The sequence below is a fragment of the Rattus norvegicus genome, chromosome 2 (genome assembly GCF_036323735.1).
Source record: "Rattus norvegicus strain BN/NHsdMcwi chromosome 2, GRCr8, whole genome shotgun sequence".
Taxonomy (NCBI): Eukaryota; Metazoa; Chordata; class Mammalia; order Rodentia; family Muridae; genus Rattus; species Rattus norvegicus.
The window spans coordinates 185,662,943-185,774,950 of NC_086020.1; the positions used below are offsets into that span (position 1 = coordinate 185,662,943).

Sequence of the window (112,008 nt, forward strand, 5' to 3'; positions counted from 1 at the left end):
TCCAAAGAGGATCTGGAAACTGCTTTTTCTATCTGTCTTTTTTTTTTTTTTTTTTTTTTTTTTTTTCGGAGCTGGGGACCGAACCCAGGGCCTTGCGCTTCCTAGGTAAGCGCTCTACCACTGAGCTAAATCCCCAGCCCTTTCTATCTGTCTTTTTGTCATGGCAAACTGTATTAAGACATCTAGGACATGTTCTGTAGGACATATTCTTCCTTCTGCTCCACAAAAAGCTTATCTTAAAGAATGTTCATGTTGTTAACTCACGTTGTTATCTCTTTTGTAAAATAAGCTACAGGAAACCCACTCAGACCTACCTCTCATGGACCAAATCGACTCCACCCAGATAAGTACATCTGCCTAACGTTCCCACTTACGACCTGTTCCAAAGGGTTTCAGATGTACATCTAAGAAAAAGAACATTTTTCTTTTCTCCCAAATGCTCTTAATCTTGTTCTCTGCCTATAATGTGTGTGTGTGTGTGTGTGTGTGTGTGTGTGTGTGTGTGTGTGTTCCAGCATCTTATCTTGTCAAGTCCAGGTGCTTACTACACCCGGGACAGCTCCAGAGAAACCACCTCCAGATGTTCAGTCTCCTCTCACAGACACAGACGCTTCCATTGGACCTGTTCCTTCTGACCTATCCTCAGATGGTTCCACAGACCCTGGACAACAAGGAAACAGTCAACTCCAAGACCGGACAAACATCCCTATAGCCCTTCCTTGGTCCCCTAGAGAAACGTCGCCTCAAAGCAAGTAGGAAATAGTCAGAGATCACGACTATCCTATTCCTGCTCCACTATCGCCTTTCTAATTTTTCATTTTTAATTAAGCCAAAATGGGGAAATGTTGGTATTCTGTCTAAGCTCCACGCCCACAGCTACCTGGCAGCAGCCAGGTATGCTCCGCCCTACAGTTGCCTGGCAACAGCCAGCTATAAAAGGAGCTGCTTGCTCCCTCCTCTCCCTCTTGCTCTCTCTGGCTCTTCCTCTTCTTGTGCCCTCTTTGTCCCTGTCCCTTCTCTCCCCCTCCCCCCTTCCCTTCACATGCCCATGGCTGGCCTCCTTTACTTATCACCTCTGCTACTCTTCTCTCATTAAACCTCTTCGCGTGGAACCATGTTGGCTTGGTGTGTTATGTATGAACGAGAGCAGAGACTTAAACCCCAACATTGGTCCTAACATTATACTTGCCTTGCAGCCTCGAACCTGTGGTAACGTGCCTATCTCAACTAGCTAAAATTTAAGATTGCATGTGAGAGCCACCACACTCAGATCTAAAGTAATTGTTAAGTGGGAAAAAAAGCCAACAAATTGTTGGAAGCCATGTCTTTAATCAAGCATTTCCAAGGCAGAGGAAGGAGGATATAAATGAATTTTACAATGGAAGCTCCAGGAGCTGGAGAGATGGCTCAGCGGTTAAGAGCACTGACTGCTCTTCCAGAGGTCCTGAGTTCAATTCCCAGCAACCACATGGTGGCTCACAACCATCTGTAATGGGATCTGATGCCCTCTTCTGGTGTGTCTGAAGACAGCTACAGTGTACTCATAAACATAAATAAATCTTAAAAGAAAAAGAAAAGAAAGAAAGAAAAAGCTCCAGCCCAGTGTGGGCTACAGTGTGACAACCTGTCTCAAGATAAAACAAAATAAAAAACTGTAAAGAAACTGCAATGTGGCTGCTCCTAAAGGACATGGTACAAGTTTTTATTACAGATATGAGAGCGAGGATAGAGGCATCTGAAGTCTCTAAAATGAAGAAAGAAAGGATGAACATGGCCAGCAGGCCAGACATGGCCAGGGCTGCCTGTGAGAGAGGGAGACTGGGGGTGACTAGTGGGGACAGCAAGAGATGGAGACCAGAAGATGGAAAGGCTAAGATGCTGCCATGGCCTTCGAAAGAGGTAACAGGTACTTGTGATACTGAGGAAGCCTGAAGGGCAGCCATGTTGTGCTGATAGGCGCCCATCTGCTAGAGTTATAAAAAATTGCTCTTTTTGGCAGATGGGAACCAGTTTCACGAGCTCCTGAGGAGCCTTTTTCGGACAGAAATACTTGTTATTTACACTGCCTGAGGCAGGCTTTTAAGTCAGGGTTTGCTATGTGTCTTTTTTGCTGGCCTTGAACTCACTGTGCAGTAGGGCTGGCCTCATATTTCCAGGAATTCTACTCTGGCCTCCTGAAGGCTTAAATCCCCAGTGTGAGTTACCACCCAGGCAAATGTAGTTTTTCTTGAAGGGCATGTTGGCTGACACCTGTAGTCCAGCATCAGGAAGCAGAGGTAGGAGGTTCACCTGGAGTTTGTGGCCAGCCTGACCTAGATAGTGAGGGACAGTGAGTCTTACAGAATGAAACCCCATCTCAAAGGGGGGGGGGAGGATTTCTTTGATAGATATAGAATTAAAAATGGCATAGTCAAAATTTGTTTTCCTAAGAGAGATTCTACTGTAGTTTTTTGTTTTTGTTTTGTTTTGTTTTTGTAGCTTACTGTTTCATTTGGCCCAAATATCACTGCTCAGGACTAGAGTAGAGAAAAGAAGGTGAGATGTGAATATATTGGTTAGTGTTGACCTTGGTCCTGCAATGGTAAGATATTTAGATCTCATGCAAAGTCAGTCTACGGAAAGATTGCTTCCTGTGTTTTCTTCCAAGGTTCCTTCATCTTCGACATCTGCAGTAGTTTACCAGTCCTTGGGAGGTATAGGCATTTCGTTTAGGCTCCACCCCACAGTTACCCGGCAACTGCCAGGTGTGCCTGACTCACTATAAAAGGGGCTGCTTGCCCCCCACCCCATCTCCTCTCCCTCCTGCTCCCTTACCCTCTTCCCCTTCTTTCCCCGGCTCCACTCCCCTCCTACCTCTCTCCATGTGCTCATGGCCAGCTTCTACTCCTCTCTATCTCCACCCTCTGTCTTTCTCTGTCTCTACTACCCCCTCAACTCCCCTCTTCATGCCCTAAATAAACAGGGGAAAGGAATGCCTCAGCATGGGCCCACACCCCTTCCCATACACACCACACCTCCACCCCTTCCTCTTTTCCTTTTATAATCCTGCTTTTTCTCGTGGCTGTAATAACTTGGAAGGGAGAGGTGGTGAAGAAATAATTGTGGAGACTTTGGATTTGTATTTTGAAATAGGGTTGCACTCTGTAGTCCTGGGCTGGCCTAGTATATTTGTGTAGCCTAGAATGGCCCAAAACCCAAGGTGATCCTGCTGCCTCAGCTTTCTGAGTATGAGAATACAGGCATGCAACATGTTGTCTAGAGATAATGAAAGTTTCTTACGGCATGTCCTTAAATCCAAAAGAGGCCACAGCCAAGAGGCTCATCCTTCCTCAGATGAATGTTTCCATTTCTAAAACAAACTTTTACACTTCTAGCAATTCCTCCCATGTTTCAAGCTTATGAGAGGCACTGCTAAACTCAGAATTCCTGGGGTTTTACCCAGCGAGGGTGACTCGGGCAGTGCTTACCTTTGGGACATCAGAGGCCAGGTTTGTTGTCTGTTGCTAGGTCAGTCCCCTCCTCTTGGCAGCCTCTCTCTCTTTAACACCCCCTCCTAGGAAAGCAGAGAGGTTCATTTGCTGGGTCCCTTCTGCCGTGCACACTGAATTCCGAGGGTTCATGAATACTTCAGCTAAAACAGAATCAAGTTTCCAACACTCCCTAGGTCAGTCCCCTCCTCTTGGCAGCCTCTCTCTCTTTAACACCCCCTCCTAGGAAAGCAGAGAGGTTCGTTTGCTGGGTCCCTTCTGCCGTGCACACTGAATTCCGAGGGTTCATGAATACTTCAGCTAAAACAGAATCAAGTTTCCAACACTCCCGTGGTAAGTAGGAAAATGATCCACTAGATTGAATTGGAGCCGTGATCAGCAAAAAAGAATACTTACGTAACTCTGCCAGGAGTGGGTAGCTGTGGTGGTCTGAATGAACATGGGCCCCATAGGCTCATATATTTGCATGCTTGGTCCTCAGGTGACAGGCTGTTAGGGAAGGATTAGGAGGTGTGGCCTTGTAGAAGGCTTGTCACTGGCAGTGGGCTTTGAGGTTTCAAAAGTCTCTCTCTGCCTGTGGACCAGGATTTCTCAGCTATTTCTCCAGCACCATGTCTGCCACCATGCTCCCCACCATGATAAAGGACCAAGCCTCTGAAAGTGTCCACAAGCCCACAATTAAATGCTTCCCTTTACAAGAGTTGTGGTGGTCATGGTGTCTCTTCACAGCAATAGAACAATGACTAAGACAGCAAGCGGAGGGGGTTGGGGATTTGGCTCAGTGGCAGAGCGCTTGCCTAGGAAGCGCAAGGCCCTGGGTTCGGTCCCCAGCTCCGGAAAAAAAGAACCAAAAAAAAAAAAAAAAAAAAAAAGACAGCAAGCGGAGGCTAATATGCAGATAATTCCTCCTATGTAAGCCCCACAGTAGTGGAGTATGGGTCAGCAGTCAGCCTTTTGGGCTACACAGTGGATCTCTGAATTAACCTCACTTGGGAATTTGTTAAGCCTAGCTTTAATGAAGAAGAACCTAGGAGATGTTGGCTGCTGGGATTTTTGTTTTTGAAATGTATCTTATTTATTGATTTAGAGCCAAGGTTTCATTATATAGGTTTGGCTGGCCTGGAATTCCCTATGTCTGGCTTAGAACTCCTTACGTAGAGCAGGCTGGCCTGGAACTCACACAAAGCTACCTGCCTCTGTTTCCTAAATGCTGAGATTAAAACTGTGTGCCACCACCTTAGCTTAAAATTTACTTTTTTTTTTCTTTTTTTTCGGAGCTGGGGACCGAACCCAGGGCCTTGCGCTTGCTAGGCAAGCACTCTACCACTGAGCTAAATCCCCAACCCCTAAAATTTACCTTTTATTCATTTTCTTTTTAGGGGCTCACGTTGTTAGTTGAAAAGCAGTGCATTCCTGGACCGATCATACCAAGCCAGCACAGTTCTCACTTTGGGAGGTCTTTATTGAAAGTTGGGAAGAAGCAAGGAAGAGAGGAGACAGGTTGGGGTCTGTGTCTTTTATCTGGGCCATGACGTAGGTAATGTAGGTGATGACTAGCAGGTGATACAGGTAACACAGATAACACATGCACAGGGCATGCGACAGTTGCCATGGCAACAGATGCAGGCGGGTCCTGTTGCCTAGAGGTGATGTCATCGAAGGCTTCAGAGGCTGCTGTAAACAGCTTCTGATGCTATGCAATGGCTGGTTTTGTGTGTTAACTTGACACAAGCTGAAGTTATCACATAGAAAGGAGCCTCAGTTGAGGAAATGCCTCCATGAGACCCAACTGTAAGGCATTTTCTCAACTAGTGATCAAGAGGGGAGGGAGCCCATTGTGGGTGGTGCCATCCCTGGGCTGGTGGTCTTGGGTTCTATAAGAGAGCAAGCTGAGCAAGCCAAGGGTAGCAAGCCAGTAAGTAACATCTCTCCATGGCCTCTGCATCAGCTCCTGCTTCCTGACCTGCTTGAGTTCCAGTCCTGACTTCCTTTGATGATGAACAGCAATGTGGAAGTGTAAGCTGAATAAACCCTTTCCTCCCCAATTTGCTTCTTGGTCAGGCTGTTTGTACAGGAATAAAAACCCTGACTAAAACATGCTAACGTACCTCCTTTTTTTCTTATCATAAAGAGAGGAAAAGTGGGGAGGGGGAAACTGATGGTAAAAGGGGACTAGGGGCATTGGATCTTTTAAACTGCTTCCTGCTGTCTAGGGGTGTCGTCAATTTTGGGGTACAGCTGACTTTCGGACCCACTTGATAGTCATTGGAATCAGGCTCCTCTGTGGACGGTGGCTGGTAGTCCTGTAAAAGGAACTGACTGCCTAGAATTCTTTTGAATTTGTTGTTGAAGGAGTGTGAAGGTAAGGTTAATGAGGCAGGGAGCAAACGGTAAAGCCAGAAAAACGAGGAGAAGAAGCATTAAGAAGGGCAGCATCCGGGCTGGAGAGATGGCTCAGTGGTTAAGAGCACTGACTGCTCTTCCAGAGGTCATGAGTTCAAATCCCAGCAACCACATGGTGGCTCACAACCGATCTGTAGCAAGATCTGATGCCCTCTTCTGGTGTGTCTGAAGACAGTGACAGTGTACTCATATATAAAATGAATAAATAAAATCTTTAAAAAAAAGGGGGGGGGGAGCATCCATTTCCATATAGGGTTTTCGAGAATTCAGGAATCAGAGGCCTCACACAGTTCCCTGTGTCTTTGGATGTCTGATTGTAGCTGCTGGAATTTTATTTACTATCCCAGATTCGTTGATGTAGAAACAGCATTCTTCTTGGGGAAACGGGCAAAGACCATCTTCTTTAGCCGTAAGGACAGCCATCGGTTCTGAAGCACCATTTGCTTTTAGATGGTGAGCATGGTTTGGGTCACTTCTCGACAGTCGTTGTTAAGCTGAGGAGAGAACTTTTGTTTAGGGCTAGGGAAGAGTCAACCCTGCCGTTCCCGCACCATCACCTATAGCTATTCCCACAGCGACCAGGAGTGGCACAACCAGAACTGCCCTCTTGTCATGTTGGACAGGTATTGTGTCTACAACTGGGATTGGCAGAGGTTCTTTTCCATGAATTACTCCTAGTTCAGAGAAAAGGAACACCAACGTGCAAACTCCTGACCAGCTGGCAGGTAGGCGGTGATATACTTGAGTGCCACAGAGGACTGACAAGTTTTGGACTGCGGGGCACTGTGGCAGAGATGAGGTATCAAGGGTGGTCCTGTTGCAGATTGGGGAGCTTAGTGTTCCCACAGAGCATGTCCCCGATGTCTTAAAACAGTCTACCACTCCGGAGAGAGTGAGAGAGAAAAGGTCTTGGGTCATGTCAGCATCGGAGGCAGGGCAGCTGATAAAAGGTGAGGTGAAGTTGCTCAGCAGGGTCACTGGAGAAGCTGTAAGTGGCGATTGTTAGTTCCAAGGGGTACACATAGCCAGCAGTCTTTTTTTTTTTTTTCCGAAAAACCACAAAAGAACATTTATTCATTTCCTGAGGCTGAGCTCAGCCACCGCTGTTACGCTGTTACGGATTAGCTCCATAGCCAGCACGGTCTCCCAGGAGCCAGGGCTGAAGGAGTAGCACTCTCTTCTGCTTGCTGCTCTTGTAGAGACTGTGAAATAGCAGCAAGGACAAGGTATTCTTCAGAAAATCACTTCTGCTCAGTTCTGTTGTAGGTTTAAGGGACGGTAGGGACATGTTGGAAAATTGAGGTACCTTATTGGAATATCTGGGTGTTTGTTCTCCTCTTCCCCAGCACATATGAAGAAGCTGTAAATACGCAGAGCAGAATCTTAACATCACCTGCCATGGCTTCTCCCCTCTCTCCGTCTGTCTCCTCGCCAGCAGTCTTTAAAACAACTAGGTCTGGTGAATTTAAGGAGTTGGTAGACCGAGGTCAGAGTCTGAAGCAGAAGGTGAAATGACAGGTTAGTATCATTTATGATGGGGGATGTCAAGGAAGTATGATTACTTCTCCTATTTTCTGACATCTAGAGATTGGGCAATTGAGACATATTTTCTCTGGATGTGAATAGTACTTACTGGGGTCCCGGATTGATTTTTATGGTAGAGCTTAAACAACAGCTCCTGTTTCCCAGCTGGGATTCCGTGGGTCTTGTATATAGAAAAAGAGGGTCTTGTGCTGTTGATAGAAGAAGTGATTGGTCTGTGATTCTAGCATATGTATCTGGCAAGACCAATATAGGCAGCCCCCATATTCTCCTGGCTGTTCTTTGACAGTCATCTTTCGTCTGATCAAAGAGGAGACAAAGAGGCCATAATATTTAGATGAGATAGTGGATATAGGAATGACAGCAATTTGGATCCGCTCCTGGCATCGGCTATGGAGCAGTTTCCTGGCCTTATTTCCTTATTTGGAAAGACTGTTATCAGTGGGGGTTTCTTGAACCTTGAATCTCTAGTGGGGTCGAGTGCAGCTGCTGAAGTAGAGTCTCATTTTCCTAGGATTGAGGACAAGGTGGGTGGTCTCAACGCCTTCTGGAGCTTAAGAGAGTAGGGTCCTGTTGGGGTCGATGTGTAGAAAGAGGAGTCATTTTGAGGTGAAGGGGCGAAAGGTTTAAGGTGAGACAGGTTGTTGCAGTAAATAATAAAAAAGAGAAGCAGGACACCAAGCACCATGCCACGCTACCTCTGTCCCTGGTGGTCTCTCTGCCTTTAAGGCTAACGCCTCTCTGGCCCCAACAGCAGCTGCCTTCTCGACTGTGGACTCTGTTCACATTCCCAATAACTGCCCCCTGTAGTTATAGTCACAACTCCCAGTAACCTGTTAAAATCAAAACTCTAGAAGTTTGTACTTTATCAATCAGATTTATATCAGCAAATTCTCACCCCACAGAATGTCCACACAATAAACTCAGAGCCAATTGATATTGATATAAACTGCCCACCTAGATAAGACAAATTGTCCTGTAATAATCCATCCCTTATAAGATATTCATAGCTACCTGTGGCTGTTTAAAGCCACACAGGGGTGGATCATCTTGGTCCTCCTCCATCTTCCCTTCTTCTCTCCTCTCTCTCTCCCTTCAAAACTGTGCCTGCCTTATTTTTTCACTGCCCAATCACAGGTCTTGCCTTATCTTGTGCCTGCCCTCACCTGCATATAGACATCAATCCACAACAAGTGGACCCAGAGAGTCCCTCGAGGTTAGCAACTGTAAGAGTCATGAGAATTACCTTGAAAGGGACCCTGCCATTTATGGGGGACAGAGAGAGAGAGAGAGAGAGAGAGAGAGAGAGAGAGAGAGAGAGAGAGGCAGTGGGCAGGAAACAGTGTGTGACTGTGGTAGATAGTGGTCAGCAAAGTTCCATAGGAGAGAGTAGAGGTGGCAAAGTAATGAGGGCGAGTAGGTAGGTGATCAGGGAAGGGAGAGCATTTAGGTGAAGACAAGGACCTAGGACCGGACATCCATACATGAGTTCAAAGGTAAGATTAAAAGAGGTTGCCTAGGGGCGCTGGAGAGATGGCTCAGTGGTTAAGAGCACAGACTGAGGGGTTGGGGATTTAGCTCAGTGGTAGAGTGCACAAGGCCCTGGGTTCGGTCCCCAGCTCCGGGGGAAAAAAAAAAAAAAAAAAAAAAAAAGCACAGACTGCTCTTCCAGAGGTCCTGAGTTCAATTCCCAGCAACCACATGGTGGCTCACGCCCATCTGTAATGGGATCTGATGCCCTCTTCTGGTGTGTCTGTAGACAGCTACAGTGTACTCATATACATGAAAAATAAATAAATAAATCTTAAAAAAAAAAAAAAAAGGTTGCCTGGGGAGAGCTTGTAGCCTAAAAAGAGCCAGAGCTAGGGGTTTTACCCAGTCAAGGTGAAGTTCCTGTGACAGTTTGACAAGAGTGGTTTTTAGGGAGTGGTTAGTTCTTCCTACCTTACCTGAAGACTGGGGTTGGTAGGGAATATGAAAATGCCAGGGGATGTCTAGGGCCTTTAGATAGACAGAGTTTGAGAAATTTGGGAGATGAATTCAGGACCACTGTCTGACTAGAGGGAGGCTGGGACACCAAATTGGGGGATGATCTCTCGGAGGAGAAGATCAGAAACTGTCTGAGCCGACCCTGTTGTTGATCGTGGGGAATGCCTCCACCCACCCGGAGAAGGTGACAGTGAACATGTGGGTAAATTCAAGTTGCCAGTCAGTTCCAGGAAGGGAACCTCTAGCCTGATTGGTAGGAAAAGGGGAGGAGTAGGCTGTAGGTGGGTCTCAACAAAATAAGACAACGCTTGGCTGTTAAGGTGAAAGGGTTGGTGACGATAGGACAGAGATTGACGATTGACGAGTGTCAGGGAGTGAGAGTGGGGGTTGCCGGTTGCAGTGTAAGAACATCCTGGGGATGGTGAAAACACAGAGTCACTCAAAAGTTGAATGCTTCAACTCGAGAGGAAGTAGGAGTTGGGTTCAGTTGCCTTAAGCTCTGGAAAGAATTTACTAATTCTGTTGCAACACTTGGATGTGGTTTGAAATGTTTTCAATAATGTGTTAGTCATTTTTCCTGTGTGATGAATAGTGAAACTTATCTTGTGTTGGAAAATAAACTCTAGATGACCAAGGACTTGTATAATCTACAATATCTTTAAAAAATTATTTGTCTCTCTCTTTAAGTGTATGTGTGTGACCACACCTGTTCAGTAATCCGTAGGGGTCAGGAGATAGCATCAGATCCTCTGAAACTAGAGTCCTAGCCAGTTCTGAGGTACCATGTGGGTGCTGGGAATAGAATCTGGGTGCTCTTTTTTTTTTTTTTTTAAAGATTTATTTATTATATATAAGCACACTGTAGCTGTCTTCAGACACACCAGAAGAGGGCATCAGATCCCATTACAGATGGTTGTGAGCCACCATGAGGTTGCTGGGATTTGAACTCAGGACCTCTGGAAGAGCAGTCACTGCTCTTAACCACTGAGCCATCTCTCAAGCCCCTCTGGGTGCTCTTAACCACTGAGTCATCGCTGTAACTCCCTTTGAGAAAATATTAATGATTTTTTCTGATATTACAAATCATGAATTTGGAAGCCCTACATGGTGGTGCATGACTTTAGTCCCAGCATTCAGGATTCAGCATTCACTAAGATAGTTTGTCATGAAGCTAAAGTAAACTTATAGACAATGCTGACTACTCTCACCTGAACACATTTACAATTACACGCACACAAAAAATAGAGGTTGTACACAGGTATACGCAAACGCCATGCCCTTTGACAGAAGAGCCTTGAGTGTGCATGAGTTTTGCTATCCATATATACTAAAAATAACTACTGTCCCTTTGTTACGATTTCACTATAGTCCTGGAGATCATATTTAGGCCATCAGACTTGGGTAGAAGAGTCCTTAGCCACTGAGTGCCTTTTTACCCATGGAGCTGTCTCGCTGGCCCATGTTTCACTCTCTGGGGTTTTTAGTTCCTTAGGCTGCAGTCAACCATGATCCAAACCTATTGAACGGAAAATTCAGAAGTAAACAATCCGTACACTTTCAGTTGCAGGCCATCCGAGCAGTGCGATGGCTCTGACTCCTCCTACTGGGGTGGGGCAGTATGAAGCATCCTTCCCCAGTGTGTCCAGTGTGAACTTGCTCATGAACGCAGAAGCTGTCTCACTGTGCTCCATCCCACATTCCTTATTTTTGCAACGCTGGCCTCAAAGCTCAAGCCTGATCATGCTGGCAGGTTGAGTGTGCTGTAAACCACAAGGTGCTTTCCTGTTCTCGCTCCCTTCCTTCAGCAGAGACAGATTATATCGTACAATTTCAACACAGGCTCAAGTGGGACGGTTAAGATCCTATTGCGGATGGTTGTGAGCCACCATGTGGTTGCTGGGAATTGAACTCAGGACCTCTGGAAGAATAGTCGGCCTATGCTCTTAACCGCTGAGCCATTTCATCAGCCCCCAGCCATTTCTCTAGCCCCCCTTCTTTTCTTTTCTTTTCTTTTCTTTTCTTTTCTTTTCTTTTCCCTTCATCTTCCTCCTTTTCTTCCTCCTCCTCTTCCTCCTCTTCCTCCTCCTCTTCCTCCTCTTTCCTTTCTTTACTTCTTTGAGAGGATCTCATTGTGTAGCTGGTTTTAAATTTTTGATTTTTTTTTCTCCCTCATTCTCAGGCTGGCCTCAAACTAAACTCACTAGGGAGGCAAGGCTAATGTCGAACCATTTATTCTCCTGTCTCCATTTCCAAAGTGTTGATATTATGCGCATAGGTTATGTCCCATGCTGCTTCCTATCAATAAGACACACTATCCCTTAAAGAAACACACTTTGGGGCTAAAACGGTGGCTGAGTGTTCAGCAGTCCTTGTTCTCGCATAGGACCTGGGTTTGTTTTCCACAACACACATAGCAGCTCAGAACTCTATGTAACTCTAGTTTCAGAGGATCTGACATTCTTCTGGCTTCTACAGGCTTGAGACACAGGCACATGGGGTTTCCATCTGGGAACCAGCTCCCTTCATCTCTGTATGTGGTCTTGTGTGAGGCCAGCATAAAGAAAAGAGAGCTTGCTTGAATCCTGCAGTCTGCAAGATTGTTCTTTTGCAATGCTCAATGTTAAAACAGTGGAGAAAGCCACAGACCAGTTCTGCACTGGAAGTAATTGAAGATGAATAGGCAGAAAGGAGCAAAGAAGAAGGCGAGAGAAACACACAAGATGAAACCCCATCAAAGAAAGGAAACCCAGAAAATGGAGGTCTATGAACCAAGCCTTGAGAAAGAGCCAAAGCTTGAGCAAATCCAGAGGAGGAAGAACCACAAAAGGAGAAAAAAGAAAATAATGTCAAACAGAACCTTTACAGAAAGACTGAAGATCCTCCGGGGCTTAAAGGGGATGCACAGCAGACATTTAAGCAAGGAAGTTTTGTTGAGAGAAGTTTGATAAAAATAACCTCTCCAACTAGAGCTGGAGAGATGGCTCAGTCTCTCTTGTAGAGGACCTGGGTTTGGGTCCCAGGACCTGCTGAGTTTCAGCTCAGCATCCAGGTAGACTGAGGAAGGCAGCAAGGTAGGTGATATTTTGTATCAGCAGGGGCCAAAAAGCTGCTGACTTTTGGCTCTTTAACTCTCTTTTGCTATTCTAGGGCCAACAACTGATGGCTTCTGGTAATTAACTCCTGCTGATAGCACAAGCATTAAGAAAAGAAACTTAGTTAAGTGTGCTCTTTATTTTTTGATTTAGAGGCCCCTCACTGGCCAGATGAGAGGCTAGGAATTCCTTAACTCTTCGTGATCCAGAGAGAAAGGGAAATAAAAAAAGAAGTGAAGCATGAAGTGGAAACTTAAGAGTTCTTTGGAAAGTCAGTTGGATGGTGTTTTACTGGGGCAAACACATGAAGGAAACTTTAGCTGAAATGGACACAGGTGAAAGGCTAAGGCAGACTCCTGAAGGAATGCTTTGCTGAAACAGAAGCAGGAGAGAGGATGTTCTGCTAAAACAAGTGTGGAGAGATTTTAGGGCTGCTTCTAGAATGTTGGCAGGAATTTGACATTGGGCCAGGACAAAGAAGTAGACTTCAGGCAAGAATTTGACAGTGAGTCAGAACAGGGAAGCAGCTCAGAGAGGAATCTGATTTTGGGTTACAACAAAGAAGTAGGCTTCAGGTAAGAATTTGACTTTGGGCTAGGACAGGGAAGTAGGCTCAGATAGCGTGGTCATCCTGATAAGCCCTAGAAACAGTGATCACAGGGCTTTGAGTATTGCCTTGCTTGTTCCTTGACTATTTGTGTTTAGTGCCTGTTTGTTCCTTAACCTAGAACTGACCTTATTACCTGCATTTAATTAAAATGGTATAAAAGCAGACTGGTAATAAATAAACCCACTTCAGCCTCAGAACTGGCTGGGGTCATCCTACAGTGTTGTCTAATTGTCTTTTTCTTTCTTTCTTTTTTTTTTTTAAATTTCTTTTTTTTTTTTCAGAGCTGGGGACCGAACCCAGGGCCTTGTGCTTGTTAGGCAAGTGCTCTACCACTGAGCTAAATCCCCAACCCCTGTCTTTTTCTTTTTAACCCTCACTCCCTCCCTGGAGAACCGGTTGACTTAGTTGGCTTTGTCAAGCAAGCATGTGAAAGGACACAGGACACATGATGAAGAATTCTTGTCTAATGACGTGAATGTATTAGTTGACCTTACATTTGCGTATTGAGCTCCATTTGTTGGGACTCCATAGAGAGAAATGCATCCAAAAACTTCTGGTGGTGTGCTGCAGTTTCTTGCCACTTCTGGGGACTCTGACTGATTGGCAGAGTGATGTCAGATGAACACACATGCTGAGGCAAGACCTTGGAGGACAGGTGATGTTTGGAAAGAGTACAAAAGGACTCGATGGACAGTGATGGGGGTTGAGCTTGGCTTGCAACAGAGCTGGCTGTACAACACTTGTGGGGAGATAAGCACAGCTGAGAACTTCTGGTCCCTCCTGATGACTCGTGCTGAGGCTGAGGCCTGGCTGCCTGTGCTAGGTCATGCCATTGCTGCTAGTTCCTGTTTGCTATCCTGACTACCGAACTGGATTTCAGTGTATCTGAAGTGTTCGCAAGAGGATCAAGCTGCCACTGCTAACCTGTGAACTGAACCGTTCATTTCCAGACAACACACGACTTTGGGGGTTTCTCCAAAGAACAGCCTCTCCCCCCACTCCCAGCCCCCCCCCCCCACATATCCTTTCTGCCTTGTGTCTTATTATTTTGAAGTCTTTTATAGATAAGCTAGTCGATCTTTTATTTTCTGTCCTTGCACCTACAATAAATTGTCCATCTCCAGTTGATGACCTTTTGTTTCTAGATAGTGGCTTCATTCCTAACCAAGAAGGAGTGTTTTCTTTGATCATAAATTTGTTCCAAGCCTGTTTTCTTTTCCTAGTGCAATTAGCCCATGACACATGGAGGTTTTACAGCGCCATTCGCTGCTTTTATTCTGTAGGGGGCTTGAGATTACTTGGATCAGTTTGGGAGTTCTATAAAACCATTATCAGGAATTAAATTAAATTAAAACAACCAATTTGTCTAAACAGCATTGTTGCATGAAAGTAAATATTCATATTGGTTGTTCAGGAAATATGCCCAACAGAGTAGGTAAGTACACAGGAAATCATTAAGCTATGTAATAGTGGCAGGAAAGGCATATCAGCAGTGAGAAACAATCCTGGGATGAAGTCTCTGGGGCACATGCTTCTCAGTTCACACATCACAGCCATGCAAAAACAATGGGCCATCTCCAGGAAATCCATTTGCTTGCCAGAGCCTTTCCTAGATGGCTTCTGTCAAACATCCATGTGATGGCTCACAAGCAGCTATAACTCCAATTTTAGGGGATCTGTTGACCACTGCTGACCTCTAGGCACCAGGCAAGCAAACATCACACAGACATATATATAGGGTTTTAATGACACTGAATGAGAATAAAAACTGTTACCCAAATTCTATGGTCAAATTATGCAAGTTTAATTTTTTATTAGATAGGGCTGTCTCCCTAAAGCAGTGTTTGAGAAAAAAAGAATCAGGATTAGGAGGTTTTCAAGGGTTGGGGATTTCCAGAGGAAGCTTGGTTATGGAGGAGCTTGACTAAACATTTCAAAATTATATTATCAGGGTGAAAGTTAGAGTATAGGGCATGGGATATGTCAAATTCTAGAAAATGTGTCAAGACTTGGTCAAACCCAAGTTTCACAGAAAACAGAAATGAATTTATTTTTACCTTGAAACAAGGTGGTTTTTAACCTTATATGGAGTCAAACTGGTCCACACTTAGATCTAAAATTAAAGAACTAAAAACATATGTATATTTGTTTGTTTGTTTTGAAACAGGGTCTTCATGTGTAGCTTTGGATGTCCTGGAACTCACTATGCAGACCAGGCTGGCCTCAAACTCAGAGAGACCAACCTGCCTCTGCCTCTGGGATTAAAGGCATGCACCACTATGCCTAGCTAAAAACCGTTTTTTTTTACTAAAATATATATGTATGTGTATATAAAATATAAGTGCATATATAATTGTATTGTATACACACATATATATATATACACATACATACAGATATGTTATATATTCCCAGATGCCCAGTCTTACCCCCCCCAAAAAAAACCTCTTAATTCTCATAAATGGACCATTGTCGTCAATACTGGGGTAGGGAGCCTCTATAAAATGTTCCTGACAAAGCCTGTTGGTGCAACCAGTCCCTTAGCCAGAAGTGTCTTGCTTCACGCATGCGTAGTCTCAGTGTCCCACAATCCCTGCCTCTCAGAGCCGTGCTATGAAATATGAGACCTTCGGCCTACGGTCCTGGAGGTCAGCTGGAAGCTCCATATTGCTTCCGGCCTTTCCTTTTGCTCCCCGCCCCCCTTTGCCTCCTCACGCTGTTTCCCCTCCCCCGCCGTCTCTCCCTTCAGTTTGCGTGGGTTTTGGCGAGGCGGAGCCCTGGAGTAAAACCTGGGGTCGGTGTTGTGAGACCCGGCCCTTGCGGTTGGGAGCCGGAGCTGTGGGGCGGGCTGACTGAGGTAGGCTGAGGCTGAGGTGGACCCGGGAGGGTTTGCTTGTAGGAGGTTAGGGCTGTGTGTGGAAACTTGGCGGGAGAGAAGCGAGGCGGGGGCGGGTCGGCCTAAGGCGGTGGCCGCGGGTGGGCGTGAGGCGGTGCGTGCGGGAGGCGCGAGAAGGCGGCCGGAGGCCGCTGCGTTCCTCGGTTCCTCCGCGGCTCAGGCGGCCGAGACCCTTGTGCGCGTTATTCGGAGTGTGGCTGTTGGGTGGTCGCCATTGCTTCAAGCTTCGCTCTGTTGATGTAGGAAAGACCTCTCCTCTTTTTTCTTTTTTGCTGGTTGTAGACTCCAGGGCCTGGTGCAGCCGAGAACCCCTCCCCTGTGCAGCTGCCCTGTCGCATGGTCCTAGGAGTTTTTAAAAGCCAACTTTCTACAGGAAAGCAAAACTCCGTAAGAAGGGAGGAGTAAAGAATCCGGTTGGAATTAGTTCATTACGGGTCAACTGTCTCCAGGTGGACGGGGTACTTCGGGTTAGGCAGTGTGTTAGAGAGAAATTAAGGAGCAGGTTAGCTCCACAGAAGCGCCTTCCCTTGTTGATAAGCATTCTTCCGCTTTCCGAAACACTGTTTTAGGTGGCTGCCTAGTGCATGTTGGTGTTCCCCAAGGTCTCTCTCGGCTCTTAGTTCTTCCTCAGGGCTTTGGTCTGTGTGTGTGTGAGGATGAGGGTCTCCCCGGGAAATCTCCGGATCATCTTCTGGAGAAGGAGGGGAGAGAACAGTTTGCAGGATAGGAGGGCCTTTTATTAGGAGACAGAATTGCCTGAGTTGAGGTTAGAGTTGTTTTTGCGTCTTGTTCTTCCCGCACAGGGCGAAAGCATGTCCTCCCTCCCTGGGTGCATGAGTTTGGCTGCAGCGCCAGCTGCGGCGGACTCTGCAGAGATTGCTGAGCTGCAGCAGGCAGTGGTTGAAGAGCTGGGTATCTCTATGGAGGAACTTCGTCAGTTCATCGATGAAGAACTGGAAAAGATGGACTGTATACAGCAGCGCAAGAAGCAGCTGGCAGAGCTGGAGACGTGGGTGCTGCAGAAGGAGTCTGAGGTGGCTTATGTTGATCGGCTGTTTGATGATGCATCTAGGTGAGAGTTCATGGAAGCAGAAGGAAATGTCCTTCTGCATCGTCCTTGGAGTGATCGTTGTTGTCGTTGTCCTAAGCACTTTATAGTTTGCCCGATTCAGTCATGTGGGACCTTACACTTCCTCTGAGTTTCCAGTGCAGAGTTGCAACAGAACACTTTTCCCCTGTGGGTAGCTGATATGTGGTCAGCAGTAGGTAGGTTAAAGGCTTGAATTCCCTTGTCTTTCTCCTGTACTGTACTTCCTTACTAAGATCCCCAGGAAGTGAAGATTGTGAATGTTGCTATTTTCTTTTCTCAAGTATATAATAAGTTTCAGCTAGGCATGGTGACACATGTCTTTAGTGTCTGCAGTCAGGAGGCAAAAGCACGTTTGTTACCAGTAACTGTGACCCTACCAACTTTATACTTATTTGTTTGTTTGTTTGTTTGTTTGTTTCTTTCTTTCTTTCTTTCTTTCTTTTTTTTTTTTTTTGGTTTTACAATGTAAAAGGTGGTTTTGTTCTTTTTTTTCCTTTTTTTTTTTTTCGGAGCTGGGGACCGAACCCAGGGCCTTGGGCTTGTTAGGCAAGCGCTCTACCAGTGAGCTAAATCCCCAACCCCAGGTGGTTTTGTTCTTTAATTGTTAATTTTTATTATTTTTTTTACCAGAATGCAGAGAAAGTGGGAGCAGAGCTGAGCAGATGGTTCCATGGGTAAGATTGCTTGGTTTGTAAGCATGAGGACCAGAGTTTAAATCCCCGAGCACTTGTAAAAAAATATTTGAACATTGCTACATGTGTAGCCCTGGTGCTTCTTGGGTAGAAATAGATCCCCATGAACTCAATGGCCAAGCAGCCCAATGGCAGTAAGTCGGGCCTAGTAGAGGAGGACACCTGATGCTGTAGCAGCTATACGCCTTGAGTCATGTTTACTGACTGGTGCGTTACATACAGAGCACACACCAGAAACGCGAAGACTGTAAAAAAAGAGTCCAGCAGAGTTCATCCCAGATATATAAATAGAAATGGCTCTTAAAATTGACCTCCGAGGCAGATTTGTAAGTGTCTTTTAACTTTGCAAAGTAACTACCTGTTCCAGAACACTTTTATTTGTATGTTTGTATATCTGTATGGGGTTTGTGTGTGTGCACGCACACGTGTGCGTGCACCAAGCGTGCCTTATTCCCTTGAGACAGTACTCTAATTCAATCTCAAGTTTACTCTTGCAGCTATACCGGTGGCTGTGGTGATGCCTATGTCTTCTCTCCATAGCATGGTCTCATGGTCGCTCAAAGGTGTGGCTGACTGTCCTAGTCACTGTTTTATCTCTACATCCTGATCATAGGGTGAGAGAAACAGACAGGGTCTGGCATGGGCTTGTGAAACCTCAAAGTCCATCCCCAGTGACACATTTCTCCCACAAGGGCACACCTCCTAATTCTTATAATCCTTTCAAGCAGTTCCATTTGCTGGGTTCTAAGCATTGGAAAATGAGCCTGTGAGACTATTCTTAGCCAAACTACCGGGATGGTTTATTTTAAATAGGTGCTGGAGTTTTGAACTTAGGTAGTCGTGCTTGCCCAGAAAGCTTTTCTACCCACTGAGCTCTCTCCCTAGGACTTAAAATACACTTGCCTTTATTTTGATTGTTGGAGACAAATTCTTCACAGACAATGTTCTTTTCCTGTTTTATTTTACTTTTTTTGCAGTATTAGAGATCCAAACCCAGGGTCACTGCATGTTAGGTCAGGGCTGTCTCTCTAAGTTCTTGTTGTCTTCTTCTTCATGAGTTGTGTCTAACTCATGAAACTGAATTTTTTTTCTTTTCTATATTCCTATAGCTTCGTGAAGCTATGGCTGCCTTAAGAAAATCAGCTCAAGATGTCCAGAAGTTCATGGATGCTGTGAATAAGAGAAGCAGTTCTTAAGATCTATATAATGGTTAGTGTCGAGGAGTACCTGCATAGATGAGACGTGAGTTCTTTCTGGAATGTTACTGACAGCTTTGCCTCTCACAGTGCTGTTTGACTTGCCAGTCTCTTTTTAACATAGTTTTATGTCCACAGTCAGTCTGAGGTGACTGATGGATGTGGTGGCTCAGGCTGTTAACCGTTGTTAGTTGCTGTTGGTAAGGAGTGGGCCATAGTTGGCTGTGGCAGAGGCTGGTAGGGTACGCCAACGGAGGTAGAGTCGTGGGGATGTTCTGTATTCATTTCTCCTGTCCGCATAAGCAGTTGGTTGTCTTGTGTTTCTGCCTCTTCTGTCCAAAGTTTAGCAAAAGTGGCTAATGGTCACAGAATGCCTCAGTCTCCTCTGTTTCTACACTGCCTTCTGATTTTGAGATGGTATCTTTTGTATCCCAGGCTGGCCTTGAGTTTCCTGTGTTGCTGAGGATGACCTTAAACTTCTGATCCTCCTGCCTTCCCTACCTGAGTACTTGAGATTACACCATGAACTATGCCAGGCGTATACAGGGCTGAGGTTCAAATTCAGGGCCCTGAGCAGGCAAGGCAGCCGCTGAGCTACAGCCCCATCCTACCTTCCTGCCCTCTGGACCTTCCCTTTCCCCGTCCAACCCCTGACATCACTCTTTATAACAACTCCATGTTTATAGGAACCTTGGGTCAGGTGTCTGGAGAACTGAGCAAAGATGGGGACCTGATAGTCAGCATGCGGATTCTGGGCAAGAAGAGGACTAAGACGCGGCACAAAGGCACCCTCATTGCCATTCAGACTGTCGGTATGTATGTCCAGGCTGGAGGAAGAGCTAAGCCAAGGCAGCCTGTGGGGGCCTCCATTGCTGACTTTCCCACAGCCTTTGCTTTTGTCTGCTGTGTTTCACCCAGGACTAAACGTAGAAAGGAAACAGCTTTTGGTTTGGTTTGTTTGGTTGTTTTTTTGTTTTTTTTTTTAATTTTGTTTGTCTTTTCTTTTATACAGGGCTAGGAAAGAAATACAAAGTGAAATTTGACAACAAAGGAAAGAGTCTGCTGTCTGGGAACCATATTGCCTATGATTACCACCCTCCTGCTGACAAGCTGTTTGTGGGCAGTCGAGTGGTGGCCAAATACAAAGATGGAAATCAGGTCTGGCTTTATGCTGGCATTGTAGCTGAGACCCCTAACGTCAAGAACAAGCTCAGGTACCCAGACAGGGATTGTAGATTGTAGAGGAGTAGGGGCTGGGAGCATGGTGCCCATCTTTCTTTTTTTTTTTTTTTTCCGGAGCTGGGGACCGAACCCAGGGCCTTGTGCTTGCTAGGCAAGTGCTCTACCACTGAGCTAAATCCCCAACCTCGGTGCCCATCTCTTATACTGTGGTCAGCATTTCATTGTTAGCTTTTTTTCCATGTCATTGTTTTTTTGTTGTTTTTTTTTTTAAGACAACATCTCTATGCATAACTTATGTTTCCATTGCAGTCTTTCTGTATCCTAGATTTGTCTCAAACTCACAAACCTCCTGCTGTACCTCTTTAGTGCCAGAATTGGAGAGATTAGTCACCATTAAGGACAAAAATATGGAAATTGGGAGATTAATAAAGACTAATGATGCAGTGGGAAGGAATGAAGTCAAGATTAAACGGTAGCATAGGAATACAATAGAAAAATCCATACCTGGGATATTTTTTTCAGTTTGGGTTTTTTGTTTTTTTGAGAAAGGGTTTCTCTGTAGCTCTGGCTGTCCTGGAACTTGCTCTATAGACTACCATTTGGCCTCCATCTCAAAAAGGTGTCTTGCCTCTGTCTCCCGAGTGAGTTTTGACATTAAAGGTGTATCACCACTAGGTAAATTCATTGTATCTTACAGTTTTGTTTTTTTTTTTTTTTTTTTTTTTTGTGACAGAGTCTCATAACTCTGAGTAGCCTGAAGCATGCTCTGTAGATCAGGCTGGCTTGAAATTCTCAGCTCCACCTGCCTCGGCTTTTCAGGCCCAAGAGTCTTGAGAGGCCCTAAAGTCCACTGAGGCATTAAAGTTCACCTCTGTGGTAGGAATTCAGTTAGGAAGTGAAATAGAGATCAGTGAGGAAATGCAGCTTTTTGATAATGTGTTAATGGCTTGCTCAGCCTGCTTTTTCTATACAATGTTGGACTACCTGCTTAAGGTGTCCCCCGACCCATTTATTGGACCATTCCATGTTAATCATTAATCCAGAAAATATACAGGCTTGTCTACTGGCCAGTGTAATTGAGTCTTTTGTTCGTTGGTGACAGGATCTCAGAATGAGTGGCCATAAACTTGATGTAGAGACCAACCTGGCCTAACTGATAGAGATCTACGTGCTTCACCCTCCCCTTGCTCACTAAAGGTATGCATCACAACGCCAGGTTGGAGGCATTGTCACAATGACATTTCCTCCTCTCACATGGTCCCAGCCTGTGTCAAATTTACAAAAACAAAACGCGCCATCTAGATAGCACACTTGAATATAAGAAATTGTAGTTCATGCTTTTAATCCCAGTGTTTGGGAGGTAAAGGCCAATAGATCTCCGTGAGTTGGATGCCATCCTGCTCTACAAATTAAGTTCTACAACAGCCTGTTAACACAGAGAAACCATGTGCTGAAAAACCAAACTAAAATAAAGTCGTGGTTAAATTTTTTTTTTTTTTTACTTTTTACTAAAAATTTAATTTATAATAAGCATGTTGACTTACACCTATAATCATGTAGTAAAGCTATGGTACCAGGATCACTTCCAGTTTGAGGATAGCCTGGCCTACATGGTTAGGCCGGGGTAACCTCAGTGACAGTGTGAGACCCTGTCTCATAAGAGTATCAGTTGTTAATTGCTTGTGGTCCCAGTTAGCTGTAACCCCTGTTCTGAGGCTCTCCAGGGGTTCAAAGTGAGCAGCCTTACACATTGAGTTTCTCTTTCAGCAAGCAAATCAGCTAAAGAAAGAAGCACAGCTGTTTGTAACTCCAGGTAGATGGGATCTGACTTGTCTGCCTAGTGTTCTTGCACTCAGGAGTACAGACGTAAATGCAGACACACATTCATATAATTAAAAATAAAACTATTCAAAACCCCAAGAAAACGTCTAAACAAACCAAGCAAACCAACCATTCTACCAAATGACCTAAAGCAACCAACCAACAAACAAGAAGCCATCTTGTCAGTTCTACTTACTTCTAAGTGTTTTTAAAATTGTGTGTGTGTGAATGGATGCGTGCTGTGGTGTGAGGAAGGTTGTGTGTGTGTGTGAATGGATGCGTGCTGTGGTGTGAGGAAGGTTGTGTGTGTGAATGGATGCGTGCTGTGGTGTGAGGAAGGTTGAAGGTGATTTGTAGCAGTCCTTGTGTAAGTGCAGAGCATTGGATCTTGGGATGTTAGGTGGAGCTATGTATAACTTCCTAGTGGAGTCGTCTTCATGGCAAATTTTAAAATATTTGGTGAATTAATCTTTGACAACAAGCCAAAGGGTAGTGCCATATGCTTATAGTTTTAACATTGGAAGGAGAGGCAGTAGAAGCAGGAATTCAAGGCCATTTTCATATACATAGTGAATTTGAGGTCAGTCTAGGCTACTTGAGACCTGTGTCAAAGGACAAAATTACCACCACCCCCATCCACATGTCCTTGGGAATGAATGTAATAGCATTTGAGTATTAGTTTCATTTACTTTACTTCTCACTACTGGGTTAACTTACAAGGTATCCTTTGTTTCATGTCTTTGGTTTTTTGTTTTTGAGATTGTGTCTTTCTATGTAGCTGTCTTAGAACTTACTATGTAGATCTGGCTGGCTTTGAACTCAGAAATCGGCCAGCTTCTGCCTCTTGAGTACTGGGATTAAAGGTATGCACCACTAGCCCTGCTCTGTTTATATTTCTCTTATAGAACTGTCTCATGGTGTTTTGAGTCTACAGTATCTGTCCTGAATTGTTCAGTTCTTATAATTAGACATTAATTCTGTGGTTATCACCTCGTCATTTGTAAACAGCTTGTGACATAGGACACCCCACTTTTGGAGCATGGAGAACGGGACTAGTTTCATTTTGTAGTACAGGCCAGTCTCCATTCTGAGGGCTGGATTACTTGTTTTAATAAAAATTCTTTATTGTCTCTTGTTTTGAATGTTGAAATCTTTGCATCACATAATCACCCAGCTCTTTCCTACCATGTTCAGAGCCAACTTTTAAAAATTATCGAACTTTTACTGGTGACAAAAGTTCATAAAGGGGGTTGGGGATTTAGCTCAGTGGTAGAGCGCTTGCCTAGGAAGCACAAGGCCCTGGGTTCGGTCCCCAGCTCCGAAAAAAAGAACCAAAAAAAAAAAGTTCATAAAGGAAAACAATCTAGAAAGGATTAGTGATCACTGTGTGAAGTTGACTTGTTAGAACATATAAAGAGAATTTGTATAACAAATCATCTATAGGAAGCATATGCTGATTAGCCCACTAGGAAAGGAAACGTTTTAGTAAAATGCTCGTTTTTTTTTCATTGCACTTCACTGACGTCAATTTGGTTATGAAGGCCGGATTAGGGAAACAGCTGGTCGGAGGCTTCCTAGCTCTGGCTTCCTAGCACCAACCCGGGTCACTGGACTCACTGGCCTAGTCACTAGCCCAGCCCCTATGGCGACTTACTGTTTCTATTGGTCAGTTTTCCCAAGGAGGCTGTCTAGAGACTGACTGCGCCCATGGTATGGGGCGTGTCTTCTCCCCCAGGATGGGGGGGGCAGGGCATCCGCCATCTTGGATTTCGCGGTAGCGGTGGCAGCGGTAAGGTGCCGATTCTGTAGAGTGTCTTTCCCCTCCCCCAGCTCGGTGGCGGCTGCCCCTCCCACTGAGGGTGGCGCAGCGACGGTGCCACCTCGACCATGGCGGCGACTACAGCTAACCCAGGTGAGACTGAAAGGACTGACAAGTACGGAGAGCCAAGCAGAGCTGGAGGGCCGTGGCGTTCGGGTGTTGGGGGAGGGGTGTCGAGGAGGCGCCTTGCCCGGAGGAGCTGGGGAACGGGTGACGGGTGTTTGGGGGCTCTGTGCGCCAACTTTTGGAGTAGTGGCAGTGCTCGGCCAGGCACCTCCACTCTGCTTGCGGTGTTAGGGAGTGGTGTGGTCTTTTAACCTTCTGCCAGCTGATGTCCCTTGATGCCCAAGTAAGTAACTGGGCAAACTGACTTGGTTTAACTGCGAGAGTAATCTGGGCTGTAGACGGGGCCACGTTGTTGTTTTTATAAGGTCTTGATTCTACACTTGGAAAGGTTTACATGGAAAACTTAGTTCTTTGAGAATCTGCTCAAATTCTTGTGACTTGTAACTCCCCCCTCCCCGACTCCCCCTCGGGCTATACTTTGAAACTTAGGGTTTACACATTTTAGCATAGTTATTCGCGTCAGGGTTTACACATTTTAGCATAGTTATTCGCGTCTTGCTGTTGAAGGCAGGGGTTTAGGTAATGGTTATAGTTCAGGACAGGTCCAGAACCCAGGTTTAAATCTTGTTAGATCAAAGTCGAGCAATTCTTGTTCTTTCAGAAAAATGTCTTGTGCTGTTTGTTTGCAAACGTCCGCCTGCTTGTTTGTCTGTCTCTCATCTTATTTTGAGTCAGGATCTCACTCTAGTCCCAGGTTGACTTTGAACCACCGCAGTCTCCTGTCTCAGCTTCCCAACTACTGGAAATACTGGGTGTGACCTATCCCACCTGACTGTCCAGTCCTTTCTACTGTATTACAGTTACATCTTAGGAAGTATTTCATTTTAGTTGGCCTAATTTACCTTGCTATTCTGTAACAAAGTAAATCCATCATTTCCCAGAATAAGGGTTTGGAGGGAGGGTTGCATGTGTAGTGTTGTTCTCTGTTGTTTCACATTGAAATTTTAAATTTTATTTAGTTAATGTCTTAGGTGATATTATATTACAATAACAGGGTACACAGACACACACACATACAATAACACACACAAGCTGAATCATATCACTGCAAATGTACAGTTTTCCCATTATTTCTGGAAACAGCATTTTTTTTTTTTTTTTTGAGAGAGAGAGAGAGCGCTCGAGCTCGAGAGAGAGCACACCTGCGCATGGGAGCTCGAGCCTACATAGCTCTAGAAATTATGTAGGCCAGGTTGGCTTTAAATTCATAGAGATCATATGCCAGTATCAGTTTTTTAAAAAATATTTTTAAGCTATAAAAATTATGTGTATAATGTTTACCTGTGAGTGCAGGTATGGGAGGAGTCTAGAATAGGGTGTTGGATCCCCTGGAGCTAGAGTTTCAGGCAGTGGTAAGCACTGTAATGTGGATACTAGGAACTGATAATAGTTTTTTATAAGAGTAACACACTCTTAACCACTGAACCTTCCTTTCAGGCCCTGAATATCAGTTTTTTTTAAATCTTAAATTTTTTTTTCATGGAGATGGAGTAAATTGTCAGGAAACTATTAGAATATTTGATAAACTCTAGAATAAAAGTATACAACTGAAAAATGTTGGAAAATCAGACCTCGTAGTAAAATAGCCCATGTCTGATTAGAGTAAACAAGATTTCGAACTGATCACATGTTGCAAAATCCTTATATAACTCTTCAGATTGCAAAGTGTTTCTTGTTAAGTGCCAGAGATAAATAAATTTTAGCAAGCCAGAAGCTTTTCTAGCCTTGTGGGTGGAGCCACCATATTTGTTCTGATTTTAAACAAGTTACCAGAAGGATAGTCTCTTGGCCAGGCATTCATTTATTAATATTAGCTTAAGTCTCTGAGCAAGAAATAGTAATTTTTTTTCAAGTGAGGATTTTTGAGAGACTGGCCTGCAGTGTTCAGGCTGGCCTTGAACTTGCAATGGTCGTCTTCTGTCTTCAAGTGCTGGAATTACAGGCATGTGGCATTGTATATAAACTATCAAAACCTTTTCTTTTTTTCGGAGCTGGGAACCGAACCCAGGGCCTTGCGCGATTGAAGAATCCTTTTTAATGAAGCAGTTGATTGTTTTGACTTTGGTTTTTCAAGGCAGGGTTTCTCTGTGTATCCCTGGCTTTCCTGGAACTCACTCTGTAGACCAGGTTAGCCTTGAACTCAAGGTCTGCCTGCCCCTGCCTCCTGAGTGCTGGTAAAGGTATGAGTCATCACGTAGAAATGGCTGGTTTTATTTGTTGCTATTTGATTGCTTCCTTCTTCAGTTCTGAGGTTGTATTTTGTTTGTTTTTTTGGAGATGCCCTCTCCATTTTGCAGGATAGAAAGACACATGGGCACATGGGAAGGGAAAGGAGCCCCTTCACAGTTCGGCTGAAGACATTATATGTGCTTAAGTCCTTTCACCTTTCCTAAACTGTAGAACTGCAATTTTCCAGAAATCTCACCACAACTGCCTTTGTAGTACAAGGGTATGTTCTCAACCCCTTGCATAACCTGCCTGGCTCCTGGAGCAGTCATCATGGGTACTTCTTACCAAACAGGGAGACCAGGCTGGAACTCTTTCAGTCCTTGAAGAGGCAAGGGGATATCTTTTTTTTTTTTTTTTTTTTTTAAGATTTTATTTATTTTATATAAGTGAGTACCCTGTCACTCTCTTCAGACACACCAGAAGAGGGAATCAGATTGTGTTGCAGATGGTTGTGAGCCACCATGTGGTTGCTGGGATTTGAACTCAGGTCCTCTGGAAGAGCAGTCAGTGCTCTTAACCACTGAGCCATCTCTCCAGCCCCCGGCAAGGGGATATCTTATGTTCATGGCTATTCTGCCATCAAAGTCAGTTCCATGCTATATAATGAGACCTTGTTTCAAAACCAAAAGCCAAACCAAACCAAACAAAAATTTAAAAAGGTGAGGAGTAGGTTCTTAACAAACCTTTGAGAATTAATCTGAGAATTTAAGAGTCGTCTTAAGTTCTAGTCTGCTGTTAGTGATGGCAGAGAACCCAGTGGTTCCTGCTGTAGCTGACATCCCTGTGTAGCCAACTTTGCCTTAGCCTTTGAAGTACAAGGATTATAGACACAAGCATAGAACTGTACACCCAGTGAGAGTGACCCACTGCTGTGCTCCCTTTATCATCCATCCGTCTTTCCTTTCTTTCCTGGGGCCAAACTCCTAGCTCAAGACTGCTTTTCTTTTTTCCATGTTGAGAATTCTTCTATCTCTTCTAATTTATTGATCCCATGTTCAGTAAATACATGATAATTAAGTCATAAAATATTGCCTTTTTTGTTGTTGCTTTTCCTCCCTTACCCTTTTCTGTCAAATATGTTTTGGACTGTTGAATTTTGGAAAATTAGATTCATGACTGGAGGGATATATGATGGGAAATGTACTATGTTCAATGTACACTTGTGCACAGGCCAGAGGGCATTGGATGTCCACCTTTATAACTTTCTGCCTTATTCCTTTGAGGCAGGGTTTCTTCTTAAATGTGGACATCCTACTGTGTCACTCTGCCCTATTTCTTTGAGGCCAGGTCTCCCCCTGAACCTGAGGCTTGTGCGTTTTGCTAGGCTGACAGTTAGCAAGGCCTAGCGTTCCTCCTGTCTTGGACCCCAGAGTGCGGGGACTACTGATGGATGCAGGATTATGCCAGACTTGTTATGTGGGTTCTGGGATCCAAGCTCAGGTCTCAAGGTTGTGTAGCAAGTGCTCTTAACCACTGAATCATCTCTTCAATCCACACCCCACCTCAGTTTTTTGAGACAGGATCTGTTGCTGGCCTGGAGTGTGCCAAGGAGGATAAGCTTCTGCTTGGTAGTTTCTGCTTTACCAGTGCTGGAAGTACAAGTGAACGTTACCATGCCTTGTCTTTTTATGTGGGTTCTGGAGATTAACTCAGGACATTACTGCTTGACTGCCAAATCTTTATTGATTGAGCTACCAAGTCCTTTATTATTAATTAGCCAGTGTTCTTAATTGCTGGTCATATCTTCAGCCCTACTGTTTTTAAAAAATGATTTTAATTAAATCGTGCATTGGTGTGGTAGTTACTTTTCTGTGGCCATGAAAAGATCATGAACATGGCAATTAAGAGAGTCATCAATTTATTACCCTTGGAATTTTCCATGACCATTGTGGCTAGCAGCATGGCAGCAGGCTGTACTACTTCCAACAAAGCCATACCTCCTAATGCTTCTCAAGACACTAACACTAGGGCTGGGGATTTAGCTCAGTGGTAGAGCACTTACCTAGGAAGCGCAAGGCCCTGGGTTCGGTCCCCAGCTCCGAAAAAAAGAACCAAAAAAAAAAAAAAAAAAAAAAGACACTAACACTAACTGTAGACCAAGAATTCAAACCTAGGAGCCTGTGGGGACCATTCTCATTCAGAAGACCATAGTTATGCCTGTAGGTTTGTTCCTGTGAGTACAGGTGCCCTCGGAGGCCAGAGGGGGCGTTGATTCCCTTGTAGCTGCAATTACAGGTGGCTATGAGCCATTTAATGTGGGTTCTCAGAACTGAACTCATGTGTTATGCAGGAACAGCAAGTTGTCTTAACAACTGAGCCGTCTCTCCAGCTCCCAGGATCTATCTTTGTCCCCTCACCTCCCCTTCTTCTTAAAGGAATGAACCGTTTTACTAACTTAGCAGTTAAACTTTATTTTTGAGGTAAGTCTCATTTAGACTAGGCTAGATTGGCACTCACTATGCCACTGAGAGTGACCTTTTTTTTTCTTTTCTTTTTTTTTAAAGGTTTATGTATTTTATGTATGTGAGCACACTGTAGCTGTTTTCAGACACACCAGAAGAGGGCATTGCATCCCATTACACATGGTCGTGAGCCACCATGTAGTTGCTGGGATTTGAACTCAAGACGTCTAGAAGTGCTGTCAGTGTTCTTAACCCCTAAGCCATCTCTCCAGCCTTGATCTTGACTTTCTGATTTCAATGCTATCTCTTATAGTCACAACATGCCTGTCTTACACTGTGCTGTGGATGGACCCCAGGGCTTGGTGCACGTGCTTGGCAAGCATTCTGCCAACTGAACTACATATTCAGTGGCTGACATTTTTGGAAAGAAACCTCAGTTGGTGTACTTTTATGCAGTAGACTTGTTGTACTAATTTTTTAAAATCTTTTCTATTTTTCCAGAAATTAAGAAATAAAGATTTATGTTGAGCATGGTGGCCATGTATCAGTAACCAAACAGGGCTGGAGAGTGGCTTTGCCATTAGAAGCACTGGCTGCTCTTGGAGAGGACTTAGGTTTGGTTCCCAGCACATCCATGGTGCTCCCCACAGCTGTAATTCAGTAGATTTATTGCCGTGTTCTGGCCTCCATGGGCACCAAGCATGCCTGTGTTGCATAGAGTCACACAGGCAAAACATACCCATGAAGTAAAGTCATTTAAAATATAAAACAGAGAAAAGTTTTTCGATGTTACAATATTATAAAGAATCTTGAAAAATGTTTCTGTTATCTCTATCAACTTTTGTTATCTTTTATCAACTATATAACTGATTTCATCCAGATGTTTTAATAATAAAAAGAATGTCTTTGACACCCCTTTGAAAATGTAGGGCTTAACCTCAGTGGAGTCTGAGCCAATTTCCCCACTGTCCGGTGGGCCCTGCAGGTATAACCTGGTTGAATTGCTTGATTTGCCATTTTGACAGGCTCTGGGTATGTGATTCAGGCTAGACTTAAGCTCTCCATCTCTCCTGAGTGTTTAAGAACCTCAGCTGGATAGTGACTTCAAGGCCAACTTCTGGGCTTCATGAGTCTGCCTCAGCTTCCCCAGTACTAGGATTATAGGCATGACCTTCCATGACTTGCTAAACCCATTTTTCAGGAATGCTGTCCATTTTCCATGATGACTTCAGTAGGTACATATCTGGGAGTGTACATTGTAAATAAAACAGCACTGTTTCTGAGGGGCTTCAGGGCCCTCAAAATCTGTGATTGTTGAGGCCAGACAAAACTGTACAGTGAGAGAGACCCTGTCTTAAAATAGAAACAAATAAAAACAGAATGATAACTTTTCCATTTTACAGCAAGGAAACAAATGTAGAGAAGAAGTGAACATATTTATTTATTTATTTTTCTTTTTCCTTTTCTTTTTCTTTTTTTTCTGGAGCTGGGGACCAAACGCATGGCCTTGTACTTGCTAGGCAAGCGCTCTACCACTGAGCTAAATCCCCAACCCCGGTGAACATATTTATTAAGCATTTATTATTTCTCTGTGTCCAGGCTATACTTGACTGTTTTGTCGGTTACTCATTGTCTTGTTTATTTTTAAAATATTTGCTTTATGTGTATATGTGTTCCTGAGTGTATGTCTGTATACCACATGGGCTAGAACCTGCGGAGGTCACAAGAGGAGGCTTTAAGTCCCCTGGAGCTTGAGTTACAGATACTTGTGAGCCACCATGTGGGAGCTGGGAGTCGAATCTGGGTCTCTGCAAGCGCAGCCAGTGCTCTTTACCCGAGATAGCTCTGTAGTTCTTACTTTCTGTATTGTAAAGTTTCTTCTATTTACTTTCTCCCCAAATTACAATTTTTAAAATTTTAGATCTTCCAGGCATGGTGGTGCATGCCTTTAATCCCAGTGCTTGAGAGGCAAAGGCAAGTGGATCTCTGTGAGTTTGAGGCCAGCCTGGTCTACAAAGCGAGTCTAGAACAGCTAGGGCTGTTACACAGAGAAACCCTGACTCCAAAAACAAAAATATGGTTAACTTTTAAATTTTTTCTTTTTCCTTTTTACTATAGTTGGATGACCAAAGTAAGTTTTTCCTAATTGAGATAGGCTCTCAAATACCATGCTGGCCTTAATCTTATTATCCTAAGGTAGGGCTTGAACTTCTAGAAACTACTGCTTATACCTCTTGTAGTGGTGGGATAATAGTCAGGTGCCATCACTCCAGGGTTATTGGGCTCAAGATTGGAGCTTCATGCATGCCAGGCAAATACCTAGCTGAGCTACATGGGTTCCAGGTCAGCCAGAGCTAGGGGAGGGCCTGTCTTAAAAAAAAACATAATAAAAATGGGCCAGAGATGCAGCTTAGTTAGAAGAACCCTTGCGGGGCTGGGGACTTAGCTCAGTGGTAGAGCGCTTACCTAGGAAGCGTAAGGCCCTGGGTTCGGTCCCCAGCTCCGGGGGGGGGAAAAAAAAAAACCAAAAAAAAAAAAAAAAAAAAGAACCCTTGCGTGTCAGGCATAAGATCCCAAGTCTAATCCCTAGTCCATTGCAAACCCCAACTCTCTCCAACCCAGAGGGTTTCTAAGCTGGGTACCGTGGTGGCTTACACCTGTTTTTTGTTTGTTTGTTTTGTCCTTTGAGACCAAGTGTAGTTTAGCTGGCCTAAAATTTCCTGTGAATGTCTGTGATTCCCCTGCCTGTCTTCTCAGTGCTGGAATTATAGACCTACAGTACTGACAAAACAAGTAAATTCTAGTCAGAAGATTCCCTCAGGTCACTGCTTTTTCTTCATATGTATTTATATTCATTTTCCATGAAGGGGTAGTCAGTATTTTCCATCTTTTTTTAATGTGGGTTGATATCAGTACACCTTAAGTTCAAATTTGTAGACACACGTGTGTGTGTGTAGACAAGCAACTTTGGTGTGTTGTTTTTTTTTTTTTTTTTTTCTTTTTTTTTTCCGGAGCTGGGGACCAAACCCAGGGCCTTGCGCTTGCTAGGCAAGCGCTCTTGTGTGTTGTTTTTGAGACTAGGTCTTACTATGTAGCTCTAGCGAGCCTGGATCTTGCTATGCAGACCAGACTGGTCTAGAACTCAGATTAACCTGCTCCTGCCTCTCATGTGCTGATATGAAAGGTATTCACCACCAAACCTAGTAATTTTGTTTTTTAAAGACTTATTTTTATTTTGAATTGTATATATGAGTACAGGTGCCTGTGGGTCCCTGGTGCTGGAGTTACAGATTGAGCTTCCAGGTGTAGGGAACAGGGGAAGTCCTGGGTAAATGTGCATTGTTGACATGTGCATGGCCATATTGAGGTCTCCAAGGCTACAGACCCATGGGAAATTGACAAAGCCATTGCCCACAAGGCCAAGCTAAGAGAGCTGACAAAGTTCTTCTGAATCCTGGTATGAATGTTTGTGTGTTTATGTATAAACGTGTGTGTGTGTGTGTGTGTGTGTGTGTGTGTGTGTGTGTGTGAGAGAGAGAGAGAGAGAGAGAGAGAGAGAGAGAGGTAGGTAGGTAGGTAGGTAGGTACTGGCATGTACAGAGGACAGCTTTTATCCTCCTGTAGGTTCTAGGGTGGAACATTCATCAGGTTTGCACTTTTACTGTCTAAGCCACCATGTCAGCTCTATGCATATTTTTGTTTTATGTTCTTGTGCATAACTGTGTATGTGCTTGAGTGCAGTGCCCTTAGAGACCAGACAAGGTCATAGGATCCTCTAGAGCAAGAGTTACCTGTGTTTGTGAGAATCCCAGCATGGTGGCTTGAAGAACTCTGCAAGAGCACTACTTGGCTTCATTCACATGAGTTCAGCTTTAACAGTTTTCTTTTGAGACTTTGACTCATTTCTTAACTGTGTTGGGTTTTTCATGTTCGTAGAGATTTTCCTATCCTCACACCTACCTCCCCCCCCCCCCCCCTGTTGTACTTGTATTGACTTGTATGGAACTTGCTTTGTAGACCACAGGAGTTGAACTCGGCCTCCTTCGTGCTGGGATTGAAGTCCTGTGCCACCCTGCCTGGCTCTGGGCTTTTTAAAGCTTGTTTTATGGATCCTCGTTTTGTCTGTCTCTTGGTGTGTTTCAGGGATACTTGAAAAGAGTGGGGGGCTGGAGAGATGGGTCAGTGGTTAAGAGCACTGACTGCCCTTCGAGAGGTCCTGAGTTCAATTCCCAGCAACCACATGGGGGCTCACAACCACGTGTAATGGAATCTGATGCCCTCTCCTGGTGTATCTAAAGACAGCTACAGTGTACTCTTTAGAAAAGAGTGTGTATCTTTGTTTTGTGTGTGATGTTTCTTCAGGTATTAAACTACTAGTAACGACGTTTTCTTCCATTTTTTTTAAAAACAGATTTTTTTTTCCTTTTCTTTTTTTTGGAGCTGGGGACTGAACCCAGGGCCTTGCGCTTCCTAGGCAAGCGCTTTACCACTGAGCTAAATCCCCAACCCCAAAAACAGATTTTCTAACTGTTCTTTCAGTTGTTAAGAGAAGGCTGTTCAAATCTCCAGATATATATATATATTTTTTTTTTCTTCTTTTAGTTGTGTCAGATTTTACAGCACGTTTTGTCCAGTCTTGTTTAGTATATGTTCATTGCTGTGTTATTGGTGGTGGATTCTCACTATGTAATGTCTTAAGGTGTAGGTGAGTTTTATTTGCTGTTTTATCTGATTTATTTTTATATATAACAATTCCTGTAACACAATTTTAGGGAAAAAAAGCTTGTTCTCTCAGTGTCCCCCGGCTAAGCTCAGTCACCTAACCCAATGAATCGACAGCTAATGATGATGAAACAGAGATTTACTCTTTGTGGTCACATTGGCATAGGAACAGATAGAAGGGTCTAGTGACCCCTAAGTCCTCTAGGTTTAAACAGAACGGTTTAGGGCAGCAAGCGAGAGGTGTAGTCAGTCCTGGACACTGTGTCTCATTGTCTCAGGTCCTGCTAAGTGGAGGAATTAGATTGTTGCTGGGCAGCTCCATTGTGGCTCCTACAAGATAGTGAGTTCTGGGTGTAGTCTGCTCACCGCGGTGATTGTTCTCACCTGGTGGGGAGCGAGTGGTCTGTGCTGGCTCAGCTAAGGCGTGGTTTCAGTTCTTTATCTTGTTTTTGCTGGAATCCAAGGTGACTCGAGGACAGATCAAGGACAGTGACCTAGCTGTGTCTTCAGCAGCCGTAAAGGACAAACAAAATGAAGGCAGAGACGCCAGCCTTTCATCTTACTTTTAGGAAAGCAAGGGCTCACATTGGTCTCTGCAATAGTGACTTCTGTCTTAGTTAAGGTTTCTGATGCTTTGATAAAAACAGTATATGTGACCAAAAAAACTTGGAGAGGAAGGGTTTTGTTGCAGCTTATACTTCCACACACATCACATCACTGAAGAAAGGCCAGGCAGGAACTCAGACAGAAGCCACTAAGGAATACAGCTTCCTAGCTTGGTCTCCCATAGCTTGCTCAACCTGCTTTCTTACAGCACCTAGGACCACCAGCCCAAGGATGGCATTGCCTACAGTGAGCTGCCTCCCATATCAATCACTAATGAAGAAAATGTACCACAGGCTTGCCTGCATACCAATCTAGTGGGCATTTTCTCAGGTGATACTCCTCTCCTCAAGTGACTCCTGCTTTGTCCAGTTGTCATAAAGCCATCCAGCATAGCCTCTAAGCTTGTCGCAATCCCACTTTTCTTTGATTAGTAGGTATGTATAAGTACACTGCAGCTGTCCTCAGACACCAGAAGAGGGCATCAGATCCCATTACAGATGGCTGTGAGCCACCGTGTGGTTGCTAGGATTTGAACTCTGATTAGTGTGCGTATGATGTATGTTTGTTTCTTTCTTTCTTTCTTTGAGGCAGAGTCTCATGTAACTGAGGATGACTTTGACCTTCCAGCCTCTGAGTGCTGGAGTTATAGGGGTGCATCAATATACCCAGGGCCTCTAGCATGCTAGGAATGTATTCTACTGACTGAGCCATACTGGGAGCCCCATGCTGTGACACAGGGTGGGTCCCTTTAGCAAGTTGTTCATCTCATGGATAAAAGACTCGAGTCTAGAGAGATGGCTCAGTGGTTAAGAGCACGTATTACTCTTCCGGAGGACCTGAGCTTAGTTTCAAATGCCCATATCAAGTGGCTCACAACTGACTGTACAGTGCCCTCTTTTGGCATCAGCAGGCAACTGCACTCACATGTGCGTGCACACATAACCCGTACTCTCCCCCACACACAATAAAAATAAATCCTTTGAAAAACCCCTAGAAGGGATGGTTTATACTAGAGTCAGTAAGAAAACGCAGGGCAGGCAAGCTGGAGATCTCAGCATTGTCAGGAAGAAGGAGCTGTAAAACAAAAAGGAAAAAGTCACATCCTTAAATAGAACAGGAGGAAAAAGACATCTTGGAGAACAGGTGGACTCACTGAAGAACTGAGGTATTCAGAGCCCATCACCAAACTGTCCTCCTCTCAGTGCCAATAGGGCTTTGGGTGCAAACTTACTTAGGAGACAATCTCACACTGTAGCTCAGGCTTCGAATAGTAGCCATCCACCTGCGTGCTGCAGTTACAGACAAGACGCTCTACACTGGATGGAAATACTAATATTACTCGATTTAGGTTTGTAATCAGTCAAGAGTTGCTCTAGGTGGCCTAGGACTCAGGGTGTGTAAGATTAGAAGGAAAAGTAACTTACTGCACTTAGTGTTGTTAGCTTAGTGTCTAGTTTTATTAGCTTTGAATCAGGAAGGAATGAGTAACAGTTTTGAATGATGTTAATCTACCTTTAAATGATTTACAAATTTGTTTATGTAAGTAAGTTCTTACTTGTGTGTCACACACACATCGGAGGACAACCTCAAGTATTGTTCCTTAGAGTAGTTCACCTTGTTATTTGAGACAAGGTCTCTCATTGGCCTTGAACTTACCAAGTAAACTAAGCTGGGTGACCAGCTTGTCTACTGGCCTTACCTTCCAGCTCTCCCATCTGTGCTGGGTATCTGAACTCAGCTCCTTATGCTTGTGTGATAAACACTTTGTTGTCTGAGACATTTCTCCCTAACCCCAGCTTACCTGTTGACAAAGGCTAGTTTTGGATTAATTTGAAGCTCCTGTCATTGGCTGTTTTTAAATTTTCTTTAGTTTTTGTTTGAGAGAGTGTGTATGTGCCCATCTTGATGAAGGAATGGAGAGGAGAGGACAGCTTGCCTGCATGGGTTCTGTCTCCGCTGTGTAGGTCCTGTGTCTCTGACGCAGGCTTGGCAGCTACCTCACCTATTGGGCCATCTTCCTAGCCCTCAAAACCTGAGTTCAGAGGTTTAATTATTAGTGTGTGCTAGAATGGGTTTCTCTTTTGGAGTTTTGCAACTTCTTGACTCTGTAGGTTTATAGTTGTTGTCAAAATTAGCAATTTTCCCCTAATTTCTTAGCCCTGCTTTCTTTCTCATCTCTTTCTGTGACTTCTGTGACAAAATGTTAGATTCTTTTGCTGTAGCCCCAGTGGTGTCTGAAGTTCTGGTAGTTTTTCTTTTTCTGTTTGCTTTTGTTCCCAACTTGTTTTCTCTCATTTCAGATTAGTTTTTTGGTTTATTTTTTGTTTGCTTCTCTGGTGCTCTGGCCTATTTTCTTTTTTTTTTTTTTTGGTTCTTTTTTTTCGGAGCTGGGGACCGAAGCTCTGGCCTATTTTCATTGATGTCCATGATCTGTTGATAAGACAATAGGACATTTTTATTTGAATGACACATATATCTATACACATATATACAGCTCCACTCTCTCCCCTCCCAGGCACACTTTTTCCCCCGTGCTGTTGAGACGGTCTTGCTATGCTGGCCTCAAACTAACTAGATAACATAGGTTGGCTTCAAACATGCAGTCCTTTTGCCTGTCTCTCAGGTGTAACTATTATAGAGATGTCATTGTGCCTGGTTCACTTACAGCTTTTTTCCCAAAGTTTCCATTTCGCCCCATATTCTATGTCTTTATTTGCTAAGATTGTTTAACATTTGTTTCAAATGTTCTTTTAATTGCTTGCTGAAGAATTTTTATCAGGCCTACTTGTAAAACTTTTGTTAGATAATTCTAACATCAGTATTGTCTTAATTTTGGCATCTATTTTTTTTTTTTTTTTCTTTTCGGAGCTGGGGACTGAACCCAGGGCCTTGAGCTTGCTAGGCAAGTGCTCTACCACTGAGCTAAATCCCCAACCCCAATTTTGGCATCTATTAGCTGCACTCCCTCACACTGTTCTCTTGACACCTGCCTGGTTCTTTGTATGACCAGTGATTTTTTTTTTTAAGATTTATTTATTTATTATATATAAGTACACTGTAGCTGTCTTCAAACACACCAGAAGAGGGCATCAGATCTCATTACAGATGGTTGTGAGCCACCATATGGTTGCTGGGATTTGAACTCAGGACCTCTGGAAGAGCAGTCAGTGCTCTTAACCGTTGAGCCATCTCCTCAGCCCCGTGATTTTTTTTTTTAAACTAAAACCTTGATGATTTTGTATTTAAAATGACCTGTTCTGAAAATCTGATTCTTCTAATATACGATTAAGTCATAGCTTAAATATATTTTCTTTTTTTTTTCTTTTCTTTCTTTCTTCAAGATAGGGTTTCTCTGTGTAGCCTCTCTTGCTCCCTGTGACTCTTATCTAAAGACCAAGCTAACCTGTACTCAGGAATCTGCCTCTCTTTGTCCCCCAAGTACTAGGATTAATGGCATGCACTACCACACTCAGCTTTTTGTGGGGTTTTTGAAGCAATTTCATGTGGCCTGGTATGTCTTCAAATCTACTGTACAGTACGATGACTCAACTCTTTTTGTTTTGTATTTTTTGAGACAGGGTTTCTCAGTGTAATTTTGTCTGTCCTGGAACTTAGTCTGAAGACCAGACTGGTCTTAAACTCAAAGATCTGCCTGCCTCTGACTCCTGAGTGCTGGGATTAAAGGTGTAAACCACCATTACTGACTTTGAACTCATGATTTCCCCTCTCCAACCTTACATAGATGTTTGCCACCAGGCTTGGCTTGAGCATTTTCCTCCCTTCCTTCCTTCCCTCCTTCTTCCCTTCCTCCCTTCCCTCCTTCCCTCCTTCCTCCCTTCCCTCCTTCCTCCCTTCCCTTCCTTCCTCCCTCCCTCCCTCCCTCCCTCCCTCCCTCCCTCCCTTCCTTCCTTCCTTCCTTCCTTCCTTCCTTCCTTCCTTCCTTCCTTCCTTCCTATGTACTTGTGAGCAAGGTTGTGGGATGTCACAGTGCATGTGTGAAGGTCATAGGCTGACTTAGGAGTCAGTGCTCTCTTTCTACCATGTCTGAATTAAATTAAGTATGAGTTATGGTCATCAAAGTTGGCAGCATGGGTTCTTGATGACCCCTGGTATGAGTATTTCTTTTAGCCAGCATCATGACATTGATTGTTGAGGATATTGACGATATTCTTTTCTGACAGAAATGACATCAGATGTGCCATCACTGGGTCCCACCATTGCTTCTGGAAATCCCGGACCTGGGATTCAAGGTGGAGGAGCTGTTGTCCAGAGGGCTATTAAGCGACGGTCAGGGTAAGTTTAAATAGATAGCATCCATGTTTCTCTTGTACCATGAACTTGGTTGTTAGTTGCTGCTGTTGGTTCTTGTTTATTCCTGACCTCGTTTTTATTGGTTACTTACTACACTGCTGTCACATAACTCATGCCCTGGATTATTCTTTATGCAGGTTCGCTACTGTACGTAAATTTCTTGGTATAATTTCAGTATAAATATAGCTGTAAAGAAAAATATGAGGACTGAAAAGATGGCTTAGTGGTTAAGAGCACTCTTAAGAGACTGCTCTTCCAGAGGTCCTGAGTTCAATTCCCAGCAACCACATGGTAGCTCACAGCCATCTGTAATGGGATCTGATGCCCTCTTCTGGTTTGTCTGAAGACAGCTACAGTGTACTCACATACATAAAATAAGTTTATTTCTATTTAATAACTGCAATTTTGGTACTGTATGAATTGTAATGTGAATCTTTGATATGTACTATATCAGATATGCAATTCCTAAAGGGGTTGTGACCCACAGGTTGAGAACAGCTGCTTTAGGGCCTATGAGGTATCTCATAAGCCTAGTTACCTTTGGTTGATGCCCAGAACCCACATACAGGTAGAAGGAGAAAACTAACTCTACCAAATTGTCCTCTGACCTCTACATGAGTGTGGTATCCATATGCACATGTGCTAAAGCACACAAAATCTCAAACTTTAAAATGATTGAATGAACGAGCAACCACATGGTGGCTCGCAACCGTTTGTAATGTGATCTGCTGCCCTCTTCTGGCCTGCAGGCATACATGCAAGCAGAACACTGGAAGAGCCAACCTTCTTCTCTGAGCCTTCTTTCTCTCCAGCTCATAGAGTGCTCACTATTCTTACAGAGAACCTGAATTCAGTTCTTAGAACCCATTATGGTGACTCACAACCGTCTGTGATCTAGTTCTAGGGGATCTGACACCCTTTTCCAGACTCTGGGTACCTGCACTCACATGTGCATATATCCCCATATAGACACGAAATAAAATAAAATCTTTATAAAAATCATAGAAGATGCTCTCAAAAAAAAAAAAAAAAAAAGATGCTCTCTTCAGGGCTGGAGAGATGGCTCAGTGGTTGAGAGCACTGACTGTCCTTCCAGAGGTCCTGAGTTCAGTTCCCAGCAACCGCATGGTGGCTCACAACCATCTGTAATATGGGGTCTGATGCCCTTTTCTGATGTGTCTGAAGACAGCTACAGTGTGCTCATATAAGTAAATCTTTGAAAAAAATAAAAAAAATTCTTCAATATTAAAAACACATTTTAAAAAGTGTTTGCTTTTTTGTTTTGTAACAAAGTCTATTTGGTTTGATTTTGTTATTTTGACATAGCTTTCTTGTGGACTCAGGCGGCCTGTCCTCCTCCTGTTCCTCCTGGTTCCACTTTCTAAGTGCTTGGAAACAAGCATGTGACCACCACTCCTAGTTGGCGACAGTCCTGTTGTGTAGCCATGTTGGTCTGGAATCCAGTATGTACACAAAGTTGGCCTCCCACTCATGATTCTCCTGTCTCTGCTTCCTGTGTTTCAGGACCACAACCAAGTGCCACTAGATTTGGGTGTGGTAGCATATGTCTTTTATGCCAGCACTTGAGAGACAAAGGCAGTAGGCACAAGGGCAGCATGGTGTACATAGTGTTTTCCAGGACAGTCTCAAAGGATGGTAGGAAGACCCTGCCCACATGCTCACTTGTTATATATTAGCGTTTATTTCTTCTTTCACTCTCTGTGTTTGTGTAGGTTAGAAAACAAGCTGTGGGAAATCTTCCTTCACTATTTGGGTCCCAGGGATCCAATTCATGCCTGTAGGCTTGATGGCAAGTTTTTTAACCTGCTGAGTTATCGCTCTGGCCTTTTGTTTCATGTTTGCAATTGTCTGGGCTGAAAAGCTCCCTGAGGTATTTTTTATTTTTACCACATGCCCCACAATATTTTGTGAGGCATGTGCTCTTGCTCTCTTCTCTTTGACAGGATCTGGCTATGCAGCTTAAGCTAGCCTTTGATTTATCATCCTTTTGTTTCTACTTGATGAGTACTTTGAGCTAAAGGTGCATGCCACCAAGGCTGGCCACTTAGCACAGTGCCTTGGCTATAGTGTATATTTTATTTTTAGACTCAACAACTTTTTGTCTTCTTTCCTCTATGTAATAATACTTTAAAAAGTGTTTCAGAAAACTGTTAACAAGGCTTAGATTGGACCATACAAATGAAAAATAGATCTTAGGAATTTTCTGTTTTTCAGGCAGGGTCTCACGCTCAGCCTAACCTTGTACTCAATGGCATAGCCAAAGTAGACCTTGAACTCCTGATCCTCCTGCTGCCACTTCCCATGGGACAGGATTACAGGTGTGTGGGTGTGAGCCACCATGTACAGTTTCATAGTGTACTGGAGAGTGAACAAGGGCTTCATGTACTTGTCAGCTGAGCTGCATCTTAGACCCTGGGAGCTATTTATACTCGTGTCCCATCCTGGTTATAGTACAAGCCTACTGTATGCAAATCTCTTGTGGAGGGGGATCAGTTTTGCTGCTGTTCCCTTTTTTGTTTTGCTTCTGCCCACTTCTTTTCCTTCTATTTAGGTGAGTACATAGGCATCTTTTGTTAATAGTTTTACTTTCTTATGGTTCTATATTATCAATAGACTTAGAATATCTTTTGTTGCCTTTCCCCAGGCTGGATTTTGATGATGAAGGAGAAGTGAACAGTAAATTTTTGAGGTAAGATTTTTGATTTTTTTTTTAGAGACTTCTGATCAGTGGGTTGGAGGGTTGGTTGGTTGGCTCAGTGGGTAACAGCACTTCTAAAGCCAAGCATGGTGTGAGTTTGATACCTAAACTCATTGCTGAAGGAGAAAACTGACTGCCGTAAACAGTCCTCTGCTCTCTACATAATGGCTGTGGCATGAGCTCATATTGCCCTAACAAATAACTAAATGCCATGAAATTACTTTAAGATCAGGGGCTGGGCATGTGGCTTGGAAGGTTGCTTGCCTTCTGTGCTTTGGGTTCAGTCCTTAGTGCCAAAGGGCCATTTATGCATGTTTATAGTAGCACAGTGTTTTGTTCATTGTCCTAAGGAATATGCTTCATCTTAACACCATGTTTCCTTATATTGTAGGACAGCTTCAGGCATTTTATTATTTTTAAAGATAATACTTCAGAGAGCAGGGCACAGAAAATTTAAAAGACCTTCTCTAAGATAGTCATATTCATGGCTTAAGGAAAATAGACTGGGGAGATTGCTCAGTGGTTAAGACCTTGGCATTGCAAATCTAAGGACCATAGTTCAGATCCCCAAATCTCACATAAACTCTGAGTGGGCTTGGTGGCCTGCTTCCAGTCTTGGAAGGTGGAGACAGATTCCCCAGAGCAAGCTGGCATGGAGAATAATTTTATTTGTAGGTTATGAATTTGATTGAGAAATCCTATGTAGTTGAATAAAGGAGTGGAGTGATAGAGAAGGATTCCTGACGTTAACCTTGGACCTCTAACTGTATGTGCTCCCACAGGTACGTGCACTCACAGGTGTGAGGGCTGACTTATTTTATTCCCATCCCTCCCTTGAGCCCTAGGTGTGATTGAATGAGTCTGCCTCATTGAGTCAGGTAGAAGAGAGGAGAAGGATCGTTTCCTGCATCAACTTTGGGCCTCTCCATACATGCTCACCTACACACATGTGCACCCACACAGACCTGTGCCTATACCCATATAGCATGCATATGTATACAAACATGGAACATGAAAACACTGATGAGTTTTCACAGATCTGTGAATTGATTTAATCTTGCCTGGGTTCATGGTAAGACTGTGCTCAGCTGCCTGGTCCAGTTATACTCGACTGTCACAGTTGCACTTCTGTCTGTCTGTCTGTCTGTCTGTCTGTCTGTCTGTCTCTCTCTCTCTCTCTCACACACACACACACGCACACTCTCACTTGAACTCTCTCTGTGTCCATCTCCATTTTTCCCTCTTCACTTCTCCCATTCCCCGTTGTCTTGCCTTAAAACAGGGGAATGTGGTGATGACTGTAATACTAAGGGCACACAAGTCTCAGTGAGCGTCACAGACCTCTGCTTCTGTGCCTTTGACTGTCATTAATGTCTCATCGGCCAGAGTGACTTGTGTATTCGTGTCCTGAGTCACTGTTGTAGAGGGCTAGAGAAGGTCGTAGGTGTTAGAAGGTATAATTTGACAATGTTCTACTCTGTCATTCTCAGTACAGGTTGACTAGGTAGCAGGAATTATAGGTTTCGTATGTATAAATGGTGATGGTTGGGCAGGGTCTCATGTAATCCAGGCCTGCCTCAAACTTTATATAGCCTAAGATGGTATGGTGGCTTTAATGAGAACGTTCACCATAGGGTTGTATGTTTGAATACTTGCTTCCCAGTTGGTAGACCTTTTCGTGAAGGGTAAGATGTGGCCTTGTTGGAAGAAGTGTGTCACGGGGGCATTCTCTGAGGTTTTAAAAGAGTCACACTATTCCCAGTGTGCTCTTTGCCTCTTGTCTGTGGGACAAAATGTGAGCTCTCAGCTCTTCTGCCACCATGCCTTTGCCTTCCCATTGGATGTCTCTAGGACCACCTGCCCAGGGGCGGAGTGAGATGACCTTCCTTATCAATCATTCACCAAAAAATATTACACTGGCTTGCCTACTGGCCAATCTGATAGAGACATTGTCTCAGTTGAGATTTCCTCTTCTCAGATATGTCTAGGTTTGTGTCAAATTGACAGAAACTAACCAGCACAGCAATTAAAGTAATTCTTGTGCATACTTAGTGGATCTTAATAAGTGCGAAGAAGGAAAAAAGATTTCACTTTTTGGCACTAGGCAGACTTTGTTGTTACTGCTGGATTTATGCATTTTTATCTTATGTGTCTGATGTTTTATCTGCAAGTGTGTTGGGTTACCACATGCATATGGGGCTGGAAGAGGCCAGAAGAGGGTGTAGGGTCCTCTAGAGCTAAGAGTTATCGATGATTGTGAGCTACCATATGGGTGTTGGTGTTATGGAGTAGTCACCAGAGAATACTTGAACATGGATTTAATCCAATAGAAAGTCTGTTAGCCTGCCAGCAGCTACACTGGTGTTTGGGATCCCAATGTAGCATGAGGCTTTCTCAGGGTGAGCTTTTAAATACAAAAGGCTATTGGCTTACTTCAGTTAACAAGAATAGTTAGCCAGAGGCAGAACGGCAGAAGTCAAAAAGTAAGGTTAATATGTTTAGAGACTTTCCCAGAACTATAGACTTAGATGGATTAGGCCTTTTAGTTTTGGCGAGTAGTGCTGTATACATGCTGAGTTTCACGACTTGAATGGCTCTTCTATCAAGGAATCAATTGTGCTAAGGTCTGGCCTACTAAGGTCTGGGATCGTGTTAATACTGGGAATTGAACCCAGGTCCTCTGTAAAAACAGCAACTGTTCTTAATAACTGAGCCATTTCGCCAGCCCTAAGATAGCATTTTTCACACAGCTCTATTGGGAGGTAAAGAGACCACCAGCACTACCACCACAATCACTACCACCACCATGTAGGTTCTGGGAATTCAGATCAGCAGACTTGGCAGCAAATATTTTTATCTATTGAAACATCTTGGCCTGGAGAGATGGCTCAGTGGTTAAGAGCACTGACTGCTCTTCCAGAGGTCCTGAGTTCAAATCCCCACATCTGTAATGAGATCTGATGCCCTCTTCTGGTGTGTCTGAAGACAGCTACAGTGTACTCACATATATTAATAAATAAATCTTTAAAAAAAAAACCTCACCATCTCCATTTTGTAATCCATTTTGTAATCGGATCAAGCCCGGGAATCACTGTGTAGTCCAGGCTTTACACACAGTGACAGCCTCTTTTCTCAGAGGTGCTACCTGCTGTGTGCTCAAGCTGCCATACCCTGGTTCACACTTGTTTTTTGTTTTGTTGTAAATAGGTATGACTCTGAAGCTTTGGCAGGCCTGACACTTCCAGAGGTCTGTCTGTCTCTGCTCTCCAATCTGGGACTAAAGCTGTGACCCCTAACACAGTATTTGTTTTTTACTCTTTCTAATCTGAACAGTTAGTGGACTCTCAGAGCATTGAGGCATTTTCCAACTCCTTCATGTAATGTCTGTTTCTTCATGAGCTGCCTCTCTTGTTGGGAGGACAGTAGTCAGCTAAACAGATGAGATTCCTTCAGTAGGGCGGGGGTATTCAGACTACTGCTGTTAGCTGAAGGCCAGCGTTAGACTGAGGGTCTCAAGGCCTTTGGGAGGACACATTTCATCTTTAGGCTGAAGTGGTGAAAAGGAAGTGAGATGGGGCATCAGCTAGAGAGGCTTCCTAGAAAAGGAAAGGGAAGTACAAAGACCTGGAAGCCAGGTTGGAGGAGCGTAGCTGTTTGAATACAGCATCCTTGCTTGTTTGTATACCACAGTTAGGGTATACCATTAATAGGAGTCCCCTGGAAGGCAGGAGCCAGCAGCTTTGAGACCTTGGTGAACTTGCTTTCAGTAGAGGAGCTGGGGAGTAGTCTTGTTTTAATTTAATGTTTTTGTTTGTTTGTTTGTTTTATAACAAACATAGATTACTTTCAAAGGGGGTAAAAGCAAATTTAAAAGTGGAAGGAAAAAAATTGCCAAAAGACATGGATAGACATTTCTCCAAAGAACAGCATTGCTAATCATTTGGAGATATTCAGGAGATGCACAAGTCAAAGCTATACTGAGATAACATTTTATTTCTGTCCCAGAGACCACTATCAAAACCAAAACAAAATAGGAGCTGAGTCTGGAAGCTGATATCTACCAGCCTCCTGTGGGTAGGGGGACCCAGGGCAGCACAGGGAGATCCTGTCTCAGAAAGACACAAGCAAACCCCCAGAAAATAACAAAATTGCTAGAGAGGCGGAGGTATTGGAGCAGTTGTGGTAATGTACAATGAATGGTACCGTCACAATGGAAGATAATATGGTGCCACTTTAAAAGTTAACCATTGTGACAGCTCAGGGTCACTTGCCTCACAAGCTCAAAAGGTTTGATTGCTCATACTAAAACTTTGTATATGACCTTTTGTTAAGACTTTTTAAATTTTTATCATATTTACACACACACACACACACACACACACACACACACACACACACACACACACACACAGTGTAGCTGTCTTCAGGCACACCAGAAGAGAAGAGGGCATCAGATCCCATTACAGATGGTTGTGAGCCACCATGTGGTTGCTGGGAATTGAACTCAGGACCTCTAGAAGAGCAGTCAGTGCTCTTAACCACTGAGCCATCTCTCCAGCCCTAAATTTTTATTTTTATATGTATGTTTTGCTTACATATGTATATTGCACAATGTGTGTGCCTGGTTCCTAGAACTGGAGTTACAGACAATTGTAAGCTGCCAGGTGGGTTTGAGAATTGAACATGAGTTCTCTTCATGAACAACAAATGCTCTTTCTCATTGAGCATCTCTCTAACTCCTAAATGCATTAGTTTTGAGCTAAGTATGATGGCATATACTTACAATCCCAATACTTGAAACGCTGATGTAAAGGAGCACTGTGAGTTCAAATGAAGCCTGAGTGGCTCTCAAAAATATACACAGAGAGGTGAAGCACAGAGTGCTATTGAGATGGCTCAGTGGGTGAGGCGCTTGCTGTTAAGCCTGAGGCTCTCCGGAGCCCACATTTTGAAAGGAGAGCATTGATTTTGAAAGTTGTTCTCCACCTCCATATCTGCCCTGTGGCTGTAAACACAAGTTTGGTTTTGATGGCCTAAAACTTGCTATGTAAACCATGCTAACCTCCACCTTGTGGTGATTCTCTTTGAACTTGCATCCTGCATGCCTGGGTTTAGTTGTGCGCCATTTTATATTTTCAAACATGTATATAAGGCATTGTATGTCCTGCCCCTTACCCTGGGACTTCTCTTCTCACCAGTCCCCTTCCTCTTCCCAGACTAGTTCCTCTTCAACTTTCATGGCTTCTGTTGGAGTGGACCTCAGTGTTTCATGCGTGTTGCGTGCGTGGGTGTGAATGATTGAGTGTTTACTTACAGGAACCCGTACACTTTGCTCAGGGCTACACCACTGAGGAAAACCCTCCCAGCAGCTATAACTAAATATATATGTGTACCTGTGCTAACTACTATAGATCCTCAAGGGGGTTTGTGGCCTTGTGGACTCCTCTGCTCCTCCTCTGCATCCTCTAGGATGTTGTGTAGGTTTTGTAACCACAGCTTTTGTGAATTCAGGAATGCATTGGTCATGTCATTTCAAAAGACAGTCTTCCACAACAGTCGCACTTTCTCTTAACTCAGATTGTTTTTTGTCCCCTCTTATACAGTGGTCCCTGACTTTTGGAGGCTTTGTCTCTCCTTCCCTTCCCCCACCCCCTGTGGCATCTTGCTCTGTTGCTCAGACCAACCTCCTACACCTGGCTTAAATGTGCTTTCCCCAGCTGCTTCTGTATCTAGTAACTGCAGGCGCATGCGACCACACCCAGTCTAAAGCTGGATCTTAAGGGGATAAATGAATACCCTGTATTTCTGATTCTTGTTTCCCGGAAGAATGAACACGGGAGAAATAGACCCACACTGTTTTATGGTTTTTGTTTTTTTTTTTGTTGTTTAAAGCTACAATTAAAAAAACAAACAAACTGAGCCAGGCATAGTGATTAACATAGTGATCTTAGCACTTGGGAGGCAAAGGTCTGCAAGTTCAGAGTGAGTGCCAGCCTAGGCAGTGCTACATAGCTGACCCCATCTCGAAAAACCCACCCCACCCAAAACAAAGCCCCCAAATATATTCCCAAGCTCAGGGCAGCCATGAGACAATTCATGTTCTTGTCACATCATCTGTTTGTGTGTGATAACTGAGAAATCGTAACTGTCGGCTCCACTGTTCTCCCACATGCTGTCAGTGTCCATTGCTTCATAATGCTTGTCCGGTACCTTCCCTGTTGGGCAGTTTTTACTTCTTTCCAGCTTTTATTTCAGAGTGCAGTAGATGTAAGTACAAGGGTTTAAATTAATCTTTTCTCTGCTCTTCTTTGCAGATGTGATGATGAGCAGATGTGTAACGACAAAGAGCGGTTTGCCAGGTAATGTACTAGGATGCTTGTCCTGGTTATGGGGTCCAGCAGTCTAAATGTTGGGCTTCAAGTTTACCTAGGTGAGAGTGAATTTCCCTGTTTAGTCTCCTGCCTGTTCTGAAAAGTGAAACAGCCTGTTATTTTATGCATGTTCAGTTGACTTGAAGCTGGTGGTATATTTTTAGCATAATGCTTCTCTCATGTATGCAAGTTCTAGTAATGTGTATATTGTATCTACAGGAGTACAGACTGTAGACTTCCGGGTATATTTATTGATACAAATACATAAGCATTTTGATAGAAAATGTTTTTTCATTTAAATGAGTTTTTATTCTGGATACCAAACTTAAATTTGTTTAAATGACTGTCTGAAGATTATGAAATACACTAATTTTACTTTTTATTAAAGAATAATCATTCTCAACTCTTATACTGGTTTTACTTTTAGAAAATTCTTGCTGTAAGTTACTCTTTAAAAAAGGGGAAGGCGTCATGGGGCTGGAGAGGTGTCTCTCTGGGAGGAGTGCTTATTGCTCTTGCAGAGGACCTGAATTTGGTTTCTAGTGTGAGCATGGTGGCTCATAACCACCTGTAACAACAGCTCCAGGGAACTCAACATCTTCTTTTGGCCTCTGTTGACATCTACATGTACATGATCATTCGTATATACAGAAGCACACATACACACACACACACACACACACACACACACACACACACACACACACACACACATATACATAAATACTTAATTACTTACTTGGGGAGCCAAGATGTCAGGTTGCAGGTATAAGCTGTGCCCCTGACCACTCTCCCCAGTCCTTCAACCCAGCTGGGTACGACATGTCCCTGGAGAGAGACCCAAAAGGCACAGGTAGAGGGCTGGCATAAGGGCAAAGCTCAAAGGGAAGAATTCACTCATTTTTTAGGAGCTGTGCTGGTATTTGGGCCCCTCATTTTCTGGTATTATGTTTTCAAAACAGGGACAGAAAGGAAAGAAAATTGCACTGAACATTTAACCCCTCATTAAATTTGGCAAGAATTTTTTATTCCTGTATAAATAAATCTGCTAATCACTGGAAATAAATAAATAAATCAATCAATACTGTAAGCTCAAATCCTGAAAGTTTTTCCCTTACACACACACACAAACACACACACACACACACACAATTGAATTTGTAATTGCCTCAAAAACGAGTAACTATTTTTAAATGTTGTATTTAATTGATTACTTTAAAAATGATATATTTTATTTTATTTTTAATTATGTGTGCCTGTATAGATTATACCAGTTTTTAGATAAATGGGTATAAATTCATATGAATTTGGATGCCAAAGGAAGACATCAGGCTCCTGGAAGAGCAGCAGGGACACTCACCCACTGAGTTGTTTTTATAGCCCAATGAATACTTATTTAAGGTTTTATTACATTGATTGACTGATTGATTGATTGATTGATTGAGAGAGAGAGAGAGAGAGTGAGTGTGTGTGTGTGTGTGTGAGACATTGCACATACTGAGCTCAGAGGAGTAGATTCTTGCCTTCTACCCATGAGTCCCAGTGATGAAACTCAGTAGCATCACCTTTACCCATGAAGTCTGTCTGGTCGGTCTTCTGTGGTTCTTATTAACAGTATTTATTTATTGCTGCACCTGCCTGACTGGGATCTACTTTGAGGACCACTGATATAGAGAACCAAGAAATATCAGGAAGAGTAGTCATCTCTTAGACACAGTGTTGGCAGTATATAGGGTTGATCGAAAAGAACAGATAAGTAGGTAGTAGGTAAGTAATAGGTAGAAAGAGGGAGGGTAGATAGAAGCTGGTGAACTATTAGGACAACTATGAAATCATGAGTGCTTGGACCAGAAATGTGGCCATGGCCCTAGTAAATGAATATAGGGAAATCATTTTTTAACCCTGTGTGTTGTGACCCCTTGTGGGGGATCAAACAGCCCTCTCACAGGGGTCACATATCAGACATCCTGCATATCATATATTTTCATTACAATTCATAATAATAGCAAAATTATGGGTAGGAAGTAGCAACAAAAGTAATGTTATGGCTGGGGTTCCCTACAACATGAGGGACTGATTAAAGGGTCGCAGCATTAGGAAGGTTGAGAAGAACCACTGTGCTAGAGAAAGTGACAGAATTAATGATCCATACATGGCTGGGACCTGTTAAGATCCTGCTTTTAGACACTAGTTGGTTGTCTTATGTATGTGGGTATGTGCATATGAAGGCTTATAGGACTTTCCAGAATTGAATTTACAGGCGGTTGTGAGCTGTCCAACATGGATGCTGGGGACCAAACTCAGATCCTCTGCAGAACAATGTGTGCTTTTAACCTCTGTGCTGTCTATCCTGTCTTCTTTCTTTGAGTTAAGATCTCATTAGGCCAGGCTTTTCTGGAACCTGCAGGAAATGGAAATGATTTACCTTTGTTTCTGACTGTTGGTGTTAAAGTTGAACACCACCACAGCTAATTATGCTTTTTCTGCTGACCATTTTTGTGTGTGTATGTGTATGTGTATGTGTGTATGTGTGTATGTGTGTATGTGTGTGTGTGTGTGTGTGTGTATGTGTGAATGTGTGTGTGTGTGCTTATGTTAGGAAATTATCTTTGTAATCAGTTGTCTGAAGCTGTGTAATTTAGTCAGTGATATGCAATAGCGAATGTGACTAAGAGTTTCTTCCCAGATGGGCAGCAGTTTATAAGAGTGAATTCTGAATTCCTTGGTTGCTTCTTGTTCCTACTCTGTATCTTTCACAAAGTGTTTTTGTATTGAGATTATGTTAGTTTCTAACTGGCCTTGACTTTCATCTTGTAAGTTACTCCTTACAAAAAGATGATTCTGCAGATTCTCAGCAAGGCTCCTATGTGTATGGTCCTCTCCTCCCTTTTCTCTGTATCCATTTCATTTTTTCTTTCCTTTCCATTTGCATTTCATTTTTTCCTCCCTCACTTTCACCTACCCTTTGTTCTTTCCTGTCTTCCTTTTTATTTTAATTTTCGCTTAGTTCGTCAATTCTGTTTTTAGGTCGGATGATGAGCAGAGCTCTGCGGATAAAGAGAGACTTGCCAGGTACGAGATGTGTTGTTTAGCATGAAGCAGATTCTGCCGTCTTACCTTTGTCTAACCCATCTTTTCTTCCCCTTTCTGTATTTCCTCTTACCTGTGGCAGAGGAGGACATGAGATTTTACAGGCTGGGGTGTAAAAAGAACTTTGGCTTTCCCATCAGGCAGTGGGTGAATTAGGCCGTGTGGTGACTCACTCTTTTGATCCCTGCATTCGGGAAGCAGAGGCAGGTGGAGTTCTGTAAGTTTGAGGCCAGCCTGGTCTACAAAGAAGTTCCAGGACAGCCAAAGCTACACAGAGAAACCAAACCCTACCTGGGGGGTTGGAGGGAAGAATAAATTGCTATTCTTTAAGATTTTTATTTTTTCTTTACTTCATCACTAAGTTCCACAGAATGAAAAGGATTTAGGAATAATGTGGCTGTCCACTGGCGCTGTAACAGGAACATGCGCTCTATCAGAATACCCCAATTACCAGAGTTCCCAGCATTTAGGCCATGACACATGCTCTGGACTTCCAAATGTAGAGTCACAATCTAGATTACTGTGTCAGTAGAACTGATTGAATCCTTAGAATTTCTGAGGAAAGTTTTAGCTACCTTGGTGTGGCTATTTAAAAGATGGATTTTCTAGGCTGGAGAGATAGCTCAGTCTGGAAAGTACTTGCTCTGCAAGTATGATTACCAGAGTTTTATCATCAGAACCCACTAAACAGGAGATGTGGGTTTATAACTGCATGTGTTTACAATTTTAGAAGAAGAGGGAAACAGAGGCAGATCTCTCACTGGGCAGCTACAGTAGCTTAGGAGAATACCGCCACTCATCGAGCTACATTTTGGGACCTGTTTTAGTTCTCTTTAAGACTATTGTCCATGATACAGAAATAGTGCTTTAAGTCCAAACTTTTCTGTTCTGGTCTTTGAGTTGGTCTAGTAACTGGACCATTAATACAAATACTTTTACTATTGTCCTCTTGTATTACTCCTTCAAGCTGTGCCACAAATTGATTCCGTGACTGTTTTAACCCAGGGCTCAGGAGACCTGGAAAGCACTGCCCTAGGGAGGAGGGCAGCTCTGAGAAAGCCAGCTGGTGTGAGGGCTTGTGGTTTTGTTTTCTCTACAGAATAGATCCATATGTGGTAAGAGACATAGATGAAGATGGGAAGGCCGAACTGCTCACTGGGAGCTGAAGCCCAGGTCTCTCTCGGCTTTCCCTTCAAGGCATCCTCATTGAAGGACCCTGAGCAGCCTCTCAGCTTCCCAGAGTTCCCATCTGGAAATGCATGCTTAGGTTGTTACTCCTTTGACTGCTCAGTTGTAGTCTTGCCTCACGTTTGAGATCTTTGCTACCCTGATCTCTGTTTGTGCTTTTGATGTTCCTTTCCCTACTCTACTCCTCTTCCCGCAGTTCCCTTTGCCCAGCATGGGGCCCACATGAGAACTTGCAACACTCTAACAGTGCACTGCCAGGCCCTGAGAAGAATTTTGTGCATTAGTATAACAAATAAAATTCCAAAATACTCCAATTCTGTATCTTAATGTCATAAGCTACTTTGACAAGGGTGTCCTAGAACTCACAGAGATCCCCTTGCCTCTACCTCTGAGTACTGGGATTAAAGGTGGGTGCCATCACCCTGGCTTTTCCTCTCTTTCCCTCTCCCACTTTGTTTTAAAGGCAGTTTTATGTATTCCAGGCTGGGCCCAGACTTGATATGGAACTGAGAAAGAACTATCCGCTCAAGTGCTGGAATCAGGTTTTCATGACTGCTAGAAATCAGACCCAGAGCTAGACAAGCATTCCACCACCTGAGCTAAATTACCAGGCTGAGGTGGCTGCTGCTTTTCTACTTCCTTAAAAAAGGGGTGGGAGGAATGGATAGTTTGGAGACCGATCTTGCTATGTAACCCAGGCTGGCTTCAGACTCACCTTGAAGTTCATGGTGATCCTCCTGCCTCAGCCTCCCAGTTGCTGGGATTACAGACAGGTATGTGCCAGCACTCCTGGCCTCATCTGGATCTTTGGAACAGGGTATCACTATGTAGTCCATGCTGGAACTTGCTATATAGCCCAGACTGACCTCAAACTCAAAATTCTCGTGCTTTAGTCCTCTGAGTGCTGGAATTGTGAACATAGGCTGTCATGTCTGTCCCTTCTACTGTTACTTCTTTCATAACTGTCGATTCACTTACTTGGCAAAAGTTGTTTTGTTTTTTTTTTTCCGGAGCTGGGGACCGAACCCAGGGCCTTGTGCTTGCTAGGCAAGCACTCTACCACTGAGCTAAATCCCCAACCCCCTGGTCATTTTATTTTATAGTCTTCAAATGTTTTAACTATAAAACATGTAGTCAATGAAGCTGAAATTTCCCCTTAGGAACTTAAGTGAAGTCAACATTCAAAAAAAAAAAAAAAAAAACACTCACTCCCAACCTTACCCCTGAGACAGGATTTCTCTGTGTAGCCCTTGCTGTCACTTTGTAGACCAGGCTGGCTTAGAACTCAGTGATCCACCTGCCTCTGCCTCCTGAGTGCTGAGATTAAAGGCATGCACCACCACACCTGGCTTTCATATTTCTTAAAATATAATCTTTCTTTACTCTGAAGAAGTGTAATTTATTGGAAGTGTTTACTGGAGAGGCATTCTCTATTTGTTCTTTGTCTAGACTCTTAGTTTGTTTCATGCTTACTTTGCATGAGGTTGGCCTGCTTGGCTTCTGAGATTTGAACATCATCAAACCTAAGTTACTACGTCCTTCAGCAGCTGGCCAGGTATCCATGTCACTTCCTGATAACGAAGGGCCAGATACATGACCACCTAGAATGTAGCTTCTTTCTCTCTTTTATGCAGGGAAAATCATAGTGAAATAGAGCGGCGGCGACGGAACAAGATGACAGCTTACATCACAGAACTGTCAGACATGGTACCTACCTGTAGTGCCCTGGCTCGAAAACCAGACAAGCTAACCATCTTACGCATGGCTGTTTCTCACATGAAGTCCTTGAGGGGAACGGGCAATACATCCACTGACGGCTCCTACAAGCCGTCCTTCCTCACTGATCAGGTCTCTGGGCCTTAAAACTGACTCTGAGTATATCTGTTGAAAGTTTTGGACTAAGTTAGTGGTTTTGTTTGCTTGTTTGTTTGTTTGGGGGGAGGGTCTCATGTAGCCCAGGCTGACATGCAACTCGGTATATTGCTAACATGTGCCACCATGTCCAGCTTCAGGAAACATCAGACATGGAAAAATGAAGTTTAGCCCTTGGCTGATTAAGTATGGGGAAGTGAGAAATAAATTAGTTGTGAGAACTTATTTAAGGTTTTGGGTATTTTAGAACTTGGTTTATATATACAGCCTGTGCAGTGAAAGAAAGGTGTGATTCCAGCAAGATCACCATACTCATGGACTGCGTTCCTTGGGTTAGGTTTCTAGAGCATGGGAAGAATCTGCCTCAGCCCTGAAGCAACTTGCAGTGGCAATCCTTGTTGCTCCATGACATGTTTTGTTACATTTAATATACTGTGAGGAAGACAGAAAGGACAGACATAACTCCATCTAGGAGTTATGTCTGTAGCTCATTGGCAGAGCACTTCACCTGCGCTGGAGACCTTAGGTTCAGTCTCCACTATTGGCAGAAGAAAGAGCTAAATACAAATATGATAAACGTGGGAGCAGTAAGACACCATAATAAAGAGGATGGGAAGAGGCCTACGGAAGAGAGATGGCTTCTTTGTCAATAGTCTGTGTGATATATAGACACACACACACACACACACACACACACACACACACACACAATCACACAATGGTGGCCTATCTAACTTTATTTAGGCTCTCTAGACTTGACTGTGAATGACTAGAGAAGACAAGTTACATTTCAATTTAAAAATCCATAATCGGGTAGGGCATAGTGGTGAATGCCTTTGATTCCAGTACTTAGGAAGACAAGGGCAGCCTGGTCTACAGAGTTCCAGGCAAGCAGAGCTACATAGCAAGACCCTGTTTCAAAAATAAAAAGACATATGATCGTTCATACCTAGAATACAGAAAACCCCAAATTCGATCCCAGCCCGTGTTTAATTGTGTATGGTAGCCTGATGTGGTGACTCATAGACCATCGTTTGAGCACTGAGGCAGACGTAGGAGATTGGGAGTTGGAGTCATTCTCCTGTTATACATGAGACCGTGTCTGAAATAAGTATACACATGTAAAATGTGGGGATACTGTGGGAAGTTTTAGAAAATACAGGCGAATGACAATGTTATGTCACCATTTTTGTCAAAGGGAATATGACTTGAGAGAAAGGAATAAGTTCTCCAAATAGGGTGGTCTATTTGCTAGCCCACGAAGTACATTTAATATCTGTTTACATAGAAATAGTTCATGTCCTCAGAATACGTTTAGGTAGTTATTAAACTCCAATTATGCTGCTTTTGTGGCAAACCAGGTATTTTGTGCAGTGAGAAATACAAAGCTTTTTTTTTGTTTTTTTTTTTTGTTTTTTTTTTTTTGGTTCTTTTTTTCGGAGCTGGGGACCAAACCCAGGGCCTTGCGCTTCCTAGGCAAGCGCTCTACCACTGAGCTAAATCCCCAACCCCAAAAGATTTTTTTTTTAAAAAGGTCACTGATTGAAACATAATATAAATTAATAACTAATGATATAAAACTAGAGTTGTGACAGGAAGGCTGGCAGAGTATAGATCTAGAAAGACGAATTAGGTGCTGGCCATGGTGACACACTACTGTAGTCCCTGCAGCCAAGATGGCTGTGAGTTACATTGCAATTCAGGGATACTTGGAAGTGGGGGAGGAGTGTTGTGGTGTTGAGGAAGGTAGAGGTGGACGTGGATTTTATTCCATGGTGTGGAACCATGTGTATGATTTCTGAGGAGAGAGGATGAATAGGAAGTATGTACATGGAACACATGAACAAAGGGAAGAGCGTCTGCGGCAGAAAGCAAGGCAGGAGCAAGTGGGGTTTCAGAAGATGCTAAGCAAAGATGAAGTTTACAGGGTGCAGTGGGTAGTAGTATTAGGTTATGTGGAGAGATTGAGTCTTAAAAGTGATGATGAGAATCCAGAAGGGACAGATAGTGGGGTGCAGTGAAGATGGAGGGTAATTGAAGAGTGTCACATGGTCTCGCTCACCTTACCGTCTTGAATCTGCCCTCAGACCGACAGTGATAGAATTACATTTTTGTAGCAGTGACTTAGTTAAAGTGCTTTGGCTCCCAGTGGGTTGCATGCAAGCCCCCTCCTAAGAGCTCTCTCCATTCGTAAGTGAAAGACAAACCGACTTAACTTCACTGTGTCTTGACTAGTTCAATGGCTGGGTGCTTCTGCAACTCCCCAAAGCCAGCAGACACTCCCTCCAGTGTTCCTGGGTTAGTATCTTTTACAATCTATATTTTATCTTGGCTTCCCTGGCTCCTTCAGGCAGCTCCCTATCTTTGTAGCCTAGAAAGGCTCTGGGCCACCCTTCCAGGGGCCGCTTGCCTGGCAGCCCCTTCTTTCCCCCTGGTTTTCCCCAGGACTCAGAAGTCCTCTTCCATCCTGTCCGCTGTCGGACACCGGCTCTTTGTTGAGCAATCAAAAGCTAGTTTGATGGACCAAAATGAACATTATAACACAAGCAGCATTAGGCCAAACCTCCTTCTTGTTTTTATGGTTACTTCCTAAACATTAAAACCTAAATCCTTTAATGTAATAATAGCATATTCTGAACAGGTTGAGGGAAGATTTGTATAGAATTAGGAAGTGGGTGTGTTTATAAGTTGGAGTGGAAAGGGGGAATGTGAGGGGATCCTAAAAGGAGAACATGGAGGACGGATCAGCCAGCCGGGTGCAGAGGCTGGGCATAGAGTTTATGGTGCACTCACCTAGCATGGGTAAGCCCTGGGTTTATCAACGGTACCCCTAAAACCGTGTGGGGCTGCATACCTATAATTGCTGTACCTGGGAGGCGAAGCAGGATGATTAGAAATTTAAGGTCACCCTCCACTATGTAGCAAGTTTGAATTCAGACTGGTCTGATGAGACTGTCTTTAAAAAAAAAACAACAACAACAAAAGCGTAGCCAGTTATTAGTTATGTATATTAGCTATCATGTCAGGACGTGAGAGGTTGAAGAAAGGCTGGAAGTCCCCGGCCCCTCCAGAAGTCTTTTTTTTTTTTTTTTTTTTCCGGAGCTGGGGACCGAACTCAGGGCCTTGCGCTCGCTAGGCAAGCGCTCTACCGCTGAGCTAAATCCCCAACCCTGCCCTCCAGAAGTCTTATCATTCAGTGTAAACCTTTTCATTCTCCTTTGAGTACTAAGAGCAAGACTGAGTAGCAACTTAGAGAAATTGCAGAAGCATTCATTGTGAAGAGTTTGCCAGTGGACACTTAGGCTAGGAGCCCATGGCTTGGATTGAGGTATAAGCCTGTGATTCCAGTGGAGGAGTGCATAGTTACCCAAGAATCTTGCTGTTTCCCGTGACTAGTTGTATGTTTTTTCGGAGTTCACTATTAACTTTGGTTTATTTTCTTGACAAGGAACTGAAACATTTGATTTTGGAGGCAGCAGATGGTTTTCTGTTTATTGTCTCTTGTGAGACTGGCCGAGTGGTGTATGTCTCTGACTCGGTGACTCCCGTTTTGAACCAGCCACAGTCTGAATGGTTTGGGAGCACACTGTATGACCAAGTGCACCCAGATGATGTGGATAAACTTCGAGAGCAGCTTTCTACTTCAGAAAATGCCCTAACAGGTGAGAGTTGGGCGGGCAGCAGATATATGCGCATGTGAACATGAGCATGAGTGTGTGTGTTAGGAGGGTGGGGGTTGGGGAGGGGGGAAGGGTGGGCCTTTATTTTGCTGAAGTGTTCAAGATATTTAAGCCCTTAAATTGATTTGTTGAATCTGGCAGAGCTTCTAAATTTTTTTTCCTTAATGAATATAATTGTTTTTCATTCACATGCAGAATATCTACTCTGGCTTATTCTTAGAAAATATTTCATCAGTGGTTGTGTTCCTATAAAAGTTAATTTCTATCTTAATAATATCTTAAACACAATAGGGAAATTAAAATGTATAATAGTTTCCTTCCAGTCTCCACATAATAAAATAATTATCTATGCTTATATTTTATTTATTACCTGGCATTTTTTCATACCCACTGGTTCTGTGATAATAGATTTTAATATTCTAGGGGAGTGGCTGTTGGTCAGTGTATAAGGTACTTGGTTGTTGTCATTGTATCTCTACAAGGTCATCTTTCCTCCACTCATTTAGATGAGATTCAGTCCTTTGGTCACATTTGGCCAGAGAATGACATCTGTTCTCAGTGACTGCATACAAAGTGACAAAATGGTTCTTTTTTTTTTTTTTTTTTTTTTTTTTTCGGAGCTGGGGACCGAACCCAGGGCCTTGTGCTTCCTAGGCAAGCGCTCTACCACTGAGCTAAATCCCCAACCCCTAAAGTGACAAAATGGAAACAGATAATTAGCAGTTAAAACATAAGAAACTCCAATGTCTGTGCAGTGGAAAGAAATGTTCATATTAGTGTTGTTGTTTTTTTTTCCCCCCTCTTTTGTGATTCTGTACATTTCATTTCTCTAATTTTCCTTTTTCCCAAATACTACTTTTTTTTAATAAATAAAGGAGAGAAACTTTTTGAACACGTGCGTGTTTCTTAGCATGTAAAATTACTTGTTCTTAAACCAGACACTACCCTACCCCAAGCTTGAAGATCATTTGTAGGCTGGCCTAATGGCTCAGTGGGGAAGGAGCGGGTCATGCAAACCCAGCAATCTAAGCTCCGTCTGCAGACTGATGACAGGGGAAGGAGAGACAGCTCCACATAGTTGGCTTCCGACCCCACACATAGGAGTGGACTCACACGCACAGGAGTCCTGGTAGTTTCTACTCCTGCTTTACTCAGTTTCCGGGCCGTTTTTGAACTGACAGTGAGATTCCTAGGTGGGGATGGAAGTAGTTTAGGCTTCAGGATAAAAGCATCTCTGTCGTAAATGCAGAAGCAGAAGGCACGGTTGGATGCCTCGGGGTCTCCTCCCTTCCCACCCATAAGAATTAACTTGAGCTTGCTCTCCACATCCTTGTCCAGGGCGGATCCTGGATCTGAAGACTGGAACAGTGAAAAAGGAAGGTCAGCAGTCTTCCATGAGGATGTGCATGGGCTCAAGAAGATCGTTCATCTGCCGGATGAGGTGCGATACTTGGGATTGTGTTGGGGTAGGAATAAAACAGTGTCCAAGGCTTCCGCTTCTCTCAAAGGCATTAACATCTTCTATCTAGAGCTACAATCCTGGCCACAGTTGGGTTACATTTAATTTTCAAGAACCAGTTGTTTTATCATACTTAGAATATAGTATTTTTTAGTAAGAGAATAAATAACAGTGGATTACTGTTAAGGCTAGTTAATAGTCCTTTGTATTTGTCTTTTTACTTCTGTCTTCTTCACAACTGCTCATACCTTATTATTTTGTTCATCATAAAAGTAGTTTCAGGGGCAGGAGAGAGGGCTCAGTAGTTAAGAGTAATAGCTACTCTTCCAGAGGACCTGATTTAATTCCCGGCCTCCACATGGTTTCTGTGTATCCCGACATGCACACAATGCACTTACATACAGGGAAACATTAATACACATTTTTAAAACGTTACAATGGAAAGCTCCTGAGGAACCATGTGAGGTTGGTCCCTGGCCTCTACATACATGTGCACATACAACATGAACATACACATACATATACATGGGACAAAAACCCATTTAACTTCTGGGGCTGGAGAGATGACTCAAGGCTAAGAGATAATATTGCCCTTGCAGAGGCCTGGGGCCAGTCCCCAGCAGCCATATTGGATAGCTTGTAACCATCTGTGCCTCTAGCTCCAAGGAGATTCAAAGCCTACAGCCTCCCCAGAGAGCTCAGCATGCACATACTCCCCTTCTTTTCCCATGCATACAGCTAAATAAAATAAACCTTTAAAAACAGCAGCAGTAGCAACAACAAAAAACCAGATGGGCTGGAAAGATGGCTCAGCAGTTAAGGGTACTGACTGCTCTTCTAGAAGTCCTGGGTTCAATTCCCATCACCCACATGGCAGCTCACAATTGCCTGTAACTACAAGATCCTACACTCTCACACTGACATACATGCAGGCAAAATACCAATGCATAGAAAATAAAAATAGATGGTAAAAAGACATCAGATAAACCAAGTGTGGCGTTGCTTGTCTTAGACCATAGCACTCAGGAGGAGGCAGAGGCAGGCATATCTCTGTGAGTTTGAGGCCAACCATTTTGAGAAAAAAAAAAAAAGAAAAGCATTAGGTTCTCAAGATTATACACTGCCTGGTAGAAGACTAATACAGAATCGTGTTCTAATTCATAGCAGTGGGGTTGGGGATTTAGCTCAGCGGTAGAGCGCTTGCCTAGGAAGCCCAAGGCCCTGGGTTCGGTCCCCAGCTCCGAAAAAAAAAAAAAAAAGAAAAAAAAGAAAAAAAAAAAAAAAAAAAGAACTAATTCATAGCAGCAGAACTCTAGAGCTTACCCCACCTCCATTTATATGTATTCAGACTTAAAACAAGATTGATCTGCTTCAACATCTAAGTGCTGAGATTATAGGTATTTTGTTTGTTTGTTTTGTTTTTCAGATTAAAAAAACCCTGTGTGTGCATGATATATGTGGATGTGGAATCATGTGTGTGGCGGTTGGGGTGCAAGTTGTTGGTTCTTTCCTTCAGCACTGTGGGTTGAGGTAATCAAACTTAGGTCATGAGGCACATGTGGCAAGTACCTTTACCTGAGAAGTAGTCTCACTGGCTATGTTCTTTTCAGATTTTGGGTTCTTGAGACAGGGTTTATCTATGTAGCCATGGCTGTCCTTGAACAGAACTCTGTAGACCCGGCTGGCCTTCTTAACTCAGAGAGCCAGATCCTCCTGCCTCTGCCTTCCAGGTGCCGGATCAAAGATGTGTGCCAACATACCCAACCTTTCTTTTCTTTCCGTTTTTTGAGATAGAATTTCATGAAGTCCAGCTGGTTTGGAATTCCTGCTTCTCCTTCTACCATGCCTGGCTCAGAAAAAACACTTATATGAAAGTAAAATAATAATAAGTTCAGGTTGTATAGTGGAGATAGACGCATCGTGCTGTGGCTGGAGAGATGGCTCAGTGGTCAAGAGCACTGGCTGCTTTTCCAGAGGATCCGGGTTCAATTCCCAGGAACCACATGGCAGCTCACAGCTGTCTGTAACTCCAGGATGTGACACCCTCACACTGACATATACAGGCAAAACACAAAACTGCTGCCAAACTAAAAACAAATGAAGATATTAAAAAAATGTTTTTCTGGCAAAGGTACAAAATTTAATACTAGATAGTTTAATAGTTTAGAGTAGCTGTTGGAATCAGATTACTATGTCTTATTTTGAATGGGTCATATTATGTTGTCCAGGCTCAAGTTCCCTTCCATTTGTGTTTCCTAAGTAGCGTGGGTCTGCAGAAGGTCTATCACTGTAGTTGACTGAATGTTGGTGTTTATTTAGGGATGGGGTCTCACTGTGTACCCCTTGCTGGTCTGGAGTTGACTGTATATATGTAGACCAGGCTGGCTTTGAAATCACAGAGATCTGACTCTGCCTCCCAAGTGAATTGTTTTATTCCATAGAATTCCGTGGATTTGAATTCTAATTTTGATACTATAATATAAGACTTGTGTTGCTTTGATTCATCATCTAATATTGGCGGTGATACTGTCAAACTTAAAACATTGTTATAAGGATTAGCTTGATTGATAGTATGAAAATACTTTGAAAAAGACATGATCCATACATAACTCTGTCTAACATATACCCATTTATTTCTTTATCCTTTGTTTTTTATTTGTTTGTTAGAATCTCATGTACCCAAAGCTGGCCTCAAACTTACTATGTACTTGAAGGTGGCTTTAGACTCCTGATCTTCCCACTTACACATGTCTAGTGCTGGGATCACAGGTATGTGCCACCATGCTTGACTTACAAGTAAAATACTGGGCATGGTGGTGTAAGCCTTTGATACTAACACTTGGAAAGTTGAGGCAGGAGGATTGCTACAAGGCCACCATGGCCTATATAGGAAGTTCCAGGCCTGCTAGGGCTATATAGAGAGACCTTGCCTCAATCAATCAATCAATCTAGATTTGGTGGTACGTGCCTATAATCCCAGAACCTTGGAGGCCAAGGTAGGAAGCTTATGAATCCCAGGCGAGTATAAACTACACAGTGAGACCTTATCTCTAAAAAAGTAAACTAGAGAAAGAAGAAAAGTAGGTTTGGAGAGAGTGTCCTGTGGACATGGTAAGACTGGAATAAGGTCAATAATAATGAAATGTAGCAAATGGAGGTGGATATACGTAGAGCAAAAGCCAGCTCTTCATCTGTGATTAAAGTTCCGTAGGTCCATAGCTCTGCCAGTTTGATTACTTTGGCTGTTTTTATGTTTGATTGCTCAGAATTGTCTACTTAAAAGACTGTGTGGCCATCAGACTAAAAATACTATCTAGTCCTTCACAGAAAACAGTCACCAACTTCTGATGTAAAGAGACTGCATTTCAAGAGTGTGTGGAATTGTTTTAGTTGAGATTTTAGGTCAATTAAAAATTTTAAAGGAGTTCAAACTGGTGGTCCCAATCTTTAATCTTAGCTCCTTTTGAGGCTAAAGAAAGAGAATCTCAAGTTCAGGGCTGGCATGGGTAACTTAGTGAGCTCTAGTTCAAAATTAGGAAAAATAAAAAATAAAAGAGGACGTACTGTGCCCATTGACCAGATGCTTATCTGGCAAGCACAGAAGTATTTTAATACTCAGTTTTGAAGTCATTTACGGAATCTGTTGGCATGGTGCTTTTCGATAATCTCATTACTTGGGACTTAAAGGCAAGCAGATAATGAGTTTGAGTTCAATCTGTGCTATGTAAGATCCTGTTTCAAAAAGTGGTCTGAGTTGGAAACCACAGATAGATAGTTTAGTGGAAGGAAACGTGTCAGAAAGCCTGATGATAGACATTTGATTACTGGAAGCCACATAGGGGAGAGAACTTACTCCTCTAAGTTGTCTTATGTCCGTGCATGCATGCACGCACACACGTGGTCAGTCCGTCTAGGAACATGGTTCCATACCCAACACCATATAAGACTGATAAGTTGGTACCTGCCTGTAGGGCCATCATTCAGGTGCTAATGATCAAAGGGTCAGAAGTTCAAGGTCCTTCCTGGCTACATAGATAGTTCCAGACCAGCCTAGTCTTGAAGGTGCTGCCTCCAATTAAACAAAACAAAACAACAAACAAACAAAATAGTAGACAGTTTCTCAATCTCAGCCTGACTTTTCTTGTTACTAGTTTTCAGTGTGTAGTTTGATCTTCTTACCCTGCTGTTACGGTTTTCATAGCCAGCAACTTGTATCTTCTGTTTGTTGGACAGGTGTGGCACCAGCTCTGTGGACCCTGTTTCCATGAATAGACTGAGCTTTTTGAGGAACAGATGCAGGTAAAATCTTAAGCATTGAAGATCAAGAGATGGAGTTTGTTTGTTTGTTTGTTTGTTTGCTTTTTGTTTTGGAGCTGAGGACCAAACTCAGGGCCATGCGCTTGCTAGGCAAGAGCTCTACCACTGAGCTAAATCCCCAACTCCGAGTTTTTTATTTTCTTTACCAGCTCTCACCCTTTTCTTTTACCTCATGGTCACTTATGGTCTCACAATATATTTCTGAACTTATTTAATTGATTGATCCATCCATCAATTGGTTGACTGGTTTTTCTGTGACAGGGTTTCTCTGTGTGGGCCTGACTGTCCTGAAACTTGGTCTGTAGATCAGGCTGGCCTTGAACTCAGAGATCCCGAGCGCTGGGGTCAAAGGCATGCGCCACTCTGCCTGTATTGTTTCTGAGCTTTAAAAGCTTCTCTTGCTTAAGAACCTTGCTTAGTATGTTACCTATTTTTCTTGTGTGTTTTACTCCAACAGGGGCTAAAACTTGGTAGTTTGGTGTGGTGTGTTTTGGTTCAGTTTGGTGGGAAAGAACAGGGACTGATAGTTTTCTGAGTATCCAAGAAACTAATGTTAAAGGTACTTAGGCTTTGTTTCCTTTTCACATTGGTGTTGTGGGGCTTCTGGAGTGGCTTACCTGATAAAGGGGATTGCTCCTAGGCCTGACACCTGGGTTTAATCCCTGAAGCTCACACATTAGAAGAAGAACTGATTACCACAGGTTGTCCTCCGACCTCTGCACACCCAGACATATACAGACACGCATCAACAAACAAGCAAATATAAAAAAATTTAAATGAAAAATAGAACAAAGTATTTTGGGGCCAGCAAAGTGCTGTGAAGCAACCTACAAAAGGGTGGAAGAAGAGAACGGATCCTACAGAGTTGTTCTCCCCTCTGGCCTTCACAGATTTGAGGTAGTACATGCACCCACATACATACCAGTAATAAATGGATAAATACACAAATGAATGCTTTTAAAACATAGGTTTCCTCTGTAGAATTTCACCCCTGATTTCTGTACCTCTTCTAGGAATGGACTTGGCTCTGTGAAGGAAGGAGAGCCTCACTTTGTGGTAGTCCACTGCACAGGTTACATCAAGGCCTGGCCACCAGCAGGTAGGGAAAGTGTGCGGTGATTTCTCTCCTGGTATACTTGGTTATGTAAGTTGGCAGTCGTTCATTAACAGTTAACAATGCGATGTAGCCTGTTATGAAATGTGCTTAAGAATAACTTAAGAGAGAGGTAGACAGGAAACAGACGCCCTCTCCTCTGTTACTAATCTCATAGTCCGTGTGAGCATGTGGGTTGAAAACGGCTCAGCATTAGCTTTATCTCAGAATAGCAATAGGTTTATAGGTTTGTCTGTTTTCAAAACAGGGTTTCTCTGTAGCCCTGGCTGCTTTGAAACTGGCTTTGTAGACTAAGCTAGCCTCATTTCCACCTGCCTCTGCCTCCCCAGTGCTGGGAGTAAAGCCTGCACCACCACTACCACCACCACCACCACCACCACCACCACTACCACCACCACCACCACCACCATCACCACCACCACTACCACTACCACCACCACCACCCCCACCCCCAACCTTTTTTTTTCTTAATGTTTTACTGGGGGCTGGAAAGTGGGCTCAGCAGTTAAGAACACTTTCTGCTCTTGCAGAAAACCTGGGCTCAGTTCTCAGAACCCACATGTTGGCTTAAAACTGCCTATCGTTTCTTGGGATCTGTTACCTTCTTCTGGCCTCTGCAGGTTCCTGTGCTCATATGGTGTCCATAAATTCACACAGGCAAATGTACACACAAAAACAAATGTTTTACTGATGCTTATTCCTATATTTATAGAGTATATCATATATAAAGTAGATACTTATTCACTTCTGGGCTGGAACTCCTGATTTTCTGCAGTTTTTTCACCTCAACCTCCTCCTGGAATTGCCAGGCCTGAGCTGATGCAGATGGTGTAGAATTCAGTTGCTAGTGCTAAGAATATAGCTCAGTAATAGAGTACTTGGTTTATGTCAGGATGAAAAAACAACAAGACAAGACAGTCACTGTATGTGGTTTAAAACATTCAAATATATGATAGTATACACTGAATACTGCATCTTTAAGCAGCTGTGGCAAGAAACCCAAAAACTAAAAAATTAAACCCACTGGAATTTTATTTTATTGTATTTGAAACAGGGTCTTGTGTATTCCTGGGTGCCCGGGAGCTCTTTATGTAGACCAGGCTGGCCTCAGACTCACAGAGACCCACCTGCCTTTGTGTGCTAAGTGCAAGGGTGTGTGCTGCTGTGCCCAACTTGAAACATTGGTATTTAGTGCAGTTAATTTGGGCAAACTGAAGTGGAAGAGAAACTTTGAGCAATGAATGGCTTGATTGCATTAACTTTAAAAGGGAGGTTTTCTCTGGAGTAGCTTTATTTTAGTTTGAGGTCAAATAAGGGATGTAGCAAAAGTGGTAGGGTGTGGGGATCAGATTTTCTGTTTAGTTTATGATTTATGACCATGCAAGGCAGTCTCCTACCTCAATTTCAAAAGTGCTGGATGACAGGCTAGGTCTCCATGCCTAACAAGACCAGCTTTTTAAACTGACTGTCAACTTTCCAGATCTCACCCTCTTCATTACTTCCCTACCAGAAAAGTATTAACAGTTAACAATGCTATGTAGCCCATTATGAAATGTGCTTAAGAAATGGAGATTTACAGAAGACAAAAATGCAGAGAAAGGAGAGACAAGTTTTACTAATTATTTATTTTATGTGTGGTAGTGTTTTGTCTGCATGTATGTATGTATGTTTGTGCACCACTTGTTTGCCTGGTGCACACATAAGCCAGAAGAGGGTGCTGGATCCCCTGGGACTGGAGTTACAGACCCTTGTGACTGCCATGTGTGTGCTGGAACCTGAGCCTGGTCTGGAAGAATAGCCACTGCTCCTAACCACTAAGCCTTCTCTCAGCCCCTGTTGATAGAGTTTAAGAAGAAATTAACATTGATTTGGAAAAACCTTAACATTTGCTTTCTGGCATTGTTAGTAGTTTAACCTAGGGTAAGTTTCTTGACCTTTACGTGGGTTTCTCATCTACAATTTGAGATAATACATCCCGTATATCATTATCGGGAGTTAGATTTAGTGTAAGGAAAGCACACACCCCAGTGCTCGACACATGCACACAGCCAATAATTGAGAAAAGTTAATTGAAATATTATGAATAATAGCACATGAACTGTTAACTTCCTATATAAGTCATACATTTGCTGTAGTATGATCTTTGATTCTTCTGTATAGTTGTCCTAGATAAAAATGAGAGATAAAGATGCCATGAGGGACAAATTCTTTTCCCCTTTTTCTGTGGAAATGGATACCTTTTGGTGTTGGGAACAATTTAATTTTTGTTTATTTTAAAAGTCACTGGGTAGGCAGGAGTGTTTACTTCTCTATGTCTGACATAGTCACATAGCGTAAGTGAAGTTTGTGGTTTTCAACATTTGGTTGGGACTTGGATTTTTCAAATTTGTTAAAAATAAAATGGTTAAAGCCAGGTATGCTTGTGTGCGCCTGTAATCCAGCATTGCACATGTGCACACACATGAGGCAGTGTCTATGATGCCGTCTGTATTACTGATTACCTTTTTAAATGGATTGTTTTATACTTAGCATCTCTACAGGGAAATGTGTTAGTGAGTCTTCAGCGACTTGTCTTTAAAAGGATTTGAATTTGTGATCTCTCCAAGTCATGTTCCTTTTTCTTCATGAAGGTGTCTCCCTCCCAGATGATGATCCAGAGGCTGGCCAGGGGAGCAAATTCTGCCTAGTGGCCATTGGCAGGCTGCAGGCAAGTATGAGTCTTCACATCTATGTCCCTTGTGGTTTAGGAAAAAAATGTTTTTCAATATTTGTAATATTTTGCTCTGTGAATACCTAGGAACATTGCATAAAACTCAAGATCTAAAATAATATGGCATTTATAATAAACATTGCCACTCTTAGATTTAGCTAAAATCAAGAGCATGAGAGAAGGTGGTAATCTTTTTATTATTGATACTGCTAATGACTCTTCCCTGTAGTGCCTAGGCCTTTAGCTTCTTGGTTGAAGGGATCCTTGGACTAAAGCCTCCTGGGTGCTGGGGGTAGAGGCAGGCATCAGTCACCATGCCTTTGACATTGTTACTGTTAGCTTTACAGTACTTAACTTTTCTATTCCCAGTTAACCTCTCTTGTCCCTCTGCAGTATAAGAACAATGGTTTTTATTATGTCATTACATGCTTTATAATAGATTTTAAAAGATCTTGAAGTTTTAATTTATTTATTGTATGTATGTAAGTACACTGTAGCTGTCTTCAGACACAGCAGAAGAGGGCATCAGATCCCATTACAGATGGCTGTGAGCCACCATGTGGTTGCTGGGAATTGAACTCAGGACCTCTGGAAGAGCAGTCAGTGCTCTTAACCACTGAGCCATCTCTCCAGCCCGATCTTGAAGTTTTTATTTTACATTTATGGTGTTTTGTTTTCATGCTTGTCTGTGCACCACTTGCATGCCTGGTGCCTGAGGAGGCTAGAGGAAATTACTGAATCCCCTGGAACTGGAGTTACAGAAAGTTGTGACTGGCCATGTGGGTTCTGGGAATGGAACTCAGGTTCTCTGGAAAGCAGTCAGTGCTCCTAACACTGAGCCATCTCTCCAGCCCTTGATTTTGATTATTTTCATGAACACAGTTAAGTTTCTCAAAAACTTGAACCACTCTGAATAATGACCACAGGCTACCCACATAGAAAGTAGGTGGTTCAAGGTTACATTTCTTACTTTACCAACAAGGTAAGAGAACTTGTGTAGGAGTAGAGTTAGAGTTTATGCCTGTCATTGGGGTTGACATATTTGCGTTTCTGGGTGAAATTTCTTAAGAAGTCATGAAGATATTAAAAGTATTTCTGTAGGTAAAGGTATTATTTTGGTTCATTTTTATCTCTCCTCTCTTAGGTAACCAGTTCTCCTAACTGTACAGATATGAGTAACATCTGTCAGCCAACAGAGTTCATCTCCAGACATAACATTGAAGGGATATTCACTTTTGTAGATCATCGTTGTGTGGCTACTGTTGGCTACCAGCCACAGGTGAGGAATATAGCATCCACATTATTATTACCTAGGCCTCTGTTTTCTGTTACCAATGTTGAGGTTACATCCATCTAATTCCAGAGATGACCAGTTCAGAAAAAGCAATGCTCCTATTTTGCTAGCAAAATCTAGTCTGAACTTCCTACCAAGACTATCACTCTATATAGAGAAATATAGTTTGTAAAACCATATGGAAATAGTAGGTATAAATATATAGTTTCTATTACTAATATCAATACAGATAATTAAAAACTTATTTTAATTTTTCTAGTATAACTAGAATTTATATAATTACTATATTTTGGTAATTTATATAGTTACTAATGGAATAATATCACAGAAAAACACACATGGTATGCACTCACTGATAAGTGGATATTAGTTCAAAAGCTCAATTTACTGAAGATACCATCCACAGACCACATAAAGCTCAAGAAGAAGGATGACCAAAGTGGGAGTTTCAGTCCTTCTTAAAATGGGGAACAAAAATATTCATAGGAAAGGATATAGAGGCAAAGTTTAGAGCAGAGACTGAAGGAACGTGGCCATTCAGAGCCTGCCCCCACTTGGGTACACAGCCCATATATATACAGCCATCAAAACTAGATAAAATTGATGAAGCTAGGAAGTGCATGCTGACAAGAGCCCGGATATAGATGTCTCCTGAGAGGCTCAGCCAGAGCATGTCAATTACAGAGGCAAATGGTAGCAGCAAACCATTGAACTGAGAACGGGATCCAATTAGAGAATTGGAGGAATTAGAGAAAGGATTGAAAGAGCCCAAGGGGCTTGCAACCTCATAAGAACAATAATGTCAACCAACCAGAGTTCCCAGGGACTAAACCACTACCCAAAGACTGTGTACATGGACAGACTCATGGCTCCAGCTGCATATGTAGCCGAGGATGGTCTTGTTGGGCACTAATGGAAGGAGAAGCCCTTGGTCCTGCCAAGGTTGGATTTCCCCCCAGCCCCCAGTTTAGGGGAATGTTGGGTTGGGGGGATAGAAAGGGGGATTGGTTGGGGAAGGGAATACCCTTATAGAAGAAGGGGAGGGGGGATGATATAGGGGCCTTATCTCTTGGAAACTGGGAAAGGGAAAATGTAAATAAAAAAAATACAATAATAAAAGAAAGGACATAAAAAAAAAGAATACAACATGAACGTTTCTTAGAATAAACGTCAGTGGCAGAACGAAAAAAAATGTAAGTGTAGCATTGGTTATTAAAATTCTCATACAGTAGTATATCAGTTAACTACCCCTGACTTACATGGTCTGTTATTTACATGAGCTGACTATGGGTATGTGAAATGGTAGTCAAGAAGTTGTCTTGAGGGGTTGGGGATTTAGCTCTGGGTTCGGTCCCCAACTCCGGGGGGGGGGGGACTGTCTTGTTTAGGGTTGGGGATTTAGCTCAGTGGTAGAGCGCTTGCCTAGCAAGTGCAAGGCCCTGGGTTCAGTCCCCAGCTCCGGAAAAAAAAAGAAAAAATGAAGAACTAAGCTGGAGCATTTGCTTAAACCCAGATTCCACACTTCCTGTAAAGCTGTTGCTGTCAAGACAGTGTGCTATTAATGTACTGATGATCTGTTCTGATGAGTAGGTAAAGAATCTTTTTTTCTTTACATTGGTAATTGGATTTTCAGCAAAAGTGCTTAGACATTTCAATGGGAAAAGATCTAACAAATGGTAATGTAGATACCAGATTCTATATACACCCCCACAATATCATCATACATAGACAAAAATCAACTCAAAGCCCTAATGTCTAAGTACTAAAGTTGGAAACACCTTTTAGATGAGAAGTCCTTGGCACACCACGGGAGGGTGGGTTCATCAGTTGCTGTTCATCTTTTTGTTTTGAGGCAAGATCTCCCATTGGCCTGGAACTTGCCAAATAGTATAGGCTTGCTGGCCACTGAGCTCTCACTATCCACTTGTCTGGTTACCCTAAGATTATGAGAATATTCTACACCTGACTTTATTTTCTTATTTTCACTTTTGAAACAGTGTCTCACTATGTTGCTTTGGGTGTACTGGAGCACTCTGTTGACCAGGCTGCCTCTGCCTCCCAAGTGCTGAGATTAAAAGTGTGCACCACCCGGGTTGGGGATTTAGCTCAGTGGTAGAGCGCTTGCCTAGGAAGCGCAAGGCCCTGGGTTCGGTCCTCAGCTCCAAAAAAAAAGAACCAAAAAAAAAGAAGTGTGCACCACGAGGCCGGCTGTTTTTTATTTTATGTATATATGTGAGTACCAGAGTGTATGAATGTGCACCACGTGGTTTACCTGGTACCACAGAGACCAGAAGAATGCATTGGATCTCCCTGGGAACTGGATTCTAGGTGGTTACGACAGTCTTGATAACATCTACTTTACAGGAAGTGTGGGATTAGGGATTGTTAATCTCCAGTTTAGTTCTTCACTTTTAACTGTCTGGCATGGGATCTTTGCAAATGCAGGAAGGGCTTTTAAGGATGAGCCGTCTCTCCTGCCCTGTCCCACCCCCTACCTTTTTTCTACCTTTTTTGAAAATGTATATTCTAGGGACCAGACTCAGGTCCTCTAATGTTATCTACAGGTTTAGCTCTTTCCATCTCTCTCCCTCCTAACCCCCATCTTTTCCTAGACTACCCTCAAATTGGAAACCTTTCTGTCCTAACCTGTGATGCTAAGATTAGAGTACGGCACCGTGCCTGGCAAAAATTTTCTCTTAAATGATATCATTCAGAGAGCTGATAAAATGATTTTGTGAGAAAAGTCTCTTTGTTTCTATTGTTCTATTACATTCTACAAGCACACACATGACCCATAGAGTGCAAGTGTAGTCGAGAGGACAACTTGCAAGAGTTGGTTCCCCCAGTGTGGGTTCCAGAGATGGACTCAGCCATAGGGCTTGTGGCAGGACTCACTGAACCATCTACCAGCCCTGGTTCTCTCTTCTTTCTGTCTACCTTTTTCTCCAAGAAATATCTTCTAGCAGATGGGAAGGTGGGGTAACCATGAGAAGTATATATTTTACCTTTATCTCTCCCTTCTAGGAGCTCTTAGGAAAGAATATTGTAGAATTTTGTCATCCTGAAGACCAACAACTTCTAAGAGACAGCTTTCAGCAGGTAACATTTTTCCTGATTTGGGTCTGAGTACATATTTTGATCAATTCAAGTTTATTCTAGATCCTTACTGATCATTGTTCAGCTGAGCACTGTGGATCCTATACTTTTCTTTATACTTACCTTAATTTCTAAGAAATATAAAACTCTGAAACTAGACAAAGTCCAAGGTATTTCTGCTTTGGCTTTATCCAAGAAATTCTCTTCAAAGTATTTAAGATATCTGCTTCACTACCTTATTTTAGAGTATAGCAGAAAAATTGTCTCAGAATTCTTTTGTATATAATTGAAAGTCAACTCAGATGTAACTAGTAATTTTCAGGCACGAGCTCTCAAAAATACTTAGAGAATATAAATGGACTTGGCTTTAGCTAACAGTTACATTTTATAAGTTAACTAAGTCTTGATACTGTCCTTACTGATATAATGGGTATAGTAATACTAAGGTAGAAGCTTGTGGAAGTCGTTTGTAAAGATATAAGGCACATATACATACAGGCCAGCATTTGACACATAATTATAGTTAAACAGTTGTTAATTGCTAATGCTCTTTATTGTTAGAGATGGAGAACTAAAAGATTATCTTCGTTCCATAAGAACAGGAACTAAAGCATTAACACAAAACTTCTCACAGGGCCTTTGTAGAAACCAAAATTACTGTTTTAAGTTGAAGATCTGGGATTGATAAGTGTCAAGTGTATTTAGTGTCACCCACCTGGAATTCCTGGTACTAACTTACAAAGCCAGTTTATTGATTATGTCTGCAGCAGACTTCAAGGGAAATACGGGGAACATGGAAACAGTCGCTTCTGTGCTCCCTCTCAACTGTACAGTCCTACAGACTGCAGTTCCGGGAAGAGACCTGGTAGATATACGTCCCCCTTAATTTCCTCTTCCTCGTCTGAACATTGGAAAAGACGGGTGCTTCAAGACAATGACACGCGTCCTAAGGTTGTAGAAATGGCAAGATGATTACTTAATTCTCTTTGTTTTTAAGTCCACTGATGGATGAAAACCCTTTCAGGTGGTGAAATTAAAAGGCCAAGTGCTGTCTGTCATGTTCCGATTCCGAGCTAAGAACCGAGAATGGCTGTGGATGAGAACAAGCTCCTTTACTTTCCAAAACCCGTATTCAGATGAAATTGAGTATATTATCTGCACCAACACCAACGTGAAGTATGTGCCCTGCAGTCTTTTCCCTGGGTTGGGTTCTTCATCCTGTAGCCACCCCTAGGTGGGGTGAGGGGTGTGGGGTGTAGCGGGGCAAATCTTAGTTTTATCACTGTCTTCTCTGCAGCTTGGACTTACTAAATGACATCAGTCTGAGACTCCCTTTCTACCGCAGTTGATGTGGTTGGGGTGGAGAATGAGGTGTTAGTTGCTTTTGATATCTATTTACTGATGGCCATGTGTAAGCTGCACGGCATGAACAGCGTGTATGAACGTCGAGCACGGCTTGCGGGGGGGGGTGGGGTGGTTCTCTGCTTTTACCAAGTAGTTCTCAGGCAGGGAATTGTTGTCAGCTATTGCCTGACACTTTCCCACCAGGCGATCTCACTGGCTCAGGGTAGAGTCAGTGTGAATGGGCAGCAGTGGGCAGTGCTTTCCGAGCTGCTCAGCCTGCTGCCCGCTGCAGTATGCTTGATGCGATCTTTTTTCTAAAAGATTGCAAGTAAAATTCAAAGATTAATTCTTCTTTTTTTTTTTTTTGGTTCTTTTTTTCGGAGCTGGGGACCGAACCCAGGGCCTTGTGCTTCCTAGGCAAGCGCTCTACCACTGAGCTAAATCCCCAACCCCTCAAAGATTAATTCTTAAGATAGATTCTCATTTCAGCTTTCTAAGTTTTATTTATTTAGTTATAATTTTACTTTTTCTTAGTTAATTTACTTATTGTACTGCTGACGGTCAAACTCGGGTTTGTACAGAGAGTAGGCAAAGTGCTGTACGACTGAGCTGTTTCCCGACTTCAGGAGTTTGAGGAGGGCTTTGTGTTTGTTTTTGAGGCAGGGACTCACTTTGTAGTCCAGGCTGGCCTTGAACTCACAGATACCTACCTACCTCCCTGAGTGCTGGGGTTCTGCCACTTGGCTCCAGGATTTTGTTTTATCTACCAATACTTTGCTCTAGTCTAGGAGGATTTTCATCTGAAACAAAGTTGGGCAAACTTTTCTATGAAGGACAGGATAGTGAAGATTTCAGCCTTGTGCGGACCGTATGATCTTTACTGCAACTCTCAACTCTGCTGTTGTAGTATGAAAACAGGCACAGGAAGAACATGGCCGTGCTCTTACAATCTTTATATATAAAACAGGCAATGGATTAGAGTTGGTCTGTGGATCAAAGCTTCCTGCAGAGCATAGTCTCCTCTCACTCCTTTATTAATTTCTGTTCCTTTCTATGCATTTGAATGCACAGCACCCGTTTTTCTTCTGCCTTCACTTATGCCTTAGGATTTCAGGTGTGCACCACCAGTGCCAAGCTTTCAGCTTGGTTTTCTCTTTAGATTTTTTACAGATTGTTTTCTTTGTATCGGTGGATGTTTTGCCTACATGTATGACTGTGCACTACCTACTTGTCTGAACTAGAGATGGTGACATTTATGAGAAGCCATGCTAGTGATAGAAACTAAACCTGGGCCCTTCGCAAGAGCAGGAAGTGCTTTTAACCACTGAGCCATCTCTCTAGCCGCTGGCTCTAAACTTTTGAAACGGTTTCTTGAGGAATACTGCACAGGCCGTGTATCTCACCCATTATACAGACAGTTTTTAGTTCACCACATAGTTGTGCAACTGTTAGAGCCATCTATTTTCAGAGCATTGGCATCCCTGAGCTCACTAAAATTGGCTATTCTCCCCTTTCCTCTGAAGTCTTTTTTTTTTTTTTTTTTTTTTTGGTCCTTTTTTTCGGAGCTGGGGACCGATCCCAGGGCCTTGCGCTTCCTAGGCAAGCGCTCTACCACTGAGCTAAATCCCCAACCACCCTCTGAAGTCTTAAATGTCCAATTTACTATCCCTTTAAAGATGGCCTCTTTTAAAGATCCCATGTAAATCACAGAAAGTGGTTCCTTCATATGTCTAGTTTCCTAGTTCATTCATTGCTGGTGCTGTGAGTTAATATTCCATTGTGTGAATATAGTTCTTTTTTAAAGTTATTTTAAGCTTTCTTTTCTTTTTTTTTTTCCCCTTTGAGACAGGCTTTCTCTATATATCCCTGGCAGTCCTGGAACTCACTCTATAGATGAGGCTAGCCTCAAACTCAGAAATTCCCCCCACCTCTGCCTCCTGAGTGCTGGGATAAAGGCATGCACCAGCACTGCCTTCTTTGTAAATTTTTGTATAATATATTCTGATCACACTTTCCCCTTCTTCTAGCTTTCTAGGTAGATCCTCCCACCTACTCAACTCCATGATCTGTCTTTCTTCCTCTCTCTTACACACACACACACACACACACACACACACACACACCCCAGAGAGAGAGTTAGAGAGAGAAACCAAAATATATAAACGAAAGACCCAATAAGACCAAACAGAGCAATATGAGACAAAAACTCAAAAACTCTATAAAAATATCACTGAGGGCTGGAGAGATGGCTCAGCGGTTAAGAGCACTGACTGCTCTTCCAGAGGTCCTGAGTTCAAATCCCAGCAACCACATGGTGGCTCACAACCATCTGTAATGGGATCCAATGCCCTCTTCTGGTGTGTCTGAAGACAGCTACAGTGTACTTATATATAATAAATCTTTAAAAAATATATCACTGAATATTTACAAGGTTACCTATGGGACTGACTAAGCTCTGTTAGTAATTGCTCACCTTTAGATCAATATATGGAGTTTATTGTATTGAGTCATGCCTTGTTTCCCCTTTTGTGTTCTTGTCTACTTTATTTCCTAGGAACTCTAGCCAGGAACCACGGCCTACATTGTCTAACACAATCCAGAGGTCACAGCTAGGTCCGACAACTAATTTATCCCTAGAGATGGGTACAGGGCAGCTGGCATCCAGGTAAGAAATGGTGAAATAATTAACCTTTCTAGCAATCACTAGCTGGGTGTGATGATGTGCAGTCACAATTTTGTTGTTGCTGCATATGTTTTATTTTTTAAAGTTCTTTTCTCCAATTTCTTTGGATGTTTGACATATAGGCAGCAGCAGCAGCAGCAGCAGCAGCAGCAGCAGCAGCAGCAGCAGCAGCAGCAGCAGCAGCAGCAGCAGCAGCAGACAGAATTGGATATGGTACCAGGAAGAGATGGGCTGGCCAGCTATAGTCATTCCCAGGTGAGGATGTACCTTTCTCCTATAAATGTATCTCGAAGCTGCCAGAATGGTCTATTGGTTAGGAGAGTGCCGCTCTTGGAGAAGGCCCAAGTTCAATTCCTCGTAACCACAGTGGGTGGCTCACAGCCCCCCGTACCATTATCTCCTTTGTAGACACTATGTTCATGTACATAGACACATACACATAATTAAAAACACAAAAGTAAGTCTTAAAAACTGTATCAATGCCAATGAGAATGTTTGTTCTATATATAATTGAACATTATTGATTGTTTTTATGATTTTATTCTATAGGTTTCTGTCCAGCCCGTGGCAACTGCAGGATCAGAACACAGCAAGCCCCTTGAGAAGTCAGAAGGTCTCTTTGTGCAGGACAGAGATCCGAGGTTTTCAGAAATCTATCCCAACATCAGTGCAGGTGCGGGTTTCTTCTGCAGACCCCTTTTAGGCTGAGTTTGATTATTACTGATGGGATTGCCCAGCCAACATAGTTCCACTTAAATTACAGTACTTCATGAGTAAATAGGAATGTATTAACGCTATGCAACAGCCCCTTGATGGCCCTCCCCCCACTCCTTTTGGTCTACAGATCAGAGTAAAGGCCTCTCCTCCAGCACTGTCCCTGCCACCCAACAGCTGTTCTCCCAGGGCAGCTCATTCCCTCCTAACCCCCGGCCGGCAGAAAATTTCAGGTGAGCCCCATGTGTGTGTGCTGCTTGACAGGGCTCTGCGGGACTCAGCTGCTGAATCCACGTGTCACTCTTCCCTTGCTTTTTCTGGTCACTTCAAAGCAGTAGAACTTACTGGACCTGGGTGAGACAAAGAAGCTGCTTTTTCCTCCTGTTTTTTTTTTTTTTTTTTTTTTTTTTTTTGCACCTATTCTATTGCCTTGCTCTAGGTTCCATCTCTCTGTGTGGTCAGTGTGTGACTGTCAGTCTTCCTTGTGTTTTTAAATTTATTAGGTTTTCCTTCACTCCAAGAAATCAGGAATCTAGGGATAGAATTTGTCTTTTGAATTGTAATTTCTGAGGCCGAGTCCCCTTTTAACTCTTCACTTTTCTATTTGTTCCCTCCTAGGAATAGTGGTCTTACCCCTCCCGTAACCATTGTCCAGCCGTCATCTTCTGCAGGGCAGATATTGGCCCAGATTTCTCGTCACTCCAACCTTACCCAGGGATCAGCACCAACTTGGACCTCTAGCACTCGCCCAGGTTTCTCTGCCCAGGTAGCCCTCTCATCTGTCTGACCCTGTATGTTGTTATTTGTTTGTTGGGGTCTTTTTTTTTTTTCCCTACAAGTAAATTTATCATTGTCAGATCCTTCCTTTTCAATTCCTGTTCTTCATCTTTTAATTTTCATCATTTTTGAGAGCAGCCAGATAATTAAAATGCCAGAGATAACTTTGAGGAATCTCTGAGCCTGTGGTTTTCATGACTCACCTAAGTCAGAGCTGCCCACTCACAGCAGTGTGAACAGCTTTGATCCAGGAGTGTCTGGAGTCAATTCAAACACTTTGTCTCTGTTTAGGACTATGTAATTCAGTCCTAAAGTAGGAAATTAGCAATTATATTCATTTATTTATGAAAATTTAGTATCCATTTATATAATACATAGTAAATATGCTAGACTTATTTATTACTGCATATTTCTCTTGTATAAATAAAAATTTATTAAAGTTTAAAAAGAATAAGATGTAAACCTGGCTCCAGAATTGTTCTCTTTATAGCTTTTGTGTGTGTGTAAAAATGCACAGGAAGGCCATCCATGACTTTATTAGCCAAGATGTACAGTGAGGTTGAAGACAGCTACTACCGGTGGTTTTCATGCTGCTGACATAATCAAGCATGCATGTATTGTCTTCCACAAGTTACTTTTAAAATCGTGTATTTACAACTGTCTCTAGGAATTATTTCACAAAAAATGTTAGAGGCGATAACTAATTTCTTAATCAATAAACAGTACAAGTGGGTGTGACAAAGTATATAGCCCTAATCTCAACACAGAAGAGGCTGAGGTAGGAGCATGGACCTGGGCAACATAGTGAGATAAACTGTCTGATGAAAGAAAGAATGGAAAAACACCAAAGAAACATAATGGAAAATAGCAGAAGCCATTGTCCACTGTGCCAAGCAGCAGTCTCTTCTGGTGAGGTTAATAATAAGGTTTCATTTCTAGTTTATTTTTTCCAATTTTTTTCTATTCTTTTGGAGGCAGATTTAGAATTTATATTAAAAGACCCTTTAAATACAGATTTAAGCTTAAAGTCAAAAGCAAAAGAGAAGCACTCTGAAAGACAGAGCTGAGCATGGATATGAACTCCTAAATTGTCACCAAATGCCTCTGTAACACACAGATACTACAGTAAAGAAAGAAATGGTTATGCTCTTGGGAACAGATTCTAGAAACGGGTGGAGTAGACTGAGAACACTCTACTATTGGAACCGGAGAGATGATTCCATTGGTAAAGTGCTTGTCTCTCAAGCCTGATGATCTGACTTTAATCCCCAAGATCCATTTAGGGGGAAGAGAGAACCAACCCCTCCATGTCATCCTCTAATATGCATGCTCTTGCATGCATGTGGTCACATGTGCATACATACTCATGCACACTAAAAATAAGGTAGAAACCTTTAATCCCACCACTTGGGAGGCCGACTCAGGCAGATCTCTGAGTTCAAGGCCAGTCTGGTCTATAGAATGAGTTCTAGGACAACCAGTGCTACACAGAGAAATCCTGTCTCCAAAGTCAGTGTGATGATTGTGGTGGCAGTTGTGGTGGTGATGATGATGATGATGATGATGATAAAAGTTAGGTGGAAAGTAATAAAGGAAGACACCCAGTGTTATTGACATCTGTGTGTACCTGCAACCATTATACACCACTGTGCACATGAACACACGTACATGAGGTCAAGACATGCTGATCTCTGTCTCCCATATGTTTATGCACATTAGCCTATACATGTATGTTGAACATGTACACACATGAAACTTATAACATGCTTTGTATTACCATAATTTTATGAGCTGATTATATAGGAATGGATTTCTTATAATGTTTTCATATATATATATAGATAGATATAGTAGTTTTGGTTTTTGTTTTTCGTTTTTGTTTTGTTTTTGTTTCTAAGACAGAGTTTCTCTGTGTAACAGAACTCTCGTTTTCTTAAACCTGTCTTTGTAATCCAGGCTGACCTCAAACTCACAAGAGGGCTGTGTGCCTCTGTCTCTGCCTCCCGAGTGCTGGGATTACAGGCGCGAGCCAGCACACCTGGCCCATGCGTAGTGTATTTATTTTGATCATCTCCTGTTCTCCTCTAGACCAGAGAGGCCTCTACTTCTTATCAACCAGTCCCTCTTCTACTTCAGTGCCTTTTTCCCGTTTCATGATCCACTTAACTTAATTAAATAATCATCACAGTTTGTAATTTTCTTTTCTTTTTTTTTTTTTACTTTTATTTTAGTTGCCTAAAAAAATTAGTTTTTGGAAGAACTAGGAGTTAATCAGAAGTATACAATAGGGGCAGGTAATGGGTTGTGTTTAATAACAGTGTAGTGGCTGGTGAGTACTGGCTCCCAGGAATGCAGTACACAGTTACTATCCCCTTGCTCTGTGTCCCCCTGTGCTTTAGCAGCTGCCTACTCAGGCTACAGCCAAGACTCGTTCTTCACAATTTGGTGTGAACAACTTTCAGACTTCGTCCTCCTTCAGTGCCATGTCTCTTCCGGGTGCTCCCACTGCCTCACCCAGTACTGCTGCCTACCCTACTCTTCCTAACCGTGGATCCAACTTTCGTAAGTGCAGACAAGGAAGTTAACAGGAAAATCAAACTGCTAAAGAAGGAGGACTTGGTAGTTAGGATTGTTTCCCCTGAGTACTCTATGTCCTGACTGAATTATAAGGAAATGCATGGTCCAGGTCTGTTTGAAATTAAAAATTTTTCACAGGGCCTGTTGAAATGAGTCATTAGGCAAAGTGCTTGACATACAAACCTGATAACCCGAGTTTAGCCACCAGAATCCGTGTACAGGAGAGAGCTGACTCCACCATGAGCCACAGTACACGTGCTCACATCCCCCATTCATAAAACAGTAAGAATCTTAAAAATTGTTATAAAAGACCACATATGTAAATGAACAAAGAATTCTTCAGAAATGCTATCTAGGGAATGAAACTTAATGCAAGACTGAGTTTTGATATAGTAGTGGCATTGACTAGCGGAGAGAAGAGCAGAAGGTAGCTTATAGAAATTACTGACTTACAGGTAGTTGTGTGCTGGGTTCTCCTCTCCAGTAAAACTATAAATTGACTCTGTGTATCTTTATTTCTAGCTCCTGAGACTGGACAGACAACAGGACAGTTCCAGACCCGGACAGCAGAGGGTGTGGGTGTCTGGCCACAGTGGCAAGGCCAGCAGCCCCATCACCGGTCTAGTTCCAATGAGCAACATGTTCAGCCAACATCAGCACAACCAAGTAGCCAGCCTGAGGTCTTTCAAGTGAGTGGATAAAGACTTCAGAAAGAGAGAGAAGCAGGGAAGAGAGATAGAAAGAAGCGTATGTATTGGTTACGGATGTAGGACAGAATTCACTCAGGATACATATCAGTAATTGAAGCAGTTATAAACACACCCTTTAGCCAGACAAGGTAAAGTTACCGATGTAAAGCAACATGTAAAGATTGCTGAAAAGTTTTTAACTTTTATACAGAGATTTACATCTCAAAGTAGTTATGGATTTAAATAGGAGAATACAAAAATATATGAAGTAAAACATACTAATTATAGCTCTGAGTATCTGTTTCCTTTGAAGGACCGCAAGATTGAATGCAGTCATCTTAGAGAAGCTAGTCAGAAAGACCAAAAGCAGGCAACGAAGGGTTTGGTTGATGACAAGTGCGATTAGATAGATTCCAGTCTGTGGGGGTTAGATGCATAGTGTAGGTTGGCATGCATTTTTCTTCTGTTGAAACTGTTGAGGACTAGAAAAGAGGAAAATAAAGAAACTTAGGAGGAAGAAGGAAAGGAATGGAGGAATGAGGCTGAGGTGAGGAGTGAGTTCTCAGAAGGGGAAGGTTGAGAACCCGGCATCCAGACCTGTGCAGCTCAGGAAGGGTGGTGGTGTGGGTGGTGGTGTGGGTGGTGGTGTGGGTGGTGGTGTGGGTGGTGGTGTGGGTGGTGGTGTGGGTGCTGGGAGGGAATTCATTAAGTAAGAGTATGTGATCCAAGTCTAACCTTTTCTCATTAGGAAATGCTGTCCATGCTGGGAGACCAGAGCAACACCTACAACAATGAAGAGTTTCCTGATCTAACTATGTTTCCCCCTTTTTCTGAATAGAGCTATTGGGGTGAGGATAGGGTGGGGAAATCACTGTTTTTAAAAGCAAATCTTCTGTAAACAGAATAAAAGTTCCTCTCCCTTCCCTTCCCTCACCCCTGACATGTACCCTTTTCACCCCTTGACTCTCTGAGTAACATTATAGAAGAAATTAAATGAATTTCACAGGCTTTTAGGATCCTCTGAAATTTTGAGGATAGGTGAGGTTAGAATTCTTGTCCTTATATCTTCTGACCAGAAGTTGCACAGAAATGATTTGTGCTGGAGTCAAGGGGCAGAATAGAGGAATCCGGCAGCCATGAATTGGATACTGTGGCTTGTTTGGATAGAAATTCTGAATAGAGTGGAGGAAGGGAGAAATATCCTCATAACTGAGGATCATGAAAATATGGTAGGGTATATGCTGGAGCCTTAGAAGTGAGCAGTCTCCAGAAAGAGACCAGAAAGAGCATGAACACTTGTGTTTGTGTGTGAGTGCATATGTGCGTGTGCGTGTGTGTGTGTGTGTCTGTCTGTCTGTCTGTCTGTCTGTGTGTGTGTGTGTGTGTGTGTGTGTGAGAGAGAGAGAGAGAGAGAGAGAGAGAGAGAGAGAGAGAGAGAGAGCGCTTTTGAGTTCCTGTTTTGTTTTCTCCCTGTTAGAGAGTATATGCAAAATTTGTCCCAGATTTTCTTTATCTTTGTTTGCTCTTCAAAGTGTCCTGTGAAAAATAATTTTTCCAGGTATTTTTCTATTTAGTGTTGCAGCCAAAGAGTATTTAAATTAAGTCTTTGCTGCACTTAAATCCATACCCAGCCAAAATGGAACTGTAAGCCAACTCCGAGCCTTCCGTTGATAGGGTTAGCCTAATACAGACACATTCAGTGGTCAAGCTGGATTACTCCTGCTCTTTGGTGCTTTCAATTTATCGGGAAGATCTGCAGATATTACCAAAATAGGCTGGCTACATTAACACTGTCAGAAAACCCAGACTTGCCCATAAGAATAATGCTGCATTTTTCTGTCAGAGTCACACGTGTTCTGGAGAGGTTATTTCTGCATGGAAACTCAACTTCTTGGATTAGCTATCTCGAGTCGTCCTCACCGACGAGTGTGTAAACCAAATAGAAGCCCTCCTGCACAGTAGCCTCTCCTTTCTGTCACCAAAACAGCTTTAGGTCGTCTGAAGTCTAGAGTTCTTTAATCCTTCTCTTATCTTGAAATTGGGTTTTGCTTTAGAGCACAAACATAAGTCTGTGTTAGGTGGACTCAATCCCAACAGGGTCCTTTGATAATTACAGCCATAGAAGCAGGTTACTGCTTTCACCCATGTCCGTCCTCAGGTGAGCCTCCTACATCAGCAGCCTTTTTTTTTTTTTCTGTTAAACTGGCTCCTGTCAAAGATTAAATTAATGTGGAAAAGATCTATTCTGTGTATTGATGGGGGATGAGAAGCCCAGGTAGAGAGGCTCATGGAGAGGCTGAGGGAATGTTACTGTTTCCCTCCATTTGTCTCCAGTCCGGTGCCAGGTAATAGAGTGGACAAGGAGGCTATTTTTTTATTCTATGTGCACACATACAGTATACATATATATTTATATCACATTTTACTGAACCAAAAAGTTGGGTTTCCAATGAAATACTTGTTTTTTAATAATCAACTTGTTTTTAAATGTGATCTGAATTATAATGTACAGTTATTACAGGGCTTTTGAAGGGTGGGGAGGGAGAAGCTTCTCTGAGGGGTTTGTTCTGCTTTTCCTTCAGGGTTTTATTTTTGATTGTTTTTTCTTGTTGGCCATCTGTGCTAAGCCTTAACAGTGGCAAAAATAATGACATGTAGCAAAGATTTTAAAACAAAGTATTTTTCTTTTATAAAGTGTGTTGTGTTGTGTGATGTTGATTGCGGCTCCCTGACCCTGTTACAGACATGCACAACTAAACATTCATAAATGAGCTCCACACACAAGCACAGAGCACGGTTGAGTCTTCATTTCAGGAGTCAGAGCTCACAGGGCCCTGACCACTGAGCCTCCTGTTCTCGTTTACCCACCTGATCCTGACACATTGTGAGTAGTCAGTAGACAGCTGCTCACACTGTCTGGGAATGGGGGTTGTCTCATCTTGCAGAAGTTGCTGGGGAGCGTTCTTGGATTTGAAGCCACTGTGGGCGGGATATCCCAATGGCTTTCTTCAGGGTGTTCTCCCAGGTAAAGGAAGGGAGTGGTAAATAGTTCAGACGTGGACCTGGGCTCTCCACTGTGTGACACTGATAATTCTAGAGCTCCTGGGGTGTGCCAGGAGTCCACCTAGAAGCTGTGTCTACATCTGTGGTGATATCCTCTGTGCCCCAAGTCCTTCATTTCCTAATCCCTCACGAGGGTGTATGGAAGAAAATGGAGTTGTGGGTGTGGTTGGCCAAGCCAGACTCTGATGACCTGTCACATGCCTGGGTTTTGGGGAAGCACTTGGAGACTCTTGTGACTGGACCTCGTTCAGGATTTTAATGATCTCGATACAGTACTCATCCGACATTCCACCACCTGCGAGCTTAGCAGTAGCGTCACACGTGTATCCAGGAATGTAGATCCATCTACTGCTGTAAACAGCGAGTGCTACATTGGATCAGTTGTCTTCCTCACTGTTATGTTGGCATGGATCCTTGAGTCTCAGAATGTTAGGAAAGCCGACCACCACTGAGTTACGTTCCTCAGTCCTCTTTTAGCCTTCTGTAAATTACTTTTGTCCTCCATTTAAGCAACTAGAATCTTATTTAAAATTTATTTATTATATGTATATGAGTACACTATCACTGTCCTCAGACACCACAAGACGGCATTGGAGTCATTACAGATGGTTGTGAGCCACCATGTGGTTGGTAAGAATTGAACTCAAGACCTCTGGAAGAGCAGTCAGTGCTCTTAACCACTGAGCCATCTCTCCAGCCCTGTAGGGCATTTCTTAATGGTTGAGGAGAGAGAGAGCCCAGCTCATTGTGGGTGGTGCCATTCCTGGGCTGATGGTCCATCATTTTTATTTTAGACAGGATCTCACTAAATTGCCTAGGCTAGGTTGAACTTGTTAGTATGCTCTTGTTTAGAGATGACATCTCACTGTATGGCTCTGGCTGGCTTCAGACTCACTCTGTAAAGTGATCTGGCATTGACCACACAAGGGAACATCTATCCCGGCACCCAGTGTGTATGTTGAGAGGATAGAGGTGTGCCCACAGCTATGGTTAGCTGCCTGAGTAGCTGGCATTACTACAGTATCGCACACACTCAACTTTCTGGCCACTTTTGAGCCATTTCACCTGGACTTTGTGGGCAGCTTCTCTCTCTCCGCAGCCATAATGGGTTAGAAAAACTACTCCCTGCCTAGAAGCGGTTAATAACCAACAGTCACAAACCTTTTAAAATGTTTAAATTAGAGCCTTACGTTTCTAGCCTTTGATTCCCCCCTCCTTGTGCTCCCTTCCCCACCCCCCATCATCTCAGAAGAGGATCTGACGCAATGTTGAAAACGGTTCAGGATAAGGAGGTGGGTCATGACTAGAAGGGTTGAAAAGATGGAAACTGTCAGTAAGACGTTTTGAGGAAGAATAGAGTCATCTGGGACTGTGTTCTTTCCTGCCCCCCCCCCAAAGTCTCAGTCTGAATAATGTGCTGTCTTACTGTTGCCCCCAAGGACAGTCAGATGAAACTGAACACTGAGCAGCGTCCACATTGGCACATGATCCTGTACACACACACTGTGCTCATGTTCCTTCCTCCCTAACTCCCACCTCCCTTTTCATCCTATCTCTGACTCCCTTTCTTATCCAGATTTTCCAGCCACTGCTGGAGTCGACTTCCGCAATCCTTACAGAATAAATCCAGCACCCTTAGTCTACCATTACAGTAGCCACACTTCTTGTCTGAAAAGAGCATAGACAACAGATTCTCAACAGCAGGTAACATTTTTAACTTCTGGGTCCTTTAGTGTCTCGTTCCTATCAGTTAACCTTATGTTAAGAAGAGAAAGGATATTGTGAGCTGGGGACAAAATTATTTAAGTTCCCTGAATAACAGCATAGCCTATAGTCCTTTTCTGGCTAAACAAAATGTGTCTGGAAATCTCCAGGAGTCTGTATGAGAACGAATATGTGGCTGTCGGTAAAAGCAAAGGAAGAGGATTCTGTAAGCCTTTCTCAAGAGCGGGCTCTTTCTGAGTTCTGTTTAAGAGTTAGCGGACTCCCGGGGAAGAAGAATAATTAACAACCGCCTCCATGCCTGTAACACTCCAGTTACTAAATGTTCTGCTGAATAGTCTCTTGCTTTGCAAAAGTCATAAAAATGTAGTCAGTGTTGCCCAAGTCATATGCTGTGGTGGTGATGGGAAATAGTTTCTAAACTTAAGAACTTGCAATTAAGCCAACACAAGAAATTAATGGAGCCAGAGCAAATGCCTGGCGAGCCGTGAGCTGTGAACTTGGTCGTTACGGAATATTGTCCTTCCATCCTCCATCTCCATAGCGCCTGAGGCTTTCCCCTGTAAAGCAGCCACGTCGCTGTTTGGAAAGAAAAAAAAACAAAAAAAAACAAAAAAGAAAAGCGACTTACCCGTGACATCTGGTTAAAATTAGAGCAGTTTCCTGCCTAAAGGAGAGGAGGTGGAAAGGGAAGTGGATAGGGCAAATGTAGGGACAGTGAACAAAGTATAGATAAAATGGTCCTGTCCTCTCCTAGCAAGATCTGGGTGCAGGCAAAGCATGAAGCGCATTGTAGCTAGAACTCTGGCTCTGTAACCATCATTGTGCTTATTCTGTTCATGTGTACCCTAACGGGGACACCGGGGAAGAGAGCTGACGAGCCTTTCCCAGTGACTTCTACCCGCTGTGGTTGAGTAAAGTATGTGCAGTGTTGGTGGAGCATCCCGGAGTTACAGTGATTGAAGGCAGATGATCCAGCACCCCAACTTCTGTCTGTCACTGCTTTACGTGAGAATGGCCTGTGATTCCCTGCTTTCCACATATAGCCAAGTGTCCCTGTCTCATAGTTCAAAAGAAGGGATTCTTGGGCATAGTGGCTCACACTTTTAATCCTGGCACAGTGGGGAGCGGGGTAGAACTTTAAATTCAAAGCCATCTTGGTCAACATAATGAGCTCAAGGCCAGCTCTAAAATGAAGAAAGTGTGTGTTTATGTGTCTGTGTGTGTATGTAGTGTACTTTTAGGTTTATGAATCCCTTAGGATTGTGTGTGTGTGTGTGTGTGTGTGTGTGTGTGTGTGTGTGTGTGTGTGTACACAATTTTCTGGTAGAAAATTTATTTTTATAGCTTTTAAATAGCTAAAAGCCACTTTCCCGATAACCTGCCTGCCACCTTTGCACATCCAAAGCCAACCTGTGAATTTCTGCCAGTGGAAATCTCCCCTAATTATTCCTTTCACCAGGATGTGGGTGTTCAAGTTTTTGCTGCTACCCGTGGTGAGCTTTGCTCTATCCCCGGAGGAAACGCTGGACACGCAGTGGGAGCTGTGGAAGAAGACCCACGGGAAGCAGTACAACAGCAAGGTGCCCAGGGCCTGCAAGGGGAGCACCAGCAGGCTGGGATGCAGGATGACACTTTAGCATCAAGATTCCCTTCAGTGACACTTCAGTGCTTTACCCCAAGGGAGCAGTCCTCATCCTCTAACTGCAGCTAGCTTTAACCTCTGTGCTTCAGTTCTTCTATCTGCTTTACACATGTATTAGCTGGAGAGGAGCTGAGGAATGGGTCGATGGTCCAATACCTGGTACCATAGATTGGGCTGTGTGGTGTGTATGTGGGGATCGCTCTTTTAGGAAATGCTTCTCATAGTAATGCATTATTCTTTGGTCTCTCTAGAGCTTTACATATGGTTTTGTATTCTTTAAGTGTCTATAGTTCCCCAGTTAGATTGTAAATGTTTTCTGGTTTGTTACATGGTTTCTTCTAAAACTACCTGTATAACCACAGTCTACAAATTTATCGACTATCCTATGTAGGTGGATGAAATCTCTCGGCGTTTAATTTGGGAAAAAAACCTGAAGAAAATTTCTGTCCATAATCTTGAGGCCTCTCTTGGTGCCCATACGTATGAGCTGGCCATGAATCACCTGGGAGACATGGTGAGCTGCCTCTCAGCCCGGGCCCACCCACTGTCTTTACACTGGTCCCTGCTCATACTTGATGTCCTCCTCTGTCTCAGACCAGCGAAGAAGTGGTTCAGAAGATGACTGGACTCAGAGTGCCACCTTCGCGTTCCTTCAGTAATGACACTCTCTATACCCCAGAGTGGGAAGGCAGAGTCCCAGACTCCATCGACTATCGAAAGAAAGGCTATGTTACTCCAGTCAAAAACCAGGTGCTTTCTTGTGTGCAGGAATTGGGGGCAGGAATTGACCTGAACTGTGGTATATCTCATGCTACAAGAATATAGCACATTCTATAATGAATTAATTTATCGATATTAATTCACTACCTATTTTGTATATTTATGGTTTTTTTCTACTTTAACATTTTTACACTAAGCTGTGGGCTAAAGATTTAAGATCTAAGGTGCTTCCCTGATCCTCAAGAAATTCTCATTCTTTTTTTTTTTTTTTATTTTGATTTTTTTTTGGGGGGGGTTCTTTTTTTCGGAGCTGGGGACCGAACCCAGGGCCTTGCGCTTCCTAGGCAAGCGCTCTACCACTGAGCTAAATCCCCAACCCCTTTTTTTGATTTTTAAAACCACATTTACTAGCTCACATAAATATTTTGAGAACAAATATATCTATCTTCCCTTTCTGATTCCTCAACATAATTTGTCATAGGTTTTAGTAAATAAACTACAATAAATATCTAAGAGAAAAATGAATTTTAAAAACATGAAAAAATGAACAGCCAGATATGACACCAACAGCAATGTTTTTTTAAAGTTGAGCCATTGATTTGCAACTGTTATTAAAATCAACTTTGCTTATAAAAAGCAAGATTTGTAATTCGATCGTGATTTGTTTGGATAACAGCTGAACTTTTACATTAAACATTACAAAGCCTCAACTAAGGGACAAGTAAAACACTCAGACTTGAGCTTGCACTTTCACAAGGGACAATGACGTCATATCAGTTCACATTAGTACCATGGTCCAGAACACTTTCCACTTCACTTCTATTTTGCCACTGCCCAGCGGGGCTCCTAGTGGGAGTTGGCATAGAGTCTGTTCTTGATGAAGACAACACTAGACAGATGCTGCCTGATGTCTGGGTAATGTTGAATGTGGCAAAACCAGCGAGACACATTAAGATATTTCTCCTTTTCTTGAACTCTCATCAACTATAAAGCGGTGGAACCCGTAGTACAGGAGGATGTCCGCCAGGGTAGTGTTATGTCCTGCAAGGTAGATTTTGTCTTCCAGATAGGAGTTGAGATCCTTCAGCAGAGTCTGGTGTCTTCTTTGTGGTGTGTCCATCTACTCGAGTGATCCTGAACTCTAACCACTGCTGAACTAGTGCCTTTTCTTCTGCAGTGCTCCCCAGCAAGTGCTCCCTGTTGGCTTGCTTGACCAGATGGGTTGCAATGGTGCTCAATCTCATTAGACTGGGGCCATTGTTTGACTGTAGGACTGGAACCTGTCATTCGCCCTGAGTGCTGTACTTATTCCCCGGCTTCAGTCCCAGACTCTTCTCTAGAAGCCTCAGCTCCAAGGCGGCCGCCATCTTCTGGCCCAGCTCCTGGGGGGGAGAAATTCTCATTCTTAAGAAGTAGAATCTCAGAAAGAGAAAGGTCTGCAATCCAGGAGAGCAAACGCTAATGGTAGCCGCACTTTCTGAGAGATTGCTGTGCGTAAGTCGCGTCTGCAGTTCTCATGTGAATGGAGTCTCTCGGGGCACACAGGAATCTCATTAACTTTAGTATCACTCACTTTCTTGTTCTTTTGAGGCAAGGTCTCTTGCCCAGGTTGGCCTCCAACTTAGTTTATGACTGAGTTTTTGGTCTCCGTTCTGTTGCCTCCACCACTTAAGTGATGGAGTTACATGTATGTACCACCAAGTCCAACTTACTCTCATTTTAAAGGTGAGGAGACTGAGGCCAAGTCAGGGTTAGAGTTTAGAAGGACTGTCTCCAGAGCTGTACTGTAAAGTCCCCACTATACGTCAGTTAAAGGAGTCAGTGGTCACAATTTTCATCAGCAGGGACAGTAACTGGGCTTTACAACAAAGAGCACTTGTGCCTGACATCATAAAGTGCATGAAGTCTTATCAGGGTAACAGAAAGACACACCCTCTGTGAAGGATGATGACTGACAGTTCCTCTGTATGTTTCTCAGGGCCAGTGTGGTTCCTGTTGGGCTTTCAGCTCTGCGGGTGCCCTGGAGGGCCAACTCAAGAAGAAAACTGGCAAACTCTTAGCTCTGAGTCCCCAGAATCTTGTGGACTGTGTGTCTGAGAACTATGGCTGTGGAGGCGGCTATATGACCACTGCCTTCCAATATGTGCAGCAGAATGGAGGCATTGACTCTGAAGACGCTTACCCGTATGTGGGGCAGGTGAGACCACCGCAGTGTGCAGCCCTATGCTGCGTCTTCCCCTGACATGGTTCTGTTTTCTCTTACTGTATCCTGCCCCCCCTTTTCCTTTTAATTTGAGACAGTATCTTACTATGTATCCCAAGCTAATCAGCTAGGTATCCTAGGCTGCCCCCCTTTTTTGAGAGAAGGTCTCAGGTAGCCCATATTGTCCTTGAACTCACTATGTAGCTGAAAACAACCCTGAATTTATCTTACCTCAACTTCCAAGTGCTGGGGTCACAGGCCTGGGTTCCAGACATGGCTGTCCTGCTTTCTTTCTTTTTTTTTTTTTTCTGTCCTGCTTTCTTTTTTTTTTTTTCTGTCCTGCTTTCTTAATAGAATTATTTGCTGTAGAAAGCCAAAATTCTCATCATCTTGGAAGACTTTGAGCCACCTCTTCAGCCCTGTGATGAAGAATTCCTGGTGATATGAACCTTTGAGAGAGGAGCTGCACGTTTCAGTGGTGAAAATGCAGTGTGAAAGTGTGCACTCAGTCAGTGGTGAGAATGTAGTGTGAAAGTGTGCACTCAGTCAGTGGTGAGAATGCAGTGTGAAAGTGTACACTCAGTGTGTTTTCCTAAAAGGGCAGCTGCTCGCTAATACTTAAGGAGATGTCACACGTACTGCCATACGTACCCAAACTAAGATTTCATAAAGTTTGTTAGTGTGTAACTGTATGAATGGTGTACGTGTGTGTCCAGGTGGGCTGTACCATAGCATGCGTGTGAAGTAGAGAAAACTCTGTGGACTCTCTCCTTTAGGTCCTGAGGACCAAACTCTAGTCATCAGGCTCATTTAGCTAAAGTCTTACCAGCTAAGCCACCTTGCCAGTACCCCCAACAGGATGCCCAGGTCTGCTTATCTGCGCAGCCTTTCTTCCCATGCCCCCGTGTGAGATGGAATCCAGGGGACATTACTTTGCAACATAGTCACCTGGGTGTGGAAGCGTGTGTATCTTTACATTCACTATGTAATGCCAAACTGTTGCCAGAAACTACTCCTGCCTGCCGTCTGTAAGAAATCCCCTGACACACAGTCACATCTTCATCAGTATTTCCCTGGTCATCTGTACTTCTTCTAAACTGATAATGAGGCCCAGTGTGGATGCCGGGAATTCCAGCACATGGGAGGTAGAGGTGGGAGGATTAGGAGTTCACAGTCACCCTAAGCTACCTGGGGAATCTGAATGTAGCCTCTCTGAACAGAGAATGGGATAAAACACCAAAACCCAAAATAGAAAATACAGACCCTCTAAGTAAAGTCTAATCTGCTCCCTGTTGATTTACTGACATTATTAAATATATTTCCCACTCAACAATTTAAGGATAGATTTGAGAAAAGTAATACCAAATTCACTTAACAAATGACAGCTTACGTCTTTTTAGAAGATTTTTTTATGTATATAAGGGTTTTGCCTGGCATGTATATATTATGTGTTTCCCTGGCGCCCCCAGAGGTTAGAAGGACATTCGATCCCCTGGAACTGTTGTCACAGATACCGTGTGGTGCTGGGAACCAAACCTGGGTTCTCAGCAAGAAATGGTACTTGTCAGGGCTGCCCTTCTAGCTCAGCTCACATGATTTATCCAACACTACACTGTTTGCTGAAAAATAGTTTCTATGTCCTGGTATGCGTGTGTGTGTGTGTGTGTGTGTGTGTGTGTGTGTGTGTGTGTGTGTGTGTGCCCATGATATTATTGTCCAGATTGGCCTGGACTCACAGAGATCCAGCTGCTCTCCCTTCTAAGTGGTGGGGTCAAAGTCCGCAACATGCCAGGCCCTGATTTTCTTTTAAGTCCATTCCTTTATTTCATTTGTGCCTTTCTCTCCCCAACCCCCCTTCTCTTTTGAGACCATGCAATGCCAAGGCTTACAGACTGCACTCCTCTTGTATCACGCTGAGATTGCAGCGATGTACCACTCTGTCTGGTTGATCTGAGCAGTCTAATACCAGAGTCATGGGGCAGAAAATGGACTTTGAGAAATTAAGGCAGTAAATCACTGTAACCTTAGACCGTCCCATCCACTGCTGGCAGCACTGTTGGTATTTAGAAATGTGTTCTTTTAGATACAACCATAGGGTGTTTGAGGTCCTGTGCAGGAGAATACATTTCCAGCAAGAGCTGCCACCTTGATGAGATCCCATACTTTGAGACTGCAAAGCACGCGTGCCTTGGAGTCACAACTAAACTACTTAGCGGTCAGTTTCCTCATGTCACGTCATGTGCTCATCCTGTCTCTGAGCCAGCCGAGACTCTGCCTCAGTCTAGCACCCCTGAGTTATGTACAGAGAGCCAGGGCGTCTCCTGAGTGGGGTTTGGTGTTGGCAAACTCTCCCTCAGGGCAGATCGTACCTTCCTGCCCACTGAAGCTTACACGCGCTACAGGCAGGAGATAATTTGTGTGTGTGTGTGTGTTTTTTTTTTTTTTTTTGGTTCTTTTTTTCGGAGCTGGGGACCGAACCCAGGGCCTTGCGCTTCCTAGGTAAGCGCTCTACCACTGAGCTAAATCCCCAGCCCCTAATTTGTGTTTTTTAAAAAAACAAAAAACCTCTTATTTTAAATATCTTTAGGGGCTGGAGAGATGGCTCAGTGGTTAAGAACACTGACTGCTCTTCCAGAGGTCCTGAGTTCAATTCCCAGCAACCACATGGTGGCTCACAACCATCTGTAATGGGATCTGATGCCCTCTTCTGGTGTGTCTGAAGATAGCTACACTATATTCATACATAAAATAAATAAATCTTTTTTCTTTTTTTTCAGAGCTGGGGACTGAACCCAGGGCCTTGCACTTGCTAGGCAAGCGCTCTACCACTGAGCTAAATCCCCAACCCCAAATAAATAAATCTTAAAACAGCTATCAGGTCAGGGTTGGGGATTTAGCTCAGTGGTAGAGCGCTTGCCTACCAAGCACAAGGCCCTGGGTTCGGTCCCCAGCTCTGAAAAAAGAAAAGAAAAGAAAAAAAAAAAAAAACCAACTATCTTTCCCTGTCCCACATTAGTGAAAATAGTCTCTCAGGATGGGAGAAGTGGGGTGCGTGTGTAATCCCAGCAGACAGAGGCAGAGGCAGGAAGGCCAGGCATTCAGTGTCATCAATGTATAGCTATGTAGTGGGTTCAGGGCCAGCCTAGACTACATGACATACTGTCTCAGAAAGAAAGAAAAGATGACAATAACAAGGAATTGGAGAGATGGCTCAGTGGTTAAGGGTACTTGCTTTCTCTTCCAGGCAACGTTAATCTACTCCCAGTACCACACGAGGCAGTTGACAACCACCTGTAATTCTAGCTCCCAGGACCCAGTGCTTTTTTCTAGCCTTCAAGAGAATGTGTACACACACAGGTACATATACACACATTGGTGCACACACACACCCATACACAGACAGACAAAATACACAAACAAATACATATGTACAAAGAAACAAAGAGTATTGTCTTCTTCTGGAGTTGGTTTTTGTGAATTCTAAAAAACAGGAGGGTTGGGGATTTAACTCAGTGGTAGAGCACGTAAGGCCCTGGGTTCGGTCCCCAGCTCCGGAAAAAAAAAATAAGAAAACAGGAAACCACTTGAGGGTTTTTTTGTTTGTTTGTTTGTTTGTTTTACACTTTTTTTTGTTTTTAAGACAGGATTGTACTCTGCAGCTCAGGCTGGCCTTGACCTCATGGCAATCCTCCTGCCTCAGCCTCTTGATTGCTGGGATTACAGGTGTACATCCTGGTACCTAGCTTCTTTTCATAGTGTTCTAAGATGCTAAGACCCAAAGACCAGTTGGTTGCCTCTAACATTGGTTGGATTTTTTACGAACCCATTGCCAGTTGACTCTCTCTGACTCCACCTTTGGTTCTTGTTTTCCAGGATGAAAGTTGTATGTATAACGCCACGGCAAAGGCAGCTAAGTGCAGAGGGTACAGAGAGATCCCTGTGGGGAACGAGAAAGCCCTGAAGAGAGCAGTGGCTCGGGTAGGACCCGTCTCTGTGTCCATCGATGCAAGCTTGACATCTTTCCAATTTTACAGCAGAGGTGAGAGCCCCCACTTCTCAGGTGTGGGTGTGACCCCGAGACGATCGAGTGCTTCGTTTTCAGTCAGACTCCATCTGCTAAGTCTGGCAGCCGCTGCAGTGCAGGGTGTCTCAGCTGTAAATCCTGAGACGGGGGTCACATGGGGGCCCTCCCACCCTGCAGAGAACCTCATCCACAGTTTTGCTTTGTAGGTGTGTACTATGACGAAAACTGCGACCGTGATAATGTGAACCATGCCGTGTTGGTGGTGGGCTATGGCACCCAGAAGGGAAATAAGTACTGGATAATTAAAAACAGGTAACAGCAAGGCACTGCTTTTGCCGTTTAACCACAGCTGTAGCAGCAAACTTCACCTCCAGCTTCCCAGGATTCCTTCCAGGCTCATATTATGGAGCTAACATGTGTCAGGGAGACAGTAGTGCTCAAAGCACTTGCTGGACAGCCGCTTCTTGGTCAAGATGCTTAGCAGCACACAAGCAAATGGGCAGATGCTTCTGTCAGCTGCTCGCAGCCCCATCAGACTTAGTTGACATAAAGACCAGTTCATTCCTGACGGTCTCATTTGACCCGATGTTTTTGTTTGTTTGATTGGTTTTGAGTTTTTGAGACAGGCTCTCCTGTAGCTTAGGCGTCTCTCCTGTAGCTTAGGCTAGCCTTGAGCTCCATGTGGCCCTGAACTCTTCAACCTTGTCTTACTTCGTCTCTCCAGATCTGTCTCCCGCTTCTGTCTGTCACAAACCCTGGTTTTGAGTCACATTGTCATACCACATGGCACTTCCCATCTGTCTTCCTTGTCACCCCCTTCCACCATCCCAGCACTCCCACGGGCCCAAAGGCTGCTCGTCCCTCAGGCTCAGCCTCACACACCCCTTACATCCTGCTTTTCTTTTCTTCATCTCTCCTCCCTCCTCTCTCCTTCTTCCTTCTCCCTCTGCTTCTGTCTCCTGGGTAGTGCTGGGGTTAAAGCATGTGCTACCAACCCTGGCCTCCCTCCCACCCTGGTCTCCCTTTGTAGCTGTGGCTGTCCTGGAACTCTCTATGTAGGCCCAGCTGGCCTCAAACGCAGAGACATCTGCCTCTGCCTGTCATCTTTGTCAGAAGCAATCTCTAGTATCTTTAAGACCTGTCTCCATTTCTTCTGTTGCTGTGATAAAATATTCTGACAAAATAACTGAGGAAGAGAAGGCTTCCTCTAACAGTTCCAGGGTACTGCCCACAGTGGTAAGGAGAGCCGGGCAGCCAGAGCCTGTAGCCACTGTGGCGTCCCATCTGTAATCAGGAGCAGAGTAGTGAATACAAGGAGTGCGTGCTAATGTTCTCTCGGTTTCTCCATTTATACAGTGCAGGATCTGTTCAGGGAATACTTCTCCCATATCAGTTAACAATCGAGATAATTCCCAGAGGCCCATCTCCAACCCATGCTACATTCTGTTAAGTTGACAATTAACACTGACTGTTACAAAACCAACCTGGATGGCATGCCTTCTTTCCACATCCTGACTTTATTTTTACTTTTGCTCATTTTTTGAGACAGGGTTTCTCAGTGTAGTTCTGACTATCCTGGAACTTGATGTGTAGACCAGGTTGGCCTTAAAGTCATAGAGATCCACCTGCCTCTGCCTCCACCTTCAGAGTGCTGTGATTAAAGGCTTGTGTCACCACTACCTGGTTTGACTGTAAACCCCTTAAAATAAAGCCACCTTAATACACACACACACACACACACACACACACACACACACACCAGCAAAATATAGCATTTTAAGGACTATATAAAAATTAAGATACTTTATTTTTCTTGATTGATTCTACAGCTGGGGAGAAAGCTGGGGAAACAAAGGCTATGTTCTCTTGGCTCGGAATAAGAACAATGCCTGTGGCATTACCAACCTGGCCAGCTTCCCCAAGATGTGATTCAAGCCAGCCAGCCCATCTGTTCTCACATTCCTTCCTCAACAGTGCAAGCGAACGGTGGCTTTGGAGTGACACCTCTGCTTCCCTTCTCTCCACCCAAGGCCCTTTTCTTTGTGGACACAACTGGGCATTTTCTGAGAGTTGTGGCCTCTGTGCTGATAGACGCTGGAGTCCTCCAGCAGGCTGGAGGACTAAGGTGACCTTCCCAAGCCCCTGTCTTCTATATACACCAGTGCAGATTTCAGTCTTCCACTGAGATGCACAAATCTATTCATGATTCTTTGACAAACTTACATGATGTAAAAAATGTTTCCTTCTTTGCATTTGAAATAAAGTATCTCGTTTACAATTTGATGACGAACACTGCATTCAAACTATGTTGGTTATGGTGCTAGCCAGCGTCTATTAAGTACTTGTGTCATGAGAACGGTAAATTTCTGGGACCAGCTGGACCTCAGAAGGCCTCGGTGTTTGAAACTGCCTGGGATGCTGGACACAGTAGTCCGTGCCTATGGTCCTAGCACTTGGGAGGCAGAGGCAGAGGCAGAAGGATCACAGCAGTAAGTGACACGGGTACCTAAGCCTCTGAATCTAGGTTTCCTGAGGTGGGTTTGTTTTATTTTTATTTTTATTTTATTTTTCAGACAAAGTCTCAAACAGATAATGTTGTTTTCTAAGCTTACTGCGTACTTGAGCCTAACCACAAACTGAGCTCCTGGTCAAAGCTTTTGTTTTTTTCTCCAAGAAAAACAACCAGTCCCATGTGTAGTGTTTGCTGGCTTTAAACTCAAGATCCTTCTGTCTTTGCTTCACAGACTGGGATTGTAGGGTCTCTTGTGCACCACCGAGCCAGGCTACAGATGCAGCAGTCATCATTCTTAGACTCCATGGCTGCTCTGGCAGTGGGCCACAGCCTTTCTGAGGCTGTGACCCTTTAATGCAGTCCCTCATCTTGTGGTGACCCCCCAACCATAAAGTTATTGCTTCTTCATAACTGTAATTTTGCTCCTTGTATGAATCATAACGTAAATATCTGTGTTTTCCAATGCTCTTAGGTGACCCTGGTGAAAGGGTCCTTTGACACCCCCCCATCCACACCAAAGGTTGTGACCCACAGGTTGAGAACCACTGTGCTAGAGGATACATTAGCATTAGCACCACCCATTTTCCTACTAGTTCTGTTATCCCATGAGGAAGAGTTAGCCGTTGCTGAATATTCACTGTCATGTACTCCTGTTTAAACATTTTAAAATTTAATATAAATGTTTTACCTGCATGCAAGTCTGTGTACCATGTGCATGCCTGCTGCCACACTGGACAGAGGAGCATGTGTCAGATCCCCTGGGACTGGAGTGTGGATCCTAGGAGTCAAACTTGAGGCCTTTGGAAGAGCAGCCAGTGCTCTCAACCTCTGGGTCCCCTCTCCAGCAGCCCCTGTCATACACTCTTATTTCATTCTTTTTTTTTTTTTTTTTTTTTTTTTTTTTTTTTTTTTTGGAGCTGGGGACCGAACCCAGGGCCTTGCGCTTCCTAGGTAAGCGCTCTACCACTGAGCTAAATCCCCAGCATTATTTCATTCTTTGTAAACCCCAGCACCACCTTTTTTGTCCCATAAATGGACATGCCAGGTACAAAGGGGATTGCATAAACCTTTAATCTATGACCTCTGTGAATTTGAAGCCAGCCTGGTATCTACAGTGAGTTACAAGATAGCTGGGTTACATACCCACCCGGAAATATGTGGAGATAGAGTAAGTTAGATTTAAGCCTAAAAGGATGAAAAGAATTAGTTCTAACTTCAAGAATGTCGTGGGCCTGCAGGTTTAACTGCTTGAAAGGCTGAAGCAGGAGTTCAAAGCAAGACTAGACCCCATAGTAAGACTCTACTCAAAAAACCAAAAACTTGGGGTTGGGGATTTAGCTCAGTGGTAGAGCGCTTGCCTAGGAAGCGCAAGGCCCTGGGTTCGGTCCCCAGCTCCGAAAAAAAAAGGAACAAACAAAAAAAAACCCCCAAAAAAAAACAAAAAAAAAAAAACCAAAAACTTTAGAGCATAAATAATACTGCAGTGCTAACGTAGTGTGTGGTGCACACATCTGTAATCTCAGCTCGCAGGAGGCAGAGGCAAGTGGGTCTCTGTAGCTTCAAAGCCAGCCTAGTTTATGCAAGAGTTCCAGGGAACTCAGGCCTTTGTAGAGAGAGATGGTCTTGAAGAAAAAGTTTGAACATTTGAAAACAGGAATTCAGTAGAACATTAATAAATACCGATGGGAAGAACCACTGACAGCAAGGATGGTATTCTTCTCATACCAACAGAAGTAAGCCACTAATGTACTAGGTTTTAGATGGAGACTTAGGACCGCACATAGAATGGGTGGAGGGAGTGAACGATCACATGAAGCTGATGTTCTGGGGGACTGTTAGGGCTGGTATCACTCACAAACAATGCAAAGTGCATAGTGGAGCTAAGAACAGGAAGTAAGGGGTTGGGGATTTAGCTCAGTGGTAGAGCGCTTGCCTAGGAAGCCCAAGGCCCTGGGTTCGGTCCCCAGCTCTGAAAAAAAGAAAAAAAAAAAGAACAGGAAGTAGAAGAAGTAACAGCCTTGCATGTTCAATCTGTACCAGAGACTCACTGGCAGTTGGTGTGCATCAGACATTTTTGGGGAAAAAGTCATGATCAAATCTGTATTTTAGTAATATTCCTCTAGCAGTTGTGTAAACAAGAGATGAACAAAAAGAGGAAGCAGGAGACTAGAGGAGTGTCTTCATATGGGATACTATTCCTGGGGACATATAAACATCTACACAGTCCAGGCTGGGAACCAACAACAGGCACAGGTACTTATACCAAAGTCCAACATGGTGAGCCAATGAGTTGTATTGGGGCTACTTAGAGGAATATGGATAATGGGTTATTTACAGGAGCTGAAATGATCAAAGGCAGCTCCACCATCAGATCCCACCCCAGCATAGGTGACAGCTCATATAAGTTGAAAAACTGGAGCTCACAGCACAGCAGGTTGCAGAGTGCTTTCCAGGCAGCTTGGTTTGTTTGAGTGTCTCCCATTCATCCTTATTGCATATATGTGCCTAAAGAGTAAGGGACCTAGTAAATCTGGTCAGCTTCAGGGACTTCCTGAAACTGTTAACTTGTTCACTTTCTGATCTAGCAGGATGGGACGTTTTACCTCCCTTAGAACATCCTGAGTCTTTTAAATGAGCTTCCCTCTGAAATGGGATGTTGTAATCTCAGAAAACTGCTACGTAACCCTTTATTTCATTGGTCTCTACATTTGCTCTGCTGTTCCTCAAAGATGGGGAGGGTCCTTCATAGAAAGACAGCTCGAAAACCTTTCCTAAGTTTAGGTTTAGTAGACAGGAAAGATACAAAATTGCAATTGAAGCAATTAGTGTCCCCCGAGTGTGTTCTGCTGCTGAGCTGTATCCTCAGAGGGGCATTTTTTTTTAACTGAATGTGTGTATTGACTGATGAGGACAAGCTAATAGAATACCTGATTCCCTATTGTACGAATTTGTACAGAATTCTTTTATCTCGTTCTAGAATTTACTTCTGCCTAAAATTATCCTTTAGATTTTCTGTTTTTAAGTTTTAGGTTTAAATGTGTGTGTGTCTGTGTATGGGTGTGTCAGAAATCAAACTCTGGTCTTTGGCCTGGGGCAGGTAATGCTGTTTTGCAGGCTTCCTGCTAGCATCTTGATAAGTGTTTCTATGGGTAGTTTGCTTTTCTTACATTTCAGCATGTTAAAATGTGGTTATTTCTAATACATCTTGTAATTTTCTTATATTTGTATATTTGAAATAGGTATGTTTATATATTTGAAAAACACAGATTTCTGTCTCATAGCTGCCTTATTTCAATTTCTTTATGAATTTCCCTATTGATCCTTGTTACAGGATATTTGAACCTGTTTCTAATCGTGGTGCGGCTCACACTGTGAGTCCCTCTGGCTGGAATACAGGCACACTGGTAACACACACCTTTAATTCCAAACAAGTAAATAAGTTTGTAGAAGGAAACACCCATGTTTGAAAGTGATGTCTAGGGGCTGGGGATCTAGCTCAGTGGTAGAGCGCTTACCTAGGAAGCGCAAGGCCCTGGGTTCAGTCCCCAGCTCCGAAAAAAAAAGAACCAAAAAAAAAAAAAAAAAAAAAAAAGAAAGTGATGTCTAATCGAGTGGCAGAAAAACGTGACAGAAGAGGATATGCCCAACTCTCACAAGAAGAGAGAGGAAAGGGACAATACGGGAGAAGAGAGTACAGTACAGGAATTTGTGGAATTCATGGAGAGCAGTGCAGTAGAGTTGAGAGGGAGAGTAGAGCAGCAGAAAGGGGGAAGAAGCAGTTCTACCAGGAGAGTTTTACAGAGACAGATTGAAGAGAGAACAAGCTAGACACAGGTAAAGATCGCTGGAGTTAGTTTGAGGCCAAGCAGAGCAATTCAGAGGCCAAAAGAAAATCTGACTTGAATCAAGTCAGTCTGGAGAGGAGTTTGATCCAGAACAGCAGAGTTGAATCAGCCAGCCAGAGCTCAGAAAGAACTAGGAAGGGGTGAGCTGATTCACCAGTAAGTCTCAGAGGCTGAAAACATCCTGGGCCCAGGTTAGATCGTACGGAGGTTAGATGCTCCCGGGACTAGGCCTAGGCTAGCTGACAGAGGCAGTGGGCCTCTGAGACCACCATATCTAGCAAATAAGGGATACTTTTACGGATTCTCTTTAATTTTTTAGTATGTAAATATTTAACACAGAGGTAAATCTTACCTTTTTAAAATTTTTCTAATTTGCCTTGGGTGTTTGCATTCCTCCAAAATGATGGGAAGTTATGGGGGTAATAAATTTTGACCCAGAAACAACTGTCTTTGTAAAAGCAGTGAGTTGTACTGTGAGCCTCTGAGGAACTGGTGAGGTGGCTTGTGAGCACTCCTGTCACCATGCCTGACAACTCCAACTCAGTCCCCAAGACCCACGTGTCAGATAAGAGAACAGACTCACAGACAGACACAGTGAATACGTAAATGTAAAGAAAAATGTTTGAAGAAGGACATATTTATTTAGCTCCCATTGAACAAATGTTACTTTCCATATTCTAGGTCATAAATAATGTTCTAATTAACAGTTGATATTTTGACACGAAGTTTAAAATAATTTGTCAGTCTTTTTAGTGCCTCGAGGGGGTGGGATTGCACACATTTGGATGCACATTTGCGTGTGTATGTGGGAGGTCAGAAGTCAACCTTGTGAGTTAGTCCTCAGATGCTGTCCATCCTTCACAGGGTCACTCACTGGCCAGGGACACTGCAAGTAGGCCGGGCTGGCTGGCCAGTGGGCACGAGGGAATTTCCATTCTGCTTCCTTAGCACTGAGATGGCACCGCCCACGGTCCTAGCCTTTAACAAGCAAACATTATTTTACCTGTTTAGGTTTTACTCATGTATATGCGTGCTCTCTTTGAGTGCTGGTACCCAGGGAGGTCAGAAGAAGGCATTGGATCCTCTGGAGCTGGGGTGATAGGCAGTTGCGAGCTGCCGCATGGGTGCTGGACCCATGCTCTCTGCAAGAGCAGCCACTGGGCTGTTCCTCCAGCCCTGCTCCTGGTTTAAAGGGTTTTTGTGGTCTTGTTTTGTTTTTGTGAGTATGTATATGTGTGAGGGCATGTTTGCAGAGGTCAGAGGATGTTGGATTCTCAGAGCTGGGGCTGCAGGCAGCTGGGAGCTTCCTGGTATAGGGGTTGGGAACTGAACTTAGGGTCCCTTACAAAACAGCAAGTGTCTCAGATACCGCGCTGTCTCTCCAGGCTCCACAATGGTTTGTCAATATCATTTACTACTTAGTCCATTTCTGAACTTCTCTCCAGTTGTTTAAAGTACCTTTTCCTGTTAGTTACTTCAAGTCAGCATCCAAGCAGCTTCACACACCGTTTAAATATTAAGTCGACTCTAAGTTGGGCAAGATGGTTCAGCAATGAAGGAACTTACCATCAAGCCATCCCAGGGTCTACATGGCAGGAGCAGTGTAGCTATCCCTCTAAGTTGACCTCTGACCTCCACACACACATTGTGGTATGTGCACACCTTTACACAGACACACAATAAATAAATGTAAGTTTTGAAGAGTCTGCTCTGTTCATTAACAGTCACCTACTCCCACCCTCCCTGTACACATACTTCCCCTTCTTCCTGTGTTGGGAGATCAAAGGTCCCTGCGCTCACAGAAAAGCACTGGGGAGACCAGGAATGTTAAACACGCAGGGTTGTCTCTTCAACAGGAAAGATGTGTAACCTGTCTTTCCACCCAGAAGGCTGGGAGTGGGTGGTTAATAACCTGGTGATTTACACTTTCTGGTAGGGCCAGACCATACCAAATTCCCACAACCAGGACCTGACATACCTAACAGACTAGGTGGCCTTTGTATTATCTGTATGGCCAGATTCCCAGAACCAGGACCAGAGGTGGGATCCTCCCCTAGTGGAAAGGACACACGTGGCCTATCTCTAGGTCCTATCTTCACTGAGCCTTTCTCTAAATTGTACTGGATGCTCACTATAAACTGCCTAGAAGTGTAAACCAGCATTGGCTAGCTAAGCCACGTTGAGCCAGATTGTTATTTTTTTCCGGCCCTGGCTTCTGCAGTCACACCCACATCTACTGATTTAATGGCTTGATGATTTTATTGATCTGTAAAGTAATTTGATTAATTGCTTTGTGTCCAAGGTCCCAGTGCTCTCATTACTGTAATCTCAGCTGGCTCTCACAATCTTCACAGGCACGATAAGAAAGAAATGAAGACATATACATGATAGTATGCCCTACTTTTAATTACATGGGTTTTCTTGAAACCAGAAGGTGTGGAGAGCCAGAGTACCACCATGGCAGCAGTGTGTGCAGCAGGAGGAACTCTGTCTATGTTTAGGAGGAACTGTCTCAAGAAGAGCTTTGTCTGCTGAAGTGCTTATAAGCTGGAGCTACAGAAATAAACTTCGATTCTTGGCCAGGATCAGGCTTGGCTCCATTCCTTGTGTCTGTGTCTTTTCTTCCCCACTGCACCATTCGTGTTTCAGGTTGACTTGTACCTGCAGGCCAAGGTCTGTCTGTGAGACTTCGGTGTTGGTTTTTTGCCTGGAGTTTCCACGTCCTCTGCCACTGGAAAGCCTTAGCGATTCATTAAGAGAATTTATCAGGACTGCGGTCATCCAGTCCTTCACTTTGGTACCTACTGTCTTTTTTTTTTATTTTATTTTTAAGATTTATTCATTTATTATATATAAGTACACTGTAGCTGTCTTCAGACACACCAGAAGAGGGCATCAGATTCCGTTACAGATGGTTGTGAGCCACCATGTGGTTGCTGGGATTTGAACTCAGGACCTCTGGAAGAACAGTCAGTGCTCTTAACCGCTGAGCCATCTCTCCAGCCCGGTACCTACTGTCTTAAAGGCTTTCTTTCCTGAGACTTTTAAATAATGGTTTGGTTTGGTTTTTTATTATAGTTTGCGTGGGTCGGGCGGGGAGTGTGCAGTGCCCTCAGGAGCCAGAAGAGGGCACCAGATCTCCTGGAGCTCGAATTACAGGCATTTGTGAGCTGGGATCCAAACTCTGATAGAACTTGGATAAACTCATTCTGCTGAACCATATCTCTAGCCCCCTGAAGCAATTACACACACACACACACACACACACACACACACACACACACACACACACACACACACACACTTAAGGTTTCTCTGTGTATTCCTGGCCATGCTGGAACTTACCCTGTAGACCAGTCTGACCTCCAACTCAAGATCCTCCTGCCTTTGCCTCCCAAGCGCTGGGACTAAAGGAGTGGGTCGCCACTGCCCAGCCTGATTTTTTTTTCCTTTAATTTTTACACAGGTTCTAACCCTAACTCAGACTGACCTAGAACTCACTGTATAGCCCAGGCCAGCATCAAACTTGCCGTAATCCTCCTGCCTCAGCCTCCCCAGTGCTGGCATGCACCACAATGTCTGGCCTGTGGATTTATAGAATAAAGGTACTCAATTTTGGTTTTTTGTTTTGTTTTGCTTTGCTTTATTTTGTTTGTGGATGAAAGGTCTCGTGTATAGAAAATTCTAGGAAATGCATTAAAAAACGATCAGAACTAATGCAGCGAGCGCGACATAGCTGCAGGACACAAAATCAAGATATAAAAGTCAGGGTATTTCTTTCTCTCTTTTTTTTTTCTTTTCTTTTCTTTTTTTCGGAGCTGGGGACCGAACCCAGGGCCTTTCGCTTGCTAGGCAAGTGCTCTAACACTGAGCTAAATCCCCAACCCTGGGTATTTCTTTTTTAATTAAGAAACTGAAAATGAGGGGTTGGGGATTTAGCTCAGTGGTAGAGCGCTTGCCTAGCAAGCACAAGGCCCTGGGTTTGGTCCCCAGCTCCAAAAAAAGGTAAAGAAAAGAAAAGAAAAAAATAAAAAGAAACTGAAAATGAAATTTAAAGTAATACCCAAAATAATAATGAAAGAACACAAAAGTTACCTTCTCCAAACTACAGCATTTTGTTTTAAAAGGCTAAGAAAGGCTGGGCAGGGAAGAACGCACTCGCAGTCTCAGCACTCAGGAGGCAGAGGCAGGAAGACATAGAGCGAGTTCTGGGACAGCCAGGGCTAAATAGCAAAACTGTCTGTAAACAGAATTAAAAATAAATCAGACAACAGAGAAAACCTAAATAAAAGCTATGTGTGGTTCATGTGTGTAGTCCCAGTACTTGGGAGGTTGAGGCAGGAGGATTGCTTCAAGTTCAAGGCTGGCTTAGACTAGTGAACTCCAGGCTAACCTGAGCTATGTAGCAAGATCCTATCTCAAAACAGACAGCAATTCTGCTATATTCTATTACATGTGTGAACTTCGGAAAAAATGCCAGTGAAGCAGGCCCAGCAATACAGATGCTGTGCTTCCTCACACAGCAGACATTAAACGTGGCAAAGTCAACAAGGAGCGGAACCAGTGCACCGGGCGTGGGGAGACAGTGGGTTGATGCCTGCTGCTTAACAGGAACACAGGGGGATGGGGAATTACAAAGAGAGGAGTCTGGCTGTGTGGGGGCAAGAAGTTTATTGGAACTCTGCTTTCCATCCTTTTTTTTTTTAATTAAAAAACCTAAAACTACCCTAAAAATTGTCTACTTTTTAAATGGTCTGGAAATGGTGGCCATTTAAATCCTTGATATATATCTCTGGCTGGCCTCAAACTCAAAATTGCCCTGTTTTCAGCCTCCCAAGGCCTTGGAGCATTGGACTGCTCTGCCACACCATTTTTTGCCACATAATTTTAATGTAAAGTTGATCAAAATGACTTTTTTCCCTCCATTAACTACATATTAAAATTATCCTTTCTATTTATTCTGTTTACTCTGTGTATGTCCCTTGCATGTGATGATAGTATGTAGGTGCATGTGTGTATGTTACTTGCATGTGATGGTAATATGTAGGTGCATGTGTATGTTACTTGCATGTGATGGTAATATGTAGGTGCATGTGTGTGTTACGTGCATGTGATGGTAATATGTAGGTGCTTGTGTATGTTACTTACATGTGATGATAATGTGTAGGTGCATGTGTGTCCCTTGCATGTGATGGTAATATGTAGGTGCATGTGTGTGTTACTTACATGTGATGATAACGTGTAGGTGCATGTGTGTCCCTTGCATGTGATGGTAATGTGTAGGTGCATGTGTGTCCCTTGCATCTGATGGTAATATGTAGGTGCATGTGTGTGTTACTTACATGTGATGATAACGTGTAGGTGCATGTGTGTCCCTTGCATGTGATGGTAATATGTAGGTGCATGTGTGTGTTACTTACATGTGATGATAACGTGTAGGTGCATGTGTGTCCCTTGCATGTGATGGTAATATGTAGGTGCATGTGTGTGTTACTTACATGTGATGATAACGTGTAGGTGTATGTGTGTCCCTTGCATGTGATGATAATATGTAGGTGTGTGCCTCCATGCACCAGCAGAGGCCAGAGGGTGACACCAAGTGCTCTCCTCTATCTGCCATCTTCTTTTAACACAGTTTATTTCACTGAACCAGAAGTGTGCCTTTTCTGTTAGGTTAGCTGGCCAGCGAGCGAGCTCTTAAAATCCTCCTGTCCCCACCCTGAAATGCTAGGGTTACAAGGACATGCAGCCACACCTGGCTTGTTACATGGAGGCTGGGATTCAGACTCAGGGCTTCATTGTCACAGAACAAACATTCTTCACCATTGTGTGGCCCCCCAACCCCCCAGTTATCCTTCCTAAATCCTCTAAGCTAAGCCTACTGCATTTCCACCTCTCCTCCATGCGTTTCTTGGAGGAAAGGTAGTTAAGTGAGCTACTTAAAATAATGCTTGTTATTAAATTCCCAGATCAATGCTGTAAATTAGCAGAGACAAAAAGCAGCCATTGTACTATCTTAAAATTCACTCTTAAGTTTCTTTTATGGGAAACCAGCTCATGTTTAATTGTAATATTTTAAAATTTTGCAAGTTTTTTTTTTTAATTTTACATTTGTCCTTCCACCCAATTCGTAGACTCTTAAAATGACAGGAAAACATAACCAATCACAGTTGAATGGTTTAGTAAGTTCACCCCTTTGGTTCCTATATGACGCGCCCAGGATTGCTTAAAACACCAGTGGGACCTGGCAGTGGGCAGCAGTACATTTCACCGTCAGCGTTAAGAGCTCAGATCCTCTGAGCGTTGTGTAATGCAGTGGCCCTGGTCCAGAGCTGGTCCCGCAGCACAGCTGGGGAACTTTAAATGTACCAGAGAAAAAACGCTGTGTTCCCTCCAGGCGGAAGAGAGAAAACGAGAGTCTTTTAAAATTAAGTAAAGTTCCTCAGGAAAGCTTAGCGCTGCTGCTTCAAGGCCATGAGGTGATGATTTCAAAAGTTAGTGAGGACAGAGCCGTGGCTTCCTCTTTCTGCTTTCATTTCCCTCTGAGTCCTTCAGGGAACTTTTGCTCATCTACATGGCACCGTGTTCTAGTGTCCTGCCTTGAGACGTTTCCTTGATCGCTCTAGTAAATCAACATGGAGTAAGCCAGTGTGTGCCATTCCCGGGAATCTACTATACAAAATCCAGTTTGCTGCTGTGGAATGTTCCAGAATGATCCTTTTGCTTTCTTCTCTCCCCACCCTCGTGCCTCCAATTCCCACGTGCTGGGAGCACAGCTTTGTACGGCCAGAACCACTTCAGATCTTGTTTTTGTTTTGTTTTAACTTCATTGGGAGAATTAAATGATCGTACATGACCCAGTGTGGAATAAAGCCCTAACCTTGAGCTACAGTCTGTAAGGCTCACAACATCACAGATGAGGTCAGGGGAGCGAGGTCGTCAGGGAAGAGGCTTCCGGTGAGCTCTTCAAGTGGATCTTCCGGAGAGACGTTAAGGAATGGAGGAAGGCAGTCATGATAGGAAGAGGCAGGCAAGAATGACAGCAAGGTTCAAGGCCTGAGACAGCATGATTACAGCAAAGATGAATTTACAGGGAAGTCTGTTCTGTTGAGTAAAGTGCTCAGGAACGGGCCAGGATGTGGGGAAACAGACTTAAACCAGACAGAACTTTGCTACGCAAACACGAGGGTCTGAGTTCATATCTCCAACTTCCACATGAAAAGCACAATCTGGGACAGAAACAGGTAAATCTCTTGGGCTTGCAGGCTGCCAGCCTAGCTCCAGGCCCCATTAGAGACCTGTCTTAAGGGAACAGGGTAGAGAGTGATACAGCAAGATACTTGGTGTCCTCTTCTGGCCTCTGTAAGCCCAACACACACACACACACACACACACACACACACACACACACACACACACACACACACACACACACACACACACACAGAGAGAGAGAGAGAGAGAGAGAGAACTTAAGATAGGCATGGTGATTTATGCCCGTAATCCCGTAATTCCAACTCTTGAGAAGCTGAGGCAGGAGGACCAGCCTAGGCTACAGAATGAGACCTTCTCTGTCTTAAATAAAAAACAAACAAACAAACAAAAAAGATTTCTGCTAGTGCTGGGAAGATGGCTGAGGAGTGAAAGGGGCTTGGTGTGCAGTCATGGCAAACAGAATTTAGATCCCAACACTCATGTAACAAACTGGGTGTAGAAGCCTATAGAAGCCTATATCTTTAGCTCTAAGGCGTTCGTTCCCAACCTTCCTAACGCCATGACCCTTTTATAAAGTTTTTTGTGTTGTGATGACCTCCAAAATCATAAAATTATTTTTGTTGCTACTTCATAACTGTAATTTTGCTACTGTTATGAATCATAATGTAAATATCTGTGTTTTCCGATGGTCTTACATTACCCTGTGAAAGGGTCATTTGACACTCCCTTCAGACTGCTCTAAGGGAGTCAATGTCCTTTCTCTTCTGGTCTCAACACAGGTACACATGCATGCACTGTGCATCTATTTAAACCACATACAAAGAAGTAAAATGATTTTGATCATAAGGAAAATATGATCAAAATGTATGAAAAATTTTTTCCATTTTTTTCTCTTCCTTCTTCAGTAGGGTCTCATGTGCCTAGGCTGGCCTTGAACTCACAGTGTAGCCAAAAATGACCTGAATCCCTGACCTTCCTGCCTCTACCTCCCAAAATGTCAAGTTATAGAAGTGTGTCACCGAACCCTATTTTACATTTTTTTTATCTTGGTAGAAATGTTTTTTTACCCCCTGTCCTGCTTTTTTGTTGATTTGACACAGGCTAGAGTCATTCTGGAAGAGGAAACCTCGGCTGAGAAGGTACCTCCAGCAGATCGACTTGCAGGATGCCTATCGTGCACTTTCTTGACGGATGGGAGGGCTCAGCCCCTGTGGGCGGTGCCGCCCTGGGCTGGTGGTCCTGGCTTCTAGAAGAGAGCAGGCTGAGAAAGCTGGGAAGCAGTGTTCCTCAATGGCCTCTCATCAGCTCCTGCCTCCAGGTTCCTGCCATGGCTTCCCTCAGCAATGGACTTCCCTGTGGAACTGAAAACTGAAAAACATCCTACCCTCCCAAGTTACTTTTGGTCATAGTGTTTTACCACAGCAATAGAAACTGTAGACAATGATCATTTCACACCAAGGAGACTGAACTACATATGCTTGGGTGTGTAAATGTATATAGAAGGAATCAAAACTAAACCCGCCCCCTACCCCCAACACACACACACACACACACACACACAGACATACACACACACACACACACACACACACACACACACACACGCATGCACGCACGCACGCACACACACAGAAGGGATAAAATCAGATACGTAGGGCTCAGGCACTGAAGTGTTTACCTCCCCGCCCTAGAAACTGGGATGGGACTCCAGCATGGTCAAGGGCAGGCAGTGATATTCTGGGGCTCACTGGCCAGTGGTATAGCCTTATTGGTGAGAGCCAGGTAATGGGAGACTAATTCAGAGGAGGAGGACAGTGATTCTATGGATTGCACTTGGGGGTTGTCCCTGGACCTCTGTACACACATTCACACATGCACCCCTGCACACACACACATACACACACCACACATACACACACCACACACCACACATACACACACCACACACACCACACACACACACACACACACACCACACCACACATACACACACCACACATACACACACACCACACACACACACACACACACACACACACACACACACACACACACACACACACACCAGAAGAACAGAGACACCATGCTGTGGTTTCTGTGGATTTCGCAATTATCTTCCCCTTGTACTTCCTGTTTGGAGTCTGAGAGCAGTGCTTTCCCTGTCTGCCACCCCACCCGACTCCACCCCCGTGCTGATGTCAGCACTTCTGTGAATATCGTTACTGGACCCATCTATTTGAATACTTCAGTTTCTTTAAACATTGCAGAAAGGGGTCTGGAGAGATGACTCTGCACACAAAAGCACTGCTACCCTTCTAGAGGACCCAGGTTCGATACCCAGTACTCACATGACAGCTCACACATGTCTGTTTCTCTAGCTCTAGATCTGAAGTCCTCTTCTGACTGACCTGAGCACTGTACACACATGACAAAACACCTATATGCAGAAAGTAAAGTAGAGCTTTACTTTAACAAACATTGCAGAAGGCTTCCAGAATCTTTGAGGGTCAAGTCAGTCAAACATAGAGACTATTGTGTAACTGTGAATTTGTTATCCAAAACACACAAGGAAGGCTGCTCATGCCATGACGTTGACATGAACACTGTAATTTACAAAGACGGCACTAGGGACCAATGCTGGGAGAGCTGTGTTGCTGCTGCTGCTGCTGCTGCTGCTGCTGCTGCTGCTGCTGCTGCTGCTGCTCCCGCTGCTGCTGCTGCTGCTCCCGCTGCTCCTGCTGTTGCTGCTGCTGCTGCTGCTCCTGCTGCTGCTGCTCCCGCTGCTCCTGCTGCTCCCGCTGCTGCTGCTCCTGCTGCTCCCGCTGCTCCCGCTGCTCCCGCTGCTGCTGCTGTGCAACTTTATTGCATTTCTCAGAGAGGGATTTCCTAGTTCCTCACAGGCTTATTCCAAGAATGAAGTCCTTTTTACAGGTGTGCTCGATGGGCAAAGTCTAAGTCATAAATCTGGGCCTGGACTTTAGGGGAGCCTTAGACATATACTCAACATGGAGGGATACACTTTGTAATGTTGGAAATTCTCCATATGGGGCCATGAGGATCAGCAATTCATGGCCAGATTCTGCTACATTGCATGGTCAAGAAAAGTCTGGGCTACAGGAGATCCCCTCTGGAAAACAACAACTAAAGCAACAAAGTGGGGGCAGGAAAGATGGAGTTATAGGAGCATAAGCTTGGCACCGAGCCTCGGTTCCCAGAATCCACGTGAGGTGGGTTAAATAGCCACCTGTAACTTCAACTCCAGGGCATCTGACGCCCTCTTCTGGCCTCCGAGGACACCTGGACTCATGAACACCCACATAGAGACACCCACCCCTCACACATTATTAAAAGTAAAATAAATCTCTCAAAAAGAAATACGCAGTTTAAAATACGGTGGTCAGGTTAGATGTCATTATAGTCTGTGCTGGTGTTTCTTTCTTTATCCTATCTCTTTAAAATTATACACACGAGGGTCCACAAGATAGGTCAGCAGGCAAAGGCACTTGCCACCAAGCCTGACTTCAGTCCCGAGAACACACATGGTTATAGGAGAGGATCTTCAAATAGTCCTCTGACCTCCACATGCACACCATGACACAGGTACACACACACACACACACACACACACACACACACACACACACATACGCACGTACACACGCACACACACACACACTAAATGTAAGAAAGGATAAACACTTGAAACATATTTATATGAAATATATTACATGTAATATCTAGGAATTATTTCAAAATAATCCGGGTAATGAGAGAGTAAATAAAACAAGTTACTGAAAATTGTTGAAACAGAGTAATAGTTTCATAGCAGTTCTTCATCTCACTTCTCCCTTGTTTTTTTTTTTTTTTTTTGGTTCTTTTTTTCATAGCTGGGGACCGAACCCAGGGCCTTGCGCTTCCTAGGTAAGCGCTCTACCACTGAGCTAAATCCCCAACCCCTGAGGACAAGTTTTTATGTAACCCTGGCTGGCCTGAGAATAGCAGGGAAGTAAAGGCTGGCCTTGAACTCCTGATCTTCATGCCTCTGCCTCTCTGAAACGCTGGGATTGTAGGTATGCCACGATATCTCTGACCATATTTCTACTTTTACATGTGTTTGCATCTTTTTAGATGAAAAAAGAATTTTTTGAGACAGGCTGTCCCAAAATGTACTTTGTACCCCAGGCTAACCTCAGTCAATCTGATCACAATCGTACTGGTGAGCCCCCACATACATGCTTTATTTGTTTTTATATTTACTTATTTTTACTTTATATGTATGTGTGAGTGCCTGAATGTATGTGCATACCTGGAGCCTGAGGAGACCGGAAGAGACTGTTGGATTCCCGAAACTTCAATTCCAGATGCTTGTAAGTCACCACGTGCATCCTGGGAAACAAACTTGGGGCCTCAACAAAAGCAGTCAGTGAGCCATCTCTTCATCTCCGCTTGTTTTTTTTAGCAGTCTCATGTGGCTTGGGTTGGCCTTGAACTCTTGATCTTCCTGCCTCCAATTCTGGAATTACAGCAATAGGCCTATACCTGGCCAGATTGAAATGTTCTGTTTCAACATTTTAAATTTTCAGTAGAAAACAGTAAGTATGAGCAAAGTGAAAAGGCCAGTGGAGTACTGCGAGAAGGCACCACCAGAGATCGCTAGCCAGGACACAATGAAAACGATCCCTGCAGATCGCCAAGAAAAGCAAGAAGTACACTCGGGAAATGAGCAAAATAATTGAAAATGCAATTCTCAGAAAACTCAATGGCCAAACGTGTGGGAGAGATGCCCATTTCCACTGGTGATGAATAAAGAGTCATATTTAAAAACTTACAGTTCATTTTACCCCAGCTGTGCCTACAAGACCACAGTGGCAGTTGGGTGTATATTCTGGTGTAGGTAAGTGTGTGTGTGCTTGTGGGATAACAGTGTGTGTGACTGTACATGTGTGCGTGTGTGTCTGCATGCATGTGTGTATAACTGTGTGATAACTGTGTTGTTGTATGTGTATAACTGTGTGAGATTAACTGTATGTGTGAGTGTGATAACTGTATGTGTGGAACTGTGTGTGAATGTGTGAGATAACTGTGTGTGTATAACTGTATGTTTGTGAGAGATAACTGTGTGGTAGAATTGTGTATATAAGTGTATGTG

At 43.4% G+C, this 112,008-nt stretch overlaps 3 protein-coding genes, 1 long non-coding RNA gene and 2 pseudogenes across 14 annotated transcripts; 4 read left to right on the plus strand and 2 right to left on the minus strand.

Moving 5' to 3' along the window:
• Positions 1 to 3,548: 3,548 nt before the first annotated feature.
• LOC134485650 (uncharacterized) lies at positions 3,549 to 15,275 on the plus strand. Of its 8 annotated transcripts, XR_010063875.1 has the most exons (6): positions 3,549 to 3,821; positions 4,868 to 4,988; positions 5,437 to 5,504; positions 6,515 to 6,616; positions 7,238 to 7,409; positions 13,406 to 15,275. It is a non-coding gene; the product is annotated as an uncharacterized LOC134485650 (long non-coding RNA). The 8 variants fall into 8 exon arrangements; XR_010063878.1 differs by having other exon boundaries at positions 6,239 to 7,409; XR_010063877.1 differs by lacking the exon at positions 6,515 to 6,616.
• A 452-nt stretch (positions 15,276 to 15,727) lies between these two features.
• Positions 15,728 to 20,860, plus strand: Setdb1-ps1 (SET domain bifurcated histone lysine methyltransferase 1, pseudogene 1; annotated as a pseudogene). The gene is made up of 5 exons (NR_175255.1): positions 15,728 to 15,981; positions 16,824 to 17,092; positions 18,912 to 19,011; positions 19,685 to 19,810; positions 20,011 to 20,860. The product of NR_175255.1 is annotated as an SET domain bifurcated histone lysine methyltransferase 1, pseudogene 1 (transcript).
• Positions 20,861 to 23,760: 2,900 nt separating this feature from the next.
• Positions 23,761 to 82,604, plus strand: Arnt (aryl hydrocarbon receptor nuclear translocator). Of its 3 annotated transcripts, none has more exon segments than NM_012780.3 (22): positions 23,761 to 23,913; positions 38,087 to 38,198; positions 40,882 to 40,926; positions 47,250 to 47,294; positions 50,334 to 50,378; positions 53,219 to 53,432; positions 56,905 to 57,118; positions 58,475 to 58,577; positions 62,829 to 62,894; positions 63,926 to 64,011; positions 66,657 to 66,733; positions 67,881 to 68,015; positions 71,055 to 71,129; positions 72,151 to 72,302; positions 75,025 to 75,135; positions 75,276 to 75,408; positions 75,703 to 75,826; positions 75,998 to 76,100; positions 76,486 to 76,633; positions 79,047 to 79,206; positions 79,744 to 79,910; positions 80,659 to 82,604. In NM_012780.3, coding segments are annotated over 22 exon segments (2,430 nt in total). In that variant the 5' UTR covers positions 23,761 to 23,888; the 3' UTR covers positions 80,749 to 82,604.
• A 2,001-nt stretch (positions 82,605 to 84,605) lies between these two features.
• Positions 84,606 to 95,570, plus strand: Ctsk (cathepsin K). The gene is made up of 8 exons (NM_031560.2): positions 84,606 to 84,677; positions 86,158 to 86,278; positions 86,732 to 86,854; positions 86,935 to 87,090; positions 89,039 to 89,257; positions 93,137 to 93,302; positions 93,494 to 93,599; positions 95,117 to 95,570. The coding sequence occupies exons 2-8, from the start codon at positions 86,159 to 86,161 to the stop codon at positions 95,214 to 95,216; spliced, it is 990 nt and encodes a 329-aa protein (NP_113748.1). The 5' UTR covers positions 84,606 to 84,677; position 86,158; the 3' UTR covers positions 95,217 to 95,570.
• Eef1e1-ps1 (eukaryotic translation elongation factor 1 epsilon 1, pseudogene 1) lies at positions 87,634 to 88,991 on the minus strand (annotated as a pseudogene).
• A 13,730-nt stretch (positions 95,571 to 109,300) lies between the features above and the next one.
• Positions 109,301 to 111,244, minus strand: LOC134485802 (ataxin-8-like). Its single transcript, XM_063282820.1, has 2 exons — positions 111,166 to 111,244; positions 109,301 to 109,752 (listed from the first exon to the last, which is right to left on the minus strand). The coding sequence occupies exons 1-2, from the start codon at positions 111,242 to 111,244 to the stop codon at positions 109,484 to 109,486; spliced, it is 348 nt and encodes a 115-aa protein (XP_063138890.1). The 3' UTR covers positions 109,301 to 109,483.
• Positions 111,245 to 112,008: the final 764 nt, after the last annotated feature.

Coding starts and splice junctions, on each gene's coding strand:
- Ctsk (NM_031560.2), top strand. CDS start 86,159: ATGTGGGTGTTCAAGTTTTTGCTGCTACCCGTGGTGAGCTTTGCTCTA. Junction 86,855..86,934: donor TGAATCACCTGGGAGACATG/GTGAGCTGCCTC, acceptor CCTCTGTCTCAG/ACCAGCGAAGAAGTGGTTCA. Junction 93,303..93,493: donor TTTCCAATTTTACAGCAGAG/GTGAGAGCCCCC, acceptor TTTGCTTTGTAG/GTGTGTACTATGACGAAAAC.
- Arnt (XM_063281325.1), top strand. CDS start 38,089: ATGACATCAGATGTGCCATCACTGGGTCCCACCATTGCTTCTGGAAAT. Junction 75,409..75,702: donor CCAGCTATAGTCATTCCCAG/GTGAGGATGTAC, acceptor TTTATTCTATAG/GTTTCTGTCCAGCCCGTGGC. Junction 76,634..79,043: donor GCCCAGGTTTCTCTGCCCAG/GTAGCCCTCTCA, acceptor CCTGTGCTTTAG/CAGCTGCCTACTCAGGCTAC.
- LOC134485802 (XM_063282820.1), bottom strand. CDS start 111,244: ATGCACGTGGTGACTTACAAGCATCTGGAATTGAAGTTTCGGGAATCC. Junction 109,753..111,165: donor CCGGTCTCCTCAGGCTCCAG/GTATGCACATAC, acceptor TAAGCCTGTGAG/GAACTAGGAAATCCCTCTCT.